At 40.8% G+C, this 144,179-nt stretch overlaps 1 protein-coding gene across 2 annotated transcripts; it reads right to left on the bottom strand.

The window, feature by feature from the left end:
* Positions 1–24,298: 24,298 nt before the first annotated feature.
* On the bottom strand, positions 24,299–79,658 carry FUT9 (fucosyltransferase 9). 2 transcript variants are annotated; one of them, XM_083608411.1, is made up of 2 exons: positions 79,017–79,658; positions 24,299–36,074 (listed from the first exon to the last, which is right to left on the bottom strand). In XM_083608411.1, the coding sequence occupies exons 1-2, from the start codon at positions 79,156–79,158 to the stop codon at positions 34,990–34,992; spliced, it is 1,227 nt and encodes a 408-aa protein (XP_083464537.1). In that variant the 5' UTR covers positions 79,159–79,658; the 3' UTR covers positions 24,299–34,989. The 2 variants fall into 2 exon arrangements, with proteins under 2 accessions (XP_083464537.1, XP_083464538.1); XM_083608412.1 differs by lacking the exon at positions 79,017–79,658 and adding an exon at positions 78,225–78,639.
* Between the last annotated feature and the right edge of the window lie 64,521 nt (positions 79,659–144,179).

Below are 144,179 nucleotides of genomic sequence, written 5' to 3'. Positions count from 1 at the left end.
ACCCAAACCTCAAACCTCAGCCCACATTCACCTGTTGGCTCAGCGAGCAGTAACATTCCCAGAGCCTCCTGAACAGAGTTTAGAAGAGGGGTGACTTATGCTGGCCCAAATTACTCTGGCTTCCTATAGTTAGGATTGCTCTTTCAGTGTTAGATATACATACCTAGGGGTCAGTCTAGCACTTATCGTACAACCACTCTGCATCTGTTCTTTGCTGGATATTCCAGATTGGGGGGGGGGACTGCATGGTGAGTGCAAACATTATCTTAATCTTGTGATCCTCAGTGCTGATGACCATCAGAAACTTTGTGCTGATCATCAAGGTGGATCTCTAAGTGGGGTGATGCTGGCAATGAACAGGGATGACCATGAAGTCCCCTCTTGAAGGTTTCATGGAGAATTTCTATTTGTGTTTCATAATATACAGTATGAACCATACCTGGAAAGGTAGCCTATTCACAGAAATCTGCTTCAACATGTGCACCACCCTTGTTGGACTGGAACAATTAGCGCTAGTTCTTCCATATGATTCAATAGTTCAGTGGCAGACTCATTCTGTACTGACATTTCAGATAATGTGGAAAGGAGTTTTCTTGGGAACAATGAGACTAATGGCTATTGGTAGTTCAGTGGTTTTATTTTATTGTTATTTTATTACCCACCCCCTGCACCCTGAGGTTTCATTTAGAATGCACTTTTAAAAAGTTAAAAAGCTTGCAATTAAAAATTGCACACCCTTCTGTTCTCCTTCCTATCTTCCCTCCTCTGGAATCATCATTAGTGTCCCCATTGTGCATCTTCCATTTTTGGTCCAGATTGCAAATCTTCTGTTTTAAAATGAGAAAAGAAGATGACGCTGCTGCCATTGGTATCGCAAACAGGTCATTAAAATGAACTGTAAAACATGAAAAATAAACAGGTATGCTACTCATTCATCTTAAGTGCCAGTATGCTAACGGTGTTCAGCACCACTGAGATTAATCAGCAGATCAGCCGGCTGAGACTTCAGCATTAAGAAAATGATTTGTTTCTTCATCTGCAATAAACTGACTAAATATGGAGGCTGGCTAAACATCAATGAGTTGGGAAAGTTGCTAAGTTGAAAGTAAGGGTGATGCAAGAGCCATGATCTTTCTCTGCAGTTACCAAAGGTTTGCTGTTGTTGATGATGCCACTGTGTGAGTGCCATGATGTTTTAGAGTTTCATAAGGACCGATGGATGGATAGACAGACATAAACTGACTATTTTGTTCATCTCAGAAAATAAAACACACACGCTATTAGCATGCCTTTATTAGGAAATCCTTTCTGTCTGCTGTTACTACTTGTTTTCCCTTCTAGGAAATCTGTGGCTGAAAGCTAGAATGGCACTGGCTAGCTAAGAACTGCTGTGTGGAGACATCTGCACGTTTGCTGCTGGGTGGCTGTGACCAGGGAGACCTGGATTCAGTCCCCTTTCCACCCAGACCTGTATAACTCTGTGACTGGCTCTGTCAAAGCTGGCAACAATGGAGTGGGTAAAGGGAATGGGAGACTTGCACATTCCTGCTGTGTGAGGTAAATGCATGCAGGTAAACTTGCAGGTGGTATTCTGCATCGGCTTGCAGGTTACCAGGGCCAGCAGACCTTACAAGACCAACAACATCAGTGTTATGTTGCTGCAGTGGCTCTCATCTACACACCATTTTTAAAATACATTTTTGAATATCTATAAATATCTACTTATAAATGCTTCTTGGGAGGAAAGCAATGACAAACCTAGGCAGCATCTTAAAAAGCAGAGACATCACCTTGCCAACAAAGGTCCATATAGTTAAAGCTATGGTTTTCCCAGTAGTGATGTATGGAAGTGAGAGCTGAACCATAAAGAAGGCTGATCGCTGAAGAATGGATGCTTTTGAATTATGGTGCTGGAGGAGACTCATGAGAGTCCCATGGACTGGAAGAAGATCAAACCTATCCATTCTTAAGGAAATCAGCCCTGAGTGCTCACTGGGAGGACAGATCGTGAAGCTGAGGCTCCAATACTTTGACCACCTCATGAGAAGAGAAGACTCCCTGGAAAAGAACCTGATGTTGGGAAAGATGGAGGGCACAAGGAGAAGGGGACGATAGAGGATGAGATGGTTGGATAGTGTCTTCGAAGCTACCAGCATGAGTTTGACCAAACTGTGGGAGGCAGTGGAAGACAGGAGTGCCTGGCGTGCTCTGGTCCATGGGGTCATGAAGAGTCGGACACGACTAAATGACTAAACAACAACAATAAATATCTACACAGACAGAGATTCTGTCCTGCTGCTGTCTTTGATGATGTGGTTAATCCAAACACATAAAAACACACAGTGAATCCAAATTGAGAAACATCTCTCATTTAGGGATGGCGCACATACCAAAAAGTTTGTAATGAAAATCTTAACAATTTCAATTCAAACCTCATTTTCCAAAGAAGGTAGCTGCTTTCTCCTTCCTATTTCCCCAATGCCTTTGGGTCCTTCTGAATGATGATTGACAAGAGCTGTGCACCTCTGTTCTCGTTAGCATTTTTAATTTTATACTCCCTAAATGAATTTCATGGGATCATCAGTTTCTGAAAGGCTTTGAGAAACATCAATATGTTGCATCCTCAATGTTAATGATATAAGCAACACTGATTTTGTATTCAGAAGTTAAATGGAGGGATTCTTAATGGCTTATGAGCTTTGACATTCTCATCGTCTACAGAGACACTTATGAAATACCTGCCTCCCTTTGTGGAATTCAGCTGAATCTCTCACTGTATTAAAATCTGATATTGTTTGAAGACTTCTCGAAGGATCCCATGGGGGGTAAATCCTGCTTGGTGGAATGTGCATGTTGCTTTGCATCTTCAGCATACAACTGCAGCTTGGACAACGCCCAAAGAAACACACAACTATGTAGTTCCTCATAACCAAGGAAGTATTGGAACAGGTTTTTTGAACACATGTCACATGGAACATCACCTTGGAATTATGTGGAGTTGGAACACTCATTCTCTGGGTATTTGAATGTTATATTCATATCCCATCTTTTCTCCAAGGAGCTCAAGGTAGTGTGTATGGATCTCACCCTCCCAATTTTTCCTTACAATATCTGAGAGGCTGAGAGGCCGAAGATCACCCAGTGAACTGCATGAGGGGTGAGCTGAGTGGGGACTTGAACCCTGGTCTCCCAGATCCTGCCCTAGCCACTACACCATACAGCATTTGTGATAAGGGTATGGTGGTCTGCTGTTCAATGGAGCGAGGAGGGAGAAAGAGAGACCAAAATCAAATTTGAACATGCTTAAAATATCTCTTTGAACCCCAGCCTTTCTTCATGGTTTACTATCAAAGGGTGAACGTCTAGAGTGGTAGCCATTTTAATCTCTTGAAGCAAAAACTACAAGGAGTCTTGTGGTACCAAAGATGAACAGATTTATTCTGGCATAAACTCCCATTGATTAGAGCTTATGTGAAAGCTTATGCCACAATAAATCTGTCAGTCTTTAAGGTAACCGCAAGACTCTGTATTATCAAAGGGAGAATTATGCAGATACCCGACTTTTTCCCATTGAAATAAGTTCCCATTGAAACGTGTGTGTTTCAAAGAAGTCAAATTCTAAAAGTAAGCAGTGAAAGAATAATGAACAAATCTTCTGCTTTATTTTTAGGGAAATAAACTTAGGATGTCCATAGTTTTGCTCAAGTGATTCCCCCCCCCCCGCTAGTGAGCATGAAATCAAGTATTCTAAAGAGGTCTCATTTGTAGCAGCTGCTAAATGTTTAATACCACATGGATATTTTCACCAGACAATCCCCAAAGATAAAGGAATGTTTCAAGTGCGTGTGAAGTCTAAATTGTAAGCAATTCATTTTAGACATAATAATTTATTGAACAGTCCATGCTTTGAGAAGGAGTGCAGTGTTCATTAGGAAAATACAGATGGTCTTCAGATGGCTAACAGGATTTCACACTCATTTCACTGCGACTTGCTGTGATATTGTAAGGGAAAGTAATACTGACTGTGAGCTGTCTGTGACGGGGATGTGAGCAAGCGTTTATGATAAAACAGCTCTTTTTGGAATTCACTGTTATGATGAAATTGTCATCGCTTTACCTATGACAGCTGTTCTTTTTAGGGTGCAGATCCACAGCCCACCCTTTTGCCGCACTCATTCTAAGACAGCCCCCACATACCATTAGCTAATTGCGACTGAAACTGTGACTGCACTGCTCCAATTCAGGCTGCAGGTGAGGAAATTGTGTGCCTGGCTGTGCCTTGCATAAAACAAAATGCTCCTGGCACACAGAAAATATCTGTGGCTGGAGCTGATGGGAGCTGTTTCTCCAAACATCTGGAGGGCATCAGGTCAGGAAAGGCTAGTCTAGAGAGTCTCAGGAGAATATCATGATTTGACATGCAAAGGCAAAGCATAGTTAGATATATATTGCACACTGGATGTGGTATCACACCAACATATTACATTGTAATCTGCTCTCACATAACTACACCTCCCAGCATCCTTGACAAACTATAGTCCCCAATGTTTTTTGTAGGGAGAATGTGCTTTAAATATATGGTGTGGATGCGACTATAGCTACACACTAAGCACAGAGTGTTGTTTGACCCTTAGACCCTTGCACATTTGGAGCTAGCCAATGCACAAGTGACCTCTGAAGTGGGTCTAGCTTTGATATAAAATGTATTCAGATAATTCCCCCCCCCCAAAAAAGAGGTTAAAATCTTAATACCTGTGCTAGTAAGACCAAAGGAGAGCATCCATCTGTCTTGGGAGACAATGGGGGAGTGTGCTTTTGGGGTGAAGTCAAACTGTTAAAATTTTACAGTACCTGCTGTGGCTGTAGAGACCAATATAGGAGAGACATGTTTTGTTGCAGCTGGGGCATGTGAAGGCATCTGGTTGTGCTGCTGCAGATGCACCATGGTGTTTCTTCTCTCTGCGCTCCTCACAGCAATCATTTCTCCTCTGGTCACTGCTATGGATACACAACCTGGTTGTCTGTCTTCAGGCACTAAAGTCATCTGCAAGGGATTCCCACATGGCGGAGTGTTGCCAACCTTCATGTCATGTTTGCAGACATCTTTGCAACACAGTTAGTCTGCCAATGGGCCTGGTGCCTGAAGCCAGTTCCCCAGAGCACATCCTTGGGGATCCTGGCATCTTCCTTGAACATGACCAAGCCAATGTAAATGTTACTGAGACAGAAGTGGAAACATGTTGGGAATGTGGGCTTGGGAGAGCACATCTTTGTCTGAAACTCTGTCCTGCCATGTGATACCCTAAATCCTCCTTACACAGTGCATGTGGAAGGCATTGAGATGCTACTACTGACAGTTGTAAGTTGGCCCCAACTCACTTCCATAGAGCAGCTGCTCAACACCTAAGCCTGGTAGACCTTCATCTTTGTATTGGACATTGCCATCACATTCTCCCGTACCCTTTTGGAGAGGCAAGCCATTGCTGTCACTGCCATGCCAATACACTTGTCCAGCTCAGCATCAATGGAGAGATTGCTGGTTATGGTGGAACCCAGGTAGACAAACTAGTCCACCACATCAAGTATCTGATCACCAGTGTTGATTTGTGGAGTGCTGGCGATGTCCTAATCCAGGATGTTGTTCTTTGTGAGGCTGATGGTAAGGCCAAACTCCCTCAAGCTTTGGCAAAATGGTTGATTAGTCTCTGTAGAGCTTACTTGGAATGTTTGGTCAAGGCTGTGTCATCTGCAAACAACATCTGTCAGAGAAGGACATGCCACACTTTTGTCTTGTGTGGAGATGTGCCAAGTTGAACACCCCCCTCCCCCTGTTGCTCCTTGAATGGATGTACGCACCATCTTCAGTAGAGATGAAGGCACATTAGAGCAACATAAAAGAATACACCAAATAGAGTTGTGGTGAGAGTCTAATATCTTAACACTAATAATACAAAATGACATATTCTCTTCTACCAGGATCCAGGCAGAGCAGATCATGCGAGTACAGCACACCACAATATGATCTTTCCTAGCTTTGGGGATGAGGAGGAAAGATAACATTTAGATCTAGGGAAATTGGTTATTTTCAATAAATTCCAATCCATATCTAGAACATTCAAGAATCAGAATTATATGTTGATTGTGTATTAAAGCGTTTAGACTGTGCTTTCTGTTGGGGCTGGTATAGCAGCAGCAGCAACACATACATTTACAATTCTCTTAAAACTCCTAAAATCTTTCTCCCCTCTACCCCAACAAAAGAGTGAACTAAAATACCAATGTTTTATTAATGCCAATTCCCCAAGGAGAAACTGAATCACAGGCGTGTGGGTTTGGCACTCATGAGTAATTCTGCCTACTGAAACCTCTGCCCAATAAAACATTAATACCACTTTGCACTGTATTCCCTGTAATAGGTTTAAATCTAGGCACAGAAATAAACTTGTGAAAAAAGCCTTGTGAAACATCTCATAGTTTGTGAGTATATCACACCTCTGGTGTGATGAAAACATTTTGCTTTTCCTGTTAAGCTGTGGGTGCATTGTGTTCTTTCTTTTGTTTTTGAAAGGGAAGTGGGTCCCTGGGAGAAGACTGCACTGCCGCAGGACATCTGGCGATTTAAAAGTGAGCCTGTCATGAATTCTAAATGGGACTCCAGTGGAATCCTTTCCTTGCTCATGAAGAGTTCAACTCAACCAGCAGGAGTGCTTAAGCGTAGTCAACAGGGCTTAAATGTTTTTTCAGTCATTCAGTGGATGATTTGGGGTCAGCTTATTATAGCCAGAAGCATGCTACTGAAACGAATTAACAAGCTTTTTATTGAGAAACAATAACAAACGGAAGAATTCAGCGTAGAGCTGAAGAGACCGTTCCAACAGGGCAATCATTTTAGCCTGCAAGACTAAACTATCTCCTCTCTCCTTCCCTCTCCTTCTCCAACCCCTCAGAGTCAATTATAGGAAGTGTGGGAGCTCACCAAGGAGGAGAAGGGGTGTGTGAGAAAAGCCCCATTATGCTACCAGAATGTATTAGCTGAATCTGGCCCAGGGTCCTTCTACATTGTGGAATTCTAACCCTCTAACCAACACTGTTGGACATGGTTAGGATTCAATTGAGGTAGCTCCCTACTTGGCTGTGCTGCTGGGGAGATCTCTGCTGTGCCCCTCCCCCATCAAGTTTAAAGGGACACATAGTGAAAGAGAGGGCAAGTATTACTGAAATGTGATTTTGTCCTGTTTTAAAGCTGCCTTGATGATTTGGGGTTGCCTTTATTTACTTTTTCCAACATGGTGGGATTACTATCTGTGTAATCAAATACTGTGTGAGGCATTCGTGTTTGACATATTTGCTCCCTTTGTAAAGCAAATGTTGATTTCTTGCCTGTCCAACATGCTATTGACATGGATGCTCAGAGTACAAGAAACATAAAGCACAATCGTTTGTCTTTTGTACAACTTTTGTCTAATGAAATTTATCACACAGGCGGTGGAGAAAACTGTTGAGATAATGGATGTTGCTTAGTTACTTTGAACAACTGTGAAAGATTGGTTTGATTTCATGAAGTACTAAACATGATATTTGGAGCAGCTGAATTTGACTAAAATCAATGGGACTAAATTGGCTGGAATCCTAGCACTTTATCTCCCTTGCGTTGAGATCTGGGCTTTAAAACTGACAGTCAGATATTTGTCTGCATAATTATAGCAGCTCCAGTTAATTAATTCTGAAATATATGCATGTGGGGAAAACTGGAGTTAACTGAACTATCGTTTTGTAGATTAAAGGCATCCCTGCTGAATTAACCAATTCAATATCTAGGCATCTATTAGGTAGAATTTACACAGGAGAATGATAATACGATATGGTTGAAGAGCTCATGTTTGCAAATCCAGGCCACTGGCGGTTGCATTACTAAACCTTTGTCAAAATAATGGAGGTATCTAGGCATTATGGCTGAATTGTAGCTTCATGCCTTCTCCTTTCCTTTTCCCCAGGAACATTCAGGGGTTCACCTTGTATTATGCGACACCATTATGCTGCCAGTTCACTGCTCCTGCAAAATTCAGCCAATTAAGTTGAGTGGAGAGTCGTAAAATGTGTAGCATGGTGGCAACAATGCAACATGTTTGTATTGCTGAACATTATGGAGAGCGATTTCAGCATTGGCCATGTGCCAGTCCATGAAGTGTCATTCTAGTCTGTTATTTCAGGTAGGTATCTTGACCACATATGTACACCACAAAAATAGTTGTTCAGACCAGGAATAAATATGCTTGCCATCTCTTCTTCTTCTTCTTCTTCTTCTTCTTCTTCTTCTTCTTCTTCTTCTTCTTCTTCTGACCACGCCCCCCTCTAGACCAGGATTGTGGTGCATTGGAGAGAAGAGTGTCTTATTCTTCTCTTATACTATCCTGTCCCTGCCCATGTATAATGATACCTTCAGCAGCAAATAGCTACTGCGGATGATATCTAGGAAGACAATGTAGCAAAGGGAAGAGTCAGAACCTCCCCTCTCTATGAACATGGTCCATGATATATATCTTCCCTACCCACACATCTCTGTTGGATAATCTCTTGGCAAATGTGTTGCTTACTCCTTGTCCCATTTGTTACTTCGGGTGATTTGAAATTGTGACACCTCCAGTAAGTTTGCTCCTTTTGCAGATCTTTTCCTCTTTTCTGTTCCCAACTTGCCCATGGAGAACATAAACCAGAGGAAACCTAATGGGAATTTTTCTGAAATCTATGTATTTGCAGTAGTTTGGCAAGATTAACCTCTTACGGAAGATATATTTAATACTGCTAATGATGAAGCAGCTTGTGCCTGTGACTCAAAGGTCAGTGGCCTGCAGTTGTTGACACCACATGGATACCTGTGCAACTTGTCCTTTGTAATTAATGACTTGATGAGTCCTATGAATCTGAAGCTGGCTGGGCAAGAGGACTTGGAGAGCTTGGACCTGTTGAGCCAGGATAAGGAAAGACTCATCAAAATGGTCAGGTATAGGGTGAGACAAGAAGAGCCTGCTGGATCAGACCAATAGTCCAGCATCCTGTTTTCACAGTGGCCAAACAGATGTGTGGGGGAAACCCGCAAACAGGATCTGAGCACAAGAATACTTTCCTGTGGTTTCTAGCCAGTGGTATTTATTGGTATTATTACAGAGCACAGCCATAATGGCTAGTACCTATTGTCAGCCTTGTCTCAATGAAATTGTCTGATCCTCTTATAAATCCTTCCACTGCCTCCTGTGGAAGCAAGTGCCATACTTTATCGCTGTGTTGAATGAAAAAGCACTTTCTTTATTTTATCTATCTTGAATCTTTCAGCATTCAAGTTCACTGGATGTCCATAAATTCTAGTGTTATGGGGGTGGGGGTGGGAATCTCCACCTGCTTTCTCCATGCTATGCTTAATGTTATAAGCTTCTGTCTGTTATGTCGCTCCTTATCCTTTCTCTGAACTAAAAAGTTCCAAATGCTGCAGCCTTTCCTCATTAGGGGAGTCATGCCACCCCCTTGATTATTAGGATTTGATCTGCTGAGATGTGATTGAATCCCACCCCAATATAGTGACAGTCTGGAATTGCCCGCAGTTACAAAACCTTTGGCTTATTTGCAAGCACTGTGATGACATCATTTCCTTTAGGGAGTGGGGACCTGGGAAAAGCAAACCATGCCTGTTTCCAGAAGGAATCTCCAACCATTAGCTCCTGTGGCAACAAATCACCTTTACTAAGCCTACTACTTTAATAATGAAGCCAGACTTGTTTGGCTGTTTTCACCACTCATGCGGTCTCTTTTTATAACCAGAGGCACAGAGTATGGAGAGGGATCCTCGGTGGACCGTTCAGATCAACCTCCAACTTATGGAGTGTAAGGTTATACAGTGTCTACTAACCCTGATGCCCATATTCTAGTTCCACAGTCAGAGTCAGGAGGCTTTCAAATACCAGTTGCTGGAAACAGCAGAAGGAGAAAGTGCTGCTGTACTCAGATCCTGCTACTGGGATTCCCTTGTCATGTGGTTGGCCACTGTGAGAACAGAGTGTTGGGTTAGATAGGTGACTGGTTTAATCCAGGAAAGTCCTTCTTATATTCTTACATTCACCTTTTGGTTAGCCTTTAAATGCTAACTAGGATTAAGTTTGTGTCCCTCACAGAACTACTTTTTGGTGCTGTGATTCACATTTGGCATTTACAACTGCATTAGATATATTTAACAACTCTTGCCAACACCATGCAGTGTTAAAAACTGTGGCGACAACAAACACCATTTCATTCCACAGTCTTTTTTTGTACCAGTCTCACCAAAGAGCTATTTCCCCGCAAATTCTTTTTATTTTGGTCAGTGGCTTCAAGCTTCCCCAGTGACCTTTTTTGATTATAAATAACCTGATCTTTATGTCCTCCTATTGACTTTTTTCCATTCTATTTAAAAATAAAAAGTAAAATGTGTGGAATTGAAAGACTGGCAAGGAAATAGATACTGAATCAGTTTTTCTTCCACAAAAGGAGATTTTTGTGGAAGCCAAGGATTAAAGTAGAAATAATTTGAACGTAAATGCGGCCAGTCAATTTAATTTAGGATTTAGATTGCTCTGACCATTCAGTGCCCCAGACAAGGGCATTTTTCTTTCATCCTCAGATATGTTCGCTGGGCTGCGAGATCCATGCATAAATAATTGGCTTGTTGGCTTTTATAGGTCTTTAAATGCTACCATCTTGGTAATGCTCGGCTTCGATGCAAGCAATTTTTTGGTCCATTAATTATAAATGAATCAGTGGCCCGGTCAGTGCTTTCTCCTTAATCCTACAACGTAGAACATCAAGTCTCCTTTACAACCCATCGGGTAAATTGAAGTTGCCACTTTGGTAACTAGTTAAGGAAGACTGGATCTCAGCTTTGCCACAGCACTGTCAAAACCAGCTGTCCTTTTCCTTCTCTTCCTCATAATATCATGCACTGCAGAGGTGGGCAACCTGTGTCTCTCCCAAATCACATCAGCCCCAGCCTGTAATGGTCAGAGCTGATGGGAGATATAACTGCTCACAAGGGGTGCCAACTTGAATAACATATTGAGCCCCCCCCATACAATCAATTACAAGATGTGGCACACACACACCATTTGAATTGCAATGCCCATCAAGAGGTGGGGAGGCCCTCTCAAATATTTTATTGGGGGTTGAAGGGATCTTGGCCACTAGGAGTTGGCTCCTATGTTGCTCACCCCTTGTCAGGCTTCAGGGAATCTGATCCCTCCCATGCTGGGCAACCAAGAAGTAGATAACAAGAGGAGTTCTTACCGAGTTCTTTATTCAATATTCACAGAAAGAGGCTTTGAAAAGTGCCTCTCCATTGCAATAATGGCGTTGCTCCAAGTAAAGTCCCATCCCCTCCGTCTCTACTATTCTACTGAGTCGGCTGACTTCTGTTTGCTGCCTCTGACCTTTCTGTTCTCCTACTCTCAATGCCCGCCAAGTCCTGGGAGGGGCGGGCGGGTCAGGAATGCTTTCTAAAGACACTGAGTCTGTCAGCTGCCCCTTCCCTGGTGCTTCTTCCTCCTGCCCGTCTCCCAATATTTCCCAGCTTCTCCCCTCTGCAGCCTCTGAACTATGCCCTTCTGTAAACCACTGTTGTAAATCTATATTGTCCTCCTCTTCTTGAGAAGGTTCAGGAGCCGGGGAAGGGGGGCGGTCTCCACCATTCCTCCTCAGTCCAGTCCCTGACACCCCTGTAAGTAGTTTAAAATTCATCATTTGTTTTATTGCCCTTGAAACACCCCCTCCTCCACTTCATGGGCTACCACTTTTAAGGATAAACCCAAAGCAAGAGGAAAATATTTAGGGTTGCTATTTTCAGTAGTAACCTTTTGCCTTTCGTAATAACTAGTTCCAGCCATAGAAGGGGCGGGGGTCGGGCTTTGCTTCTTATGGGCTGGCACCTACCTTTCTGAAGATTTACCAAGTAGTGGAGCACTGCTTGTAGACTGGCCACATGGTAGAAATGGTACACTGATTTATAGGTGTCTCAATAGTCAGTGTAATGCAAGGTCTTGCGTAATCTGATCAGAGACTAGCTTTGCCAGGCCACTGCTGTAAGAGACATGCCTTTCCAGAATGACAGCGAGGGTGAAGAGGAGGGGAAAGGGGGAGGAGAACTGCCTCCTTCCCATGTCCATGGAGGTGGAAGCCCAAGGGGCCCCCCTCTCTGAGGAGAAGAGTCTGTAAATAATCAGGACAGAGCAGATCACGCTGACACAAGCCAGCGAGTTTGCAGCCTCCAGCCTTAGCACTGGGGACAGTGCCAGATTTACGTATAAGCTAAACAAGCTATAGCTTAGGGCCCCACTCTCTTGGGCCCCCCCAAAAAAATTAAAGGAAAAAAAAACTGGATGTACATTTCAAAAATATAAGATAAAAAACAAATAAAATAAAACTTGGGCCCCCCAAAAAAAATTAAAGGAAAAAAAAACTGGATGTACATTTCAAAAATATAAGATAAAAAACAAATAAAATAAAACTTACCGTATTTTTCGCACCATAGGACGCACTTTTTCCCTCCTAAAAAGCAAGGGAAAATGTGTGTGCGTCCTATGGAGCAAATGCAGGCTTTCACTGAAGCCTGGAGAGCGAGAGGGGTCGGTGCGCACCGACCCCTCTCGCTCTCCAGGCTTCAGGAAGCTATCCGCTAGCCATGGGAGACCCAGCTCTCCCACGGCTAGCGGAGTGCTGCATTAATCCCGAAGCTTGGGGCGTGCGGAGCTCAGCGCGCCCCAAGCTTCTGGGTGCCGTCTAGCGGAGACCTTGCCGGCACCCAGAAGCTTGGGGCGCGCTGAGCTCTGCACGCCCCAATCTTCGGGATTAGCGCAGCGCTCCGCTAGCCGTGTCTAGGCTGCGGATGGTAGCCTGCTTCCCGGAGCGTTGGGCGCCCTGAAAGCAGAGCGCCGGGCGCTTCGGGAACACATCCGCAGCGTGGGGAGCCTTGCAGGAGTTCCCCGCAGGGCTCCCCACACTGCGGATAGCAGCCTGCCGCCCGGCGCGAGGGGCGCCCTGAAGCAGAGCGCCCCTCGCGCCAGGCAGACATCTGCAGCGTGGGGAGCCCTGCAGGAGTTCCCCGCAAGGCTCCCCACGCTGCGGATAGCAGCCTGCTGCCTGGCGGGTGGGGCGCCCTGAATCAGAGCGCCCCTCACGCTGGGCAGACACTCGCAGCGTGGGGAGCCCTGCAGGAGTTCCCCGCAAGGCTCCCCAAGCTGCGGATAGCAGCCTGCTGCCTGGCGGGTGGGGCGCCCTGAATCAGAGCGCCCCTCACGCTGGGCAGACACTCGCAGCGTGGGGAGCCCTGCAGGAGTTCCCCGCAAGGCTCCCCAAGCTGCGGATAGCAGCCTGCTGCCTGGCGGGTGGGGCGCCCTGAATCAGAGCGCCCCTCACGCTGGGCAGACACTCGCAGCGTGGGGAGCCCTGCAGGAGTTCCCCGCAAGGCTCCCCAAGCTGCGGATAGCAGCCTGCCGCCCGGCGGGCGGGGCGCCCTGAAGCAGAGCGCCCCTCGCGCCAGGCAGACACCCGCAGCGTGGGGAGCCCTGCAGGAGTTCCCCGCAAGGCTCCCCAAGCTGCGGATAGCAGCCTGCTGCCTGGCGGGTGGGGCCCGCTGAAGCAGAGCGCCCAGCGCGCCAGGCAGACATCAGCCAGCCCCACAAGCTCGGGGGACAGCAGGGAGGCGCAGCGCCACCATCCCGCTGTTCCTCGACCTGGTTCGGTTTCCCTGACCTGCTTTTGGGGGGGAAATAAAGGGAAAATTTTTTTCCTTTATTTCCCCCCAAAAAAACTAGGTGCGTCCTATGGGACGGAGCGTCCTATGGTGCGAAAAATACGGTACATACAGCAACAGTGTTTTGTTTTGTGTTGTGTAGGCTCCTATGATGTAAGTAATGGGCCCCGCCTGCTAGCCTGCTCCCTAAAATAATCACTGGTTTGCTCATTTCCATATATAGGGTGCCTACATATAAAGGGCCCCATAACCTTCAGTAGCTTAGGGCCTCATCAAACCTAAACCCGGCCCTGACTGGGGAGGAGGGAGAGTGTTTCAGAAGAAGACAGGGAATTAGGCTCCCAAAACACACCAAAGGGGCAGAGTCCAGGCTTGGCGTCAGGCCAACAAGAGGCGGGCCGAATGGTGCTAGATTTCCTGCTGGAGAAAAGTCCGCCCTTCATTCGTTTCAATGTCTTCCTCAGATGAGTAGGGCTTCATAAGAGTTCTCAATGTGACTAGTGTGTAAACTACAATTAAACCATCAGCTTGCTGCATTCTTGTCTGGAGCCTGACAACTGCTTACTTTGACAAGGCAGTCACATGCCCCAATGCCTGAACTGGCTTGTACTATCTCACCCATGCTTCTTACCCATGCTCTTTCTATTGAAATGTGATTACAAATGAGTGTGTTGATAGTGGCATTTAGGTTGCTAGGTGCAGCCCAGGAGCACCACCTGCCATATGGTGGTTCCAGGTATTGCCAACTCTTTCTGCACTGAGGAAGAATGATTCTTGCACAATGCACTGCAGGCTCAAGGAAGAAACTATCTTCTGCAACATGACTCTCCATAAAACGGCAAGGTGTGATGACCTGCTGATTTAAACCACAGCTGAACCATGCTGATAATTAGCCGCTCTGATTCATTTAGCAACTAAATCTCTTCATGAGAACACAAAGCTGCAGAGAATAGATCCTTGTGACTAACAGCCCTTTAGTGAGCACCTGAAAGGTAAATAAATCCTAAAGTATGCTTAGAACCATTTGTTAGGCTAGAATGGGACTTATTAATTATGAAGAAATGAATTTAGTAAAGCTGGCAGAATGAAAAATTGTCATACGCTTTGCAAATCATTTGTAACCTCTGGAGACCACACAGGCATGCTCGCCCATAGGCAAAAGATTTATAATTGCTAAAAAAAAGGAAGTTCAGTTCTTCTCCCACCTCTTAAATATATCAGAAATCCATTGCCTTCAACCAGGGTGTGGCTGCAGTCCCATGAGCAAGAACAATGCTCCAATTGTGGGGGGCAAGGTAGTGGGAAGCTTGATGAAGTCCACATGCCAAGGTGCTTTGAAGGAGGCCTGGCAATGGCCACACCAGGCAGAAGCAGAGCTGCGATTTGTGCCAAGTGAGTACAAGTTGCCTGCAGTTTTAAGACACTGTCAAAAATATCATGTGGCACCATGCCTGGGTGTTGGGGGAAGAATAAGTGACTAGGGAGGGGCCACAACTTAAAGTGAATGGAGAGCCAGTGTGGTGTAGTGGTTAGAATGTTGGACTAGGACCTGGGAGACCAGAGTTCAAGTCCCCACTTGGACAAGAAGCTCGTTGGGTAACCTTGGGCCAGCTACTCCCTTTCAGCCCAACCTTCCTCACAGATTTGTTCTGAGGATTAAATGGGGGGAGGGAGAACCCTTGAGCTTACTGGAGAAACACCTCGAGCTTACTGGAGAAACAGGTGGATATAAATGCATTAAACAAATAAGTAAATAAATGGCCCACTTGCGCTGAGGAGTCCTGGGACAATAGTGGCACTTCTAGCATGGGCACAGCATGGCTGGTGGGCTAAGGTTGTGCTGAAGTCCAATGCAGCCCTTCTTCATTCTGTTCTTAATGTTTAAAGGAAGCAGAAATGTGCCCAAAGCCAGCAAGGTATTGATTCTCCCAGCACCATAATTCAACAATGCCATGTAGCCTTTTCTGCAGATGGTTCCTGTCACTCTTTCCTCTCCCTTCCTTTTCAAATTAAGAAAATCCTTGTTAGACTTTCAGAATTAGCACTTCGAGAAGCAAGGTGTTTGGCAGATGGTTATCAGAGGAAGAGGGTGTTACAGGGATTCTCAGGCATTTAAAAGCCTATGATCAAAATTAACTTCACAAGAGCAAATACAAATGATTCAGCAGTTTGGTTTTTTTTAGTGGGACATGGAAGAAGTATATGTATGGGTTCCTTTGAAAACAGTTGTATCACCTGTACAGGGCCAGCCCACCCATGAGACAAGGTGAGGCGACTACTTCAGGTGGCAAGATCCACCAGGGCAGCAGATCCCAATCTTTCTTCTCTCCCCCTGTCACTAATGTAGATCTCCCCTCACCCCTTCTTACCTGGCATAGGGATGCTATTTTGGGGACTACCCTCAGGTGCCAAAATGTCACAGGGTAGCCCTGTACCTGTAAAATGCATCTCCCTTTTGATGGTTTTGGAGAGGTTCTAGAAAGTGGGCAGAAATGTTCGTGGACACTGCATGCTAGTGTATGGCGATGTTAATCATAATGCAGAGTCATCCATCAACTTGGAATCCTGTGTGTTATTGTTTGAAACCAGGGGACAGCATCTGCCAGGCTCTCCTGGTGGATCTCCTAAGAGGGAAAATGTAATGCTTTGTTTATGAAACTGAAAATTAAGGCATTCGCTTCCACTGAAAAGTAACACAAAAAATCCTGGAGCACTATGGAATTTGCAGTATCAAGAAAAGTATGCTGCTGCTAGCCATGTAATGCTGCATCTGGGAACATCATTATGTCTGGACTAGAATTGGAAAGTGTGAGGGTGCTTGGTGTTGTGCATGCATGGGACATGGGTGAGGCTTTATAAGCTATTCCTTGCACCCAGTAGCCTATGTTCTAGTATATGTTCACCAGTCACTTCAGGACCGAGTAGGAAATTTTTTTGCCTATCTGCACATTGGGCAGGTTTTTTTTTGGGTTTTTTGCCTGAATTTAGGTGGTGTTGGTGTTTAATGTCCATTGTTGTTAAATAGGTTGATTTGTTTTCATGCTTAAGTTGGTCACATTGTTGGCAGGGAGATGCAGGAAAGGTTAAGGTTAGCTAAGGGAACAGTTTAGCATCCTTAGGGACCTTTGAAGGTGCAGAGTGTTTCCAGAGACCAGCTGCTTTAGGTCGTGAGGCCCATACCTTGGATATGGAACATCCTTGAAGCTCACCTGCCAAACCCTCCCAGAGTTGCGGGACCCAGAAGGTGGTGAGTCAGGAAGACCTCCCTACTTGCCACAATGCATTGGGGCAATGCCTCATTATGCCCCTTGGAATGGGCAGGGTTTGAAGTTAAGCTAGGTTTCTGCTTGTCTCATTTCCCCTGCAGATATAGTTTAAATAAAATGCGGTCCTAGTTCAAACCATCACTTGTGTTTCGCCTCTACCTTCCCGGGTCTGGTCACAAATAACCTCTCAAGCAGGAGCTGTTGTTCACCATGTGAAGCAATTTCTTGCACAGGAAGTCCAGCTGGTCTTTTGATGAAATCTTTGAGGACTGTGAAAAGCAAACTTCTTGAAAATTCAACACAGACTATGAAACATGTTATCGCTGCAGTATAATTGTAACACTACAATCAACCATTCTCAATAATTGTAAAGAGACTGGGTAGTAATGAAGTGGGGAGCTGGGGGCTGGATGGGGCCTGCAGAGATCTGATAACTGCTTAGTTTCTGCCTCTCTGCTCCATAATTTTCCCCTCTCCTAAGCCTCCTTTCCTCTTGTTCCTGAACTGAACAGGGGAGGGAAGCAGCGCACAGCACAAAAACCAAGTGATGGGATGGAGGAAGTGTGCATGTATGTATGTGATTTGGGTGCAGGTATATGTGTACCTGCTTGCATGCTGTGGCCTCACTCATTCTGCACTTCAGCTCTAACCACTGCAGATATGTGGCTCCTAAACACCTTTTCCTGAGGGAATACAGCCCCATGGTCAGGAGTTCCCCATTCCTGCTGTAAAGGAACCTACACAGGACTTTAAAAGATACTGAATTGATCTTTTACTGGTAATGAAAGGTTTATGGATATGCAGGGTTGGTGAACTCAGGTCACCTTGTATGCCACATCCCCAGGTTCCTATTTCTCCACATTATGACTGTTGCAAGAGATATGGAGAATGAAAAGAGGGGGTTGGCCTATCCCTAAACCTTTAAACCTTTGGTCTGGAGAAATGAGCTTTATTTCATTAGAGGAAGCCTGTATCAGGTTCCGTTGTTTGCAGTCTGCACTTTGGAATGTGATCTGAATATCCCATTCCTTTTTAATTATATTGATTGAGACTGTCTTTTGTGAGCAGAACAAAAAAAAAAAAAATCAATCCCTAAATAGACTTGTGGTGAAGATTAGGTGGCGATTCAATGATGTGTTCTTTTCAAGGTATTTCCTAGACTTCCTATATATAAAAGATAAAATTTGCTCTCATATTACTGAACTAAGGAGGAAGACTGTGATAACAAGCAATTCTGTTGCAAGTTCTCAGAAAGTTAAAATGAAAGCATACAAAGGAATTATAATATGGGTTATGACTTCATATAGGCTGAGGTTGCAATCCTACCAGTCTCTAACATTGGATGTTGTCTGGGTGGTTTTTTTTTGGGGGGGGGATTCCTGAATGCAAATTGTTCTGGACAGGGTTGCACTTTTTTTGTGAGACCCAGTTTGCAGTTTGGCAATGCTCCTGGACCCAGAACCGCTTCTGAACGGCCAGGTGGTTGTGTGGCTAGGAGTGCCTTTGCCTCATTTCAACTAATGCACCAACTGTCCCTTCCTGTTGAAAGCAGAGATTGCATCCAGGTTAGATTACTGTGAAGCACTCTATATGCTGCCCTTGGAAAGCATCTAGAATAGGCACCCCCAAACTCAGCCCTTCAGCTTTGGGACTACAACTCCCATCATCCCTGGCTAACCAGACTAGTGGTCAGGGATGATGGGAATTGTACTCCCAAAACAGCTGGAGGGCTGAGTTTGGGGATGCCTGATCTAGAAACTTCAGAGTGGAAAATGCTGTAGCCAAAGTAATTTATTGCACTCGGTTTTCTGACCATATCTTGTTGCTTGTTTTATGAAAACCTCAAATGTCTTGGGACCGTGATCTTTGAAGGATTGCCTCTTCCTGCAAATGGGAAGAGATAACAGCATCTTTTCAGTCGCACATCCAAATTGTGGGGCTCCCTCTCAAAGAAGGTTAGATCGGTCCCTTTTCTGTTGCCATTCAGCATACGGTTAATAGAATTAATTTTTGTTCCACCAGGCTTTTAACATATTTCAGTTCAAGGTTTTATCTGTTTTCTGTGTGTGGTTTTTTGGTTTTTTTTTTTTTTTTTTTTTGCTCCGATTGCTGTTGCTTTAATTGCATCGGCATTTTATTATTGTAAACTGCTTGGGGATTATTTGTAAAGCTGAAAGGCAGTGTATAAACCTTTTATAAGATTTTAAAAATAAATCAGCAACTGACAGCTCCCCTGAGAGATATTATCACAGTGTCAGTATAGAGTGACCATGGAACTTGTGGGTGATATAGAGTTATTGTATGGCAACCCGGCACTCTTTACCTCCTTCTGAAACAAGCATTTGCCTGAAAATAGATGCTCATCAAGTACAGATTGATATTTCTGTGTGGAACAGAGAGGGGCATCTGTCTCCTTCATTCATATTTGCCTGTACCATGATGATAACGTTACTTTTTTTAAATGTCCCATCAATTTCAGTAAAACTTACTTCTGAAGAAGTAAGGCTGCAATTCTAGACACACTTACCTCATATTTAATTCCACTGAACTCAAAAGGGTTTACTTCTGAGTAGACATATAGAGGAATACACTCATTTAAAGTTGTTAGCTTTATATTCTGATCCTAAGCATGTTTTGCAGCCTGTGCCTACAATCCTAACCGCACTTACCTGGGAGCAAGTCCCACCTAAATCAATAGTACTTACTTCTGGTTAGACATCATTAGGATTGTGCTGTAAATGCCCCTTATTTCAATATACATAATAAGTATGGCCTGGCCAACGTAAAATTGCCTACAAAATTGCCCTTTAATTTGAGTTCAACATGCTTCTGCTTAAAGAAATCAGGAAAAATATATTTACTTGGATTGATCATATCTAAATGTAGGCCTGGAAATCCAAGCCCCACAAATCGGGTGGGGGGGATTGAGATTCCCCCATTTTTTAATGAAGCCTTTTTGTCATCTCCCACCCCAAAATTTGCAAAATGGGGGATGGGCTATGAAATATTTTCTTTAATACTGGTGGAAAAAAGGTTTAGACAAAGTGTTCACATATTTACTCCCACAAAATGATTTCTAAAACTGTGTAACAGAAAAAAACTTTTATGTAAGACTGTGTACAGTATCAGACCATTACCAATTCCTATATTCTCAAAAGCAAGAACAAGGTTCATTTCTGCCTCTTGGAGGGCACTGCCACTGGCAAAAGGAATAAAGCCTTCCTCTTATTGACACAGTTGGTGGATCTATTTCTGTCCTCTTGACTAGGACTCAAAGGATTGGGAGAAAATACAGAGCAACATAATTTTGTGGCTATCAAATTCATGTTGCTGTGAGTCTATTTGATCCAGGATTCAAAGGCGGATATTTAAGTGATGACAGCACAGCTTCTGCATTTGACTTGATTATAGGCAAAGGGGAGAGAAAAGGCAGAACAGGTGAATGCAGGCTCCTTATGAAGATGCAAAAAGGGGCAAGGGTTATTTTTCAGTCAGGATTCTTCCCTTCTGAGTACTGTGCAATCACTCTATATTAAAAAAATGGAGCATTGTTTGCTTTCCAGGGACACAGTTTATATTCAAAGCACATCCTCCAGTGCTTTGAATACAAACTGATTTCTCTGCAGAAGGAAAAATGCTCTGGTCTGGAGAGCATTCTCCCCTCTACAGAGACTTCAGAGGGGCTTTCTGTAACCTTGATGCCTCTTTGAAGGTGCACTCCCTGTGCCACTCAGCTAACTGGCAGTTAAGAGTGACCACCTTTTTAACTGGACAGGTGCGAATCACTTGCTCTCATTGTGACATCAGATGATTGGCAGGTGGGTGATAATATCCACCTGTCAAAGATGTCTTGCTGGGAGTGAGAATAGGGGGCTGGACTCAGTCCCACACCACTGCCCTATGTCCACTATTATCCCAGCCTGGGTTCCCATTTGTATGCAACTGTAGCATTGGTCCCACTAACCTGTGGCCCGTGTGTGACTACTTCAATAGCGACATCTTTCCCAGCTGGTTATTGCCCAGTGTGGAAAGAGTTTATGACTGGGTGACCCGTATCATGGGGCCTGCCCATATAGTTTCAGTTACATACAGCAGTTACACACGTACCACAGGGAAGCATCACTAGTGGTATGTGTGAAGAGAAGGCACAGAATGAGCATAGCATGAAGTGGCTCCTTTGTAGAACAGGTGCAGCTGGCAGGAAAATGATGCCTATTATAAGGAGAGAAACAATGACGGATTCAACAATCAGAGGTTCAGTCGGGTGTAATTATAATGAGTTGGTTTTAATATACCATGAGAGATGTATACAATATTTTATGGCTATGGTGGATTAGGTAGGGAGTTCTCTTTGGGAAATACATTAGAAAATAGGATGCACTCTCAGGCAACAGATCAATAAACATAATTAGCTGCACAAAAGATTAACACAAATTATTTAAAAAGTATTATTGAAATTCTGTTTGGGAACAGTGTAATGTGATGTATGTTAGCGAGCACAGCAATATAGGAACAATGTAATCAAGAATGCCTTTGTGCTGAAATCATTGTACGTCTTGGAGAATTTTAATTACCGTGTTAATAAGATATGCTGAAGAAAGTGGTGTGATTTATTATGGCCTTATTTATTAATTTATAAAAGTTCTCTGGGCAGTTTACAATAAAAGTTTGACAGTTACATACAAAATTAAAGCCATAAAACCTAAATGCAACTTAAATCTAGCAGCAGAGGATGGAACAATGTAATAAAGCTCACAGCAGCACCGAAACATTTCAGAGGTCTTAAAACACAAGGAACAATGAATTCAAAATTCAAAAAGATGAAAAATCCTGAGAAAATCAGAAAAATGATCTTCACTTAACATCAAAGATATCAGGGCATAAGCCTCTAGCGAACCTGTCTGGGGAGAGCATTGCATAGCATGGGCACCATTCCTGAAAAGGCCTTCTGCCTTACACAAGGTTTTTCAACAGTGTCAAGTTTCTTATGTGCTAACAAAGAAAGCCTTGATTCTTGGGGCTTACTTGTTCATGTCTTTCTACAGTTCTGATCTTCTCTCTTGTTTCTACAAAGGCCATTGGACGAAGCTTACAAACTAAGGGTTTTATACAGTGTTGGTCATACTGAGAAATTATTTGAAATTAATGAACAAGGCCAATTTAGGTCCATTGATTTCAGTGGGCCTACTTTGAGTAAGGGATTATCCACACTTACCTTTCCTCTGTGCTTTCCAGCCACCCTTTAAAGATCCATGTCCAAGTACTCTTCCCCCATGAAAACCTGCTCTTTAAAGCTGAATCAGAACTCAAGCCAACTTTATGAATCCAATGCACAGCCTTAGCTTCTACAAATAACCTCACACACATCTCTCAATCCAGGTAACCACGCACACATCTCTCAATCCAGGTAAACAAGAGACACTATCACAATTCAAAGATGCATCCCAGCCAGGTGAAAGTACTTGAGGGGGGTGTAGAGCAGGGCTGATGGAGGAATATGGTATGGGAAGGTATGTCCCATAGCTGTCAACTTTCAGATTTGAAAATAAGGGATCAGCAGCCTCGAAAATAAGGGCTCAGCAGCCTCACCTGTCCCGGGGACAGTCTACAGGATATCTAACAATCTAGGATAGCAGTGGGAAGCAGTGGGAAACGGTGCTGGAATAAGGGAATTTCCTACAAAAAAAGGGAAGGTTGACAGCTATGGTATGGCCTAGTGTTGTGTTGGGGTAACACATCAGGAGGAAAGCAGGTCTCTCAAACACAACACTCCTTTGCTACTATAAAACAAGAATGGAAAAAGAAACTAACTCCGGAGCTCTGCAGCATGCAAACCAGAGGCACTTAAGAGGTCCAAAAAGTATTACCTTGAAACTCAGTGCCCCTGGCATACATAAGACCTAGGGCATCCTTTGTCAACTGGTGTCCTCCATCTGTTTGGGCTACAACTCCCATCAGCACACTGTGCTGACTATGGATGATGTGGCAAAGGCTGGTCTGGGGAGTGTCCTGAGGGCTGGAATGCTGCATTTGTCCAGTGCTCCTGAGGTTTCCTAGCCTATTTGGACTTTAGGAATAACCCTCCACTGGTTTGTCTGTGTCTAGATCACATGTTCTTATGAACACTCTTTTCATCTTTATAGCCTGCAAAGCTGCAGTGGGAATAGAATATCTCCTCAAAGATTAAGGTTGTTTTTACCATTTTTCTAAGAGGCTCTGAGTTAATAATGTTAAGTGATATTGCTTTCAAAGCACATGGGTAAGAGGATGCCTTTTTGTATCAAACAAATAGCAGATAAGAACATCTCCTTACATGCAGCGCAAAAGATAATTTGGCAGAGGAGGCTGACTTTTGATGACGGCCTGAATTTTTAGCTTACAGTCATTTAGGAAGAAGAGGTTAAAAGAATGATGCACTCTGACCAAATTAATTTATGTTTGAGTTCCCACCTCATTCCAGATCTCAAGGTCTGGCTGGCGTGACAGACTGGCTTCAGGTACTGACTCTCAAGACAAAGGCTTTCTGCCTCAGTAGAATCCAGGAGGGAATGGGAGAAGGAGAGCACAGCTTAAGTTCATACTCTCCAACATGCCCCAGAGGAAAATTGGGACCCATGTCTTTTGGGGCCGTGACCCCACAGGAACTAGGTGACTCACATAAGAGCATAGCACCCAAAAATGTATGTCTTTCGGGGCTATGATTTTGTGGGAGCCAGGTGACTCATGTGAGAAGATGACTTCCCAAAATGGGATGTATCACTTAAATTGGGACAGTTGAGGGGTATATAAGTTGCTTTTGGGACTTGTCTATTGGGGAGAAAGTGAATTAGGCTGAAATAGAGGACCTAGGTGATTTGCTCTAAGCCTGTCTTTATCAGATATATAGTTGTCCTATCCTTTAAATGACCCTAGGGTTCTGGATAGGGCTTGCCCAAAAAAGCACAGAGGAATTAAAAAATGTTTCACCCACACTGCTGTTTTCTGTTTGAATGCTTCTTCTTTCAAGAGATGCAAAATCACTTTGGTAGACTGGACAATCAGAGCTCTGACAGTATAAAGCTAACAACTTTTTAAAAAGGTGAATTTGGGGGACTCAAAATGGCTGCTACAATGAAAGAGATAAAGTATAGCTCTATTCAGATCACATATAGAACATTTCCACTGAAAACATTGGACACAAAAAGCAATCTTTATTTCAAATCAAGTGAGATTTGGATCAGAATCACAGGCAGAGATCTCTAAATCAAACACAAAGGAAAAAGTACTTTTGAATTGTGTCTTTTATTTTAAATATACCTATTACAACGACTTTATACACATATTGATAGCTATTTACATATCCAGTGTTTATCATCTTCTGGGGAGAATTTCTGTGCTAATCTTTTAAAAAATCAATGAAGTGCTTGAAAACTTGCGGAAAATAAAATTCCACACATCATTGAAGTCTTTATTACAGTTCCAGTTCCCTGGCATTCCACAAAAGGGAGTTTTGCAGACTGTCACATGTAATATGTTTTCATAAACAGAACCACAGATAATCAGACACACAGAAATTCACAACATAAAGGAGGAGGGGGAAAATGCAACCACATATTTATACTTCCACATATTAAGGTGGCAAAATAGTAATCCAAACAACAGGAAACCTGGCTTTATTTGAGGTTACACTTGGGAGCACAAAGAGGAAACCTTCAACTTGTAATTAATATAAAAGTATATACATATTTTTTACAAGGCCGTTTGTCCTTTCATGGCTTCTTAAAATGTATATTTTAGAAGTGAGCTATAATTTCCCACTGCAGTTTATATCACTGTTGGATATTTCCCTATATTTATGTACAATAAATGATATGATAAACACAATGGTGCAAGTGTCTGGAATAATAAAGCAGTCCTGCTTTAATATTATTATGCAAGTAAATGAAAACTTGGCTTCTGAATTGCTGGGTGTGGGAGGAAATACAAAAAGGGAACAACCCCTTTCTGCAAGGCTAGAGTAGTTCACCCAACCAGAAAACTGAATCATGCTTCTGAACTCCCTATGAATTTGGTTGTTAATACTGAAAGTACTTGCTTTACCCAAAATCCTGTTTTATAAACTCATACCCATGTGATGTGGGAGCTGCTTCACTCTCTGTGGGTGAATAAGCCATACCCTCATTCATTTCCCAGCAACCAGGATATTACATTGTCATGACTGGGTAAATTCTTCAGTTTGCACATGCTACAGCGGCCTTTTCCCTCTTGACAAAACCATGTGGAGTTCAATCATTGCTTTTGATAGTATGCAATTTAAAGAGTTATGCTGCAGCAAACAAGACTGCTCACTATTGTTTTCAGCTCTGTTCCAGCTTCCACTGGATAATCAGTTATTGATAATTTAACCAACACATATTTATTAAATGTCAACATTATTCACTATCAGAATGAAAGAACAGCAAGACTAATAGCACCCTTTTTCATTTTGTAAGACATTTCAAGTAATTTGGCAAGCTACTGATTGCGTAATTCAAAAGCATCTTGGCTCACAGTTTCAAATGCTGATCTGTATCTTAAGATATTCTCTAGCAACCTGCTATTCTACATCAATGTTAGCTAAGGGTTATATATTTCACAGACATGGAAAAATACAAAAATAAGTAGAAAAAGTGATTTATGAAAGTAGCCAATATAAAAATTAAAACAATCCATTGGTGTGTTGGGTGTGGTCATTGTTGCTTGAGTCAAAATAGTTAATTATACATCACATTAACACTCAGAAAAACAAGATAATTAGATAAAGTCAGCAAAATATTTTACATACTGTACATTTGGCATGTTTTAGATTTTTAAAATTTTTTACAAAGTAGTGCAAAATTACAGTGCATTAATACAAGATATAAGAAGTCCTATATAACAAATATTTTCCCCATTTTTAACCTTTGTGCTCATTCACTGGAAACAAGTTTGCACATTAAGACTAACAGCACAAACCTATGCATGTTTACGAAAAAGTGACTCCTGCCGAGTTCAGTAAGTTCTAAGTAAATATGCATAGGTTTACAGCAGTTGTCACAGAGAACATCCATTAATTGGCCCTTGAAATATTTAAAATGTGTGAAAGGATGTAACATTTCAATATTGACTTTCTGGTTGCATGTTGACATAATACAGAAACGTTGGAATAACCCAGCAATTCCTTCTGCAATCCATGTCAGAGAAGAACAAAGGAAGTCCCGCCCCCCCCCCCCCCCCCGCATTTGCTATTGAAGGCTTGATGGATTTTCCATTGGGTTTACTAAAGGTGTTGCCTTCACCCATTTGTAAGTGCTCCTGACATTTGCATTCGTTTGCCTCCCTTGGATTAAAAATTGATCATTTTTTTCTTTTATTGTCTAGAAAAGTAAGTTGGAGGTTTAACTTGTAGAATTAATCACAAGAAGCATGATCAACCAGAAATTAAGAACTTTTAAGTCTCTCTCATTTCGGTAGTAGAATTATGCCAGTACTAATATTGGCTCAGTCACTGTCAAAATCCTTTGCGTACATCTAATACATAGTGAATGATTTCACTGACTAAAACTACTTAAATCTCTGCACTTTAAAAATTGCCAGTGCTGCTAATAACATCCTTAGGAAAGCTCATGTTTTCGCAATTCATTCTTACTACACTGTGTTACTCCAGGATGAAAAAATTATGGCTGTGATATAAAAAGACCAATGTGCATGGACTTGAGAGAAGATGTTTTAGGGTAAGTGAGAGACAAAACATGGTGTAAAGGGGAAGTGAAAAATCTCCATGAGCAGAAGACCATGGGTAGCTTTTCAGACCCTAGTTTATAGTCTTCCAAAAATGGGATACTTGGTTGAAAGTAGGAAAGCTGCCAGCAGTATGTTATAGTACACATTCTCCATTTTTGGAACACATGCTCAGTGTGTATAATATATATCCCCCATTTAAATAATTTTTTTGACATGTGCAGTAGTGATTCTGATATGCTTCAATTAACACTATAGTGTTAATTCTGATCTGCTCTCTTATATCTGTGCATCCAAAACAAGTGTATGGCCCTTCTGATTGCCCTCAGTGAATGAACAGTTTGCAATCAGATCTTTAGCCACTAAAGACTGAAGTGATATATTTATAGTTCACATTAAACAGCTATCAAAACCATTTTGGTTTCAATTGGATTATCAGCCAAAAATCAAAAGGCTTTGTATAGCTTTGTCACATCACTATGCTGACCGCCTCTCCATGACTACACGCAAATGGTACTTTGAGTTAGCTGTAAAAAAAGAATAAAGGGACACAAGCTCCCAATGAATTTCATATAACACAATGAAAAGAACGTATGATAGCTTGAAGGAGGCTGTTTTCCTGAGGAATTATTTCTATAGGAACACATATTGTGTAAAGTCATGCTTTAAAATTGTCCTAGTTTGCATGTGAGCATTCAGTACCAGTTGCACCACTTAAAGGCAATTTAGGATTACAGGTTTAAAGGTTGTCTGGGGAAAGTAGTCCTCTTGAAAGCACAAATTCAAAGCCCGTAATAGAAGGAAAAAGTAAGTCGTATGAAGATTTTGTTAGGAAAATAAAAAAAGGAGTGATTCTCTTATTTTGATTGACACACTAGATAAATTAATGGAGAAGTGCTTGAGGAAAGAAACAGAATTTAAGAATATTAATGATGAGTATAAATAAAGGCATGTTATCTACAGTATATCAGATACTGATAGAAAGTAGAAGTTTAAAAGAAGAATTGCTCAGGATGGAACAAGAATAGGAATATAATGGATAACATTTTGTGGTATTTATGGACAAAAGGAATGAAAATGTCACACTGCATTAAGCCTAACGGAAGAAGTGTTTATATAATGGCATTTAACTCCATGGCATCTGACTCCATAGAGGCTAAAATAAATGTATTCAAATATATCTGCTACCTGTTGGCACTGTGGTTGTATAGTAGAAAGTATAGTTCGAAAAGTTGTGCTTAGGACAACTGATTTAACATCTCCTAATGGATAGCAGTGTTTTAATAACCCAATATTGGTGGGACAGGAGGTTTCCATCAATAAAGCAGTAGAAGAAAAATGCTGGTTATTATTAAGTTGTTTAAAACTCATATATGCATTGCAATACAGTGAAGGTAGAATTTAATATATTCGAAATGTTGAGATTATATACGTTGGTTTTTTCCAAAACAGGAAAAATAATGATTTAAAAATGTGTAATCGAGTTAAGATGATGGCATACTGTGGTACCCCAGTGAATACCTGGTTCAGATATAACAACCTAGGTATCAAAGCATGGTTTCATCCCAGCTTGTTTTAGCTGCTCATAATACAACAGATCCTACCTCAGAATAGGGTTTTGATTGAATTAAATACATAGTGCTCTATATCACCATAACATGATATCATTTTACAATTGTAGTTTATGGATTTGTGGTTTATTTCTTGGATGAAAACTTTAATAGATGAAAGGAAAGGAAAAAGGTGATAGAAAATATTCCAGTAAAATGCAACTGGCAGATGAAAAAGGTAGATGGAAGTGAAGCAGGAGCCTCACATATGGAACAGGATTAGCCCTACCATGTAAATGAAGAACCCCTAATGAAGAACCCCCAAACCTTAAAAACAAATCTCTTTAGAATAGTTTCCTTGGGACTGAACTAGATTTTTCAGAAGATCTGCAGCTACCACAACTGTACATCTCTTCCCCTTCTTGCTCATATGTCATTGTTAAAACACCTGTGAGTTCCTAGAAGAGCATGCTGAGTGAAGAGGTGGATTGTTTCATCTGGCAAGCCAAAATGTTTACACTGACAAGAATGATCAAAAGAGCATGCAATTGAATTCCTCCCGCATATGATAATAATAATAATTATAGTGTTATTTGCTCCCTAGGAGGGGTGCTCTGTGGGATTTTTGTTTTCACATCAACTGCCAAGATGGGTACTATGCACCTATGGGTGGGGAGGACATTTCCAGTTCTGATAAAGTATTTTAGGCCAGCCATGCTTCTAATTACACAGTGAAATTATGTCACAGCAGGCACTGGATCTAGATAAGGAAGAAAGGGTAGAAGCTGTGTCAGGAAATTATCAACACACTTGAAAAATTGCCTTAGATGCCAGCATCCTTCAGAGTTGAGATTGGTCTGCTGTAGTTTCATGCATTCCAGCAATCAACAGAGTGCTGAAATTAGCATAATTGTAACATGTGTTACCTTGTCCATCATAACTGAAGTTTTTGCTGGGCCTGTTTTTGCTGGTCTTCAGAGAACTAGAGTGACATCACAAGCAGGACTTCCATTCCTCTCATCACCCTTGCACCCCACAAATCTGCTCTGGAGAGTTCCCCTAACCCTCTGTAGCAGATTTAGGGGGCATGCATGGGCTTGCAGGGAGAGGGGGATTTGTTCAACCTGTGATATCTGCTCTTAGGTTTTTGCTATTTGTTTTGATTTTATGCTATGCATCAGAAAGGTAGAGCCTGTAGGCAATTATACAGCTTCAAACCTACTTTAACATTTTGAACAAGCAAAAGGAATCCATCTAGTTTATCAATTCAAATATATGTTCTTCAGTACAAGACAGAATCAGTTGCCATTGAAAACAATACAATGCCAATATGACTCAAAAGAAGAGAGCTCAGGTTCTAAATTACTTCAACATGGTATGCTCTTTTGGATTCATTTCCCCAACACAAAATAACACAGATTTGATAATACAACCTTCAGTTTGCTTTGCAGCATATTGCTTTCCAAAAAGCAAAACAAAACACATAAAACATACAAACATTGCCCATATATTTGATTACACACATACACATTCAAAGAAAATTTGCCCTAAGGACTGAGAACAGTGTTTCACTCACAGGACAGGGCTTTTCAACTCCAACCTCCTCACTCCAGCTTCCAGCACCACTGAAAGCCAATTTTGAGGTTTGTGAATGCTGTGGAATATGGCACAGGACACAGTGCATGGAGCAGGGAATCTACATAAATCATGGGTCTCCCTTATGTGAGCAGAAATGCCATTCAGCTCACAGTAGCTACCTCTGAATCCAAGCCAGGATTTCCCTTTTAGATAACGAAGGTTAATATTTCATTCTTGCACATTATCAGTTTTCTCTTGTAGTGTAACAGTGTTAATGCTGGTGAACAGTGGAGATTCACAGTTTCCCTGCAATAGAGCTTTTTTGAAACAGTGGTAATACCTACACAGATGATACAAATGTGTGTGTGCATAGGGGAAGTATCAAAGTTTCACTTGGAAATAAAGGTGTCAGCTTCCCCCTCTAATTTAATAGCTTTTTGTTCTTAAATGCCACATTTTCCAAACCTATGAAGATACTGCCCTGATAAAGAGTTCCATGCTTCCTGTAGTGCAGGAATTCCTAAACTGTGGTCCGTAGACTCCTAGTGGTCTGCGACCTTCACTTGGGTGGTCTGTAGCATGCCCACATTGAATATTCATACTGATTTTTAATTGTATTTTTGTTGCTTCTTTTATTTTTATTGTATGGAATGCAATCTGTAATAAAATAAAATACAATAGAAGCAATAAAATGCAATTAAAAATCAAAGAGCACCTAGCACAGCATGGCACAATGGCTACAACAGATAGAAAAATCATTAAGTAGTCTGCTAAGACAATCTGCAACTTTTAAGTCTTCTGTGGGAAAACAAGTTTGGGAACTACTGCTGTAGCATGCAAACAGAGCTCTAATGAACAGAATGCTTCCTCATTCAGAAAAGAACACCAAGATCTGTTTCCTCCATTGAAATAAATGGGGAAGCTGTTGCAGCCATGTCTTATCACTTAGATATTAGGTAAACAATTACCATCTTCTCAAACAAAGAAAATGGAAAAGATCGATGCGTTATAGAACCATTTGCCTAAATGCTCTGGGGAACATGCAAATCATTTTGAAAGTCCAAAGTTCATACAAAAATGAGCTCAATTTACATACGATTAACGGACACAGAGTTTCATTGCAACCCCACGTTATATTTCAGATAACAAAGGTTCATTTATACAATATCTATCACTTAAAGATTATCCATTATTCATTATCCTTATTGCCCAGAGGTCACATAAGAATAAAGCACTAAGGACATATTTACATAAGTTGCTAGACTGGGTATGGATGAAAATAAAACAAATACAGGGGAAAAGAATTTTGAATCACAGATAGAGTTATCACAATGCATAGTTGTACAAGCACTGTAGCCCTATTTGGGTGCTCCCAATACTTGTTTAAAAAGAATGGGGCTATGTCTGCTGATCCTGCCCTTGCTGTCTATGCCCTGATACACTGTAGAAAGGTGCCTGTTCTACGTACAGTATGTAGGGTTCTCCTGCAATGTGGAACCCAGATCTCCCCTCATCATGGGGAGAATCCATGTGTGTAGAGGGTATGTCCTCTGTAGACAGGCTCTCACATGCATGCATGGTAAAGGGCAAGGACACGATAGGAGGATTTGGAGCTAGCTCTCCCTCTCATATGATTGCTAATTTTGTTGATGGGCAGACATCAAATAGGGCTTGACAGAAAATGAATTCCAAACGTTTGCCCCCAAAACTCTTTTTTTTTTTTTGCTGAGAAATATGAGAAAGGTAATGCTTCATTTTGAATTCTACTGACTAGTAAACGTATCACATACTGAAATGTGAGCCTTAGAGTTCCAAGCACAACTTTTGTGCACAAAGACATATTAGTTTCGTAGATGGGTGCAGGTTCAAATTCAACTGCTTTGTATCATCTTGTAGTTGTGCATTAAAAAAAAATGATTTGTTTCTGAGTTGTTCTGTGCACCTTTTCAATCTGATTTCTGAGCAACTTTATATAAAATTGAGCTTTGTGTGCCCCATTCACTATCACGGGGAGTTTAAGAACAGCTATAACATTTTCTCCTTTCTCCCAAAGTAGATGGAATTTACAGGAACAGGAGCCCCAACCCAACCTCCCCCAAAGCAAAAAACCTCTTTGTACAATAGGATGGGCAGGGGGCCCTGCTGAGCACCAAGAGTGTGTGTGTCTGAGGGGACCACACCAGGGACCCCAGTTCTAATACCTACAATTTTTACCTTTTTAATAAAATACATTTAAGCAAACAGCTTAGTCCTTCTCTCAGGGGAAGTGTCTACTTTCAGTGCCTAAAAGGCTGTTCTTTTTTATTGCATTGATTTAGTGTTAACGAAACCCTCGATTCATACATTCATAAAAGGACAGGAATAGATTTTAGCCACAAAGTACTGAGACAATGTAAAACCCTTTGAAACAGAAGGATGGGTGCTTCTCCCCAAACACATTAAGAAACACATGGATTGGACTTGCTATATATAGGTAGATCAATGTATCTTAGGAGCAATAGTATTCTGCAAGTAGAAAGCCATCACCTAATATTCAATATCCTATGTGCCAACAGTCCACACAATGTGGGGCATTTATAAATGTGATCCAACTAAATCAAAATGTTCTATTGCCATTGCCCATCAAAATAAACCACCATTTTAATCAGGTTTCTGCTCACTGACAATAGTGGCCAATGTGGTGGGGCAGTGCCACAGATTTGCATCCAAACACCAGTGTTGCTACAGGTTACTTGGCTAGTGCTGGGGCAGGGACGGAGCAAGGTTAGGGCTGTGCAGGTGTGCTGGTGGAAGTGCTGGATTGGCTCTGCCAGCCCCTATCTTCCCACTGCTCTGCCCCAGAGCTATTCAGGTAAGCTGCCTCACCTCACTGGCTGCTACTGCTCATTCCTTCTGAAAGTGTGGAGAACATGGAGCACCACATCTGTCATCAACTCCCAAACTGTATGCACAACCCCTTCGGAAGATAATGAACACTGACAACTCTGAAGACATCGACAACCTTCTAGTCGCTGTCCTGCTTTCTCTTCTTTCACTTTCCCAACAGATATGAGGTTCTGTCAGCCTTCATGATTCATTCTGCAGCCTTCTGTTGTACTGTGGTCTTGATAATCATGCTTTTATGTTTATTGTTAAAACATGAAGTAATCAAAAGCATTTGTATTCATCAACTTAGAAAGAAATATGAACTGAAATGTTTGCTTAGATCTCTGACCTTAAAATATTTGTGCCCCAATAAAAGGCTGCAGTATCATCACAACATAATGACATAGGGGAGGTGCATTAATATCACCACTGAGAAACTCTATTCTATGGGCTTAAATTCAAGCCCAAAACAGCTGTAGCCTGATCTAGCAATTTTCAAACATTTCCCACCAGTAAGTGTCCCAGTACTGTCTTAATTGTGCACACAGCTCAGGGATCACTTCTGAGACTGAATATTCCTATCATAGCAGCCTGCTAATGGCTGAATCATTGTCAGATGGTTACATCTGAGAAGTAGATAATTTGCAACTGTCAGAAATACAAGGCTAACAATAGAATTCTATGCACCCAGCTACCCAGAAGTCCCACTTAGTTCAGTGGTGATTACTCCCAGGTATAAGATTGTCACCTAACTGATAAATCTTTTACTCTTTTCAAGGCATTAGACAAAATATCTACCTACTGTTGAAACAGTGGTCCTATCAGATAAACAACAACAAAAAAGATTGCTTATTGCTTATGGGAGGGACCAAGCTCAGAAGTGGAGCATGAGCTTTGTTATGCAGAAGGCCCCAGGCCGAACTGGTGGGATCTCCAGTTAAAAGCATCAGGTAGCAGTTGATGTGGAAATATTTCTGCATCCTGAAATGATGAAGAGCCTCTGCTTTTTGGACAAATAGTCTTACCTGGTATAAAGCTGCTTCCTTTGTCCCCAAATGGAAACAGACTTTCATTTGCTGCCTTCTGAATCTTCATTTCAACAAAGCACTCAGTTCGCATTTAATTCTGACTGTGTGGTTTCAAAGCATGCCACTTAATACTTCGCCAAGGATAGAAAATGTTCACTTTGTCAATCAACTAGCATTCTAGAGTAGATGGAGGAAAATGCACATTTTTTAAAAAATGTATTTGTTTACCAAGGCCAGATTTCAAATAATTAGGAAACTAGTTCCATGAGCTGAACGGGTCTTTAGACTTATTTTTACTCAGTAGAAGCCTTCCATGCTTCATAGAAAACTGCTTTTGGAACTGTACCTTGTACGCAGTATATAAAATGGCATAGAAGGTCACATGTGTATTTCACTAAAGAGTTGAACTCACAAATATTTTTTCTTTGAATCCTATATTGAATCTTAGCTAGAAATTTTAATTTTTTTTCTAAGCCTGTTTTCTCCCAGAAAGAAACTATCTGAGCCAGTGTAAACACCATTACTCTATGTATTGGCCAGTGACTGCTGTATTACAAACAAATAAAAAATGGGGGGAAGTTTTAAAAAGAAATGGTAAACAATAAATTACTATTCAGTGCACATAACCAGCTATATACATAGCAGGATTTCCAACAAAATATAAATAAGATAGCATGCCAGTGGCTCAGGAGGAATAATTTGTGCAACCATGGTGCGCCAGTTTCACATACAGATCTCTAATAAGTGTCCACATAAGTTACTTCTCAGTTTTTCTCAGTACACATTGCAAAAAATGATATTTGTGTTTGCATTTGATGAAAATATAACAAGAAGTCACCATAGCGCTGATTGCTTTAACAAAATAATTAAACTTCTGTTCAGGCTGCCAGCTCTTAATTCCTTTTCAAAGTCACATCTATATAAAATAAAATGATCACCTCTCCAAATAAGTCAACAACACAGAACATGGCCAATGTCCGTGACATCATTAGTCTTTTTTAATGAGATACCTTTCTGTGGAAAGTAAGGAGAGTTTTGGATGAATGATCCAGAGATAGTGTAACTGGAATATGTTGTATCCAGGAAACAAAGATGTCACATATTCTGGAGGGATTCCCCCCACCATCTTCACTTGGAATAATGGTTTTGTTAGATTTTAAAAATATATATGTAAAGTGCAAGTAAGGGATAGGAGTTTAATTCCAAAACCATTTTTCTAAATTGCCAACCGACCTGTATTCCTGGTGTCTTTTTACATGGTCACAGGCAAGGCATGCATGTGATTCCCAAAATCGAGGAAGGTGCACTGAAAAATCCTTCCTCCAGTCGAAGTAGCTAACATACAGTTTATCATTTTTGTCGAGCAAAAGAAGATACTCTGAGAGGTCCCTTGGAGAGAGAAAATCCTCCACATGAATGAAAGAACTAGCAGGGATGTAATTCTCATAGTTTTCTCGAGGAGGACCTAGAACGACTGGCACAGATCCAGCAAGAAAAGCATTGTAAAGCTTCTCTGTGATATAGTCTCTGTGGATAGAATTCTCAAAGGAAAGGTAAAATTTACAAGCGGAGATGGTTGGGATCAAATTTTTATCACTCACATAGTCTCCAAATGCTTGTCCATAGGTATGGATCTCAAGGTATTTACTTAGTTCATTATAATATTTGACCCTAGCATGCTCTGGGTTCCAGTTACTCACCACCCAACACACCAGTCTTTCTTTATTCGGCATTTCAAATGGAAAGGAGCTTGTGCTAACTACCATAAAGCCATAAGGCACTTGAATGTCTGAATCTCGACGATAAGTGAGGGTCAAATTGAATAGATGCTCAATGCCACTCTTTTGTGGAGTGTGTGTTGGTGATTCCAAGTTCATCCAGATCCATTTTTGAAATGGCGGCCTAGGTTGCTGAGGTAAATTAGTCAGATCCCAACTGATATCTCTGTGGTGAATAAGAACGGCATGAGACTGGTTATATAGCATGCGGTCTGTAGTCAGATGGCACCCGTGGATGTTAAATGTTGGGCAGAATTTCAGATCAAATGTCTGGCCAAACGGCCATACCCATATCAGAATAGTTGTCTCATTGATATAATCATTTTTGGTGGAGAAGAAGTTCTTCATTTTTAGAACAGAGCTGGCTGATTCAATAGGACCAGATATCCAGCTGTTTGTCGGTTTGATATAAATAAGCAGACATGCCATGAAGCATCCCAGCACGATGAAGATAAATAGAAATGGCCGGAAAATTCCTTTGGGTGATGATGTCATAATTTGATCTGTGAAGGGAAGATGGAAATAGGAAGTCATCATCAAGCGTTAAATTATTGTAATGTTACCCCATGGTAACAATGTCATACATTATACATTATTGTTCCACTAAGTGGTGGAACAACACCATTTGAGAAAAATCTGCTTCAGGAATCCTATAAGTAAATAAATACCAGTGGGTAGAGCAGTTGTTCTGCATGCAGGATTTTCCAAGTTCAGTCACCAATATTTCCTAATGAGTTGGGTTTTTTTGTTGGCAAAATTTTTAAAATATCAGGAAAAAGCAGGTGAAACATTTGCTTGAGCTATACTTGCAATTGGCACATCTCTTTCCATAAGCGTAAATCAATACTTCAAGGGACATTGGAATCTAATTTACATCTCATCTAAGTTACTGTTACTTCTTCCCATATTCCCCCTTGGATAGAGAATATGTCAGATGGATGGAGTGATATGCAAGGAAATCCTTTATCAAACATTATCTCCACAACCCCTCAATATTCCTGCAAGCAGCTGCCTTAGCAGAAATGAATTAAACTCTGCTAAAGTACCGTATTTTTCGCCCCATAGGACACACTTTTCCCCCTCCAAAAATGAAGGGGAAATGTGTGTGCGTCTTATGGGGCGAATGAAGGCTTTCGCTGAAGCCTGGAGAGCGAGATGCGTCGGTGCGCACCGACCCCTCTCGCTCTCCAGGCTTCAGGAAGCTATCCGCAAGCCTTGCGCACCCGGCGGGAGGTCCCACCAGGCGTGCAAGGCTTGTGGGCGGCAGCCTGAAGCCCGAAGCATGGGGCGCACTGCGGAGCACGCCCCGTGCTTCAGGCAGATGTCCGCAGCCTGTTCTGGGGGCTGGGGTCGGGGGAAGCTTGGGCTTCCCCCGTGCCAGCCCTGCGCCTGGGGGGGGAAATAATTTTTTTTCTTTATCCCCCCCCCAAATCTAGGTGCGTCCTATGGGGCGAAAAATACGGTAGATGGGTGGACAACCATAGCATATCATGAAAGGCTAGTGTGCCAACAGTTTTCAGTATGTTGTCTCTCCCCTCCCCACCATAAACAAACTTTGTAAGGGAAGTGCATGCTGTTACATTTTTACATGTATTAAATATAATAGTGATAATAAGTTTAATATAATATTTTATGGAAAGATTTGAAGGAGAGTAAAATGACCTGATAGCAATAAACAGTCTAATATTCTTTTTTCTTTTATTTATTTATTTCAGCAAAAACAATAGTCTTTGTGGCAGCTTAAAGACACAGTAAATTTTAGTCACAGTAAATTATTTTTCCAGGATACTCAAATCACAGTGATTGGGATTTTTATTAAAATCTTATTGCTTATGTTTGATGCATTTTGTATGTTCTTTTGATACAGAAGATCAATTTAATTAATTAATAAATTCTACAGAAAGGTTTAGTTCAATTTATGGGGATTTCTATCAATAGCTCTTAGCTATGATAGGTACATGGAGTCTTTAATTCAGAATACGAGAGACAAGTCCGGTTGGCTGCTGTTGGAAAGAGATACTTGTTGCTTTGTGCAAAACTTTGCTCCTGGTTTCTATACCTTACTACCACCCTTAATGTCCCAAACAAATTTTGATTGCTGCAAACTGGGAGCCCCAGTGAATGCTAACTTTGCACACCCACCATCATGTTAAACTGTGAAAATTTCTACCATTGATGCAGGCCAACACAAGTTCTCATGGTTGTAATCCTCTTGCTAAGAATGAATCTCAATGAATGAAAAAAATGCCAAATTCCTCCACGAAGAGTTTCTGTCTTCTCTCATTCATCCTAACAACATAAACATTTGTGTTTCTTATACAGAGTGAATCATATAAGATATGCTAGTTAAGTTATTGAATATTTATGTTTTCCCAAAAAGATAATACAATCTGAGTAAAAAAGGCAGAACTTCATTTTGTTCTGACTAATTATTTTTAACAAAACACTCTATAAATTTAGTAAAGTGTATTGATTGCTGGAGAAAAGGCATCCAGAAGAAGAAAGAGAAAGAAAAATGTGTCTTTACATTCAGGAGAGAAAAGTCCCACAGACAAAAATCAATAATGCTCTGTTATGAGAATGAGTCACACAAGTCAGATCATTCACTAGTGATTACAGTGAGAGAAATCAAACATTTGATTGAAGTCAATAGCATAGCTCTCATTGAATTTAATGGTGTTTGATTGCACCCAATAGTGGTAGATTATGCCCAACAACTGTACATAAAGCTAAGTACCCCAACAGATCAAAGCAAACAAATATAATGAAAAAGTACCACAGAAACCAGAAAACTAGAACATATAATATTAAATGTCTTTACAAGCATTTCTATTGAAAACTATAATATGTAAAATCTTCCCCTCCCCCTTAAAAAATACTATGAAAATTTGATCTACATCATTGTTTAATACATAAGGTTTAATTTACAAGCCACCATCATCTGTAAGGAAGCTAACTAAATTTTTCCACATCAAATTATTTACTGCTCAGTAATACAGCTATTTTTATTGCAGCTCTTGAAAAACAAACAATACATTTATGTTATGAGTATATAACAGACAATTGCTTTTGATTTGCTTGAGAATGTAGATCTTGCAAATAACATCAATGAATGTTGCAGTGACTGTAAATATGTGCAGAATAATCAAGTCCAAGGTAAGATTTCAATGGAAGCTGGGGCCAAACTAAATGGTTGGTGGTAGATACAGGGACAGGAAACACACATGTTGCGAGAGAAGTTGGGAAGAGAGTCGCAGGAGGAAAGAAGCATGAGAAAAGCTTTTCATGTTCTTAGCATCCATGGCCCAGTGCTACCTGCAGAGCACTCCCTTCTACTTTTACCTAACCCTCCCTCCAACCTGGCCTGAGCATATGGCTTTCCCTTCACCTTCAGACTCAAGGGATGTAGCTTCACCTCCAGAAGCATGTAACTACAGAATTAACTATGGGTCCGTTAATGATTGCAGACAGCTATCCATTGTGGTTCCGGAAAAGAGGCTTAGGGATTCTATAGCAGGCAGGGTAATGTGGGAAATGTTTCCTAAAGGAAAAAAGTTTTGGGGGAAAACTCTCCCCTGAACATTTTAAAGAGCATAACAGATGGCTCAGCAGAGCTTCTATGCTTCCAGTGTTCCAAAGATAGTAATACCTGACTGGAATTCTACATTATTTCAGATAACAAATAGAACAAAATGCTTTATCATCCAAATACGTTTTTTGGATGGATAATCCTTAGCTGATAAAGTTAAATGAAATGGAATAAATTCCAACTGTTCTGATACCAGCCTTGCAAACTGAACGTGCTTCTGTAGAAAAGTTCTAATACAATTTCAAAACCAGACTAAATATGATCAGTCTCCCATAAGTCAGTTGGAAAGGTACTTTAAATTTGAGTTTTGTGAAAGTCATGAATATGTAATTTGGAAACTGATGTTGTTTTACCACTCTAGCCATTTCTCTTTTTATTCCACCAGGATTACACACTGTTCCTTTCTTAGCTAAAATAGAGGGCTTTTCTTGGAAGGCATGCTGCCAAGGCAAATCTGTCATAAACTGTATTTTGTAATGTCATTTCTACAAATTCTAAGAATAATCAACACATTTCCATGGCAGTTATTTTAAGCACAAAGTTCTGATTAACCATTGTTTATTGAAGCAAGCCTACATCATAAACAAAGGTTTGAAGTTGGCACGCTTGAGTAAATTGTAGTTGAAACTAACCACAGTTTGGATAAACTGAAGTTGTGGTAAAAAGGGAAGGGACAGCCTGCAGGCTGCATTTGATATAGTGTATCAGTGCTGTATCTGTGTAGAGGATTTGATAATATGTTTCACATATCAGTTTTACAGCCTCGGTTTTCTTCATATTTGTACTTTTGTCTCACATTTCAATGGCATCGAAGCGAATAAAAAGGGATCAGCAATGGTTTACAGTGGTACCTTGGGTTACATAGCCGTCAGGTTACATACGCTTCAGGTTACAGACTCCACTAACCCAGAAATAGTACCTCGGGTTAAGAACTTTGCTTCAGGATGAGAACAGAAATTGTGCTCCAGCAGCGCAGCAGCAGCAGAAGGCCCCATTAGCTAAAGTGGTGCTTCAGGTTAAGAACGGACCTCCGGAATGAATTAAGTACTTAACTTGAGGTACCACTGTATTTAGGTGTGACCATCAGCAATAAGGGTTGTTTCCTCAGAATGTACCTTATGCCAAAAGAAATCTTGTGATTTTGACACATGAGATCTACAATGGTCAGTGGATAGAGTTCACACTTGGCCATATAGTTTAGATCACCAGTTCAATTGCTTTGGGAACTTGACTATCAGTCATAGTTTCCATTTTTTCATAGTTTCTGAATACCACTTGCTGGAAACCACAGGAGGGGATAGCTCTTCCAGGTCCTACTTTCAGACTCTCTATAGACGTCTGGTTGGCCACTGTGAAAACAGTACACTAGACTAGATGAGCCACTGGACTATTCCAATAGGTTCTTATGATCTTCTATTTATCATGGGAATGGTTCTATTTAATTGCCATCTCCAAATTTTACTTATGTTCATGTTTTCCTTGTCATGCCCACTGGCTTTTATATGTATTCATATTTATATGTGTTCATCATTATATAGATATTTATTCTGTTTTTATTGTTTTGTAAATCTTATGACATTTCTAGCCTCCTTATTGCAAGCCATATTGAAGCTATCTTCTGAAGGGCAAGGTGTAAATAATTTAAATGCAATGAATAAAATCACAAAACAATGGCAGGTTGGATTTTCCGGTCTTTTGCATGTGGTACACAACTGTACTAGGGTGGGTGTGGTGAGGAATTAGTGAGGCCATAAGCAGTGTAGGAGCCAGCTCAAATGAAAATCTTCCTTGCTTTTTTGGAAAATCTTCCTTGTTATTTCTTGCAGCTAAGAACCATTTCATAGTATCCTGCATCAATCCTAATTAATACAATTTTAGGATGAGGCATTCAATATTTTCTTGATTTCTTTCTCCCTTTCTATAAGCCCCGTCTCTCACAAAAGACTGACATTTCCAAATCAATCCTATTCTGCTACTGTGTTATGTGTGCTGCATCACTGATCAGGCATGTAGGTAGCCCATTACCACTGTACATTGTTTTCTTCTATAGCAATTTAGAAATCCTCCATTGTAAAGCTAAGGAAACATACTCTCAGTGGATTCATCATATTGTTTAATGTCCTTTTTTAGAATGACAATATGGAGGAGGCATCTTTGATGAATTTCAGTAAAGGGGTAATTTTCATTTTCCTTCCGAATCCCTCTGGTACTGGAGCTAAAAAAAGAAAAGTACTAAGAAGAAAATATGATGATGTGCAACCAGAAGATTAAATATTAAAGGTCAGCAAGTGCTTGCTTTATACTTCTTGCAGCACAAAATCATACATAAAATTAATTTTTAAAAGCTGCTTATAGAACTGTTGTGCAGTGTATTACGAAGCTACTGAATTTTAGACAGAGATTTGAATTTTAATGTAAATCCATGGGGAAGCTATCAACATCTAAAAATCTGCACATCATAATAAAACACACATTTAAATCTTACGATGGACTCAAATGATTTTTCTTCTTCTTCTTCTTTTCACCATGAAGTTGTTCCCCTCCCCACTGCCTTGTAATGAGATCTACTTCACACAAAGGATCATAACAAAAAAGTTTCAGCTGCAAGACTTGCATTTGGCAAAGCTTATTCAAGACCCAAACTTGTGTAGAATTTATCTATGACTCAATTCCATCCAGAACACATTGTGTAGGCAGTTAGAAAAGCCCTTCCTAAGCGTTTAGGGCAAACAATTATGTTTATAGCCTCTTTTTTTCATAATCAGGTCTGGTCCTGACATGCAGCAAGGTGAAGTGACATTTTTGAAGTTGGGGGCAGGCAGAGGGGAGTAGATAAAAGCTTAAGCTGGTTTCTGCAGGGTGCAAATAAGACTTTTAAAGCATTGGCTAGGTGGAGAGGGCACTTGCATCTCTGCTTGAGGCTGCAGAATGTCTTGGGACAGCAGTATTCAGAAAGCTTGACAGCACTATATATGTCAGCTAGCACATTGCTTTATTATCTTTTATTTTAATCAATTTTAGTCAAATTTTCTTCCTCACCTGACTTGACGAGGCTCAATAGAACAAAATTTGAGAACTTCAGCAACAGAAAAATGTGTCAAATTCAACTTTCCAACTTGTTTAATAGCAAACAGCTTTTACTAGATTCCACAGCTACCTGAGTTCCACAGCTTGGGCAGCTAATGTGGTGTTTTCCTGATATTGTGGACTACAACTCCCATCATCCATAGATAGCACGGTCAATGGTCAGGGATGGTAAAAAGTAAAAGGTAAAGGACCCTTGGATGGTTAAGTCCAGTCAAAGGTGACTATGGGATATTGTTTCAGGTCGAGGGAGCCGGCGTTTGTCCACAGACAACTTTTCTGGATCATGTGGCCAGCATGACTAAACCACTTCTGGTGCAATGGGACACCGTGACAAGTGCTAGAGTGCACGGAAATGCCGTTTACCTTCCCCCCACTGCAGTACCTATTTATCTACTCACATTGGTATGCTTTCGAACTGCTAGGTTGGCAGAAGCTGGGAAAGAGCAATAGGAGCTCACCCCATCACATGGATTCTAACCACTGACCTTTTGATCGGCAAGCCCAAGAAGCTCAGTGGTTTAGACCACAGCGCCACTTGCTTCCTATAAGTCAAGGAAGATGACGTAGAGGAACAGCATATGTAGGAACCATGTTGAATACCCCTGTTCAATAGGAGATGTATATTGTAAATAGGAATCTTCTGTAGCAGCTTTCTCCAAAGCAGCACTGTTGCATTTCTAATACAGAAATTTTCAGAATGAGACATAATAAATAAGGATTGTAAGAGGTTTTCCCCTGAAAGACTATGAAAGTAAAGAAAAATGGTTGTATGACAGCTTGGATAGGGTGGCCGCCACAAGCAGCAATAGCAGTGCTATTTTTCTAGAAAAAGATCTGCCAAAACTCACCATGAACACATCCTTTGTTTTCTTATAATAGCAATGGCACCCACCTGAGAGGTGCCATAACTGAGTTCTGTTGAGTTCTGGCTGGAAAAACAAGCCCTCAGCAATAGGAAGGTGTATGAGAGATGTAGTAAATTAAAATGCCTATGTATTTTAGGAAAGTAGGTATAGCATTATCAACTCCCAGAAAAGAAAAGATGTGCATTTTATATTGATATGACTGCAATTCTAAAAATATGTCAAGTGTATCGGAAGCCTAAGGCTATTTAAAAAAGTATTTGAAACACCGTCATACAAATAAATCACAGCAGCAACTACAATCTGAAGATCAATAGATATCTAGAAAAACATTCTGCCTGCTCCAAACAGCTACCCTTCATTAGATGAGTTTGCAGTTTCCTTCAGGAAAGCAGTACTGTTTTCACCTAGCTATGCGTCTGATAAAAGCCAGTCCCAATAAATATGCCAAGTATCTGTTGCTCTTCTTTGGTTAGTTAATTTACGGAAAAACAGTTCATAATTATACACTATGTTCCTCTCTAGTTTTAAATCGCCCCCAAACAATAAAAGCAATTTATATCCTCCTTTTCATTAAGTTTTGCTAGACCAACTCAAAAATTTTATGTAAAATTGGTCGGTGTATATTATCCTTCAGGGAAAAAATAGTACCTGGTTTTTTTAATTGCCTGGAAATTTTCAACTATAGAAATGGCAACTGGATCATATAATTTGTAGTGTTAAATTCAGTAGAAGTTACTATTAACAAAGTGTTTAGGATTAGAGTTGAGGCAGTTATGGCTGCTTTAGGATTAGATGTTCTCTTTCAAACTGCCATTTTTGGGAGTCAGTGAAGCAGAAACAAATGGCTATTGTCAGGGATATAAATGTTGAGGCTGCAGGCGTATTTCACACAACTCGATTAAAGAGTCTCAATCATTCTTAAAGCCAGCCAAGAACAGGTACAACTTTCAATAAAATGCCACTGTATTCTTGATATTAACTGGAACAATGCTTGTTAAATAATCAGAATAGCAAGCTAGGTTGCAATCTGCTCAACATACAGCAGATGAAATCAAGCCATTGAAGCAATCAGGGCCAAAACGATCTGCAAAGAGACTATCTTGAAAGTGGTTCACCTGATATTTTATTTGTTTATTTAGGATATTTATAGACCACTTGATCAAAAAGCTTTGCATTTATCAGTGATCTGAGGAATAGGGTAATCTCAGTCTGTGCACTGGTCGGGTTGCATTGTTTCACAAGCAGCTCTAGAAACAAATGGCTGCTTGTGGTAAAATCAATGTGAAATAACAGTGATTGCATAAAATGTACATGAACCATTTCCCCACAAATCTAATTTAGGTGTGCAGGTCTCACTTTTGCCTTTGGTTGCTTGGAAGTGCCAGGGCAAAACTGTGGCATGACTGTTTGGGGTTAGGCATGTGACACAGAAAGTATAAGCGCGGAAGTAAATTTTGATAGAAAACAAATATTTAAGTAGATCTGCAGTTTATATGTGAACTCTATTTTGAAACATATGGACTATGAAATTTTTGACTTTGGATTCATTTATTTTAATGTTGTGTTGAGGTTGCTGCAGTTTGGGCATTGTGTATCTTTGATATTTCTGTGTTTTATTTTTTCTTATTGTGAGTTTTTAAAGTTCTTTATTTTATTTTTTAATACAATTTTTAGCCCAGATGCTGCCTTTACAAGGAAGCTTAGAAGACTCTAAAACACATGAAAGTAAAATTACAACACACACACAAAATGGCAGCTACTAAATATTTTATTTCCAAGTAGGTCAAACTTCAGGAAAACACACTTTTAAAAAATGTATCTTCTAATAACTGACACATATTCAGAGGTTTAGAACTTTGTATACCAATCTCAGAAATAAAACTTCTAAAAACCACAGTCTCATGTTTCGAAAAATTGACTCAATTTCAATTCATGCAACATTTAAATTCTGTTCTGTTCTAGAATTACATGTGGTTTTAAAAATGTAAACCATGGTGCTTAAAGGATTACTGGTAGATTGTTAAAGGACAATGTCAACTTCACTGTAAATGGAAAGAAAATGCTGCAGATACACTTGTGACATAATTTGAAATGTTGGTATACTTTGAATATCCAATTTGCTTATCTCTTCAATATCATATTCATTCCACTTTCATGGCGGAAGAGATCTCAATCCCCCTTCTTTGTAAAAGCCTGTATTCAATTAAAAAAAGTATTTCCTTCTACAACTTTCTATATTGGTTCTTAAAAGATCAAATGCTTTCCTTCATCTCTTGTGTATACACTTGAACCTGCACTCATTGTCCCATCAAGAGTTTCCTTTAATTTGATCTTCAGAAAGATTCTATCCCTCAAAGGATTTTATCAGTGCCAGTTCCTTTGTCTACAGACAAGCCTTTATGAGAATGAGGGCTGTTTCCCCACTCCCTTGGAACAGGGGGTTCTTTTCACTAATTTTAATAACTATTGTAAAAAACACAGGGACACATTTTTATGTTTGATGTCTACATTTTTTTCTATTCCCATTTACAACTACATTTTTATTTCCATAATATTATGTTTTCTGGCAAAAGTCATTATAAAATGCAAAACATTTTGATAGTGCATTATGTTAAAAACAAGGCGAATATGCTTTTGAATATAACCACACAGTTTCCTTTTCCAAAGGAAGAGGAGCTGCCATTATTTCCCTTTATGCTGCAGCCCCCTGAGCCTCATTGAATGCTGCTCCAGAGGCTTCTCAACATAAGGCTGTTGGGTTGTGGTGCTGAAGATGGAGTCTGAAAATTCTCAATGCACTCACGGATGATGAGGTACAGCCTTTCAATCCCAGCCATGCAGTATCAAGTTCCAAGGTCATATTCCACACAGCACATGCCTAGACCCCTAGTGCTGTATCATGTTCTGATATGATCAGCCCCACTTTTTAAATCTTGAAAATATTCTGTATTTCATTCACACAGAGCCCACAGCACATAGCTCCGCACACAGCACTAAGCTATGGTTTTTTATCATTATATTTGCTTATTTGTTTTAGAATATACTCTACATCTGAATAAAAAAGAGTTTTAAATAATCTTCAATGCATGTACAACAATGAGACCCTTTTATCTTTCCATTGAAATAAGGGTGTACATTAACTGGTCCCATCCTCTGCAACTGAGTATAAATAGTTCTTAAGGGGCACAATTGCAGCCTCATGTAGACCAGTTCAATGTAATATGGAAAGGTAAGCATCTTTACTTAAAGGAGAGCAATAACTGTTCACTTTGCTCATAAAAAAAAAGGTTTAATGAATGTACATCCTTGTGTACTGGAAAAAATATAAGACACCTGAGGATCTAGGAGCATGCAAAGGGAATTCTTAAGATTTTATATACAAAAGTAGTGCAAAACAGGAAATAAGTGATGCAATCACCACTACTATTGCTGCCGCCACACATGTGTGTGCAGTTTCCAGTGGTTACAAATACACTCTTTCAGTAACAGGCCTGGGCCACTATACATCATTCCGAGTCCTCAGAATCTGGAAATACTATACTCGACTACCTGGTTATGCCTTCTACACCAGGAAGATTCATCACCCTGCCTCCATGGATATTCAGCGTTACCAATAGTAAACTCCCTCTAGGATATGCCTAGCAAGAAAGCCAGTCCCTTCCACCCTCACATTCTTCTCTCCTAGACACATACAATTTCACATCTGCCATTATGCTCACCACTGGTCCCAATATGCTCCTTCTCTGCTCCAATTTCAAAGCCACAGAAACCATTTGCTTCTCTCGCACTCAGCACACACACACACACACACACACACACACACACACACACACACATTCTTCCCTAGCCCTTTACAAACTCAAACGTCCTCTGACTTTCTCACCCCGGCAGGCAGGCAAGCCGTGTCCTCCCTCTCCCTAGCTCAGTGTCCCCAGTTATTGACTCTGATCTTCTGCTTGTACCGGTTGGTGAGCACGCTGGTGAGCAAATCGGGCACTGAGTTATGTTCTGATCAAGCAGTTCTCTGATATCAGCATTGCTTTCCAAATCTCAAGGCGGAGCCTTGTATTGCACTCCTTTGAAAGCAGCCACCAATGCATATTTCAGTTTTAAGAAGGGTTTGAAGTGCATCTCATGTACATCTAACTATAGAAGTTACACCATCTGAATTCTCTATCCCCCCCCCAAAAAATGTCTGCTGTGTTGACAGTTATGGGCTCCAAACTAATCTAACCTGTTGTTTTGAAACTGTGACGAGTACATTTGCTACACAGTGGCTTCTGTCCCACTAAAATCAAAGTATCAAAGAAATAGTTCACTGCCCTTTTTACAGAGATGCAATCTGAATTGCAACTACCGGTAATTATCCCTTTATGGGAACATGCAAGTTTTCCTGGCCTTGGTGATGGAACTATACCTTTTCTTCAAGTCATCAAAGCCTCATCCTTCATTATAAACCCACTCAGTTTTCTTCATCTCTCTATTTATTAATACTATTTTGAATGGTGTTCTTGGTGATTTCATTTTAACTAAGTAGAGCAGCTTTCCCCCCCAAAAAATAAAATAAAAATAGAAATAGTTATAAACTGCTAAACATTTAGATAATATGACAGCTGGGTGCAACAATAAAACAAAACCAATAAAATACAGTACTTAAAAAAATAGCAAGTGCTATCAGTTAATAGGCTCAACTTTCTGAGAAAACCTCTAAAAATAAATGTGGACTGCAGGTTGGCATTCAAGGGAATAAACACAATCTTGGTGTCTTTCTAATCTCAGTGGGTGGTGTGTTCCACAAGATAGCAGCCAATAAGACATGGAGTGAACCTCTGGTTCAAGTCACACTGTAAGGAAGTCCCCCACTGATGACCATAGTGAGTTATCTGAATTTGCACTTGGCAAATCTGTGATTTTGGATCAAATATGTTTCACACATGCATATTATCTGTAGTTTTGATCTTAGCAAATTACGAAGAAGGGTTCAAAACGTGATGGTCTTTTTCTAAGGCTGCCTCTTTGCATAAATAGTACATAAATTTCTCTGCAATTTTATGAAAGAGCATAGATAAGTATTGCCCTTCTTCTGAGAGCATTAGTGTCAATGAATTTGGTCCCCTTGGCCAATGTGCTATGCAAATTGTAGCATATTATAATGCTTTCTATGATTAATCCCTCTCACTGTATTCAGAATGTGATGTACAGAATGGAAGTGGGACCATCAAGAAAATTTTGCAGTATGGAGTGCTACAGTTCACTGCTCCAGTTAGTTAGCTTGAATGTTTTTTATAGTCTATGAGTCCCCCTTGCCCCCCCATGCAATTTTTTTTTGTACTTCCACAAACCTTTGGGTCCCCCAAAGCATTAAGGTATCTCATGTGGGTGTGATACCATTTTGGCTACACAAGGCAGAACACACATTTAATTTTAGCAGTACTAAAACCCATCAGCTTTGATTTCATGTAATGTAGTGATTGTGCTATTGAGAAACTAAAATTACATGTGATGGTCATCTACCAAATTATTACTTATCATTAATCTGCATGTAGCTTTTACTTGAGCAATACATGTTCTTATCGTACTGAGTCATTTGAGAAAGCAAGTAAATTGCACTAAAGCAGCTGATAACACAAAGGAATTGACAAACATCATTTCCTCAGGGTTTATTGTATTTCTAATTCACTTACTTGAAAAGTGCAGCATGGTGCTGCTGCATACAATGTGGGGTGTGTGTGCGTGTGTGAAAGAGTTTAAGTGTCCTACCAGTTAGCATATCTTCCTGGTTCAGCTTATGCCAAAGGTTGTAATAGTTACAACAACTGCTACTACTTTTTATTCTTCATATTTCACCCATCTGACTGGGTTGCCCCATCCATTCTGGGCAGCTTTAATCAGTATGACTATACACTCTCCACAGCAGTTCTTTGTTTCTCTGGTTTTTCATAGTAAATTTATGGTTGCATATTCAGTATTGAATTATTGCAACAGCAAGTGTTAGCGTGTATGTGTGAATGAATTTACTAGACCAGTTTACTAGACTTTAGAATTTACTAGACTCACAGAACAAATAGCAGATTCTGAACTTTCAAAGCATTTTCCTTTTAGATACAATGTCCATGGATTCAGCTAGTCAGTGGATTCAGTTCACATACTCAACTGAGAATTATCAAGCACTGCATAATCAAGAAAGGAGAAATTATGCTGCGTACATGCATTTGTGAATCAGGCTGCCCCTTGCAACTCATTGTGTATTCTCAGTACATATTCTCACACCCTCTTGGTTCATTGGATGGGCTTGCATTTGAAAAAGGCAGAAATGCCTGCTGTGGTCTAAAAACAAGCAAACCACAAGCAAAACATTGAGGAAGGGAGGGAGTAAGGAAGGACAGAGACCTTGAAATATCTTTCTGGATTTATCAAGAGTCATGAACTGTGTACATATAGAGTGTATAAGAAAACAAAAAGGTGAAGGAAAGGGGACAATGGCTGATATGAAACTATGGCAAAAATCATTTGTCCAAATGACAACAAAACATAGTGGTAAGATTAGTATCCTATGTCCCTCAGTCTGAAGCTCAGGGGGCAGCCATTTTAGAGCGGGCCTTTTCAGTGGTGAATCCCTAGCTATAGAATGCCTAAGGAAGCCTGCCTGGCTCCTGTTTAAGAATTATAAGTTCTGGTTTTAAATCCCTGTGGTATGGTGGAATGTTTTTAATTTACATATTTAATGTTATGTGCTAAATATGGTATTTTATTATGCTCATTTTGTATTTGAGTTTTTATGCTGATTGTCTATTAAGCTTATTGTGGTTTTATTATAATATGATTTTATTCTTATATTTTATTCTTTTATTCTGCATGACAATCAGAAAATATATTTTATGAGGCATCTCACAAATCTGATTAATAAAAATAAAATAAAATGAAATGAAAGCCAGTAGAAGGAGGCATCTAACTAAAAGGGATTTACATCTGTGAAAACCTATGTATGCTTTGGAAAAATGAAATCCTTTGCATACTTACTTGGATGTTAAGCCCCACTGTATATTCTGGGACTGACTTCTGGATAAAGGTGAAGGTGAACAGGTCTGGTTTGGAAATCCAGTTTAAAATAGCCAGAACATTTGTAGCAATACCTAGTTGCTTTTCATCTCTGTCAATAACCACATATTGGCCACAGATATGACAGCTAAGTGGCTGTTCTTTTCTTCAGTTTGTGCTTTTCTGGTCCCTTCCCACTCCTTCTCCTCCTCTCCCGAATCTTATGCTGTTGTGTATGGCCCATCCCTCCTCTTAAAAGGGGAAAAAAATCTTTTCAGACTTCTGCAGTCTATTTTTACACACAATCTAAATTTAGATGGCTTTCCTCTCCCTCTGTTTCTGTCACTGTTTTTCTCCTTCCTACTTCAACCCAGGGTTGATGCATCTTCCCTTTGCACCACTGTGTGTGGGAAGAAAATGTGTTAAAAATTGAAAAGTGCCTTGGAGATAAAAATTCAAGTAAGCACTGCACTGTCTGCCCCTGGCTAAGGATAAAATGGATCTGAAAGAGCACAAGAGATGGGCTGAGGGGTGATGCAGTGTCAAGACAGAGTAGGTCAAGTAAAGAAGCCTGTGTGTCTAGGGTATTAACTATGTGTGCTTAAAGAAAATAAGCTTGATGGGAAATATTGTGGTTTTCCCTACAAATCTTCATTAAGAAGAACCAAGGATGGGAGCTCATTAAAGACACGGCAAGAATACAAGCGAAAGAAAATAGGTCTATAATATAAAATGATAGTCGCTTAAGGGATTACTAATGGGATGTATTATTAAGACATAGAATTACAGTCCATATGAGCCCTCATTATAGATGAGATCTTCCAGAGTAGCATTGCTCCATGTCACAGAACCAATTCATGGGCCACTGGAGCAACACAAGAACCATTCTGCCAGGCTGAATCTTACATTGCTCTGTAAAGAAATACCAGATGGCTTGGATAGACAATGTGACCTCTAGTGGGAATGGGAAAGAAATCTGATTCAATTCACTTTTAAAGGTGGATCAATTGAATTTGCACCCTCCAAAATAATTAACACTTTCTAAAACACAACCATCCTTCAAAATTTGCATTTATGCAAATTTTGAAATGCAGTTCCCCAACCAATGCTTTTGAAAGTGCATATATTAGGTAACACTGTGCATAGAAATGAATACATTGGTGAAAATAACACACAAAAATGCAGTCCACTAAGAGAAATTGCTTGCATTCATTCTATTAGATGTATGTATGCATATGAAAGGATAAAGTATCATGCCACCCCACCTCTCTCTCTGTACCCAGCATCTAGGCCCGATCATGTAATAACTGCTACCGGATTGGGTCCATGCAATGACAATAAGACAGAAATAATGCATGTTATGGATTCATGGAATTGTTGTTTCCAGCTGTGTGGTTCTGTTAGCAGAAAACTCCTTTATTGCATTTGAATAAAATTCAGCAAACAAACAGAACAAAACCCAATCCTGCAGCTATCAGCATACTTCAATTTTCACCAAAACATAATTCCTCTCTGCAACAGTCACTTCTGTTGCAAAAGGAACAAAATACTGAATTTATTAAAATTGAAATTAATTGCATATTTTAAGGGATGGAACTTAGTCTCTTATGACCAAGCTCTAAAGAGCTGTGTAGTTTTGTAATTGCTGCCATAACTTTTAAGAAATGGTCTGCCAAAGGAATTAATGATAACATGAGGAACTTTATTAAATTAGCTGTATTTCTAGATACTTATTATTAAATGAGTGTTTAGCACTTGAAATAGCATCACAAAATCTTAGTCTCAGGGTGTGTGTGTATGTGTGTGTGCCCCTACACATAATAAAGACTAATTAATCACTCTGGAATTCATAATATTTCAGCAATTTATAACAGGGTACGACAATGTCCCCCCCCCTTTTTTTTTGGCAATGTCACTTATGAAGTGTCATAAAATTCAGGGAACATTTTTCTTTGAAGATAACATTTTCCTGTATTGGTAAGCTCTTATAATTTCAAGTATCAGGGTAAGTTTTATTTCTAGCATTAAATCAAAGACATTGTTACAGTTATTTCCTAGCAGCTACAGTAAACATGGTTGGAATAGATGCTCACTCAGATCCTGAGAAGTTTTGACACAGAATGGCTGTAGAACCATGCAACATCAAAAAGCAAATAATTTCTGAAATTCAAGCCACTTCATATGTCCATGTTACACTAGATAAAAAGAGACAGAAAGCTGGATTCTTCCCACATCCATTTCTGGGTCTCAAGCAACGGATGGGGAAATGTGATTATTATCCCAGCTGCCTACAGCTAATCTCCTAAAGAAGTCAGAATGTCCAAATTTTGCATGGAAGTCAGGAAGGATGTCATATAAGGAAACAACCTTTTCATTCTTCTTATTTGTGGAATGCATGCAAAGTAGATATTTAAAAATATGAATCTTGAAACTACACAGAAAAGTTCAAATGGTCAATTTAATTTTGGCTTCTACTGCAATATACATATTTCCAGCACCCCCAAAGTGATATCATACAACTTTTTGTAAACTGCTTTGAGGTTGTTCCCCACCTCCAGTGGTATATAAGTTTATGAAATAAAATAAACAGCACATGTTGAGCAGTTCTCTAGACTTTGTGATCTTTGGGTAGCTTATCCCATTTTTTGTTCCCAAATGAGACTAGTACTTTTTATCCTACATCAAGTTTAAGAAAATTTCAGCTCAACAATGAATAAACAAATAGTACATCAATGGAACACCCAAATGGTAATCAGCAGAGAAAGAAACCAATCACCCTGTAAAATTAAACCTAGGTGTAATTTAATGCATTCTATCTATGTGGCTGCTCTCTCCCACCTGTTTTTGATGTTTTATTCCAGTGTAGTGAAAAAAAAGCTCTCAGCACAGCTGATGTTATCTGCTTTCGCTATCTTGAGCAGAACCTATTTTGAAAAGGTTTTTTTATTATTATAGATAGCTAGAAACTGCAGTCCAGAGCACATCTAAATAGGTAGACTTTCATTTCATGACGGGGACAGTCATATGTTCACAGATGCCTGAGGATGTCTTGCATAGGACTGCATTGTTTCAAAAGATTCAGCGAAGGACATTCAATTGAAAACATCCACCACACCATTCTTCTTATCTGTGCAAGCTATAGTGTCAATGAGAAGACTATTATCCCTCATGTAGTAGCTGTACATAGGTGTAGAGCTTTCACATGGGGCAGACAGATCCTAGTACTGTATAGTTTCCAGAGAGTTTGACAGGGAAACAGCATACGTGAATTGTGAACAGGATAATACCACATGAAATTTTTGAACTTGTCTCTGAAAACACTCCTATTGATTTAAACAAAATTGGCCCAATTGAAATGCCATTGTGCTTCTGTTTAAGTAGTCTGTGAACAGCTGTGAGATATATTTTTAGTAGTAATCATGTTTAACTGCTTGCATAACATAAAACTAATGTACAATTAAATTTATATTTAATTTCAGACTAATTTTAAAGACCATGAATATCCAGTGTTTATGAATGCAATGGACATGCCAGTATGTCATAAAGATGCACCAAAAATTACTATACTGTGCAGTGCAAATTGATGGTTTTTTAAAAAATAAAAATCTAATCAATTTGAGTCCTTTTGAGATGTGGGTATAGGGATGGAAATAGGACAAACAATTATCAGAATGCTTCTTCAGCAAGGTAAGTGATGAAGTCCATTTTCTTGTTTTATGAAATAAGAATAACTGAATAATAATTCTGAATCCTTTTGCTTTCATAAAGTGAAAATCAAAAAATTATAAAATAAAGGTTTGTGTTTAATAACATGGAACACCGAAAGGTCATGTATCTGACTGTTAACGATTTATAGTCATTCTTTGTCTCACTAGAAGCAACTGCAAGTTGTCAGATTTCTATGTCTGATTACCAAACATGCTTCTGAAGACTGAAAATGGAATTTGCTTTCTAGCATGCCACTGCAAGTGAAACATTTGCTAACTTCTCCAGACCACCTAGCAGCAAAATTCACATTGGCAGAGAAAACAAGTAATTATTTGTATGGAATTGTCAAATGTAAACTTTTGGTAATCTTTGAGGTGCTATTGAAGAATTGCTTTTTGCTAAATCAGCCCTTCCAGCCATCTTTCCATTCTGCCCGTATCAGGGTTTATTCTAACCTGCAGTGCCTTTTTGTGCACTGTCAAAAAGAAAAAATTGCAGTGTGAAATAAGTTTTTTGTGCAGTTGGGCACAGTGGCGTAGCGTGGGTTGTCAGCACCCGGGGCAAGGCAAGTAATTTGCGCCCCCTAACCCGTGGATTTGCGCCCCCTAACCCTAACCCCCAGATGTTGCGCCCGGTGCGGCCGGCCCCCCCCTGCACCCCCGCTACACCACTGGTTGGGCATAAGGATATTAAATAAGGATCTGGGTAGCTTCTAAAAAAAAAAAAGAAATAAATGAGAAAATATAAAAAGAAATAGAAAATGTCACCAACTTTGTGCTTGTCCTAGATAGCAAGGAGCACTTTCCAAAAGCAAAGCAGTGTGGTTTAGCATTCATATGCCTGTGTCCCAGAAGCTACAGTTCTACCCAAGCCTTGAAGCTATGCTTCTTGCTCAACCCTTCAGTAGAACTTAGGCCTTGAACCACAGTTAGTTTTCTCTCTTTCAACAGGCACCTTGGCAAATAACAGGAAAGCCCTCCAACTGTCCTTTCATCTCTTTGTGCAGGTTTTTTCACCTTCTTCCTCCAGCCTTCCTGCTTTTATTTTGTCAATTGTAACAGCAACTGCAACATAGGACAGGTCTCTGCTATGCAATGCTACAGTTACCAGGATTCCTGGAGCTTTATTCCTGTTTGAAAGTATTGTTTTTGTCTTTCATCTAACCTGGAAAAGTAATCATTGAAGAAGACTAGTATCAAATAACTAGTCTCCTGGAAAGTTCAGAAGGCCACATCTCAGGGAGACTCTCAGAAAGAGACAAGGCCACTATGCTCAACAGATTGCAAGGCTTTATAAGCCAAACAAGGTAGTCTAAGAAGAATAAGGTCCCCAGATAAACTGAAGGACTAGCATATATATACTGAGGTACCCTATGATACATAGCAATAGAGCTAATAATAAACTGTTGTTAAATGGAAATTTGTCCTCTCTACAGATTTGCTTCTGCATATCTTTGTGTAAAGGACATTTATACTCTTTATTTGTTTTCACCTATGCATTATTGTAGATGCTTTACTGGGTCAAATTTTGTTTCACACAGAAGAACACTGGCTGGACCTCAAAGAATTACATAAATAAGAGCTGCTTACAAGGGTGCTGGGTGAATGTAATGTCTCATCAGCAACCATCAATTGTAAAAATATATATATTCCAAGAAAGGAAGAACAATATAAAAAGGAAAAGGCGTTTATTGGTGGCAGACCAAAAAGAAAGAGAAAGAGAGATTTAAAAAGTACTATCAACTAGTTTTTATCTATATTCCCTCTGTTTTCTGCTTATATTGTCTACAATCCAGGTGCTTAACAATATTTAAAATATTGTAAATATTAAACACACACACATGAAAAAAGAATAGAAAAATGAAAGGGATAAAATGAATAGAAAAATGCCTTATCTAAACCCCTACTAGGGAAATTATTGAAAGTTCTTTTTTTTAGCCTTTCATTCTATAGGCTAAAGAAGTGTGTCTCTCCCCTCTCACACCCACAAACCTTTCTCCAGGGTCAGCTAGAGTTCTGGAGTCCCAAATTCCATCATATGTTTGATTTTGCTGGCCGTGTGCTGTGATGTTTTTTTCCTTTCTGAAGCAATTTGCGTCCTAAGTTTACATCTTTGTATCCAACTAAATTTTATTCAGACCTCAGTGGACCTAAAATAATCTTATTAATTTCAGTGGGTTTACTCTGAGTAGGACTAACAGTAGCTAAAACCCAAATATTTTTGTATTTTGCCTAGGAATCAGATTATACCAGAATTCAGCTAAGTCATGTAGAAGTATGCAATTTTTTAAATACCTCTGAGAGGTTAAATTCTTACACACATTCTATAAATAAAACATGGATGGAATGTCACAATTGATCTAAATATCAGCCTAAAATGTGTTACACACTGTTCCTATGATAAAGTGACAGTTTGATTAGTAGATTTTGTCAGAAATCCACCTGAAGTATTTTTTTCTTTATCTAAAAATTCTTTAGTTGCTTTTCTACATACAAAGCATGCAAAACAGCTTACAATTAAGTTATGAACAACAATGTAAAATGTATTTTTCTCCATGTTCTTGCTCAGTATTGTAATATCAGAAGAGATCTGCTGCATCAGACCAAAGGTAAGTATCTTGTTACAGCTCATGGAAGGTGTGGATGCCGGGGTTTTTTTTTGGGGGGGGGATCCTGCACTATGACTCCTTAATTATGTTACTGTGTGCCCATAGCCTTCATATTTCAGTTCAGGGCCACATTTTATCATGTCCCTTCAGATTAAGAGGCTTTTCATATTGGGTTCCACTGAGCACAGGTGTGGGTGGATATGTCTATCTGTTGCCATTCACTAATCATACATGTGAACTTTCATCTTCTTTGTGCCTTCATTTACATGAGTCAGGCAGCTTCTCATACATTCTAGTTCCTTTTGCAAAGAAACAATTGATCTTATAACACAACAGAAACCAAATAATTTAAAAAATATTAGGAAATTTCTATTTTACTGTGTATGTATAAAAGTGTTAATTACCTTAGGAGTTACAATTTATTTCCCCTTGTTCTCTCTTTAAACTTTTAAAAATATAATAATTATACATTGTCACAGCTGTACCTCTGAGCAGCCTGCTCTGAAAGCATTTAAATGAATTCTTTGCTGGCAAAATCTATTAAGAGGTTCAGCATTCAGTGACATGTCATGAGAAATAAACTGTCTATTTTTATTTTGCTAGAAGGAACTCAGTATTTTATTTACCAACATTAATATCAAAAACCCTCATGCTTACCTCCACAAAACAAGCTTTTGATCTTCTGCTATGTACCATATGCTCACATGCTCATGCTTTGTTGCAAATTTCCTGCTCAGAATGCTGCCATAAAATTAATCTTATATAAGCAAATACCAAAGCAATGCTTTCATAATGTAGAAGTCAAATATTGTGCCTAAGAAGTTAAATCAAGATCACTTGATTACTGCTGAACCCTTGATAGCGCCCTGTCGAATGTGTCAAATATCAACTCAAGACGTAATTATTTGAGGTGGAAACACTGGCTGATAATGGAAATCCTGTCTGTGGTGATTGATCTTTGATAGCTCATTCACCCATGCAAGTCATCACTTTATGCGATAGGCAGTGAATGATGAACATACACATGGTAACCATACTCTACAGCTCATTGAACTCCACACCATTTGGGAAGGGTAAATAAAAGTGGCAGTTTGTCACAAGGTTACCATTGCTGGACTGGATTTTTTTTCTTTTTCAAAACTTAGCATCTTGAAACATTTTATTTCCACTCCAGATGCAATGGCTATGTTGAATAACCCTGTTCAATAACCAGTTCTGCTGAAAAGTCAGAGAATAACAGAGAATAACAGATAATAAAATTATTCTACAGAGAATAACCCTGTTTAATAACCAGTTCTGCTGAAAAGTCATTTTGAGAGGAGGAAGGGGATGATACATACTTTGTACTAGCCAAGTGGGATTCTTGGAAGGCTAGTTGCCACAGCTGCCACTCCCTTCATATCTTCCCTCCTCTACTTTTGTGGAAGCAACTGGTGGACAAGCAGCACCTCGCAGGGAAAATATAACCCAAGGGCAGCCAGTTGTTGACTCCTTTTGTATATATATTATGAAATACTACACTGAAGGCTTGGACACCATGAATGCAATGCCTATCCTAAACTGTTGACATGTAGCTCCAATCTTCAGTCAAGTATAAGCACAGTTGGTCTGGAAATTAGCTGGCATAGTGACAAGACAGGAATGGGTGCATCAGTGCCACCCTAATCAGTAGACAAAGGATAAGGCAAATAGGGAGAGGGAAGCAACAGCCCTATACTTTGGAAGCTCCACAGCTTGCAGAGGTCAACATCTGGAAGTTTCACCACCCTGGAGCAGGAAAGCTAAAGAAAAGAAATAAGTATCCTGGACTCTGGGGAAAGAAGCCAGGCAGAGACTGTGATTCACAGAACTCTTCAGATCTATGAAGGGGTGGGAGAGAATAAGACAGAAACTAAACTTAGGGACTGTATAATAACTAATTCAATGAGATGGCCAAACAATATTACTTCAAGGTGTAATCTTGATAAGAAGAGCTTAGGGCCTCCATTAAGGATAACAGCCTCACCAGGTCTTCTCTTTTTAATTTTTTATACATTTTTCTGCTCGCAGAATAACTCCTAGTAGCTCCCGAGTGGTTTCCCCTTTCTGATTTATTTTCTTTTAAAACTTTTTGCCACTGATAACCACAGCAATGTTAGCAACAGAAGCAGAGGTTTTATTCTGGTGGAGCAGGAAGTTAAGATTTCAAATAATTTCTATAGGTCACTTTTTTCACACATACTAAAGGCAAAATATTATCCTGATGTTGCATGCTGTGAAGCTTTAAAATGCCATCCCTCTGTACTCAAGAGGGAGATGGATTTATTCTGATCTGGTTGAAGTCAGGCTAGAGACACATGACTATGGAACATAAGAGCATTCATTCCCTGCCACATGGGGCATACTGGCCAATCAGGTAGGCGGCAGTGATTAGCTATTTAGACCTTCTGGTACGGTTGGAGCCAACTAGTGCCTCCTTGCCTTGTTTTACATCATGCAGGTTATGACATGCATGGATCAGAGATGGGTTTGCCCATTAATAGGGCTGTTCTACATTACGGTTTCACTTTTAGTCTGCTAGCTCTTTGGTTTTGCTCACTGCTTCTTGCAGAACTTTGTAATATATCAGAGTTACCTTTAGTCCAAAATAATGTTTTGTGTCTATCACCTAAAGCTATTTCTGTCAAATACTGCAAAATGGACTATCATTGTAATTGGAATCATATGTTGTGTTTATTGTATTATGGTTTATGTATTATATTATTTTTTGTAAGCTGCTTTGAATTTAATCTAAAAAGAAAAGCAAGGTATAAAAATTTAAATTATTAGATGTTGGAAATGTTTTAAAATAAGGGTATACCACTGTGAAATATTATAGTGTCTATTTAAAATATTTAGTTTTTTTACATTCACTGTAAATTATTATTTCCAATTATAAAGCCCAAACACTATTAGAGAAAAATGTAATTAAGGAATATCTTACTGTCTACATTACAGCCTCCTTAATCAAACTAAGGAACATGAAAATTGTGTTATTCAGTAAATTAAATTTCACTGTTTTCTTTGGAACTTATCTCTTGTCTGTCCATTATAGTATCAGCTGCTGTTCAGTATATATGTAAAGTTTTGAGATGTGTTCTATCTAAAGAAATGAAAGGCAGTTCAATCACATCATATTTGATCAAAGTGCAGCTGACAGACATCATGGCCCTCAGCCAAACAATTGCTTACTACGTCTGCTGTTGCTTACTATTCTTACAGATAGCAATCTACCAAGGATTCTTCAGAAGGCAGGGGATGCCAAGAAAAAACGCAACTGGAGGACTGAACACATTGGAAGCAGAACCACAAAAGTGAACAGCGCTGAATTTTAAATGTCAATTGACTGCAATTTTGCCAAATGAATGCATAGTGTGATGATACTACGTAATACTGGCAGCCACAGCAAATGGCCTTGATTACAATGTTCCAGAATTTTACAGTGGAATAGAACTGTGCATCATTTATCCTGGAATGAGATGAAAGGTCCACTCTGAAGATGAGTACTGTGTAACTCACATCTATTTCAGATGAATTAACTTTCTCAGTTACCATATACAACCTACAACGTTTGATGTTGTTTGTGTGAGCAATTGTGGAATGTCAATGTCTGCTTTAAAAGACCATTGGATATAACATTGTAAATTAGCATAATATTTCCATCTCTGACCTTTTAATATGATATTTAATTCCCAATTAAGAAAGGAATTAGGCAGGTAGGACATTCTTAAAACAGTTGTTGGCACACTTGGGTGTTAAATGCAGGCAATGACAACCACCAATGATAATGACGTGGCTGGCATTATAAGGCTCCAATCATGAACATTTACTTGTTAAGTAGGGTTTATTTATTACATTCATTATCATTCACTTCTGAACAAAGATGTGTAGAATTGGATTCTCACCTGGTTGTGGACTATTACAGTTGTGTACACAATGGAAAATAGTAGAGAAAGAACCAATTTCTGTGAAAAACAACTGACTTGTTGCCTGAATACAGTGCTCTCAGAACTGCACCCTAAACATGTCTATAAGTTAGCAGGTTTGCTGGGATAGTAGTCATCAGGTTAAGACACATGCTACCTTTACAAGAAAAACAATACTGTATGCCAGATCGGCATAGGCAGAGGATAATTTGAAAATATAGCACCCTACTTTAGGTTCTTCCAGAAATATTCATTAAAATATATATTTTAAAAAGGATAGATACAGATTACTCTATTAGTAAATACAAGTTACTACTTGTTTTTCCACATTTACTGCTGCAGTATTTTGTAAGCCAAGCAAATGGCTATGGTCTTCCCAAATAAAATAAAAAAACTCTCAGATGTCTGACTAACATCAATTATTACTCTAATAGACATGATCTTTTCCTTTCAAGGCACTTCCCAAATATTGATGATTTGGGGTTAAAGCAACAGCTCTGAATTGACAGGTGACTTCCTGGTGAGGTTTGAGATGCTGGTGACATTTTCCCTCCTTCACAGTGGAGAAACTGATATAGATGGTCTGTCCTTAGAGACTTGTGGAATCTCACTGATGATTTGTTAATTATTCTATATGTTTTATGCTGTATTTGTGATGTTCTATTACAATCTATCATGTTATTGTTATTTATTGTTTGTAAGCTGCTTTGGGATTCATTTGAATGAAAAGTGGCATAGAAATATAATAAAACAAAATATGCCCATGTGATTCCTAAAACTGGCTGGGGGGGGGGCATAGGGAGAACTCCTAGAACAGCACATGGTAGGAGGGGGATTGTTCTGCTTGACAAGCTGATATGCTGCAGAAGACAGAACTTTTGTAATAGCATGATGTTGAATGCCTTGGTTTTTGCCTCTTGAACTCTGTTTAGTATCTCCTTTCTTTCTTGGCCCACCAAGTCTTTCCTCCTAAGTTTTACCCCCATCCTCCAATAAGTTCATTTATTTTATTTAAATGCAAACTTCTACCCCACTATTCTAATGCATGCACTTCATTCAGAGTGGTTTACAAGTATAATTAAAACCATAACTTCTAATGAAATAGCAACATACAAAGCAAGCACTGAGTTCAGCAGATAAAAATAAGAATAAACAGATTCTTCTGAATCTATCTTCTGAACTGGTGTGTCCTGGCTCTGGTCTGACATAACCATAATTTGACAGTTCCATTATAGTTAGGTGAATAAGGAGCATTTGCATGTTCTAAACAGAAGTGACAGTTTCAACCTGTCTAGGACATAGGGAAATAATTAGCGGTCATTTTCTGATGGACTTAGATGCGTAATAAGAGCAAGTCTTAGTGGCTACTGATTTAACAAAAGCAAGGTACGAACAAAAATGGATTCAAAATACCACTGTGGGAAACTACATGTCCTAATTTTATGAAATGCAAAAGGCATCTTGCACAATTTTTTGATCTCAGGAAAATGACACTCCAGCCAAATTAACTGAAGGTAACTAGAAGCATAAGCCTTTTGCAAATGTTCTGTTCATGTCAGCTGTAGGTGTGGTATGCAGGCCATTGGAGTATATGAATTACAGGCCACTGTGTGAGCAGTCATTAAACACATGAAGGTTTCTGTGTTGCAAAATGGATCTTCAGACTCTGCAAACTAGATGTGCAGAGCAAATTAAGATAAATCTTAAAACGCGTACTTGTGTTGTTAATTTATAAAGCAGGGATAGGGGTCTACTCTATACTGCAAAATAAGCATGTGAGAAAACAGAGTTAAATTTGCTCCTTCTTTCACCACAACTTGCTGTGCTGTGTAGATTTATGGCATTTTCTCCCTGCCTGGCTCACTTCCAGTACTGAAGGTAGGCTGGGGTAAATATGACTTAAAAGAGCACAACTTAGCTAGGCAAGATGGAGGAAGGCTGGATTTTGTTTCTTTCCTTGTGAACTCCTTTGATTGTGCAGCAACTAGACCCTCATCCTTGTTTTACACTACATTAATAAGGCAAACTCACAAAAATGAGACACAACTGCCCCACACATTGCATTTGACTGCAAAGGCCACTACATGGGGGAAATATACTTAATCCTTTCAATTTTTGCCATTTTTCTACTAAAAGATGAGCTCAAATAACTTAACTTTCCCTAAAATAAACATATATGGGTACCTGAGAACAAAAAGGGTGGGTGGTGACTTCTGCTTTAACCTGCAGTCTCTATATGGTTCAGCACTAAGTGCTGACTCAGAGAACACAGAGCTACTGGGTGACAGGGACTTAAATCCCAATCATGTACACCTTTATTTCTAAATAAATTATACTATAGCTTTAGGGTGCTAATGAGTCCTTAGCACAAATTATTTCCCCCTCCTTATGACAGTGATATTGTTTTACTTTCTCTTTTAGTTTAATGTAGGAAAGTCCCTGAAACTTTGCACATCATAGGGAAATGTTCTGCAATGTATATTATTCCTCATCATTATATTTATTCACCCCACAAAACCAACAAAATATTAGATGTCATACCATTACATTTAGTTTTTTTTTAAAAAAATATGTGCCTTCCTTGTATTATATGGAGTTTGTGGTGGTGTCATTTTGGTATTGCTGCAGGGCTAGAAAAGATGTATTAATTCAGCCACCAATGTTTTGGACAAAGCGTTGTGCTCCATTGTACGGAATTTAATGTCTATATGTTTGTTCCTTGTTCAGTGGAACTTCCATAGTGCTCAGTTGCTTCACTCAAAGTAGTTTTGTCCTTTGCTTCAAAGCCTGGCCATTTCCCACTATTGCACTTCATGTTATCAAACTTCCAGTGCTCATGAATAGAGTTCTCCTTTCATAACTCCTGTGATTGCTCCTCTCATTTCAGCAAAAGGAAATCCAGCATTTTTACTGAAAATTAAGCTGACATGTTCATTATACCACCCTTTTTACTGAATGAAACATATTCACACAAAAGAAAGCTTGTCTAGGGCATCTGTTCATAAGGAGGTACTGTTTTCCTGGGAACTTGAAAAGTTTTACCTATTGACAAACGGGAGAAGCAAAATGGAACAAAACTGAATGCAACTAAATGTGCCTCAGATTTCCAAAGGTGAAATCAAGGGTGATCAGTTACATTCTCCACTACCACTGACCCTTTAAAGCTATTGAAAAGAATGTTTAAATATTAGACAAATGGGAAGTAAGAACTTCACAATGGAGATCTGACATTTCCTTATCTTCTAATAATAGTTTAGAAGATATTACACAAAGGAGAATTTCTTAATCGCTTCATAGCCAAAAATTTGAAAAGAGATGTGCAAAAAGTCATTGAGGTTTTTATAAGATTGTTGATGCTAAAGATTTGCAAGGTATTGAGGCTACAGACATACCCAGTTCCAGTTACTGGGACTCCATCAGACTGTTAGAGAGCAAAATTAGGAAAGAACTGTTTTTTGCTGTATTGCAGCAAGAGCCACACAAAAGAGTACAATTTTTAAATTATCACTGCTAAAATATATGTTAGGCTGCATTAATCTAATAACAATTTTCTAATATATTTTTTCTGCTGCATTCATATGCCAAGATTCAAGCCCATAAAAGTGTTGTTTTTTTAAATGAAAGCCTAACTTTAATTCAGTGGTTTAGCTGTCTTCAATGATAATAACTCAACTTGATATAATTAGAATTAAGGATCTGCTTACAGCCCGACACAGTTGCATGTTATTTACAACAAATCTACTTATTTATGGAATAATTCAGTTTAATATTGCATCTTTTATTATTGTTGTGTAGACAGAAGGCATCTACTTGTGATTTAATGAAATTGCATACAGAGGGGTTTCTGTCGTTTGCTACACTTAGGTTTAATCATCATCCTGTTCTGTATAGTCTAAATAAAACCTTCCACATTCTAGAACCTGCAAGTGAATATGCTGCAGGCTACATACATACAAAATATGTATGACAGAAAGAAACTCATTTGCTGCTTTTCAATTATGTTAGTGTGTAGAACAGTGGGCCACAACCAGCCCAAGGGTCTAATAGCCGCACTAAACCTCAAAGATTGGCCTGTCAAGCTATTGTTAGTGAGCCGCACCCACATTTACAGTGCCTGATGACGCCAGGTATGGGCAAGTTCAAACTGCAGGTCCTGCAATGTGCACTCATGATTCTTCTTTTGCATGCAAAATCCAGTGCTTCTTGAGTTTCTGCACATTTTTCTGTTGCCCTGATACTTCTTTTATAGCTGCAACTTGAAGACAAGTCACAGATAAAATTAACAATCTCCTGATGTTATATGATGCTTTGTGATTGACAGGTGGGTGGCCCTTTCCATATGCCAAAGTGATCCATGAAAGGCTGGTAATTTCTGGCTGGTTGCATTTCCCCACCTCTCACATAAAACACAGGACAAATGCTAAGTATTGCAGGTTTGCAATGTCAAATAATTTTGGAAAAGAAAAGAGAAGGAGCCCTGCAATTATTTATTTTAAATTGGGATGCTTAAATGCTTACCAGCCACTACAGAATATTAAAGTCATTCCTCCAACCTTTGCCAGTGGCTTAGCAACAAACTAGATGATTACACAGGAACATGCTGAAAATGAGTACCCCTATGTAAAAAGAGGGAAAAGCGCTGCCCAGTTAGGACAGCAAGCCATGTCAAACAATACACATCTTTTCCTGTGTCCCTCCATGTACTTTTGGTATGAAAATATTGCCAAAATAAGGAAAACAATGACAAGATGATATGTGGTATGGATGGAATTAATGGAATGCCTTCGGTGAGCAACAAACACTCTGACCATGGCTCCCTTAAAGCTCTACAATTTTACCTCACAGTTTGCAAATAATAATATGGGCACAGCATATTATAGAGGGCAAGGAAAACATTAATTGTATAATTAATTATTATGAGGGGAAAATAAATATTTTACAAAGCTGCACAGCAAGGGGAAAAATTATAATTGCTGAGTGCAATAAACACTCAAGGAAAGCAAAAGAAAATTATATCACTGTGACATTTTCAAATTAAAAGCAAAAAAGTCAAAATTGCATCCCCTAGTTCAATCATGAACCTTTTATTATAATGCAATGTAGAAATGTTGGTTGATGTGGCCAAGTAGATGACATCCCTTCTAGAAAGTGCTGTCAAAAGTGGGTCTACTTCACATTGCTACATAAGAAGCCGTGATAGCCCTATTAAAAAACAAAACAGTCAATGGAGCAAAGGGATATTACTCTCATGTTCACCTGGATCCTGTCCTAATATATGCTCTCAAAATAATAAAGGTAAAGGGACCCCTGACCATTAGGTCCAGTCGTGACTGACTCTAGGGTTGCGGCACTCATCTTGCTTTATTGGCCAAGGGAGCCAGCGTACAGCTTCTGGGTCATGTGGCCAGCATGACTAAGCCACTTCTGGCAAACAAGAGCAGTGCACGGAAACACCGTTTACCTTCCTGCCAGAGTGGTACCTATTTATCTACTTGCACTTTGACATGCTTTCAAACTGCTAGGTTGGCAGAAGCAGGGACCAAGCAACCGGAGCTCACCCCGTTGCGGGGATTCGAGCTTCTGACCTTCTGATTGGCAAGTCCTAGGCTCTGTAGTTTAACCCACAGCGCCACCTGCGTCCCCTCAAAATAATATATCTGCATTAAAAGCTTCTCTGAAACTGTCCAAATTCAGACACTATTTGTGGACTGTTATATGGACCCTAATGTCTATAGGTGACTTGCTAGTCTCAGAGTGAAATATAGAGCCCATGATAATACATAATGTATATTTCATTTGCTATACAGAATCTATTTCTAATGGGTTAACCTTTGCTTGTTATACAAGAAAATTTCTGATTTCAACAGAGATTAAACTGCATGTTATCACTGATTTAAATGCTTCTTTGTGTTAACAATTATCTGCAGTGTATTCTTTGTTCAGAGAACTTCTTATAAATTTATTTACTTTTAAAATAAATAGATTTTACCCCTACTGTGGGATTTTAATCACATTTCTAACTACATATAATAATCATCATTATTTTGAAAATAGTTTTCATTCATTTCAAATGTTTCTGCTATAACGAAGTCTGCACCAGACCAAATAAAATGACAACCATCCTAAACAGTTTATGAAGTAGTTTGAGGAAAAGGTCAAATGCCAGGCATGCCACAGAAAGATATACTGAAGGGAAGCACGTATGCCAATTAAAGAGCTTCAGTTTCAGATGGATTAAGGACTGCTGAAATGCCCCTGGTGTAATTTACAGATGGTAGTGCCACCACCACCTGTATTTTAATACTTTAGTCTGAGCACATAGAATCCCGACCTACAGTATCTCAAAGTGAAGAGCAAGAGATCAGCTCTCCTCCTAGTAATTAAGTGCCTTGAGGCAATAGTCAGTGTGGGCAAGACTGCCCAAGAAAAGGCTCAATACTCAACCTCAGGTCTCTAAGATAGTTATTAAAGCAAAAGAAATACTAGCTGCATTTAAATAAAACAAACAGTGTTTCTGAACTGGTCCTAACACTGGATATAAATCCTAAAAACCAGTCTCAGTAACTTGCAAATGAGAGCAAGTCATTCTTCTGCATGCCTAAAGGATGGGTTCTGGAAGATAAGAGGCTGAGCTTCCCCAGACCAAAAAAGCATGTTTAAAACCATCTATTTTTTAACGTGATTTAGCAGTAGGAAGGCTAGCATGAGAGAAAGCCAGCATCAAAATGGGACTTTGGGTTTCTAAGGTTTAATATGTACATGATATATTGGTACATGATATATTGGAAAAACCTTATGAGGTGTAAACCTGAGAAGATATTTCATTTTGATCCAGATATTTCATCTGGATCAACTCAGTGAAACCATTTTCTTTTGGATTTATGCACACCTCAGGTGATGTTTCTGTTCCTTGCTGTTATGGAGGAACAAAGCCTCTAGCAAACATAGTGACAAGAGGGTTGAGGCTTTGGGTACTGTTACAATGTTTAAAAGAGTAAAATGTGTAACTTACTCTCTGTGGGTTGTGTCCAACTAAGCCATACTCAGAGTAGATGCATTGAAATCAATGGACTCAAGTTAGTTGTGATTAACAAGGCCATTGATTTTAAAGGGACTTAGTTGGATATAGCATTATGTTTGAACATTAACAATAATAAATTCCTTTGGCGAGGATTCCTACCTTGATAGCATCTAGTAGTGCAGATGGAGAAGCAGGAGCTTAGCAAAATATTTTTCAAACTTGCTGCTGCTGTTGTGGCTCTCAAATAGTACTGAGTAAACATGTGAAGAATAGTACACTAGCAAGGCAATTCTACCATGCATGTATGATGTGAAATGGGTGGTGGAAGATAATCTAACATAGAAATTGCCATATCTACTGCCAGGCAATTTTGCTTTGGGCAAGGCAGGAGGTGAGTGCATAGAAGTTTTTTACCCCCTGAGTCACACCTGTGACTCTTCACCAGTCTGACTCATCTTTGCCTCTTGGCTTCCCTCCTACCCTGTTTCAGCTTTTCCCTCTGATTCTGGACTTCTCTGCCACAGACATTCCCAGCTCACTAAGCCCTGTAACCCCTTCAGCTTCCAAAACCTCCTCTTCCAATTCTTCTCCCTCTTCTCCCTCTGCCCACTCATCATTGTCCCACCAAGACAACTTGGACTCTATGCCATCTTTCCTTCCACCACCTCTCTGCATCCAACTAGTCCATGACAAGCAATGGATATGTTATACTGATTAATAATAATGCTCTTAAAATATAACAGTTACCACCCCCCCCCCAAAATACTCTTATTGTATAGAATAATGTTAAACAGTGCAATACAAAAAATGATGTGAACTAAATTGTGGCCAATAGTCCATGTGCCAATTTTGGAATTAATTTTAAGAATTTTCTACATTAAATTAGATAAGAGCAGAACAAACCCCCAAAACAAGAAAGAAAGAAAGAAAGAAAGAAAGAAAGAAAGAGGCATATAAATAGGGAAATCTGTTCATTCTTATCTGAATATGCATATGCTGCAGTCAATGTCTAAATTTTGATATTCACAAAATTCAACCAGTATTGTCAGTATTTACATGTGCCTGCCAACATTCATAACATTTTGAGCGTTCACTATAACATAAATCACAACAATTTCATCAGTTTAAATTCCTGTTTTGCATTTTGTATGGCTTCCTGTAACAAGTAATGCAACACACACACACACACACACACACAAACATATATATAAAACCAACAACTGCTAATTTGTATGAATATGTTAATAAGTATTTAAGAGATTGCAATTCCCTGATTCAAATATTGAAGATCACACTATTATATTTGTGTTGCTAATGTCTATACTGAAAACATTTAATAGCATTTTAAAGAAACAAAGTATATAGATATGTGTTCAAAAATTGTAACTGAGCAAAAAGTTACTCTAATTATCTTATCCTTAACTGTCTCAACTCCTGAAGCTCAAGGTGATGAAGGCAAAACTCTAGCTTCACTCGCATGCTTTCAACAGCACTTAAAAACACTAATGAGGGAAGGAATGCTCTAGAAAGCTGGAAAGTACATACAATGCCCACCAAAATTATCTTTATTGTGCTGTAGGGGAGAAAAAGCAAAACTTGTACCCTCTGATTTGTGCCTCCTCCTCCTGCTGGACAATGCTAGTATGTATATCATGTTTCTAGTGATGTATGGAAGTGAGAGCTGGACCATAAAGAAGGCTGATCGCCGAAGAATTGATGCTTTTGAATTATAGTGCTGGAGGATACTCTTGAGAATCCCATGGACTGCAAGAAGATCAAACCTCTCCATTCTTAAGGAAATCAGCCCTGAGTGCTCACTGGAAGGACAGATCCTGAAGCTGAGACTCCAATACTTTGGCCACCTCATGAGAAGAGAAGACTCCCTGGAAAAGACCCTGATGTTGGGAAAGATGGAGGGCACAAGGAGAAGGGGACGGCAGAGGACAAGATGGTTGGATGGTGTTCTTGATGCTACCAGCATGAGTTTGACCAAACTGTGGGAGGCAGTGGAAGACAGGAGTGCCTGGCGTGCTCTGGTCCATGGGGTCACGAAGAGTCGGACACAACTAAACGACTAAACAACAACATATCATGTTTCAAGTAAAGAACTTATATGATATAACTCTGCTTTTGGATAATACTCACCTTGTGCCCAAGGGACACGTAGCTAGACAACTCTCATATTAGGAATACTGTGAGTATTCACAGCCTTGTGAGTCATACCAAGCTGAGAATAGTACCCAAGATTCTACTTGCCTCCAAACTACCATTCCTATTCCCCTAAGGCATACCAATTGACCTATGGCAACAGGAAAGACAGAAGGTGGTCTTAGGGGTGTCATCTCCAACTGGGGATGGACTGGAGCCACTAATCTCATAAACCTGGGGTGGGTGGGGATGCTGCTTTTTTCAGAGGGCATTCTTTCTGGCAGAAATTATGCCAATAGGATGGTCTCAGTCCCATCCCTGGCATGAGAATATGCTCTGTCAGTATTTGCTGCTGCCTCCAACACTATCACCAGTAAGTTTCTGGGTCCATGGGGACAGGGAAAAGGGACAGAAGGTGGTTGCTCTATGAACTTGAATTGCACTGACAAATCTTTAAGCTTTTTGGGTTGAACCAGCATAAGGAAGAAATTTGGTCTGCTTCACATTTTAGTGCAAAACTCTTTAATTAAAATGAAAAACAACACACAAACTGAAATGCAGCTATGCTTTGAAATTCACGCTTCTCTCTGAACAAGCAATGTTAAAAAAATGTGTATCAGGAGAAATTTGCATTAAAATGCTGGTGAATTTTAATGAGAACTTCTTTTTTTTAACATCACAATGATGTGGGAATGTGGAGAAGCGGACCTAAGATTGGAAATATAACAATGTGAGAGAAACCAAAATTCACAGATTTGTCCTTCCTTAGTTGAGCCTTGGCATCCTTATGTAGTACTAGTCAACAGCAAGTGAAAACCTTTTCTACCCGACTACTTCTATGAGTGTTTTAAATTAGGGGAGGGAGGAGTTTGCTGCTGCTGCTTTTGTGATTGTACTATATTGGCACGTTCTTTTGATGTATTTTTTTATTATTATTTTCTTGTCTTGTCTCGTAGAAATTTTAACTTGCTTTTATCTGTGTATTCTAACCTAGGTGCAGCTACTTTTTCTGAGACAGTAGAAAATCCTTAACACATCTAAGTAGGCATCTTGCCAGAGCTGCCTGGCCATCCTCCAGAAGCAGTTCAAGACATATTTATTAGAACTGGCTTCTGGTGGCCAGGACCATGTGGGATGAGGGTTTAATCCTTGGAGACTCCGGATCTAGCATAGGTGGGTCTTGAAACTACACGTTGTAGTAGTTTTCCCCTCATAACAAGAATGCTCCTGTTCAGGATTTCTGCTAGCCAGCCATGAATTCATCTAGGATACTATACGACCGGGGTAAGGAACTGGACTTGGCAAGTAGGTCACATTATTATCTTCCCCACCCCTTGAAGTCCAAGACTGTCAGGTGGCTGGAGTCACCCACCCACTGATCACCTGATCTCACAATGGTATCAGGTAGCCTACAGAACCTCCATTCAAAGCACTATTGAGTCTTCAAAAGTCTCTTAAAGTTCTGGGCAAAATAGTGTTCATTTGCTTCGGAATTTGGACAAATTGGTTCAACTGGTCGAGCTGGTACCTTCCCTTTGTTTCCCCATTTGGGTTACAATCCTGTTGGCACTCACTACCTGAGTTCATTATTAAAGCAAGTGGCACTTTTACTTATTCTAATTCTGGGAAAAGTTGCTAGAAAGGACTGGAAATGAATCTGTAAACATTAGAAAACTCAGTTTGCAAAAGTTGTTCCTAACTTGCCATTACATTTCCGTAAGAAGTCTGGTTTAATGTTGGGTAACATGGCAGAATAATAAGCCCTGATCAGATCCTAGTTTATTACACGGGATTGTTAATCAACATTAAGCTAGAGTTCCTAAGTTTGGATGCAATGAAGAATTTGGGGTTAATGTAAGCAATGATCTCTATCCTGAAGCTGATGTACTAGTAGAAGAGGGGAGGGAGGAGTGTGGAGCCATGGCACTAGTTCACAGGCTGCAGATGAAATCGAAATGAATATCTGAACACAGCCAATTAATGCCTATATAATAAAACTGTCACTGCATAACTGGTACATTTATTCTCATAACATTACATCAGTCTGCAGGGCTGCCATATTTTATTCCCCATGACTTTAACAGCTGAACAGGCAGAATTCACAGATGATCATGTCCCCATCAGTGCACTTGTTGAATTTCTGTCTGCCATGCAGAAGGTATAGACACAGAAGCTGTCTTAAGGGAGGCATCAATGCTTTCATGACATCCACATGAATTACTCTAAGGCTGCTCGGCAGTGTGTGAAGTAGACCTCACTTGCAACTTGGGTGGTAGTCTTTAGGGAAAATAAGGGAAGAAACACTAGTGTTGTTCTGCCACACTTGCACATAACCTTGCACAAGAATTCACACAGTGTAAGTTTTTGTTGCAGGTGCCACTTGTTACATTCTATTTTAGAACGCTCAAAATGCAGGTTTTGAATTATTTAACTTATCAATGCATGCTTCAAAGAGCTGATTTTTTTATTTCATCATTCTCTGTGAAAACTGGTTATGTAAAAGTACATTCAAAATGAAAAAATACAAAGAGGAAAGAAGGAGAAGCAATGGAAACAGCAAAAGTATATTGACCTTGGTAAGGTAAAAGTAAAGGACCCCTGATAGTTAAGTCCAGTCGCAGACGACTCTGGGGTTGCAGTGCTCATCTCACTTTACAGGCCAAGGGAGCTGGCGTTTGTCCACAGACAGTTTTTCCGGGTCATGTGGCCAGCATGACTAAGTCGCTTCTGGAGCAATGGAACACTGAGACCAGAGCGGTGCACAGAAACACCGTTTACCTTCCCGCCAGAGCGGTGCCAATTTATCTACTTGCACTTTTTGGCGTGCTTTCAAACTGCTAGGTTGGCAGGAGCTGGGACCGAGCAACAGGAACTCACCCCATCACAGGAATTCGAACTGCCGACCTTCTGATCAGCAATCCCCAAGAGACTCAGTGGTTTAGACCACAGTGCCACCCACATCCCTGACCTTGGTAAGAGTACATACCAAATTTGTGATTTTCACCAAGACCTCTTCAGATTCATGAAATTAATGATGTGCTTCATCATCTTACTTAGCCTATGCAATAATAATAATTTTAAAATGCTGCAATGGTGTCTTCATTTACTCACTGTAGTAAGATTATCCATTTATTTAACAATCGGCTGAAATAATCCCCAGTGATTTCAGGGCAACTTACTTTCAAAAAAGTTTGTTTAGAATGAAGGTGTTGCAGGACGGAGTTATTAAATCATCAAGCATAAGTCAAGGACAATAGTATTCATGAGTAATTCCTAATGGACATGGATAATATTGCTACTAGATCCCTTATGTCTGTGCATTATGTAGTCGATTAATACTGTCATAACATTGTCATTGTGCAGGCTTTATGAAATGCCACTGTAATTGCTTATAGTACATTGCCAGAATAAGAAACAAAAATGGTTGGAGTTGGGGAGTAGTGGCAAGGGAGATGCCAAACCTTTTTGATCTTATACTCTCCTCAATTACAATGTAATGTGACAAACCAACAGCAAATTTGGGCTAAATTAAAACACTCCCACTGAAACCAATGTGACACCAATGTGAATGTCTCCATCATCAGCTCTTAACACTTTGCGTTCTTGTTTACATGAGAAAAGAGGATTCCAAATAACTAATCAAATAATCCTGACAAAATACCAGGAGTATATAAGTCCAGCAAAGCAAAACAGCTCATTTATGATAGCACAGGGCTACACCATGCCTAGAACCCTGGGAAGTGGGTCTTGGCTATGGATTTATTTATTTATTTAGCAAGTTTTATATACAAAGTGATTGTAGTAAAACCCCAAAACAGTTTACAAATAGAATAAAATAACAGAATTAGCAGCAAAAAAATCCAACTATGTAAAACACTCAAAAACAATTAAAATCAGCAATAAACCAAAAACCAGATTGAAACACATGCCCACAATCTACATGTTTGTATAGGCTTGCCAAAACAAAAACATTTTTAGCAAGTGTCGAAAGGAGTACACTGAAGGGGCCTGCCCAATTCCATTAGTGACAGAAACTACTCTACATGAACACAACGGACACTGCACAGACAGGATCTGCAAAGTCACAAGAAATGTATCTTACATTAAACCACGTTCCAGTACCACTGAAAGACCCGAAGATGATAACTTCATAGAGAGGGACAATGTCATCCTGCTCACCACTCCTGCTGCATCAAATCCAGCACTCCATGGACAATGCTACCAAGCAAGGACCAGACATCATGCTCCAAGCTATTTGCAGGATTATGTTACATGAAGGAATCTGTTCTTCTGAATCATAGGTGAATTTTCCAGTTTTATTCCATTGCTTTATTTGTTTAGTTTTATTATTTTAGTTGCAGTTTTTATTGTACAGTTGTAAAAGTGTTGTCAAGTGTTTTAGGATTTCTCAACTGTTCTGCAGTTTTATATTTAGGGGGAAAGGAAGGGTGTAACCTTTATGGAAAATGTAGGGTACATTTGTAAGCTTGGGATAATGGACTGAGCAGGGAGGGGGAGACCATGCCCCAGAGCATTATATCTGCATTTCTTCCTTAAGCACCCAAAGAAAACAGATGGAACTCCCAAGCACTCTTAACACATGACCATGGAGGGTCTCCATATCCCAGGTATGTCCAAAGTCCGTTTTGGGGGCCTAATCTGGCCTGCCGGTCGGTTTAATCCGGCCTCTGTGGTAGCTTATTTCCTGGGGTAAAATCCTAAAAAAACTTCAGCAACTTCTGCTAAAAGAAGCTCAACAACTCCAACCCTACAAGAAGTCCAACAACTTCAATCCTAAAAAATCCTACCTTCACTTCATCAAATCTGGCCCTCTTTGAAAAAAGTTTGGACACCACTGCCATATCCCATAAATTCTGTCCTGAAACATGGGGGATTCAGTGTCCTATCTTACAAAGTCTCCCTTATTTAACAGGTTGAATCAATGCCTCTCAAACAGGGGATATATGCACTTTGCATATAGAGGGAGATCATTGGCCACAAAACCCCAAACCAGCTCCATTATAAGTAAGTGATGTCCACCTGATTGTGTTATTAATTTCTGTTTGTGCAACATGACTTCTCCTACACTTTCCCCTCCCTGTAATCCCTCATGTGTCCCCCATATGTGTTTCAGGGTGTCCCACAAACACTACCAAGTAGATTTGGGGAGTGTGCAGGGGGGGCTACAGAGAGCAAGAGAGGAAGGGAAAATCCAATTGTATTAGGCACAACGTTGGCTGCCACCCATTCTATTAAATCCCAAGTCATTTGAAATTGGTTATTTTGAAAGAAATGCTTAATGTGATATAAATGTTTAAGGTTTATGATTTAAGTAGAAAAAATATATATGCATGTTTTAAAGAAAACTTTCTTGTTATCCTCTCTGGGTACAGTGAGAAAAAACACAGAGAGGGGGGAAAAAACCCACAGCCAAATAATTTGTGAAAATTCATGTAATCTTTAACAAGAATTTGTATTATTGTATCTAGAATGCAGTCATTCTAGAGATAAGGGTTGCTGAAAGGAAACCTGAGAAGAGCCTTAAACACCTGAAAGTTCTAAATATTATATAGTATTACAGTATTGTTATTGTTATTTTCATTATATTCTTTATTGTTGTCTGTTCTGGTTATCACATTAATACTTTCCATGCCCTTGGAACCTCGAAAGGACTTTTTCTTTCCATTGCCTCTTTTTCAGTGAAGAATTTCAGCCACTGTTCTCTATTTCATTACTGAAGTTTATATCTTTACCTGTATCACACCATTTTTATGTTTTCAATAATGTTTCCAATATAATATCTTCTTCAGTTGTTCCAACCGATTGCATATGATTAACACAGAATCACAGTTTAGAATTCAGTAGCATTTTCCAAAACGCACACCCAAATCAACATTTGGACTCAGCTGCATTCTAGTTTTTTAAAACACAGTAAATTCTCATAGTATTATTTTAAATATACATTTTGCTATATAACCCACTATACTTAAAATATTATTTCATGAAATAATATAATTCATATATTTCAGATATATGAAACTATCATTTAAGAGCATTAGTAGTGGAAATCTCTTTTATCCAGCATATTTCTTCCTCCCCACCCACCCTTGCAGGTAAAATTAACCAATTTAGTCATACACATTTATAAACCAGTGAGATGATTGAACACGCCCCCCCCCCACTACTTCAGCCATCCACTCAGCTATAATGCTCAGCCATTGGCCTTGGACGACTTAACTTTTTACCTTGACAGAGCTGTTACAAAGACAAAGCGAGATAAGCATATACTGTTGAACTTTGATATTTTGTTTTAATAAATCAGAGTCCAAGGTATATAAATAAAAAACACACACAGAAGTACGAATTGCCAGCCCAATCCTTCTTAAAAGTCAATAAGCCCCAAGTATCTTCCATATACCTGTGTTGAAGTATTATCCTAAGCTCAGTCTAAGCTAAAATTCACCTTCACCCCGTCAGTGATTATTCTGGTGCAGATATTCCCCAGGTGTAGATGGGATACTAGAATTTCATGCTGATTGGCAAAACCAATCTGGGTGCAGGTCACCATAATGAGTGCATCTCATGTACCTAAAATGTTCTTGTGGATGGCGGCTAAACCTTTCTATTCAGCATGCAAGGCTGTTCCGTCATATCAGTGATCTTTGCAGAATTAAGCCTGTGTATGTTAATCTCTTAACAGTAGGTTGGCTGGCATTTGCTTGAAGAAGTGGGATCAATGAATTAAAATTGTTTCCCCTAGTCCTGCCTTAGTCTCACTCCAATGGAGCTAACTATCTGTATGGTGGGTGCAAATGGAGAGCCCTCGTGCACAACAGCATGCAGGCATGCAGCCACCTGTCACACACAGAGGATCTCTAGATTGGGTTCAGTGCCTGGAGTTTTCCTAACTAAGCACCGTCATCAGAGTTTTATTGAACCAGCAGCAACAGGCTTATGTCAAACTGTAAGGTATCTGAAGCAACTGCTGCTACATGGATCATGGTGCCTGTTCATGATGTTGGTTCAGTTTAAGGGATAAAAGATCCAGCTGATATTTGCTTTAATGTAATGTACAATCCAATAACAAATGTTCCAATTAATTCCAATTTCTTAATAAATTACTTTATCTAACCAGTGTTTGTACTAAGGCAAGTCTGCAGAATTCTTCTTTGTCTATAGATGCAATTATTTCTTATTTTATTCCCTTTATTACTAGTACATAGCAATTATTCTACTTAATTTTTCATTCCCTATATTATGGTGAACATATTAGACACTTATTTTATTTTATTTTTGCAAACAAAGGCACTGTGTTGCATTTTCCATTTTATTTCTTCCTCTAGTTATTTTATTGTACTGTAGTCCTTTCCTATTCTCCATAGAACAAAGGTTTCTAAATATATGGAGGTAAACTTCTCATAGGTCTAGGCTGAAGTGTTACGAATGCAAAAGCCTTTAAAACGAGGGGGAGGTAGAATTCTATGTTTAAGTTACAACCCTTCACATGTGGCTAATGAAATAATGCTTACCTTAAAAGGGCGGGGGAAGGTGAAGGTTAAGATGAAACAAGGAACCACAAATGTAGCATTTGTATATATATGCATACAATGGTGTCGCGTGTGAAAAAAGAGAACAAGGAACCACTTCTCTCTTTTTTCACATGTGACACCATTGTATGCATATATATACAAATGCTATATTTTTTCTGAAAATAATTTTTTGGGGAAGAGAAATCAGAGCAATAGCTTTTGAGCTACAGCTTAATATGGTGATAGAAAAGCAAACCCTCCATGACATAACCATTACTAGTAATGACAGACTGACTCATTGCCATAAAAACCCATGGAACTGATAGTTTTGAACTACCAACAAGGTTTCAACTATTACTACCTAGTTTTCAGCTATCAGGAGCTCTCAAAAGTTACTGTCAATGCTCACAAATCAAGTACAGGTTCACAAATCAAGTGCTACAACCTTGGTTTCTAGGTAGATACCAGTATTCAAAAAGACATTTCACTGTGCCTGTGCAACTTACTGTGTGTGAATGTGGTGTGTGTGTTTTTTTAAAGCATTTCTGTCCTATAATCCAAAATCTATGCTGCTGCAGTATAAATGAAGAAAAGTCCCTTTGTCATATTTGACAGACACACATGCACTGAAAACCGAAAACCCAAATAGGAATTATGGTAGGATTACTACTACATGCTCCAATTTCTTCAGTTCAGCAGAACCATTATTACAATAAACACTGACTCAGGTGTATGTGTGTGTGTATGCTCATATTTCCAAGATTACAAGATTGCAGAGTTACTTCAGCAACAGGCTCAAAAACCTATGTTTCTAATGTAGCCAGCGATGCTGTCTATAAAGTAATGATGGGGTGTTGGGGGGGTGAGTGGAGAGAGAAACTGCTGTCATAACAACCCTTCCACAGAGCACTACTGAAATACTGAAAATAGTCTGAAAATACTACACAGCCTACAGCGATATAAAGGGAGGGGGAAGAGGAAAAAGGCATTTCAGTAATGCAACATCCCCATTCTCCCATCTGGAAGGAGACCTAAGAAGAGGGGTGGGGTGCTTTGGCCATTCATTCTTGGCGTCTCCTTCCTGCCTTCGCCCTGAGAACATCCTAACGGCTTACCTATGGCCCCCAATCACATCACCGCAGCCCTGGGGAGCCAGGTGTGCAGGGTGCCCTCTTCTTCTGCATAGATGGCATTCTTTGCTCAGTCGCGAGGAATGGTCCAGCGCTCCCGTGGAGAAGTCCTGGCGCGAGCCCAGCCAGCTAGCGGGCAAGCAGGAATCTCTTTTAAAGACTTCATTGTACGGCAAGGAGCAGGAGGAGGAGGGAAAGGAGAGAAGCCTGCAAGGGCATGAAGGGACTGTCGAGGGGGAAAACCTCCACAGCTCCTCTTCACCCACTTCTCTCTTTCGAAACAACCACCAAAAAAATCAGGAAAAGTTAATAGCTGCTCGGAAAGGAGCAGCTCTCAGAGAAAGGTCTCTTCGGCTGGGCTGAGGACTCAAAATGGGTAAAAAAAGGATGAGCGAGAGGAAGAAGGTGCCCAGTGATCCCAGAGGCCAAGAGGGACACGTGCTATTCAGAAACCACGCTGGAGGGTTCTGGGGCGCTGGACCCGAGATTGGGAAGCTGTTGTTTCTATCCTCGTCCCAAGAACAGGCTCCCTTTCTCGCTCTCCTTCCCTCAGACGGTCTCCTCAGCTATGAGGGGCTGCCCAAAAGCGAGCCTGCTCCGTTTCCCTGCGGGGCACGAATGCCGCTGACTGACTGACTTGTCCCCCTCAGGCAGCCGCCCACCACTTGCCCCGAAGACCGAGAGCGCGCCAAAATTCACCCCTCGCCCGCCCCCCGCCGCCACCCCCTTCGCCGGCTAGAGCAGGTGCTCCGAGGGAGGAGCCACTCCTTCACTCACCCGTCCTCGGTGGGAAAAGGCGGGAGCGCAGCCGAGGCGCCGCCCTGGGGGCAGCGGGGCAAGAGGAGCAGCACGAGCAAGAGCGGGCGCAGGGGGGAGCGGCCGAGCCGGGGCTGCTCCTGCGCGCGCTCTCGCTGCCCATCCTCGGCGCCGGTGCTGGATGGAGGAGGCTCGGAGAAAGAGAGAGAAGCAGGAGAGGGAGACACGGAGAGAGAAAGGACTCAGCCTGGGGCTCGCGCACGCGCGCGACCGGCGGGCGCGCGACCGAGCGAGGGGGGGGGAAGAGAAGGTGGCTGGGCTGCTGGTGGCGATGTGAGGCGCGCGCGGGGTCGCTGCTGCTGCTGCTGCTGTGGAAGACGCCGGCTGGTGTCGCCGCGGTCTTCCCGCTTCGCCTCCCACCTACCCCACCCCCCCTGCAGCGAAGCCTCGCGGTTTCGACCCGCTCGCCGAGGAAGTCGGAGCCGCTCGGCCGGGTTGGGGTGGGCGAGAAGGAGAGCCGAGGCTGACGGAGCGCGCAGGCAGAGGGGTCTCCTTTTGTGAGGGACCGCCACCCCCTCGGTTTCTCGCGGCCCCCTCTTGGCGCCGCGCACCCACAGCAGCTCCTTCCGCGGGGAAGGTCGTACTGTGGGAGAAGGGCAGCGAGAGCCCCCCGCCGCCCCCTCGCTCGCTCTTGGCTCTCGGTCTTCTTCCCCTCCCGCTCGGCGCCCGCCCCCCCCCCCCCGGTTCTCCAGCGCTGCCTCCTTCAGAAAAGGAGGAGAAAAAGAGGCAGGCAAATCAGGGTTATGCAAAAGCCAGGCAGAAGCATCCCCTCATGGATGTGTGACACATCTCAAGACGGGCTTTTCCTTCCTCGCTGCTATGATGATTTGTCCCCCTTGTGTGTGGTTTTGCCACATCGCCTTTGTTGGCAACAACGTAACGCGCGTGCAACAATGAGGAGGCGAGGAAAGCGGATGGCCAAAGACACGTCCGTTTCAGATCGGAGAGGGGGGTGGGGGTGGGTAGGCTGGATCTGCCTCTTCGCCTTTGCAAATAAAGGTATCATCCAAACACGGCGGGGGGCGCACGTCCGAGCTGGGCAGCCGAGCGTAAAGGCAGATCCAGCAGCAGCACCCGACGCTTGCGCACGTGCTGCTCTCAGTATTTGTTTTCTTGCCTAGCTGGGAAGGAAGAAAGGAGTTCGGGATACAGAAAGGATGCTCTGTTCTGAGCACTTGCTTCTAGCCAGCCAAACAGACTCAGGAAGGAGACCTTCTGAAAATAGAAACAGCCTTACGCTGGGATCAGGAAGAAGTTTGCGATGCAGAGCTTTGCAGAAATGCACAGGACATCTCAGGGGATTTGTTAAAACTAACAAATAGTGCCATCAAGTAAATTTACGTTTAAGCCTATCGAAACGTATTTTGACGTGCAAGGCCCAAGGGGGGGGTGTAACTATATGGAAATTAGGCAAGCAGGTGCCAACAACAGATACCGGACTGTCAGCAGCTACCTAAGCCATACTTTTTCAACCAAGTGTAATTCTGAACACTGAATGCCTACAGCTCATACATATAGGAAGCTGTAATCCACACTGGTTTCTCGCTGCTCTAATTGGCTGAAAAGAACCACCTATGATGCACAGAGTGAATGATATCTGGGAGGAAAGTATCTGCTTTGTTTTCTCTGTGGCACTTCTTGAACTCTCTGCTCCACTCAGGTTCTGGTGTTCTGCCTCATCCTAATTAAGGACTAGGTAAGACACACAACAGCAATGAGACAGAATTGAGTGGCACTGCAAAGTGCTTTGGAGCACAGATTTTTAAAACAAATCTGAATTGAAATGGTACAAAAAAATAAAATTGATATATTGGCTAACAACAACAAAATAAAGACAGAACACATTTGAATACAGTAGAAGGTATATTTCAAAATACCATATGCTTGGACATGAATGTGGGTAGCATTGCTGTTTTCTTACCCTACCAGTATTCAGCTGGAAACTGAATACTATGATGATGATGATTGATTGCTACTCCTCTCCCTCAGGTCCCAGGATGTGTTACACATTAACACAATACTAAAAACAATATAAAACAACTTACTAGGCCAGATGAACATCTGGACTGGCCTACCATAGCTCCTCTTAGATTCTACAGTGTTACAACAAGAAGGGGTCAAATGCAAAAACGTGGGGGGAGATTGAGGAGACAAGAAGAACATATGGACATAGACTGCAGGGAGCAGCTCATCCGCTCTGCTCTGCAGCTGATCTTTGCAGAGCATGGCATAAATGCCATCACTAAATGGCTAAATGCTGGCACAGAAGCAGAAGGTGAAAGAGGATATAGGAATTACCTGAACATGAGCCAATAGTATAATGCCTCTTTTCAATGGTCTCTGCGTGTGATATGTGCCAGAGGTGTGTATTCAGTCTAGGTGAATCCAAGAACTGAAGCAAGCTGCCTCAGAAAGATTCAGGAGTCATCCAAGCCAAATTGGGCTGTTCAGAAACCCATTTGAGACCAATTCAGAGATTTGGAAGGGCACGGAGACACAGGCAGCAAATGTATGAAAATTGATAGATTTTCCTGCAAGCTCTCTATGTAAGGAAAGCACCAGAGAGTAGGAGGGAGAAAGGTATAATTTTATGGTTGACAGCTCTGCTTCCAACCAAGGGATCATTTTACCTGGACACTCCTTTCCCCCTCTGCTTTCAGTAATGCAGTGTAGAAGGAAATGGTTGGCTAGCATCAACTGAGCAGGAACAAATATCTAACCCCTTCTTCCACCCCCACTCCAAATTTCTTCTGATGAAAAATTCAAAAAGTTATAGGCAATCCTTAAAAAAACAAAACACCTCAAAATGTAAAGCTTGCTTACATTAAAAACCCCTGCATCTATTTGTCTGAAACTTGATAGGTTTCAATCTACTGTATGTGCCTGCATATTTCATTCAGTTTGGTTAAACAGCAGAAAGGTTGCTGCCAATTGTTGATTTCCCTTGATATTCAGTGTGGAGGTTAAGAAGCTTCAGATATTCTGTGTACACACATTTAAAGAATTATTGCATACCTGAGCCTCTTGCCTCTTGCTAATTTATCCATCTCTTTGACCTCCCTTCCTTTGCTTTATAATCACTGTCCATACAGTGTTCTAATGAGGCTCTTGTGTACTGCAGGTTTGTACTGGACTGGGCTAATGGATCCACTCAGAAAACTACTGCTGGAAACCTGGTAAAATGGCCTAGTAGTATGCTTTTTACACAAATTGCAGGAAACGCATCTCCATAGGAACTAATTGTTAGGACATTCCTGAAAGAGGACATGCCTTTCTCTTCAGTTCGCTCAGCTGGGGCTTTTATAACCTGAGCCTGTCTGCCTGGAAAGACTGCAGTTTGAGTCAGAGGCTGAACAGAATTTTGGGGTGCTTGCTGTCTTTCCCAGGATATTGATGTGGGAGCAGTGGACATTTAAGCTGTGCATTTCCCTATGTTCAATCTGTATATTTGAAAATAAAGCCAAATATGGGAAATATCAACAATTTCCGGTGACCTTTGAAAAGTTGTCTAGGTAAAAGCAGAGTTCCTGGAACTTCTCACATCTCAGAGAAGTGGGGCAAGCATAACTGTATGATGCTCAAACTGCTGCCATATGGACCTTTATAAAGTTAATGGGTATCATCGGATGAAAAAGCACTGGTCTTCTGCTCTCTGTTAATCCTAAGCAAGGCAAGTCCTTCCCTCCATTAAAACTGAGCGAGCCAAACATGTAATATCTGCAATGTCTCCAAGTCCCCAAGTTATAGATTAGCAGGGAGATGGAAAGATCTGGGTGAGAATTTTCACCAGCACTTTCCTCTACCCCAGATGGTATCTAACATCTTTCCCAAGTCCCAGCCAGGTGTGGGTTCCAGTTGGTCACTCAACAGCAGTTGTCAATCCAATATGGGGAATAGAATCCTTAAAAGTGGTCTGTGCCACCACCACCCTGCCATCTTGGTTCATCATTCCTCAAACATTCTGTTACTCATCAGTAAACTGAGAACCTGTTTTTAACTTTCGAGGGCAGCATACATAGATCTACAGCACTCCTGTCACTTTAAACCTGCTTTGTGCACTTGCCTTCTTACCTTCCTTCTTAATAAAATTTCATAAAACTTGGCTGCTGGGGGTCAAGAGTGTGTGCACTTGCCAATCTCAAGGGTTCTTGTAGTCTCCCTCATGCCAGTAGGTTGCTTGGGTTCCATGATGTAGAGTTAACCATTATGCTGCTACTTCAGCTATAGGTGGCATTGTGAGTCAAGCTGCGGTTTAGACTGTTCTTTGTGCAATGAAGCTGTTCCACTATTCAGCAACCATTTTGGCCTGGCCTCTTCTCTGAAATCACCTGTAAGGTTCATGCTATAGAAGTATGTTATTTGGGGGGGGGGGAGGAGGTACTAAAGATCAGCAAGTTGTGTGATCCCTGGGAGAGGCAGCTTTCACTTCCTACTGTAGATAATAGTAGAGGGATCTGGCTGAGAAACATGGGTCATATTGCATCAGGATCCTGTGATCTAGTATTTCCTCAGATGTCCCAGTATTTTTTCCCTTCTGATGTGCTGTGAGTTGAGAATGAAGTAGAATCCTAAAGCACAGAAAACCAAACAACATCAAACTATCCTAAAATGATTTAATATGTAAGATGCAGAATTTAGCATGTCATTGAGTGGAAAGTGAGGATGGGGGGGGGGGAGAAGAATCATGGAGAAAGGAGGTTTAAAGTAGCACGTTCACTATCAGCCTCCAAATTATGGGAGGAGTCTTTTAAACAAACTTTTAAATAAACAACAAGTGCTTTTTATTAGGTTTGACTCTTGTCAGAGCAATGGACTGGGTTGTAGTTATACACACACACTCCATTTCTGCTACAACACCATATTTACTATTATCCATTTTCCTGGAAACATTCCAGTATCATGAATTTTCAAATGCAATTTCTGCATTTGAAATATTATCTTGTAAATAATAGTGCCAAAGAAGCACCAAGTTATTTAGCCTTCTCTGCATCATCTGCCAGTATCCATCTTTTTGAGATGAGGAGTGGTGTCAGCCTTCCTTATATGTTATGAAGTGTTTGCTTAGAGGTTTTTCTAAAGTTATTCATTTAAAAAATTAACTGAGTTTGGTCATTAAATCAAACAGGAGACCAGTGTCCCTACACTTCTACATTAGAACCAGTAATGGTTTCAGGGTGTTTTGGGTAAACTATTATCAATTTGGCAAATAGCATCACTCATTCCTTCGCAAATGTGGAACGCTTGTTTGATGGTGTAGAATTATATAGGAACAGAGCAAGCCATCTGATTTATTCATGTTTTCAAAATCCTGCCTTTGCATTAGCATTCTCAAGATAGCTAACAAAATTAAATTCCACAAAGAAAATATACTAAATCAATGGAAAAGCATTATAACAGTCCTGCAAAGTGTGTGACTCCCCGATCCAAAAATAGCTTACCAGCCATTAATTGTGGTCTGCCAAGTGCTTGACAACCTGTGAGTATGCATGGGGGCATTTTGCAGCTAGCAAAACAGGGGCTTCATTGAGGCCCTGGTGGATAGGCATGCATGACCTGTGGGTTACACTTGCTGTATAGTTCACAAGTTCTGCAAGTGTGCAATATATCAAACATGATAATATAGTAATTGCGGGGGAGGGAATGGATGCTTGGTTTTTGGCCACTCTTTCTGCTTCTGTTATTTGATGTTATTCAATAGCTTCCTTTGTAAAATTTTGAAAGCGGGGGCTCCAACAGACTATCCAAACAGTTAAGACAGCCCAAGGCCAGCCTGCCCATGAGGCGAGATGAGGAGGTCACCTCAGGTGGCAGATCAGGTGGAATTTGCTGCCAAGGAGTGTGGTGGAGTCTCCTTCTTTGGAGGTCTTTAAGCAGAGGCTTGACAACCATATGTCAGGAGTGCTCTGATGGTGTTTCCTGCTTGGCAGGGGGTTGGACTCGATGGCCCTTGTGGTCTCTTCCAACTCTATGATTCTATTCTATGATTCTATGATCTGGGCCCGAGGAGTGCATTGTTCACCACCGCATCTCCTACTCAGACATGTTACACCCTTGCCATGCCTGCGATGTGGACAAGCTTTCCCGTCCTGTGGATACCTGCCCCCCCAGCAGCAGTGGGGTGTGTGTGCCCACATCATCAGCCACAGGGTTCACCAGAGGATGAGGAGGCAGGGGTGAGGCATCCATGCCAAAAGGCAGAAGGGATTGTCAGCCCTGGAAGAATTGCTGGTGAAACTCACTCCATGGGAAAGGCAGTTAGATAAAGTACTTTGACAAATTGAGGAACTGCAGCCTATAGAAGTAACCCTTCTGCATCTCTCTCTCTCTCTCTCTCTCTCTCTCTCTCTCTCTCTCTCTCTCTCTCTCTCTCTCCTAGTTAGCAACAATGACTCATCTGCTGGGAAGCTATTGTAGCAGTTCTGTGCCACCCGGAGAGTCACTTCAAAGAGGTTCTTCTTATATACAGTGGTACCTCGGGTTACATATGCTTCAGGTTACATATGCTTCAGGTTACAGACTCCGCTAACCCAGAAATAGTACCTCGGGTTAAGAACTTTGCTTCAGGATGAGAACAGAAATCATGCTCTGGCGGCGTGGCAGCAGCAGGAGGCCCCATTAGCTAAAGTGGTGCTTCAGGTTAAGAACAGTTTCAGGTTAAGAACGGACCTCCAGAATGAATTAAGTTCTTAACCCGAGGTACCACTGTACCTCTGGTTACAAATTTAATTTGTTCTTAACCTGAAACTGTTCTTAACCTGAGGTGCCACTTTGGCTAGTGGGGCCTCCCGCTGCTGTCGTGCCGCCGCTGCACGATTTCTGTTCTTATCCTGAGGTAAAGTTCTTAACCCAAGGTACTACTTCTGGGTTAGCAGAGTCTGTAATCCAAAGTGTTTGTAACCCAATATGTTTGTAACCTGAGGTACCACTGTATATTATGGCTAAGAGCAGATGACAGACAAACCCCTCCAATAATTTGTCTAATCCCTTTTTAAACCCATCCTTTAAAACTGTGTACTGGCCATCAGAATATCTTGTGGCAGTGAATTCCACAAGTTATCTATAGATTGTGTACAGATGCACTTTCTTTAGTTTGTCCCAAAGCTAGTGATCATCAATTTCATTGGCTTTAGTATTAGGAGATGAGAGCCAAACAAAAAGGCTCTTCCTCTCCTTTCTTCATACATCATGAATAATTGTGCAAACTCCTTCACTCTCCCACCCCGGAAATCCTTATTTTTCTAAACTCACAAAGCCAGAGCACTCTAAGCTATACTCATGGGTAAGATTTCCTTTGCTCTTTTCTTCACAACTCTGCAACATACTTTTTGAAATGTGCCGACCAGAAGTGTCCAGAGTATTTCAGATGCTGTTGCACCACAGATTTATACAAAGGCATGGGAACTGACAGTCTACATCTATGAGCAGATATTAATTCTTAATGATAATTAAATGATTGCGCGCCTGTCTCCATTAGCTGAGTAGAGTGCTACATTTAGGCAGCGAGATGGAAACGGCATTAGAATCTTTCTTCTGTAATAATACGCAAAGCTGTCTATTCATCTTGTCCTGAGCTGGCATGGATGAGAGGAGGCAATTTCTCAAAGTGGGGAGGAATGGGGAACTGGGCTGCCTTGGACCCAACAAGGGGCCCACAAGGCAGCAGTGAAGAAGGCCAGTGGTTCACTGCCACAGGTAGCTCTAAGTTAGTTAGGCATGAAGGGGGACTGTGTTCTTTTGGGCATCTGTTTCCAGTCCAACTCTCCTGTGCGCTGCCCTTTTTGCAGGACCACCAAACACTCTTAAAAGGCATGGATACCCCTTCATTATGTGGCCTCCCTCCTGATGCTATCCCTGCGGCATGGCTGTGTGGTCCATAGGACTCAAGAAACAGCGCCTGCTTGTCCTTTAAAGCAAGACAATTTAAAGAGGAATGGTGTGCTTTACAACACAACATTTGCTGAGAGGTGGACAATTTTTGTGAATTGCTGCAATGCAAATTTAGGAAATATTAGACTTGAAAGTCATTTATTTATGTAAAGTATGGGGAAAATGTCAGCAACCTTAGCAAAGCTTTCTATGTTGGAAGAATTCTCTGTACTTGAATTTGGTCATTCATTGCTCTTCCAAAGTAGCCAAGAGGTGTTAATGAAGTTATGATATGCTTTGTATATAACAGGTAAACTGTAATGAAGATTTTTGTGCTCATTTTAATTTGATGTACTTGCTTCATGTATGCAGATTTACAAACAGAGAGATATAGATAGGCTTTGCTTTTCATTTAAGATAGATTGTAATGTGTCCATGCTAACCCAAAGAGTAGATTGTGGCTGAAACAAAACTACTGCTAAGGACAGGATGAAAATAATGTAACTGAGAAGAGAAGCCAGACAATATGATCTAGTCCTTAATCATTTTCAGTGTTTGAGGTGGAGAGATATCACTTATGGGAATGCTAATGTAATTATAATTTTCATCCAAGTTTCTTCATTTATTATTAAAACGGGAAGATAGAAGTTATTGTGTTGCAATTACTTACCTGTCCTGAAGCAAAAAAACCCCGGTGACTAATTAGGGAACCTTTTTTTAGGATAAATGTTGAAGCCAGATGTGGTCTGCTGACAATACATAACTTGAATGTTGCTCATTCTGACATGGGAAATGGTGAAAAGATTCAAGTAGAAATTTTAGGGTTTTCTAAATAACCCCTGTATCACTAGGTTAACAACTGCAGTGTTTAAATTAACATTGATTTATCCATTGGGCAAAATATTTTTGGACGATGCCTACTCAAAGGGGTTCTCTGAAGCACTGGAATAGTAATAATTACATAGGTATGTGATGACCAGTTTTAATTGTTATGGATATCAGATGTAAGGAAAGGAATGGCAAGATCTAGATCGTGACAACAAACTAACTCCATCTTATCCTTACAGGAGACTGAGAGGCATGGCTTGCTCTGTGTGCTGTATCCAAAACTATGGCTTTGAGGATTCCCCTGGGAATCTAATAGGGAAGCAAAATCTGTTGGAGTGTTAATGCTGTTAGCCCTTCCATCTTATGCTCAGGTTGCATAGAGGTGTAAATAAAACATTGTATCATAAAGATGCCACAGTCTCCCATGGTCTTCATTGCAAGGAAACTAAACCCAAGGTAAGTGCTGGAACCCATGAAGTCTTTCGCTGATCAGAAATTGAGCGGCACGCAACATGCAACAGTCAGATTTTTCCATTTTTCTTTCACTTAGCAATCTTGTAGTACAGTTATGCAAAAGTTCTTCCCCCCCCCCCTTACATGTAGTTTTGGCTTTATTTCAAAGTAAAATGCTATATTAAAATAGAGGAAGAAACAAGGAACAAGATCATCTGGGATGGTCTGTGTGAACCTTCAGCAAAAGGTCTCTTGTTCAGTTCCTGGATTTCTGTATACTCTGATGCTTTATTTCCCTTGTTTCATTACCATCAGCAATAATAATCGCCACCCTTTTAATAATACAGAAGAGGATAAATCACAGACTACTCTAATGCAATCTAAATCACTGCATTCTTTCAATATTTGTTTACAATATGCTTGAAATGATGAATGGTTAAAACCCCTATTATGTGTGATGATCCATTCTGAAGGAGGTTCATTTTCCTGCTTTGTGGTGTGTTAATGCTCAGCCAGGGTATACATCAAGGTGAAGTTCAGGCTGGGCACAAGAGAAGGCAGAGTTCAGGCTAGATACAGGTCAAGGCTTTGAGGAAATACAGAGCTGTGAAGTTGTTCCAGCAAGGAAGAAGCTGAGATAGAACCCTTTCATAGCAGAAGCACCAGGCACACCCTAACTATCAGCACCATATGTGCTGCAAGATGATGCTCCCCTTAAAGGCTCCTGCCCTTCTCTAGTTATCTGCGACTGCAATGAAGCCAGGAAGGCTCAGGTCTTCCAAGGTCTCCCACAGTGGAGTCCTTAAGGTAAGAGGACAAAGGTGCCACTTGTGCCTCACCAGGGAAGAAGAAATTATTCAACAGAACAGGTGAGGGCAAAGACAACCACAGAATATGCATATGCTAACTTCTATGCACAGATGCAAAGTTAATTTAGAAATAATTGATGCAGTTAAGATTTTTATTCAAGAGTCAGAGCAGGAGATGGACTGACTGCAATCTAGGAGCCTTAGGGAGAAGGAAATGAGGTGACCAAAGGGGAGAAGCAAGGGGGAGAGAGGGAGAGAGCACCAAAGAGAGAAAAAGAGAAAGTACATAAGCATAAGATAGAACCAATAAAGCAGATCCGCTTCAAATTGCATAGCTTTTTCATTACCACCATCACTATCAAATGACAGATCACACCTGTCTCTATTGGCTAAACCCAAACAATCACCAATTCTGTGCTTTCCAGCAGTGCTATAGTACAAAAACATGTTGGCACATGTTGCTATTCTCTGAATTCTCTAATTATTATTATTATTATTATTATTATTATTATTATTATTATTACAATGGATCCCCTCAAAATGATCGATCATCAGAGCATAGGTCAGTGACACGTTCTGTGATTTGTTGTTTTCTTTGTCATCCTATGTGAAAAATGCGAAGATCCATGAAGATCTGTTGTGGTGCTGGCAAGTACCACATCTATTGTTCTACTGTGCCCTCCCAACACTGTAAACTTTAATTTGATGGTGTTTGGGGGATTGACCCTGTATAAAATCATGCAGATTCAAGACGATGCATTTTAATTCTAGTAGATTGTCTGCCATGGAAAGCAAAGAATGTGAGTGTGCATGTGTGCTCATGCGCTTTCTCTCTTTCTCACTGTTGGGAGGAGTGGGGGAAAGAGTGTGTCAGAAAAGGAGAGGGTGGTGCCTATTATACTCCCAAAATTCCAAATGTGCCCACAAACCCCTAAAAGGCTGGTGTCTCTATGATATAGCCTTTCATAGGCTTAGCGGGCACACCTATAAGGAAACCACATGAGAACGCCGTTGTCCCTCTTAGGAATGTAACAATTGACTGGATAGCCTTTACTGTATTCAGAATAAAGCTAAGCCCCATGTCACCAAGAGGCTAAACTATATAATTACCCTGTGGGCTCTTTTCATCAGCGGCTATCTTAGGCAAAGGTAATATATTTTCCCCAAGACTCTAAAGCCTGAAAGAAACAGAAACACACCAGAGAACTGGAAAAAAGATTAAATAATTTGAGTAATCTCTTTGCCACTCCCTTACACTAGGACACGATGCACAATGCATTGCACTAGGGATGCTACCAGTAGTGGAGATATTCCCAAGAACTGTGCATCCCACTGAATGCAGTGACTGATTTTTACAAGTGCTGCATGCTGTTCTCCGTACCTCATTCTAAAAAGAGTCACTGTTTAAGATGAAGGAGACAATCTGCCCAACCTGTGGTGTTATCAATATTATAAATTTTGGGGAAGGATGACCTGTGGAGGGCTAGATGTCTGCTACCTTCACTGCCACCTACAAGGAAATGCCATCATATTAATACCATTGCCTTAATATGATCTCTTCCATTACTGTTACTATTTAACTGAGTGCCATTGCAGTGATTCCTCCAAGTCTATTTTGTGTGCCAACATTTTCTTTCACTGCTCCTTCTTACATTAGAATGGCCAACTTAGCACCCAATATATAGGTCAGCAATACATTGCACTAATTCCATCTGCTCTCCACCCCCTATATACCCATTGCATTTGACATCTGGCAAGGAAGGGTGCAGCCTACAAAATGCTTTTGAAATGCAGGATTTCTGATTATGTCATGTGTTTGTTCTGGCTACAGTGGTATCTTGGGTTACAGACGCTTCAGGTTACAGATGCTTCAGGTTACCGACTCCGCTAACCCAGAAATAGTACCTCGGGTTAAGAACTTTGCTTCAGGATAAGAACAGAAATCATGTGGTGGCGGCAGCGGGAGGCCCCATTAGCTGGTTAAGAACAGTTTCAGGTTAAGAAAGGACCTCCAGAACAAATTAAGTTCTTAACCCGAGTGACCACTGTATATCTTTGGGTAATAAGTGGATAGGCTTATTTATGGGAATCTCTGAAGTCACATGTTGGTGTGCCAGTTGTCTTTGTTTCAACATCTTTAATTAATAAACTAATACTTCTTTTTATATACAGAACAACACTTTGATCTATCTTTCTTAACCCCAGGGGTGCCATATTTTGGAGTGCATTCAAGCCTCAGCGTGAAGAAGATCCTAAAGGGAATATCAGAGTTGCATGTGAGAATGCAGGTTGTATGCAAGCTGCATACTTCAGAACTTTAAAAATAATGAATCTGGTCTCTTACTTTTAAAGTTATGATATGCTTTGCTAGTAAAAAGTTATGGTGACATTAGAGACACACTAATATTATAGACACAGAAAAGAAAATCCTTTGCTGCCATTTTGTTTGTTCGGCTTGGATGGAGCCCTGCCAAAATACTTTAGCTGAGATAATGGGCCAACAGTGAGAATAAATGTACAAGAGCAATAGATTTCTCTAGGTCACCTTTAATCCTAGCCTCAAGTTCATTTCAATTTCCACACTGCATTTCTTTCTTTCAAGTATGTTTGCTAATTGTATTTAATTTCCCAATTATCTGGTGCTTTGGGCATGGGCTGGCATACATGGTCATTATGGTTTAGGGTGAAAAGAAAGTAATCATTCTTTGTGTCACTCACTTTGGAAGATAATTATCTAGGAATGGGAGCACATGAATCTATTAAAATGTTCCTTACACAATATTCCTGGTAAGAATGAATTTGATCCTTGTATGGACCTGCTGCTTTGTTTGCAATCAGACACAGTTGTCTGTTTTAAAGTCCCATCAATTTAAAAGGGATTTTATGATCCAGGAATGATTCAGAAGGATGTGCCTATTATTTCTCACAGATAATAACAACTAATTTGGATGTTTATTTTATAATAAGCATTTGTGCACAATCATCAATGTTACAATATTCTGTAGAACAGAGTTGGAGTACCCTCTTCAGCCTTAAGACCACATTCCTTAATGAACCACCTGACAGTGGTGGGTGGGGCCAGAAGCAAAAGTGGGTGGAGCAACCAAAGCAAATGTTTACCTTTGTAAAGAGGCTAGTTTACACACAGACTCACATACTCCTCTCTATCCACCAGCCCTACCAGTTCCACTCCCAAGCTCTCTGCAATGAGTATGAAAATATGGAGGAATCTAAGTCTGGTTGGCATTCCCAGTCACAGGGAGTCTTCTAAATGCATTCAGTAGAACAGGCAAAGAATGTTCAGTCCTTCTACCCAATGGGCAAAGTTCTGAGGCTACACTTGGCAGGGGAAGAGATACTGGAGGCAGGGCTAGGATGTACAGTCCTGCTCCTCTATTGACACATCTTTAGGCTGACACCTGAAAAGGGCTCATGGACAACCAGAATGTGGTTTAACCTAGGCTTCAGGCTTTCAGCTTGCTTCCCCGCTTGATACAAAGTATGCATTTGCATATTTTCAGGAAGATTATGTGTCAGCTGTTCCTGTGGTCCTATACTTACAGCTTTGCCAAATGAGCAAATTAATAGACATTCTGCTCTTAGCAAACATGTAGATTCTGAATGTGCAGTTCCATTTTAGGAAATGCAGTAAGGTTCAGGTGAGTTCATGCCTAGCTCAAATGGTCTACAAATAATAAATGTCTCTAAGCCTTGTGATCTCTACCTCAATGAAACTCAAAAAGTAAGCCAACCATTGATTTCTGTACCAGAAGATCCCTTTTTTAAGGCTCAGGACAGGCAATATACACTAAAACTACTTACATTAAGACCACATTCCTATTTCTAGCCATTAATGCCTGCTGAAAAGTTAGCATTGTGATTCATTTTAAGGATCTGCATATAAATTTTGGTGGACCCCTAAAAAGGGAGTTGCCGAGCTAAGGAGCAACTTTCAGTAACATCTTTTGTTCACTCCTTTGCGCCACCAACTGTGGTTGTGTTGATTGCCACTGTTTTTATTCTAAGTTTTAGCACTGCTGTTTAGTACACTTCTGTTCCATCAGATTTCTTACACCAGATGTTTCATGGGTGTATTTATTTCCTGACTGACACACAACACCTTCAACAGTTTCATGAAATGCATAGCAACAGTGCAAATTTCCCATCATGACATTTTCATGCCAGAAAAATCTGCACCTATTTGATTTATGTCACACAGCTGTTAAAAACAAATCTTTCTATCAAAAAGGATATTGCAGTCTGAAGCCTCAGATGAAAATAAGTCTCAGGTGAATATATGTATGCATATATGTTTGTAAAATGTCTTAATGGGTTGTCAACACAGTGCCCGTGGGTGCTCTTGTTCCCTCTAGTGCAGCCTTTCTCAACCTGTGGGTCCCCAGATGTTGATGAACTACAACTCCCATCACCCCTAGCTAGCAAGGCCAGAGCTCAGGGATGATGGGAGTTGTAGTTCAACAACATCTGGGGACCCACAGGTTGAGAACCGCTGCATCTAGTGCCTCCTATGACACCTGCAAAAGGACTCACCAAATATCCCCTCAAAAAACCACAAGTCATGAGAGACTGTTTGGTTTTCTTGCTCAACTTCTGTTTACACTGGCTCAGCCTTTCTGACATGCCTTCATGGCAGCCATTTTGTGTTATGCCACACCCCAATGGCAGCCATTAAACTTACTTTACTTTTGACAGAAATGGCACCTGCAGCCTGATCTTCCTGAAGTGATATGATTCATTCTACCACTTCAGGATTCTACCACTTCATTCAGCTAAACACCTAGCAGTCCAACATTTCGTGGCCTCAGACAAAGAAAAGTGCCTCTCTTTTCCACTTGCAAAACCAACTGTTGTCTGCAATAGCCCTTGGCCTTGACAACTTCCAGATAAAAAATCAAGATAAAATTTACATTACATAAATGACTATAGAGCAATATATATATATATATAACTATGGTTATTTTAACCAGCCCAATATAGTCTCCATTTAAACCAAATTAAAAAGATCTGTTATCTGCTGAGGAGTCCCCTACATGATCTGCCCTGGTGCTTTCCATTTTGTTCACTTGGAGTTTCCTTGTAACTGAAGCATACAGTACTATTTCATCGGCTACAAAAGGATGAAAATCTTCTGATAAAAAACAGAGGATTTCTCTATCAGAATAAGTTGTTAACCTAGACAAAATCTTTCTCAAGCATTTTTTTCTCTTGGCCCATCGTATAGCAGACATTTCAGTACATAATGACATTTCCCTTCCAATTCAAATTGCAGACACAAATCTGTTGGGTGACAGGAGCCTGTCTGCATATGCCATCCAACATGGCATGAATTATGATCTGTAAATGCAGTAAAAACAGTATGAAAGGGAAAGAATGTCAAATTTTCCTCAAGTTGTCAAATTTCCTTCCAGATACCTAGATTTTTGGATGGCCCTTTGAAAAAAAATATGCTGCTGAGATAATTTAAATGGTCACAACCGCCTCACATCAGCCCCACTTTTTACTTCAGATAACCTTTCCCTCAGTTTGTTTTTGCCTAAAGCTAGGTGATCCCAAAATATGATCGGACTATTATTTTCAACATCTGAGGGCTCCAGGCTTTTTTAAGGTGGACTGGGTAGGCTGCATGTCCACACACAAATATGTTCTCCAGCAGAGGGAAACAACTCATGAGGAACAGCAGTTGGTCCTGCCCCCACTCTGCCAGCACCTGGGACAGCAGTCTCACTCTGCTTAACAGTAGGGACAGCTCTGGAACTGAATAATGGGAAGTGAGAGAGAAAGAGAGAGAGCTTTACAAAAGCCACTTTGCATACTGAAAGAACAGGGAAAGGCGCAGCCCTTGGAAGCATCTGCAGAACAGCCTTTTGAGCCTTCTCCCCAGTCTGCCTGAGTTATCCCAGCGGTGAGCTCAGCCCATGCAGAAAGTAGGGTGCCTTTCAGCATAGCCATCTGCTCATCAGTCTGTTTGTTGGTTCAGGAGGGTCATGAACTCAAAGCCAAAGTAGTTGTTCCTCTAAATGGCATGGCTGAAGGAAAGGAAAGTGTGCTCATTTATGATGCTCCCAGCACCCCAAACAAAATCAGTGGACACTTTCCCCTCCTGTTGTATAATTCCTGATGCACTTGCCATGTTTTCCAACCCCCTTCACTTCAAGCTGGTCTTTTCCCAGTGACCAGCTCTGTGCCAATGCTCAACAACTGCTTAAAACATTTACATTGCATATTCATATGACAGAGAATGTATTTTAGGCTGCGACGCTCCATTTAAAGAAGAAGCGAGGCATGCTGCATTATCACTCTTGCTGGAAGAAAACAAAGCAAAACAAAAGCAAGAATGCCACCAAGGTCATTTCCTTTTATTTCCATTTTGTCTGTAGTCACTGCCATTTACAATTATCGCTTAAGGTGCAGCCCTGGTCCAGTCATGACATCCATGTCACGAGCTGAAAGATCCCTCACCATTATTATGAGTGCCCTCTCTGCTATCCAAACACACACAGCTAATGCTGCTCATAGTGGAGTTAGCTGAGGGCAAAATTTATTTTTAGAAAAATGATACGTTTGAAGCAGCAGCCCTCCTGTTTAACAAATGAAAAGAGGAGTTGGCGAACTCATTTGAACTCTTCCTGCACATGAAATGGTGGACATATAAAGCGTTCTGACATTGATGCAGAAAACATAAGAGGAAAGGCTAAGGCTGTGTACGCATTACTGTTTATTCCAGCTCCGGTGCAATCCCACTGCTGGAGTCCGAAGCTGTGTGCACATGACGCTAGCCACAGTCCATATCTATGCTGTTGTTTCTTGAGAAATGCTGCTGTGTGGTGCATTTCCTCCCAAACCAGCTTCCAGCTGAAAGGAAAACATAAGCCACATACACTTGAGACAGTCAGTGTGGATGACAGCACATGCACAGATGGCAGCATCATGACTATGAGTTTAGGTGCAGGGAAACCAAATAGGTAATGTGTATTGGCTGAAGATATCCCTACCCCTTCTCTGGTGTGTACAGTGGTACCTCGGGTTAAGTACTTAATTCTTTCCGGAGGTCCGTACTTAACCTGAAACTGTTCTTAACCTGAATCACCACTTTAGCTAATGGAGCCTCCTGCTGCTGCTGCCGCGCCGCCAGAGCACGATTTCTGTTCTTATCCTGAAACAAAGTTCTTAACCTGAAGCACTATTTCTGGGTTAGCGGAGTCTGTAACCTGAAGCGTATGGAAACTGAAGCGTATGTAACCTGAGGTACCAGCTGTATAGCAATGTGTAAATGTGACTTGAAAATCAGCTGGAGCGAATGGCCTCATTGTACTTTAAGCCACTAATGTTGCATGGGCCTCAAGGATACTGCAAAGGAAGGGTGACAGTGTGACCCTCTGCGTATTTACTCAGAAATAAGTGAGGCATAGGCTGTGTCCATGCTTCAGCCTCCCAATTTTGTATACACTGGGGGAAGGAAGCACTCTGGGTTGTGGCCAACTAACATCTATTCAGAGTAGATCCACTGTAATTAATGTGGTCCTGAGTTTGCCACATCTATTAATTTCAGTGGGTTTACTCTGAGCATGACTAATATTCCCTTGTACCATGCAGGCAACTTAGTGACTAGAGGTTTCCTTCCCTTGTACCATGCAGGCAACTTAGTGACTAGAGACATCTTTTCTTTTGGCAGGGTACTCTGAGTATGCTCAGGTGTTGCCTGTTCTGGCACAGCTAATTACTGATTGCAGCACATCTTTTATTGCAACATGCTTGTGGTATTATATGCTCAGAGTCTCCTTGCACTAGGCATGCAGGCAACAGTTCACTGTTTGACTTATTGAATGAGGAGCACAAAAGGCACTTCAGACCTCCAATCTATCTTCTCCCTGTAATGCCAGTTAATTCCACTGGAGACATTGTGGTTTCTTAAAGGGCAACATAAACAGCTAGCAAAGTGTCTCCAATCTGTCAAACTGTCACCGTATAAGCAGTCAGATGGTGTGGTTCTTGGAGGAAAAAGTGCATTGGGATTGCAAAGCTAAGTTGGTCAAAGCTTCAGGGTTTAAAAAATAAAAAATAAAATAAAAAAATAATTTAAAAAGCTTCAGGATTTCAATAAACTGGAGGGGTTACTTAAAATGTTGTTGTTGTTGTTTAGTTGTTTAGTCGTGTCCGACTCTTCGTGACCCCATGGACCAGAGCATGCCAGGCACTCCTGTCTTCCACTGCCTCCTGCAGTTTGGTCAGACGTTACTTAATATAACAATTAAAAAAGTGCTATGGGAGATGCCTACCAAAATTTCCAATTGTGTTCACAGACAGAGGAGAAAGAGTTAAACGGGACTGTTTTCACCTGCCCTTTTAAAGAGGGCAAAAACTTAATGGAGGCTGTTTCTGGCCACCTTTTTCAAGAGCAAAACATTAGTGAAACCTATGAGACTCTTCAAATAGTAAAATATCACTATACTTATATAGTGGAAAATTAGTATGAAAACACAACCTGATTATCTTTGAGGTAGTCCAGAACATCAAATGGCTCAGGTTAATCTCCACAGATGTGTGTGTGGAGTGGCTACAGGTGTAGCCATATAATGTGATAAGACCCTCCCACAAAGGAGGTTCTTAGAGAAGGCACCCTCAGTTTCCGCACGAGTCCAGAGCTGATTCAAGATGCACTGCAAAATGTCAGGCACCTTATAACTCTTCCAGCAAAAAGCACCCACAAAACACCAAAGGAACAGTATACCAGCAATATGAAGGCACAGGGTGTGTACACTGCTCAAAAAATGCATCTGCAGAAGGCAGCAAATCACACTTATGGGCTGTGTTTTACTCCCAAATATATGGGCAAATGATTGGAACCTAAATTAAGTATTTGCAGCCAGCCTTGCATTGAGAGATGCAAATAGCTTATCACGTTGCTTTTAAATCATCCAATTTTCAACCCTACACGCTCCATCACTTTTCTTACCTAGTAATGATATTTTAATTAGACTGGATTACTTAAAGAAGGAATGTTATAATAGAGAAATGAACAGCAACAATGTATCACACCCAGGTAGCATCAAACCACAAATTTCCAAAGTGCTTAAACTGGTTCCTGTGCCTTCTATCTTATTTTATTCATGCGCCTCTAGACAATTCTCTGGACTGTTCTTTGCAGCAGGAGATATGCAGATGTCTTCCTGCTATGGAGATGTGAGTGATGATGGATTTTTTTGCTTGCCATCATGCCATTAAAATCACAAGAGCCCCACTGGAAATGAAGTTAACAATTCAGATCCTAAGCATGTTTATCGCAAAATAAGTCTCATTTAACTCACTTGGATTCTATGTTTTTAACCTGATTCAGAAATTCCTCCTAGGCCCAGGAATATCAGTGTATTCACTTCTGTTGAATGGGGCAGTTCTATGCATATAATCAAATGTGAGCATGGAGTCGCTCCTTCCATTGAGATGAAAGGTGAAACCTTCCAATGCAGATGCTGATGTGTCTCAGATTGCACACAAAACTTTAGATTAGGTGTTCCATGCTTCGGATGTGACAGTGGGACAGGATACTTCCAGATGACCTGCTTATTGTGCTTTCACCCTGATTTGGTTGCAGAGAGATTAGGGAATGCTGAATATTTTATAAGCATTCAAAGATTTGTTTATGGGGAGATTAGATGATGCTGTGTCAAAGCAAGTGTCATCCCACACTTTCCATTTTGCTGCCACATTTTACTGTCACGAAAAGCCCAGTCTTTTGGGGAAGCAGGCTAGTTGCGCAACAACTCCAAATCAGCTTTAATTGCCCAGCTTATCCCGAGCATTTGCGGTGAGTTGCTTTACCACACATTTAGCAAAATGAAATACCCTAATACCTTTCCCCTTCCAGTTCTATAGCACCAGCTTAATACTGGCAATTAAGGGCTTAACCCTTCAAATATCCATAGGAAGCAAGTGGCACAGCCCTTCTTTGACCACACACTTTGATACGCAAGTGAGAAAATGCCTGTTTGTATGACACATAGTTTTAAACAACCAGGCATGTGGAGAGGTAGGAATAACGAGGATGACAGGAGGTTGGATGCATGTGAGCTGTGCAGGAGCAAGCTGAAATGCAAGCTTCGTGGAGCCTCCTTTTATTGGCAGAGGTCAACAATTGGAAACAGTAGTGAAACCACTCTGAACATGACGTATTTCCATCTAAGCAGATTTAGCAAATACACGTGTTAGCAGGTGTTTCCCTAAAATGTTCCCCGATACTTGATTACATCTGCGTCCCCGATCATGCTCCAGCCAAGCATTATGTCTAGTAACCAAAACTGTGAGAGGACAAACGGTCAGGGGGAAAGCCCTGTTTTTTAGCGAAGAAGGCAAAAGGTCAGGGAGCGTGGGCGCAACACTCCTTCGCACACTGTTGCATGCCTGGTGTGAGGTTTGCCTCAGCACAAGTGGAGCGTCAGCTCCACATGGAGAGGTAGCACAAGCTGCTTGCTTTCAACACAATGAGAGTTTTTGACTTCATGGTGCATTCACATATCCCACTAGCATTCAGAAGTAGCACAGTGGTTTGCTGTGTGCATGCATGATAGGGCTGTCACTGTCAGCTTAAAAAGTATGGTTGTGGTTTGTATTCAACAGAGGCTTTGCACTCTAGTGCAAAGCACTTCTGCTTGTGAAAGTTGGGACATCTGATTTTTGTGAATCTGCTGAAAAACTGCTCCTGCAGGTTAGGCAACCTTCTGGATCTTTATGGGATAATCATGGTGTCTGGCTTTATGCAAGCACAAAGCCAGTAGAGAAGAAGAAGAGTTTGGATTTGATATCCCGCCTTTCACTCCCCTTCAGGAGTCTCAAAGCGGCTAACAATCTCCTTTCCCTTCCTCCCCCACAACAAACACTCTGTGAGGTAAGTGGGGCTGAGAGACTTCAAAGAAGTGTGACTGGCCCAAGGTCACCCAGCAGCTGCATGTGGAGGAGCGGAGACACGAACCCGGTTCCCCAGATTAGGTGACTACCGCTCTTAACCACTACACCACACTGGCTCTCAGTAATGGATACTGCACTTTAATTTTGATGCTACTTTAAAATGATACTCAAGCTCAGATGCTGACACACTTCCAGAGGTATGGGGAGCTTTTCAGGTTCAGAACTGATGGTTTGTATTTCTGTTATCCTTACAAACTCAGTAAATACCATTATTATGAAATAAAATACTTCTGTAACATTGTCATTTGAACCTGGCACATGTGCAGAATTTGTCAGTCGGTTTTTAAAGATTTTCAGCAGAGATATAGTAAGGAGCATTCTCACGGCTAGGCAAATGTAGTATGAAGTATATAGTCTCTGAATTGCAACTGCTGCTGAGTTTGCACTTTATGTATGTGTCAGGACTCCAATCCTTTCAACCAAAACATGTGCTTATGAGAAGAGTTTCATCTTTTTCAAATCACCTCGGTGTATATCCTCCAAGCTCCTGCTTAAAATCTGGCTTTTTTATTTTTTATGTAAGAGGAAGCTAAACTTGGTGTTCCATAAATAATTAGAAGCAAATGGATACAGAAAAAACAAGACTTTTTAATTTACTGAGACTAGTAGCTAGCAAAGGAAGGGCAGTGGAGATTAGTGTTAGACAAGGAATTTGCTAGGGAAGAACAAAAGGATATGTTTGAGTGAGGCAGAGGCAGCAGCATACTAATTGTGAGAAACGGGGGGGGGGGGACCTCCACAGACTGATGCCCAGAGTACCACTGAAAAGAACACCAACAGAATACTAGTGTTGTCTCTGGAATCATAAAACAAGCTGCGATAAATAAAAAAGTGGGGAACCTAGCCTTCTCGGAACATGTGGAATGTTGTGGGGAGACAATGACAACAGCTGTGGCGGATTTAAAGAGTAATAAACCACATCTCATAGGCACTTAACATGTACTAGGAGACAATATATAATGCTTCCCCCCACCCTTCATTCCTTGTATCTCTGAAGTGGGGTATCCTTTTGATAATACATTACATGATTACTGACAGCGACTTACAGTGCTAGCCTATTTCATTGCACGTTCACATATATGTAATGGAATGTAGAGTGTGCTCTTAATGAATCACTTGCCCCTCTTTGCTGCATCTTCAGCAATCAAGACAGAGGGATGTCTAGCAGCTACTTTGTATTATTTGTGTAGCTGAAGAAATACTTCTTTACCCTTATTTTTGACAATGAGGATATTTTGCTTTACGGGGCCTGTCCCTTTTGCTAAATTTACGCAGTTTTGTTACAGTTGGACTGATTTTGTTTGTTCTTATAATTTTAACTGATTTTTGTGGTTTTTTATAGTTGTATAATTATTGTCACCTGCCCTGGACATGTGCACCGCTTTGCCCCTGTGATTGAGGGGGGCTGGGCCACGTGATATCACCTTTAGTGCACCCAGCAATTATTGGAACTACTTTCAGGTGTGATTCAGAGATACTTGAACTAGTTTAGTGAACTTCATTCAACCAACCTAATTCACTCCAAGAGAGAGCCACAGTTTAGAGCCCCTATGTGAAGGTACAAGAGCCCCATTCTCCCTTGTATTTGGCTAACATCTCCCCTGCCTTCCCTTTGCTTGCCATAGATGCATGTCATGTTGTATAAACAATCTGAGGCAGGTACTGCACTTGGTTAAGCACATTCTTTAAGGGACTGGGGAAAAATAGGAGGAGATCTGGCCAGGTTCCTAGAGGTGACTGTAGGAGAGTCCAGATGGCTAGATCTGATTAATTGGCACACTGTTTAAAAATGTGTATTACAGCCATTAATCGTTGTGGCATCATTGTTACTGGAAAATATAAATTATGCTTTTACCCAGTAACATTACCAATCTAAAATTAAACTGAGGAGATATGCTCCCTCCCCTCTTTTTTTTGTTTCTTAACATATACAGAGCATCTAAAATGTCAGTTTTATAGCACACATGGCAACAGTGGTGTAAATGTTATATGATAACTACTAGAGGGCAAATTTTAAGGAATAAGAAAGCAAGGTATCTGAGCGCACATTACGGCAAAATTAAGAAATGCTTTAAGAATAAGGGTAAGAGAGGGTTGAAATGGAAAGCTAGGGTAGTAGCCATAGATGTCTGTCTGTTGCAAGAAGGCATCTCATTTCCCCATTGATCACTCCTTAACCAAATGTTACAGGCAACTAATCTCTAGCTTGTCTTTCTGTTTCATGCTTTCAAAACAAAAGCAATGTTCAGGGAACAATCAAAGTGAGTGAAGTTTTAAATTGGTTCCTCTCATTCATCAGTTTCAGGAGGACTGTTAACTACAAACTTCCAGATTTGATATCCCCCCGCCCCCAGAATACAAAATTTTAACATCAGACCACCGATTCTGATGAAACGTTGAGTAAAACGAGTAAGCCTATGCAGCCCGTAACTTCTCACTCAATATTGACATTTTGTTGAATTCTGCTATTAAATTTTAAATGGAATAGCTACAAGCACTTAGTCTTCCTTGCATTTAGCAGGATGTTTTCTTCTGCTGTCCTCTTAGTCATATAGATAAAGAGATATAGATGATACTGATATAGATATAGATTGGTAAGTCATCACTTAAAAATTGATGACTGGTGGTAAAACATAATAAGTGCCTTAGTTGGAAAGCTTTGGTTATTTGAAGTGACATGAAAGCTTTGTCTTGGTTTTTAAGGTTGCCAGCTGATCAGTAAAAAGGCTATTCCTACTCTTGAGCATTTAAGAGTATATTGATATATAGAAATCAGTAAGTGAAGCTTGTGACTGCATGGCGATATCACCTGCTATTGTTGACTGAACCCACTTCTATCAAAGACAGAGCTTAAAGGGAAAGATTAGCATCCATCCATTGTGTGTACTTTCACACATGCAGGTAATGCCTTGAAGTTGCAATAATCTGAAGGGGAAAAACAACTTGTGTTAACTTCTATTTATAGCTGAACAGAGGAGGCACATTTTTTCCAGGAGTGCCATTATATGCATTTAGGTTAATTCAGGCCCCATTGGATTATTCCTGAAAACATCTGTGGGATTGGGATTTCTGATATTAAGCATGTTCTTCCGGCTTTATCTTGTTTGGTACACCTTAAGTGTAATTCTTCTGCATAATGAAAAACGCCTTACAATTGAATTGGTTTTATTTTTATTTTTTGCAGGAGGGAGGATAAAACACTTTGCATGATTTTCAGGCTAGCTAGCACTTGGCTCATTTGCCCTTTGGCTTCTTATCATGATCAGTTTGCAGGAGCCTATACCATTTTAAAAACAATGTATGTTTTCCAAATGACCGCACCTGTAGGAAGCAGGTAAGTAAAGAAGAAGAAGGAGGAGGAGGAGGAGGAGGAGGAGGAGGAGGAGGAGGAGGTGTGTGGGAGCATGACCCGAGGACCTGACAGTGAGCCAATTTAGGGCAGAGAACAGAGGGTCCAATTCAATTAACCAGCTCTGTGGGTGGAAGCCCTGCACAAGGACCTCTGCTTGTGTGATGGGGCTTTTCCCCTCTGTCCCCCATGCCTCTTCTGAAATTGACCCTGGGAGGGTTGGGAAGCGAGGGGGTGGTCCTTCCACCTGACAATCTGCAATGCTCGCACAGATGGAATGATTGGAAGAGCCCAAAATTGGATTCCATCTGGAGACTCATAGAAGAAGGGATGCAACAGCAGATGGCATTAGAGGTGGGGGTAGGGTAGGGGATTCACAGCTGGGATGCAATGAGGGACACTGCAGTGTTTGGATTATTCCATACTTTAAGCCCATAAATAGAGTAAATTGAAACACAAAGCTAGACTTTATCAGCTAAGTGGCAGACAAATAAATGGCTGTTTTCCCTGCCCCTGCGTCTCCATGCCAGAAAATATATATCCAATTCTGGTGCCAGCTAATTGTGGAAAAGTAATGTCTCAGCATTGCTAAAGCACTGTAGTGTAGAAGCAACCAATTACTGTTGAGCAGCACCAGTTAGAAAATTGAGAAAGTTAGGCACAAATAAAAGTCCTGTCTATTTCTGGCATGAGATATGGGAACTGAATACTGTGGGGCTATTCAGGCCTGGGTTTTATTCTTACTGATGACTGCTAGAAAGGAAATTCTGTATAGAAATCTTTAGGGGCTGCTTTCAAAGATCTGCTCCAAACTCTTCAAGCTCTTTTCAGGCACCTGATCTACAATCTGTAGCCTTCCTGGGTGCCCACATGTCACTTAAAGCCCTTGGCAATTCACAACAGTAAAGTAAGCTCAAAAGGCTGCAGACACCAAAACTCTAAAATGGGTGGAGGGGGGACCTTTGGCCTTCCAGATATGTTTGGACTCTAACTCCCATCAGCCCCAAGCAGCACAGCCCATGGCCAGAGGTGATAGGAATTGTAGTTCTCCAAATCTGTTCTAAATACATTATAAATCATCTTGAAAATAAGACAGAAAAGGGGAAATAAGATTTGAGTATTTGGAGAAGAGATTTAAGCTTAACACTCTCTGTGACCCGAGTCAGACCAATAACTGAGATATTTTTAAAATTAGGTTGCATATGCCCAATTCTCAAGTCTGCATTTCTGCCCTAGGCTGTTAAACAAGAAACAGTTACATTAATAGAAGAAAACTGAAGGAGACCCTTTAAACTAAATGGACTTAACTTGTCATGTTGATTGATTTCAATGAGAATGCATCATCATCATTATTATTATTATTATTATTATTATTATTATTATTATTATATTATGCCCTATACCCAAAGATTGTATGGTTCACAGAATAAAATCAAAATATAAAACCACAAAATACATAATCAAAATAAAAACAACAACCCAATAGCCTCCCCCCTCAAAAAAACCCCACATTTTAAAAGGGCATAGGCTGTCAATCAAATCAACCAAAGGCCTGGGTAAAAAGTAATGTTTTTTCCTGGCGCCTAAAGGTGTATAATGAAGGTGCTAGGCAAACTTCCCTGGGGAGAGCATTCCACAGACGGGGAGCCACTGCAGAGAAGGCCTATTCTCATCTTGCCACCCTCCAGACATCTTGAGGAGGAGGCACGTGAAGAAGAACTAACAATGAATACAACCCGTGTTTTGTATATGTGTGTGTGCCGCTTTTCTTACACATTCAGTAAAGTTTATCATTTCAGACACACTCCTTGGAGATAGTTCAGTCACCCCCTTCACCTAACTAAAACAGAGAAGCAGCCAAAATCCTATCCCTCCCCCTCAAGTTAAGTCCTGCTGTATTCAAGGGTCCTTACAAGAAAGTGTGTGCAGAAGTGTGGCTGAAAACATATAATGGCTCCTTTCAGATTATCCCTTTCATTAGCACAGAAGCCTAACTTTTGGAGCTAGCTCTCCAGGCCCTTCAGATGTTGACCCATCATCATTATACCTTTCCTCATGGCCCTGAAAACACTGGCACTCAGGAAAGGCTGTTCAGCCCCTCCCAGTTTCTAAACTCTAATTTCCCTATGAACTACTCCCTGACTGGGCCAGAAGAGGCAGCTGAAATGCCTAATGAGCCATCATTGACTGATCACCTGACTTATACATGCTGGCTGCCTCTGGAACTGCCAACCTTTCTCCTTTAATTGCTCCCAGCTCAGGTTGGTTAGCCGTAAGCGAATTGACCTGGCCGTTGCCTCATAAGGGCAGGCTCAAAACCCCACCATGCAGTTGTTGAAAGCACATTTATTTCTGCAATGAAAGAATTAGAAAAGGAGATGGAACGAACGCCGAGCATGCTTCTTTCTTTCTTTCTTTCTTTCTTTCTTTCTTTCTTTCTTTCTTGTTTGTGAATAAAACTTACTAAAATGAATGGATAGAGAATTGAATGTGAGGAAATAAGGCAGGGGAGGGGATAGCTGCTTCAGTAAAGGTAAAGGGACCCCTGACCATTAGGTCCAGTCACGGACGACTCTGGGGTTGTGGTGCTCATCTTGCTTTATTGGCCGAGGGAGCTGGTGTACAGCTTCCAGGTCATGTGGCCAGCAGGACTAAGCCACTTCTGGCGAACCAGAACAGTGCACGGAAACACCGTTTACCTTCTCGCTGGAGCGGTACCTATTTATCTACTTGCACTTGACGTGCTTTCGAACTGCTAGGTTGGCAGGAGCAGGGACTGAGCAACGGGAGCTCACCCCATCACGGGGATTCGAACCGCTGACCTTCTGATCGGCAAGTACTAGGCTCTGTGGTTTAACCCACAGCGCCACCCACGTCCCTGCCTTATTGGTGTAATTTCTGTTAATTAACGTGGACAGGATAACTCTTACGATGGCTTAGTGTAAGTAAAATAAATAGGTTTGTAGCCAACTAAGTTATACTCAGAATAAAACCATTGAAATGAATGGACCCAAGTAAGTCATATCTATTCATCTCAGTGGGTCTACTCTGAGCACAGTATAACTAATATGGGATATAACCTATGGCTACATATTTGATGTGTCTTATTACGAACACACCAAATGAAAACTGTTTCGCTTCAGGTACTGTTGCCTCCTAATTCTACTCCTGAGAGGATGAAGAAAGAAAGAAAGTTTTGAACTTTTATCAATCAAGTATTGGTTGGTGAGGATTAAGGTAGAATCTCTGCTGGGCAGACAAGCAAGCCAACAGAGATGCTTGCCTTTCTTTAACCCTACAGCATTGCTATGTTGTATATGGAATTGAGCAAAGAAGTGTGATCTTCTGGCCTGCTTGAAATATGTATTCTGATCTGGCTTGGTGCCAGAATGATGTGTAAATAATATTGAGTAACAATGAGGAGTTTACTAGAGAGTATTCAGAGGATAAGGAACTGCAAAAAAGAGCACAGAGGAAGGTGTAAAACAAATATTAACAATGAAATAATTATTTTATTATCTCTAAGTAATCAGAAATGCTCAGAGCTCATTGTTTGGAGAGGAACTCCTCGAAGTGGTAAGCTCTAATATAAACAGCAGAAAGGCTAACAAAGAACCTAGGGATTAAGGTTTAAAGGATTGTGTTGGGACAGAGGGATTTTTTAATACAAATATATCTGCCCCCACCTGCATGTATCCAGTTTCTTGTGTGTGGAGTAGATGTAATTCCATTAGAGATGGGCAGAGGAATGTATTTGCATTGTGCTGGTGCATACTTCAGCATTATGCTGGCAGAATGGATACTGTTCCAGTGGCTGAAAAGGGGAAAGAGGTGGAAATAGAAAACATAAAAATGGCACAAAGGTGCAGTAACACTAGCTTCCCAACATTTGGGGAGAGGGGAGAGGAAGGGTGAGGCAGAGGGGATGTTGAGGCTGTGGGGGCACACTGGGGCAGACAGACGACTTCAACTCCCCTGCCCCCTCACCTGTCTCTGTCCCTCTAGGTGGCAGAGACACCTGAGAAGCTAGTATTGTGGCTCCACCCCATCAAGTGAGCCACTTCTGTAAAAATGGCAGATATATCCTGCCCCGTGTGCTTGGAAATCACTACAACCCATCAGTGAGACCATCCCATCAGCAGCACCTACGCCAACACAGGGGAAGCCACACACGCCAGGGATGTTTGTGCCATGCCCCCAACAAACAACAAAGACTGGCCACCAGGCAGCAACTATAGGCACAGCCAAGGAAGCCCTGTGGAACATGAAAGCAACAATAGAAGAATCTTGCTTGGAATCCATGTTTTCTCTATTCAAATTTACCTCATTTAGAACCCTAAAGTCATGGACACCACAAAAGGTTTTGAGATTTTTTTAGACATACCCTAAAGCCACCTTTCCTTCGGACATCAATTCTGCCTTCGAAGTCCTGGTAAGGTCCAGGTAAATCCAGACGTATGGCAGCCTCATCAGTCCACATACACACACTTGCTTTTGCATTGAACTTGAAGATTAAATCTGATTTTTCTCATCCACAACAAACAGACATTTTCTTTTCTCTTCGTCTCTGCCTCCAAGTTGTTGATTTGAATGTGTTCATTTTGCACAAACAGGCCATATGTACAGGAATTAGCTGAGCAGTGCATGCACCCTTAAAAAATACCTTCCCCGCTCCCTCAGGAATTGCACAATATCACACACCTGAGAATTTGAAATGCAATACAAGCTTGCACGTGCACACTTTACGTTAAATTCTGAAATGACAGAGATTTCCAGTTCCAAAACAGGAAGTTGGTTGTGGGAGAAATCAATACAGTAAAGCAGGGACCACTGCTGCCAGAACAGAACTAGTGTTAAGGGGAGAAAGGGGCATAGAAAGAGGACCAGAAAAACATGGATGCTTGATCCATCCTCGGGGGAGGGGAAGGCAATGCGTCTATTCTGTAAAGTGAAGTAGTTTGGAGTCACATTTTTTAAAACTTATTGCGAAAACGTGTGGAATTGAAGCTGTTTGACAGAGATGTCATGAGGACAACACTGGGCATGCAAACAGCTTCAAGTACATACTTGAGAAACCTCTGAATGTCTGTTCCTGCTGCCAGTTCCTATAATGAAACTGGGCATTTCTCCTCCTGAAGGTTGGCTATTAATGGCAAGACATCTGAGTAATCCTACCTGCCTTGTTCACTGCTATTAATTCCAAGGGTTCATAATCTCATATTTTCTCATGCCCGGGGAATGACCTGACAGTGCTTAGTGACAAATATCCAGCATTAAAAAAATATCATTGCCATAAATATTTTTCTACTGCTTTATCTAATGCTGACTAAAGGAGCTGCGAGCCAGAAGTCTTAATTCTCCTCTCCCAGCAAATGCTACATGGGGGTGGGAAATGTCATACAGAATGATGTGCATAATATGTGGGTTACCCAACTGTTTTACACTTGGTGGACAGATGCATTTCCTGATCTCCTTTCCAGCAGTGGGTCATAGCTGAATATATGAACTACCCTAAATAGGGGGGAAATAGTGTGAAAACTCTTCCTCTTGTGTTTTCATCTGCAGTAACTGTTTCACATGTTGCAGTCACAAGGTGAACGATAGGCAAGTGTGATCCCACCTCATTGCATGATGTCTGTGCAAAGGTGTATCCATTTGAAATTCTCACCTCTGATTTAAAAAGAGTTTGCCTTTGTTTCTTTATTTTTGTGTAGTGGTACCTTGGTTCTCAAACTTGATCCGTTCCAGAAGTCCGTTTCAAAACCAAAGCATTCCAAAACCAAGACGCGCTTTCCCATAGAAAGTAATGCAAAATGGATTAATCCATTCCAGCCTTTTAAAAACAACCCCTAAAACAGCAATGTAACATGAATTTAACTATCTAACGAGACCACTGATCCATAAAATAAAAGCAATAAACAATGTACTGCAGTCACACAATCAATCAATCAATCAATCAGTAGCTGAATTGGGTTTCACACAGTCACAAAAACAAAACAAAAAGAGCCACAAAAACAAAAATGCAAAATAAATAGCAAAAACAGACAGACCTCAGCGTGACAGTCAGAATGGAAGTGCAACACTCAATTCGGAAGCGTAACCCTCAAAACGGAGCATGTTCAGCTTCTGAAAAAATGTTCACAAACTGGAACACTTACTTCTGGGTTTGCAGTGTTTGGGTTCCAAGTTGTTTGAGTACTAAGGCTTTTGAGAACCAAGGTACCACTGCAATTATTTATATATATATATATATATATATATATATATATATATATATATATATATATATATATATATATATATATATATATATATATATATATATATATATATATATATATAAAATTTATATATATAAAATTTCAATCCTAGGATTAAACTGGCTATGCCCCCTCCCATCATGTGGGGACAGGGATATAGCTTGTTAGGGAAACAAGCAGTAGCAGATGCATGTGGCAGTATTTTCCAGAAGAGGACATTTTGTTTTAAATAGCACCAATACTAGGGCAGAATGTGGGACTTGGGTGGATGAACAGCTGCTGGTGCTGCTGGTGACAGGAACATCTGTAGGAATGGAATGGATGCTTCTGGTGGAGCATGACATGGTGCAGAACCAGGTGGGGATACCAGTCTAAAAATCTGGAAGATTCTGGTAAGAAACCCACAGGCAGTAGCAGTTGGTGGGAAGGGCAGGTGGGGCTCTGTTGCTCTCCTGGCTTCCCAACATAGTGGGTCACTGCTGCTTGCTGAGAGGGGGAGGGACAGAGAGTATGGGGCAGCAGGAACATCTCATTGGCCCCACTGCCATGTACCATATTTCCTGCACTTCCACCCTCCCCCTCTTGATCAGTGGCAGCGACTTACTGTGCTGGGAAGTCAGGAGAGCAACAGAGCCCCACTCATACTGCCTCAATGGCTGCTACTGGCTGCAGGCCCTTGTTTAATGGTTGTCTTGTTGCTGGCACCATCTGTCTCAAGAGACAATGGAGTGTGTCTCTGGGAGTGAAGTTAAACTTACTGTGTTTGTAACACCTCAGTGGCCTCCCACTGCAAGCCTGGGCTGTGCGTATGGAGGTCCTCGGCTGTTCAGATGACAGGACCCCACCCCTCACTGATGTGGTCCAAAGGAAAGCAGAGCAATATGTTTGGCACCAGCTTGGCTGCAGGAGTCGCCAGAAGGAGGAGTACAAAGCACCATCCAACTGTTTTAGAGACTCCACTATAAACTCACTGCTACAGTGTGTGGATGACTCTGAAATATTTTATTTCTAGAATGTTCTATTGCTAACAATTTTAATCCTCAGGATATCATATTATGGCATGAATGATGCTCTCTGCAGGCACAACTTGTGATATAAAATGACAAATGATTTTGTTCTTTATTTTACTCCCAGTGGAACTATAAAACCCATACACCTCCATTTGTACCAGATCTGGCTTCAGTGAAAAAAATAAATGTGTCCAATGCTTTGCTCCTGCTAAACTGCAACATCATCAACAACAATGTATTAGAATGACCTTGATTCTTTTCAGGCTCATCTATCATGAACAGAACATTGAAGAAATAGCACAAGATAATTCTATGCCACTAGTAAGATTGACTCCTGTGCCTTATATCAAGAAATATGCATGAAACTTTCAAGAAGGCAAGTCGTGTTTCTGCTTCCAATTGTCTGTGGCCTGATTTAGTGCTGTGGAAACAAGACTACATAAGCCTCAAGCTAATATGCTTCTCCTCTCCTCTTGTTGTTCTTTGTACATGTGAAGAAAAGATTGAAAGCTTTCACTTTCAGTTTAGATTTAATCAGAGCTTCAAACTTGGGCAATTGTGGTTTGTTCTTAGCAGTGCTTTGTTCTGGGGAGACACAGGGGTACGCATACCCCTGAACATTTTGTGAATCTAAGTTTGGCCTCATTGAGGGGCAGTATTTCAATATGAGTAGGAAAATGAGAGTACCCCTAAACATTTTTAAGGGGAAAAAAGCACTGGGTGAATGTGTATTACATGTGTTATACATGAACAAATATAATTAGATATTGATTTCAAGAAACATTATTCTATCTATCATCTATCTATCTATCTATCTATCTATCTATCTATCTATCTATCATCTATCTATCATCTATCTATCTATCATCTATCTATCTATCATCTATCTATCTATCTATCTATCATATATCTATCATCTATCTGTCTACCTACCTATCATCTATCTATCTATCATCTATCTATCTATATCTATCTATCTATCTATCATCTATCTATCTCTGATGTCAACAGGATTAAAAATAAAATAAAATCGAAAAGGACTTTGAATGCCAGTCTTTGAATTTCAATTCAGATTCCTCAACCCCAAATACTTATTGGGATAGTCCATCTGATTTCAAAAGAAATATGAAAAACATAAATATTTCCAGAGGCAGGTTGTTGAGGTATTAGTACTAAGGGATACATTGAATGGGCATTTGTTGCACTATATGCACGTTACTTTGCTTATGCTTCCATTTTGTTAACCCAGAAACTTCAGTTTTAATAAACAGATAAGATAATTCCTTCTTCAAATATGCCTCAGAAGGGCTGAGGGAAGGCGGGGGAGAAAGAAAAGAGTATTCACAAGAGCAACTCTTTTAAATAATGCTGAAAGCTTCAGCTGATTTTAATTAGAGCTGCTTGATCAGTTTCACACGAAAAGCAAAGCTATGTAAATTTGGCATTTAGCCAATTCTGCAAAAGCAAGGTGAGATTAAAAATTGCTCTTCCATAGCACAGCTCTAATGCAAACTCAGAGAAATCGGAATAGTAGACATGGGTCACACATGACAGTAAAAAAACTCCACATTCCCTTCTTGAAATATTTATTTAGTTTCACTTATCCAAAGTACGCCAGGTCAAATATGTATAAGGTGACCTTTCATTTCAGTTTTAAAGACCCAATTGATTGGCATCACACTCCTAGCTTTTTTAGGGAGTAATCGAACTGAATGTGACCTACCAGCTACCAGTTCCATGTTCTGACCCAGGAGACATTCCCAATCTTATCGTATTGTGTTACATCATTTTGAATACTCAGCAGTGTACAATGGGAGGCCTTTGTTCACCCCTTGAGAATGATCACCATCTTAAAAACTCAAAGTCCCATAGTTTAATGCTCAGTCCAGTGGCTCCAGGATGTATATGATGAAAAATAATGAAAATATTGATGCAGACATGCTCCCTAGTTTTCCTAACAGTATTCTCTGTGAGAGGGAAATAGAAATCCATAGCATCTAAAACCACAGCACAGCAAATATCAAAACATAATAGCATGGAAGGATCCTGACAACTTATCACTAGTGCCAGACTTTTGATCACTGTCAGTTAGCCAAGCTCTTGTCATATTATTATTATATTATATTATATTATATTATATTATATTATATTATATTATATTATATTATTATTATAATACAGACCAGCTTCCATACCCAATACCAAAATGGTTTACAACCTTAAAAGATTATCAGTACACAAAATGTAAAACCAATAGGAACACATTGCAATAAACACAAATTAAAATACAATAATAAATTCAGTAACCATAACAGTTCTTGAAGACATGTATCAGTAATGTCCAAACACCTGGGTGAATAAATGTGTTTTCAGGAGATGTATCTTAAAGGAGACCATCTCAGATAATCCCTTCTAAGTAGAAGCGTTTCAGATTGACACTTGAGATAGCTGCTGTTGTCAAACACAGAAGACTGTCAGTGAAAAATTGCACATAACAAGTTTCATAAAACGGGGGGTATCTGATTGATTAATTGATTGCATTCCTATGCATTCCAAAGTAGCTTCAAAACAACAGCAGCAACATACCAGAAAGTCACAGTTACATCACAATTACAATTAAATAAAAAATAGAACAGTTGTTAATAATAATAATAATAATAATAATAATAATAATAATAATATATTTTTATACCCCGCCCATCTGACTGGGTTTCCCCAGCCACTCTGGGCAGCTCCCAATAGAATATTAAAAACATGATAAATAAAAAATACTAAGAAAACAACAGTTAAAAGTAAGCTAAACATCATTTCATTCATCCATATCCATGCACTAGCCCAATAATCATTCACTCTATTAAAATACACAACCAACATGGAAGAGGACCCTGATATTTGAAGTAAGATTTCTCTCTCTCTCTCCCTCTCCCTCCCTCTCTCTCTCTCTCTCTCTCTCTCTCTCTCTCTCTCTCTCTCTCTCCCTCTCCCTCTCCCTCTCCCTCTCCCTCTCCCTCTCTGACACACAAACAACACATAAGTCCTTCATAGGACTTATAAGTTCCTATCAAGACATGGCTGTTGTTAATAAATAATTTCAAACTTTGTCACCAATTTATATAGGAACAGCTAGCAGGGTTATACAGCTTGCCTCTAGATCAGAAGTGGGGAAACTGTGGTCCTCCAGTTATTGTGGGTGTACAGCATGGTCATTGATCAGGCATGGTGGGAGTTATAGTCCAGCAACATTTGTAGGAGCAACAGGTCCCCTAGTCCTGCTCTAAATGAAAGTTTCCAGACATTGTGGCCTGTAATTTATTCTGAGCAGGTATGTACATTGTCACCAGCTGGAGCATTCTAAACAGGCAGGATAATCTGTGACGCACCCTATTTGAAATTGCAGTAAGATTCTGCTTTAGAAAACACAAAAATAAAGGTTAGTCTGAGAAGATCCAGAATGACATTGCTGCATGAAAACTAATCAAGCAGTTTGATTCTGTTGATTTAAGCTTGTATCAAGACAAAGTGTTAATTAATATAGCAATCTCTGTTGTGAATAGTTATGTGTATGTCTTACAGTTCATTGCCCATTTTTTCCTCTACCCATGGGTGTGTGCTTGCCAACTAAGGAAAACACTTCATGCGTCTGATAAAGTAGACTCTAGTTCATGAAAGCTTATGCTATAAGAAAGTGTTAAATCTTTCAGATACCACAAGACTCTTTGTTGCTTTAGCCTGGTCTTAAGTTTCCCCAAAAGATCAATCATTTATGCACAGATCGCTATCATGTTTCCAATCGTCAGAATTATCTGCAAGACCTTAGCTGTCCTAGGTATTATGTTGAAGAGTCATTTGGCCAAATACAACACACAAGTTGTGAAGAAGCTCTCTTCCAGTACACTGCAGTATGAGAGAAACAACAGTAATGATAGCACATACTGTTTCAGTGCAGTCTGTCATATAAAGCCCATCATTGTATTTGCTTGCCAACATATATTATTCAGACAGGCAATTGGGAACTTTAGGGTGGACAGGAAGAATATAGTTTCTAAACAGATGACGTTATTGATTGGTTCAACCTAAGTATTTCATGTTATCTAAAGATCCCTCTGGCAGGCCAGGTGAAGGATGACAGCAAAGGACCTTTCATTTTTGTTATTTTAGGTGAACGTAACAGAGGACAGGGAATTGTCCACAGGGTATCCTGAGGATTACTGATTTGCACAACCAGGAAGTCTAAACAACTGTCTGTAGATAAGATCTTGTTTCAGACAACAGCGTTATTATCTAAGCTGAAACAGATGTGTCCACAGGTATAATAAAAGTTTGATAAAATGCATTCTTATTGATCTGAAAAAAACCATTACAGTCATTCTTACACATTCCTCACAGAGACATTTGCCTGAGACTTATGTTATCTTTTCCTCTAATAATAAAAAATCTGCTCTCCAGAATCCAATTCAGTATGAAGATATGATAATTCTTTTACATTTTAAGAGTTTTTGTTCCCTATTCATATTGACTCACTTCATTAGAGTTGGGGCCCTGAATACAAATTAACTTTCTCTGCTACACTCTCTGGAACTCCTTACAAAGATTGTTGTAGAGAGCTTGGCAAAAACCTTCATGTGATGAGCCCTGGCTTTCTTCAGGAGCAACTATGTGGGTAATGCAGTCTGCGAACTGAAACATCTACAGAGAAAGACATACTTTTTAAACAGAGATTTCCATGATTGTGGCATTAAATGTTTCAGCTGCCATGATCATGGGAATCACTTCTAGGTGACGATGGTTGTATCTGAGGAGAACCTTACAGATTACATTTGTTGTGTAAGTACAGTTCCAGAGAGTTGTACAGTATAACAATGTTGCATATTTAAACCAAAAACACCAGTATTGGGATTTTTGGCAAAACCTGGTTCCTTAGAATGAGCTTATGTGCATCAATAACAATGCAGGCATGCTTTGGGTACAACCCCCATCACTCCTGGCTATTGGCCATGCTGGAAGTTGTAGTCTGCAACATTTGGAGAGTACCATGTTGGCTAAAAGTAAAGGTAAAGGTACCCCTGCCCGTACGGGCCAGTCGTGACCGACTCTGGGGTTGTGTGCTCATCTCGCTTAAGAGGCCGGGAGCCAGCGCTGTCCGCAGACACTTCCGGGTCACGTGGCCAGCGTGACGAAGCTGCTCTGGCGAGCCAGCACCAGTGCAGCACACAGAAACGCCATTTACCTTCCCGCTAGAAAGCAGTACCTATTTATCTACTTGCACTTAGGGGTGCTTTCGAACTGCTAGGTGGGCAGGAGCCGGGACCGAACGACGGGAGCTCACCCCGCTGCGGGGATTTGAACCGCCGACCATACGATCGGCAAGTCCTAGGCACTGAGGTTTTACCCACAGCGCCACCCGCGTCCCTTACCATGTTGGCTACCCATCACTTAATGTGATGTACTGCCACCTCTGTTCCCTGTACAGATGTTTGTGCCCTTAACTGTCAGAGATAGTTCAGAAAAGGTCAGCACTCAAATACAGAGACCAGCAGGAAGTTTAATTGAACTACTGCAATTCACCCTACGTGGGGCTACCTTTGAAGGTGACCAGGAAACTACAACTAATCGAGAATGCGGCAGCAAGACTGGTGACTGGGAGTGGTCACCGAGATCATATAACACTGATCCTGAAAGACCTAATAATAATAATAATAATAATAAATTTTATTTATATCCCGCCCTCCCCAGCCGAAGCTGGGCCCAGGGCGGCTAACAACAATCAAAATAATCCAACATTCTAAAAACATTCATTTTAAAATTAATTAAAATCAAATTAAAATCAAATTGATGGCAACCATTAAGCAAAATTCTGTGCAGATTGCCAGAGGAGGGGGTCAGGCTGTGCCCTGACCAAAGGCCTGGTGGAACAGCTCTGTCTTGCAGGCCCTGCGGAAAGATGTCAGGTCCCGCAGGGCCCTAGTCTCTTGTGACAGAGCGTTCTACCAGATTGGAGCCGCGGCCGAGAAAGCCCTGGCTCTAGTTGAGGCCAGCCTAACCTCTCTGTGGCCTGGGATCTTCAGGATGTTTTTATTTGCAGACCGTAAATTTCTCTGTGGGACATACCAGGAGAGGCGGTCCCGTAGGTACGAGGGTCCTAGGCCGTATAGGGCTTTAAAGGTTAAAACCAGCACCTTAAACCTGATCCTGTACTCCACCGGGAGCCAGTGCAGCTGGTATAGTACCGGATGAATATGATCTCGCAGCGAAGACCCCATAAGGAGTCTCGCCGCGCCATTCTGCACCCGCTGGAGTTTCTGGGTCAGTCTCAAGGGCAGCCCCACGTAGAGCGAGTTACAATAATCCAGTCTGGAGGTGACCGCCGCGTGGATCACAGTGGCTAGGTCAGGGCGAGAGAGATAAGGAGCCAACTGCTTAGCTTGGCGGAGATGAAAAAATGCCGCCTTTGTTATAGCTGTAATCTGCGCCTCCATAGAGAGGGAGGTATCGAAGATTACACCCAAACTCTTAACAGACAATGCTGGCACTAATTGCACCCCCGCAAGAGATGGGAGTTGCCCCCTCAATCCCATATCGCTCCGTCCCAGCCAGAGGACCTCTGTCTTTGAAGGATTTAACTTCAACCGGCTCCCACGTAACCATCCAGCCACAGCTTCCAGACATCTGGTCAGTGTGTCTGGGGCCGAGTCAGGATGGCCATCCATCAACAGATAGAGTTGGGTGTCATCGGCATACTGATGGCAACCCAGCCCAAAACTCCGGACAAGCTGGGCGAGGGGGCGCATAAAGATGTTAAAAAGCATCGGGGAGAGAATCGCACCCTGAGGCACTCCACACACCAAGGAGTGGCGCGATGACAATTCCCCCCCCAAGCGCCACCCTCTGTCCCCGACCAGAGAAACGAGTGCAGCCATGGGCTCCCAGTACATTTCCAAGCACAATTCAAAGTGTTGGTGCTGACCTTTAAAGCCCTAAACAGCCTCGGCCCAGTATACCTGAAGGAGCGTCTCCACCCCCATAATTCACTGAGGATCCAGCTCCGAGGGCTTTCTGGTCGTTCCCTCACTGCGAGAAGCGAAGTTACAGGGAACCAGACAGAGGGCCTTCTCGGTAGTGGCGCCCACCCTGTGGAATGCCCTCCCATCAGATGTCAAAGAAATAAACAACTATCTGACTATCAGAGTCACCGGGCTCTGAACCTTCCTCCTCTGAGGCTTCCCCAGGGGGTTCGCCGGTTGGTGCCTCCCACCACTCCTTGTCATCCAGCCAGTCCCTGACATTAACAGCCACACCATGCTGAAGAAAACCCCAAGAGATGCCACTTCTTTCTCATTTCTGGCTAAGGAAGTCCACCTCTGTGAAATTTCTCAGGGCGATGTTAAAGAGATACTGAAGTTCCTGTCAAGATGAGAGGTGATAACATTAAAGCACTGAGTGATAATCTGGTTAAACAAAAAAATCAAGCATCCCAGACGGAGCTTTTATTTCACTTGCCAGCACCTCAAACACAGTAATTTAAAAATGGACAAAACTCACATGCTCAGGTGCGAGTCACTGAGCGATGACACACCAAGCCAGCGTGACTCATCAACCTATTTTCTTCTGCCTGCTGTATGATTACTTACTCAATACACTCTGGGGCTAGAAATCATTTATTTTTCCTTTTTATTGAAGATTGCCTCTGACGTGGTAGAAATTTACCGTCTCCCACACAGTGTTATTTACAATTCTCAAGGATTGCACACTTTGCAGGACCACCTGGATTGTGCAAGCGTCATTTTATAATTGCCTAAATTTTGCTGACATTCAAAATCAAAAGAAACAATTTTCCAAAATAAGGACTCAACCTTCAGCTCTTGCTTTCCTTTTGGGAAAAAAAAACTAGTACAGCAAGGGATGTCACTTTAGGTTTTAAAGAAACATCATTTAATGTTGTTTTATTTACTGGACCATTTTCAGTGCTTAGAATGAATTAATTCAGGTTAACAAAGTTCCCCGAATTTGTTCAAAAATCTATACCTGGATGTATGTACCATCACTGAATGTGAATTAAGTTCATTTTGAGAGACCTTAGAATAAATTCTAGTTCAAGTTCAAGTTCATTCTCTTATGCTTTTATTATTATTAAATCTCTTGGGGCTTTTAAACTTAAATATTCTAATTGTTGGGATAAATAAACAACCCACATTCCACTGTTCATATGTTTTAACACACACACACACCTCCCTTAAGTATGTTTTGTACCTCAGCACAGCAGCTTGTAACATTCTGAATGTTGGGGGGAAATTGCCAGAGAACTAACATGTGAACTGAACATGAACTGAACTAGTTTGCTTTGTAAAGGGAAGAACATGGAGTTGGCTCCTTTTGGGGCATGTGGGACTCTCCTTTTTCTATAATGCTGTATGATGTGGTCCCGAAGGGTAAGCAGAAATATCAAATATTCTGTGGAGCCAAAGTGTCATTTATCCCTCTGTTGGGATTTGTTTTATTTTTAGAGAGTTGTTAGAGGAATTGTGGGGAGGGATTCAACCAAAGGACATGAAATAAGTTTAGGTGTCAACTGTCCATGGTTAAAAAGAATTCCACCTGGTATAATACCCCTTCAGAAGATTATAAATTTCATTCTAACTCTCTGCTAATCACTTCAGCTGGAGGCAAAGTCTATACAGAGCAGGCATGCAATGAAATTATTCAGGGAAACAATTGAGCGAATTGTTAAAATTCCTCCCTCAGTAATGTTGAATATAGTTCAAAGCAGACTTCACAGAATTGAATAGAAAACAAACTTTGTACATTAGAGCTGCACAGCTTGAGATATTTGGCCAGCAATGTGGTATAGTGGTTAGAGCATCAGGATTGGTACAAAATCATGTGGTCTGTCAAGCTGGTGAGCATGCATGGCTAGCATGCTGTGCATTTTTTTTCTTGCAACAAGTTTTATTTATTGTGATTATTACATTTCTGTCCCACTTTTCCTCCAAGGTACTCACGGCAGCATACACAGTTCTCTGTTCTCATAACAATCCCATGAGAGTCAGGGACTGGTCTTCCAGTGAGCTTCATGAGTGAGAGAGAATTCAAACCTGGTCTCCCAGATCAACACTCTGAACTACAACTCTGCAATGGCTTTACACAAATAGACTTCCCCACCTTAGACATCCATACTAATGAGGGTGTGGAGAAGCCATACATTGTCAGGGACAGGGCAAAGAGGCACATTCCCATAGCCCCTTTAAACCCATAGCTTCTTTAAGGATGTCTATTTAGACCAGTAATGTACAAAAGGAGATAGGCTTCGGTCTAATTATGTGCATGCTCCTGGAAGTGCTAAAATTAAATTTTAAAGGGGGATGGGAATAGTGCAAGGCAAGGCACTCCATTTTGACCTAATTCATCCTAACTGCAGTCCTGTATGTCCCCCTAACCTCTCAAGAAGAACATGAGAAGGAGATACATTTCAGTGCCAAGAGGCACTGAATCCATTCCCCATTGGAAAAAACTGATTTCATAATGCACAGTTAATAATCTAGCAGATTAGAAAAAGATGCCACATAGTCTCATAATTCAAAACCTAATACATTTTGTAATCCAAGGATGATCCATGCTGTGTTTGGCTTGGAAGATCAAGACCTGTGATTATCATGTTGAGCGATGCTCGTAAAACCGAGACCAATCTCAATGGGCCAGAAGAGCTCTAAAAGGGGGGGGGGGATATGGAAGAGATAATGCAATACATTTCAAATAAGAAAAACAAAGTAGGTGCAACTAAAAAGAGTGGGAGAGGGCAACAATCAAAGACTTGCTCAAGACTGGCATGGAAGTCAGATATAAAGTTGTTGTTTTTTAATGAAAAAAATTAAATGAGTTCATGACATGTTTGAATTCTGATACTTTACACCACTTTTATCTTCAACAAAATCAGTTTGCGTACTGGAAATATGTAGCAATGAAAAACACTCAAACTCCACCACAGCTAGTTTATTTAAATAAAAAAGTCTAAGTTCATCTGCCAGTGTTTAAGTGGGAAGTGACAGAAAGAAAATATAAAGGGCAAATGACCTCCCTTTTATGAATGAATGCATAAATCAGGAGAATAAATGATCAGGTATGGAGCAGAATGCATTCCATAGCCACGGTGCAATGTATCCAGCGGGAGACCATTATTTCTCCTTTTGAATTTTTCAGAACATTAATCCCTTCTTGTTTCAGTGAAACTGCAAGAATTTTTTCTCTTTCTTTTGCATTTGATTCTCAGGGCACTGTCATTTCAGCTTCTCTCTGCTTTAACAATTCTTGTTTTCCCACTGAAATAGTTACAAGGTGGAACAAGGTCACATGGGTCATTAAACAAACCAAAACAAACCAAAACAACTTTTGATAGGCTTGAAAAACCCACACATAAACTGAAAACAGTTCTGCTCCTTACATACTTTAGACCTTCATACTTTAGACCAGTGGATTTCAAAACGTGTAACTTCAGAGTTCATACCTTCTGAGGGCCAATCTTGAGAACTTCATGGGCAGAGTCTATATCTCCACTGTATGCTGTATCTCACTCTCTGTGCCAGTAGTAATCAGTGAGATACACTCAGTTGCAGAGTAGGTTTTTTTGTCTCACCACAAGGAAAACAGACACACCTGAAAAGTTTAAATTGGATCTTTCATTTAACAACCTCAGCCATTGCTGGTTAGAGCAAAAGCAAGGGAACAAACATGAACGAGAAACCAAGCTCACAACTCACCTTCTTTTCCTAGTGGATTTTTCTTCTCTGTACAATGGGTATGGATCATGGAGTGTTGCTTATTCCAACAGTCTCCACACATTGTTACTGCAACTCCCATCCTCCCACATCATTTACCATGTTGGTTGGGGTCTGCTGAAAACTGCCGTCCAATGACATCCAGAGAGCACCATGTTGGCCACCCCTGCTGTATGCCTTGTAATGGTGAAAGGAAAATGCATTTTGATAAATCATTCGGCACATGGTGAGCAGTAGAAACTGCCCATGCTTCCCTGGTATGGGACAACATTTCATTTGCCAAGATGTATTTTCCAATCAAACTTTAGGGCATCCTTTGCAGGCTCTTGTACATGCAGTAAGCATGTCTACTGCGTAAATTGCTCTTTGACACTGAGAAGCCCTCTATTAACAACACTCCCCATGCATCATATTCAAACCTGCCATTTTGGGCAGTTGTTCCATATTGACAAAACCCTTCTCCCATTCAACAGCAAAGCCAAAGCCATGATCATTCGCACAACTCTTTTGCTGCAACTTAATGGGCTTTGTACAACAATTGGTATTATCAAAATATTTTTTAAAAGCAGCAGCTTTGAAATAAAGGTAACGAATAAGATTACGTGTCAAATTGCTTGTAGAAATTACATGTCTGGACAGGGTTTGCCTATTTAGCAGGTGCTAAAAGCAATACAATGAAGTTTCCTGCTTAATATTAATGGGCAGGGAATTCCAAAGACTAAGTGCTGTCACACAGAAGGATTGATTCCTCGCAAATGCAAAATGGGCATTTTGTGGCACTTGCAGGAGTGCCAGTTCCGTAGACCGAAGCAGCCAAGTGGGCACATATGGCGTAAGCTGATCCTTCAAGTTTACTTATTGATTTGTTATCTTCTAATATTGTACCCAGAGTGACTTACAGCATAAGGGTAACAGCACTACATAAGATTAAAGTACAAATAACATTCTTAGTGAAATTTGACATGCTGGGGGGGGGGGGGAGAAGTCCTGTCTAAAAATCCTACAATTACCAGAATGTCTACAGTGTTGCTATTAAGTAGAGTTATGTACCAATTAACTTGGCATTTTTATTAATTGCTTCAGTTACTTTTACAATGAACTTTGAAGGACTTCTTAGCTTATTTTAGTAATGAGCCCAAGAGGTGCATCTGAGTCTGCCTTGCCTGCTGCTGATACCGCAACTTCAGATTAATTTCTGGTAGAAATCAATTAATGGGGTCAGGTGAAGCCAATAAAGTGCAGAAGTTATTTGATAAATATCCCCAACGTGTTTTGCTGATGTTCATGAGAATTTGCACCACAGGCATGAGATGCATATTGCATCTCCATCTGATAAGATACAGGTAATGGTATTTTTTCTGATGTTTGGAGGCAGTGTTCCTCTTTTGGACAAATTTCCCTGATGAAGATAAGTGAAATGTACCAAAAGTTATGGTTTAAATAACTTATTGGTATTTCCTCCAGCATTCTTTCTTGCCTGCAGCAGTGTAGGACCTGCCTTTTCTGTAAGACCAGACCAGAAATAATGGACACCAGCTGAACCAAGAACCCATCGTCATGTTTTAGGTTGACTGTGGCTCCCACAGATCTACAGATCTGCACTGCTGATAATACACAATTAAAGTGAAAAATGCTGTTTGATTCAGAAGATGCCTGATGATTTACACCTAATGAGAGTGTGGCCCTCTTGTTGCTGGGGTCATTTCAGCCACCAGATGTCAGCACCTGATATGGAATTTTAAAAAATATTTTTGACCATGTGTAATTCCATGTGTAATGAGAATACGTAATATGATAAGGTTTCCAGATGTCCTCGTTTCCTGGGGATAGTCCCCAGATTTATGAATCAGCCCCCATACAAAATCCATTGAAGTTGAAAAGTGTCCCCGGATTCATTGAAAAAAAATCTGGTAACCTTATAATATGAGAGATTGGTGGATAGAACATTTCCCCATTTGATGAGGCCCATGTTCATCCAGGGGATTGGAACACTGATTTTCTCTACCTTAACATGTTAGCTGCAGTAAGATGGGGTTAGTGATGACAAATAACCTTTATATTAATGGAGCGAATTAAAAACATTTTAATAAACAAAGAACTTCTGCGAGTTTCTAGCAATAGCATTGCTAGGTGGGGTCAGGTTTTCAAACCCCACTACTACAGATGTGAACTGTTCATATGAAGTGTGTATAGTTTTGTGAGCTAATAAGTCAAACATATTTCACTACTCTGGTGGGCCACTGGGACCTAAATATATATCCTGTGTTTGCTGGCAGCTGGTTGGCTATGTGCAGTTTGGCAGGCACATTAAAATAACGGACCACCTCCTTCCTTATGATTCTCCTTGCCCATTTAGAATGCCCTTACAAAGAAGATCTAGATTATATGACATTGGCTATTTAAAGAACATTTTTCTGATTTGTTTGCAGGAAGGTTAGATCAAAGCATATGTTACCCCCTATTTCCCAGTGCATTATCGCTTTCATTTTCATGTAGCTTTCATTATTGCAAAAAAAAAGGGGGGGAGAGGCTCTTTTGGGGAAGTGGGTTTGTTTCACAGGACCTCTCAATCAAGCATAATTATGCAACCCGAACTTGCCAGAATATAATTGAACCCCACCTGAAAATAGTGACAGTCTGGAAATGCCCTGTGTAGTCTGATGGTTGGCTGTGGGCTTCTCAACATGTCCTGTTGCTCCTGCTTCTCTCATCCTCTTAATTTTGTCTGCTATTAGGAAACAAAGACTTTAATTAAAAGATTTTAATTAAAATCTTCTTTGCCCCCCCCCTTACTACTCCTCTTATTAGTTATTGTTAGCTGCCATGGATTGCCTGTGTAAGGAAAGTGGAATATAAATTTTAAAAGAAGCCTAAGCGAATAATGTATGTATGACAAATATATTAACATGTGTATTGTCCTAAATATTCTTGGGGAAATAGCTGCATTGAGTATTTCTCCAATATACATTCTTGTGGCAGATTACACTTGTTTCCTATGTAATGGTGCATATGATTTCCCTCAACAAGAATGACACACTACAAGAAAACAACACCTTAAAGTGACACCTTAAAGACTAGTAAATTTATTGTGGCACAAGCTTTTGTGGACTATAGTCTGCTTCATTAGATGCATGAAGTGTTTTCCTCAGTTACAGTAATATATACACTTGTTTTGGGGTTTTCAGGATTGTGAACATTGAGGTCGGGAGGAATTGAAAAACCACTGTTTACAGTTTTGCTCCAGGCCAACCATATATAAACTTGTAACTAAGGATACAGCATCATGCATCTGATGAAGTGGATTGTAATCCACAAAAGTTTATGCAGTAACAAATGTATTAGTCTTTAAGGCACTACAAGACCCTCATGTTGTTTTGCCTGCAAGAGACTAACACATCTAAGCCTTTGGAAATTATAAGAAGAGAAGTATTGTGATAAGGTGCAAACTGAACCTACTGCAATCAATATGAATTTGCCACATACTTCAAGAGATTGATTCTGGTCAACTAATAAAGCAAAACCAGAGATTAATGTGAAAAGGGGATCACTTGAACATGCCAGCATTTCATTTGGTATGTGCTTCAAGCTTCAGGCAAAGACTCAGATCAATGTTTCCTTTATCTAAAATGATTTTTCTCATCCCTATTATTGTCGTATTTCATGCAAAGGCCTTCTTAATCAATAAAAAGTCCATCTACAAGTTTTAATAAGTGTGCCATAATTGAAGCTCTTAACAATAAAATGTTCAATAGCAGTATAAAAGCTCCCATCAAAGACAAATCTCTAATTACATCATGTTATTTTAGGTATCTTTTTGCGTGAGAAAGAGCTAGGGTGAATGTTAAGGTAATTATATCCTGTAAATAGAATAACAAATTATCAACCTTGGTAAGTCCTATAAGCCTGGCTCAAACTCTTCATAGCAGAACAAGAATACCGGGATGCTTGCAATGTGGTATCTTTGTACCAGAAACAGGAAGATTTTCTGGCTGGCCTCTGTGAAACAGAGAGTTTGACTGCTTGGATGTTGAATTTAACCAGCATATGGCTACATGGCAATGATGAGTGGCACAAGAAACAAAATCGGGCAGAGCATGAAATGGGAATTTTACCTTCTTACAGTAAGCTTGTTTCTTCACAGACACACATCCCTCTCTATCCTTCATCCAGAAGCATTATCAGAGCTCACAAACACATTTCAACTGGGCGACTTTTGCTCTGATGGGCCTGAAGTTCCCCATCCCTGCTTCACCCTCTGCTGAGGGGTTGCCATGGCAGAAGTGCAAATTAAATGAGAAATGAAGACAATCCCTTCCAAACACCTCATTGTGTAAAACAGGCAAGACATCAATAAAGAAAGGAGAATGTACTGAAAATAGCACAGACTTTACATGGCTTTGCCTTGCTGTTCATGGCTAACAGCAACCATCTCTGAAGGAGGCAAGGTAGCACAGTTTCATACATATGCTATGTGAGAACTAATTATTTTTGTTCTTAAAACCTGGCATCTTGGTGAGGATGCCATGGCGGACACAACTAATTGGTCAGGTAGTCAAGCACTTCATTTGTGTTGCTATGGATACTAGTGCTAGGAGAATTGAATGTACAGACTTGGGGTATTGCTAATACACAGATCACTCTCAAGCGCTATAACAAGAGTCAAGTTTCTTCCTTGAACTTCATCCAGTACGTGAATATCTCAATAAGTTTTGAGAGCTGTAACAGAGTGCAGATTATGTGAGAAAATGAGCATGCTCAGTCTTAAATTCTTTTGTGTGGGATGCAAGTCAGGCTTTTGCACCCACGGATACTGCACACATCCTGTACTGCCAGCTGGAATGTATATAGCTCCTCAACACTGATGGGCACTCTGGCCATGATCTCCAGCTGATGTGTGATGGGCATCAACGTGAAGGAGGCCATTTCTACACATGTAGGGTTTTCCCCACAGGGACATCCCCCCCTGACTGAGTGGGTATATGAACATATAGATGGGGAAGGAGTGAAGAATGACTATCCTCTAGGTCCATCTCCTCCCTATCTTTATGATCGCCCAAAGCTGGGAACAGATACTGTATACGCAACTCCTCCTCCTCCTCCTCCTGTTATTTGTATGCTGCCTTTCCACAGTTCAAACAATGTTCAAGGTGGCTTGCAATATGAAAAGAGTACCCCCCCCCCAACCATAGCTGTCAACTTTTCCCTTTTCTTGCAAGGAATCCTATTCAGAATAAGGCAATTTCCCTTTTGAAAAGGGAAACGTTGACAGCTATGCCCCAAACCCCAGTCCTTGCTGGGCAGCAGCAGCAGTTCTTATGAAGCCTGTCAGGCCCCACCCTAAGCCAGGTGGAGAGAGGCAGGAACGGGGCCATTTTAAGAGTTCCTGTTCACGTGGGGCTCACATCTACACAAATGATACAAATGGAGACATTGTCTACAGCTTAGGGAATGTAGGGTGGCCAGATACAACAGAAGACAGGGCCCCAGCACATTTAATAGCTGTAGAAAGGAGGGAAATTCAGCAGTTTGTCATCTGCTGAGATCTCCTCTTCTGCACAGCTGTTAGAGGTACAGAAGCCCCATTTTTTTTCTCCAGCTTGCCACCCTAGTGGAAGAGAGAGGGGTTCAGCAAACAGGGTTTTTTTGCTGCTCTAGCCAGTCTGTGCATTCATATTCCCACATATGTCTTGGAAACAGGGGCTTAATTAGTACATTCTAGGGTTTTGCAACGTAAATGGAAACACAATAAAGCCAGCATAGAAGAGCCTCTAGTCATCTGAAACTGGGAAAAGGAAGAAGTGCAGGAAATGATTCTTAGCCTAAGATGCTGTGCTTCAGCATCCATATTCCCACTTGTGAAATACTGTACTGAGAGTGTTACTCAAAAGAACAAAAGCAATAAATAGACACCACTGTAACCCAACCCATAATTGTATGGTGACCCAAATAGAATGGAGGACCAGGCTCTAGAACCTGTAATAGTTGTGTAGAAGAAAGAATTTTAGCAGCTGTGTAATTCACAAACTCTTTTGTATTTGGCATTTTACAAAATAAAAAAGCAACTACAGTGGTACCTCGGGCTAAGAACTTAATTTGTTCTGGAGGTCCGTTCTTAACCTGAAACTGTTCTTAACCTGAGGTACCACTTTAGCTAATGGGGCCTCCTGCTGCTGCCGTGCCGCCACCACACAATTTCTGTTCTCATCCTGAAGCAAAGTTCTTAACCCAAGGTACTATTTCTGGGTTAGCGGAGTCTGTAACCTGAAGCGTATGTAACCTGAAGCGTCTGTAACCTGAGGTACCACTGTAATTGGTTCTAGCACCTTTCTGGAAAGCTAGGATTTCAGGATTAAACAAATCCCAAATTTCACAGCTGCAGAGGTATGGCTTCTCCTCCTTTCTTGACAAGATGCACCACAGATAAAGATAAATTACATTTTGATTTTGTTTGTTAATGAAATTCTGAGTACCTGAGACTCATGATGCATGTTGAAAACCACCTGGCAAAGACAGTGGCCAACCATCTGCAATGTAGCATTTATGCTTGGGCACCTGTAAGAGAGGCAGAATAATCATCAGACCTTAAGGGGAAATGCAAAAACAGCAGGGATAATAGCTGGGGAGGAACTTAGATAGGATATGGTCAATATCAAGAATATGGATTTGGCTAAAGTGAGGGGAAAGCTTTAGGATGGAGAAACACAGAAAAACAATTTGTGTGTTTTGCAACTAGGGATGTAAGAAGTCAATGATTTCCATTCTGACCCATGTTCATCACATGGAGTCCTGTTTCCATTCCATTAATGTTTGGTTTCCAACAAAAAACCATATGATTAATTTTGCTGTCCCTTGTGGTAGAAAGTATGTAATTATATTATGATTACCATTATTCTACCATTAGCATTATTTCACCTTTACCATGATTCATATTGTAAAGGAAATAAAATGTGCATTGGGGTGGGTGGGCCATTAATTGTGTATTGTTTGTGAACTGAAAAAACAACAACATAGAATACCAGTCATATTTGCTGGATTAATTCCTGTTCCCGACATGGGCAAATTAGCAAATGTTGGCAATCTCCACTCCTATTTCCATTTCTGTTGGATTTCCCCCACATCCCAATTTGCAGTTCTGGGAAATCAAGGTTCCGAAACACACATGAGTCTTTACTTTTTTGGTGCTCTTCATTGAAGACATGGAGAGTGATGGGCATGGGAGTATCATGAACGTACCTATGCACATTCTCCCTGAATTCTGCCTGAATTTTGCCAGGCATAATTGCATCCAGATTTGTTCAAAGAACATTGGTTAGAAACATAGCAAGCAGACTGATTGTCCACTCAGTCCAAAGCCAGGGACAGAGTGATGTTAAAAAGAATGTCAACAGAGGCGGGGGGAGAATTGAAATTATATATGGAAATGTTCCTAAATTTCTGTTTCTGCTTCACTTTCCTGTTTGTGGTGCTTGGGAGCTCTAAGTGATTTCCCGTAAGCAAGTCCTGGTGTTTTTGGTCAGCTCTATATTGGGCAGACTCAAGGCATTCAACTGGTGAGAAGTCAACAAAGAGCCACACAAGTAAAGCTTTGAAATTAAAGGCATCAGACTGATGTCCCCTTGTTCTAATCATTAACATCCAATAGAATCTAATGGGGTTTTTCCGTGCTTTGTTAGCTTAGCTATATTTAAAGCTGATTACAAAACTCAAGTGGTAGCCTGGATTGCCCTCTTCCACCTGCATTGGCCTGATCCAACAGCTTTTCTTATGCTCTCATTTCCCTTGCTCTGTAGATCTTCTGTGACCATCAGAGCAAGAATGAACCAAGGTTCAGCCCTGAAATATGTGTTTAGCCTTCATCCTGGAACATGTGGAATAATAACGAAGGCAATGGTCCACCTGAGCATGTCATTAATTCATTGTACTTTGCTCCATAACCAGGGTCCTCTGTGTGTGCAGTGAAGGGAGCCTCAGGCATTAGGGCCAAATCCAAGTCTCCAGGCCTCGCTGTCCAGCCCTTATGGTTCTTTTCAAGCTATTTCCTTTCTTTCCAGGCCACACACCTCTTATTAGCTCTGCTTTTGCCTGGATGGAATGTGTTCTTGATCTCTGATTGAGGTAATATCCATATACCATACATTTAAAGCACTGGTAGCACATATTTAAAGTGCATGGCTTCTCTGGAAAAGAAGGGAAGAAGAAGGGAAATGGTACTGGGAAGTGTATGTCTGGTTGAACCACTGTGTACCCAGACTTTTTTTGCATGGGAAGCCATGTGCTTTCATTGTGCTTCAAATGCACAAGGAGGATGTGATTTATGACTCTTGCTTGCCTGGATGAAGGTATGTGTGTGTTGTTGTTGTTGTTTAGTTGTTTAGTCATTTAGTCATGTCCGACTCTTTGTGACCCCATGGACCAGAGCACGCCAGTGTGTGTAGAAACCACTAATTTGTGTGTGACTGGAATGTAGCCTACTGCACAAAGTTAAGGGACATCTCTGTAGCTCCACCTTCTTTGTGCATCTAGCCTCACCCACCAATTGTATGTGCTGTTTCTCTCTCCACCTGGAAGTTGCCTATTTGGGGATGCAGCCATCAAACTGAAAAAGTTCCCTAGCTTAAGCAAATAGAGATAAACATAAAATTAAATGAATAACAATGACAGCACCACCCTAAATTCCTGACGGTTAATCCTTCAACACCACAACACAGAGGGTAGAGAAGTCCAATAATTGCAGCTAAACCAATGCAGCCAACCAACCCATGGTAATCTGGGATTGAGCAGAGGGTCTCCTAAATCAGAAAGTAACAAGCTCAACCTCTCTCTCTCTCTCTCTCTGTATATATTTGGGGAAGTGATTTTCAGTTTGCAGTGCTGTGCATTAGAGCTGTCAAAGAAATCTTACAGCACAATCCTAACCATTCCTATTGGGTTCAGCAGTGCTTGCTCCCAGGTAATTAGGGTTCGAACTGAGGCTTCATTAGACACTTAACTGTGTCAGTTTTCACCGACAATGGATAGATTGCATGCATTTGCAGCCCTAGTGTATATATGGATGTTCACAATAAAACATGTAGAAGCTGGAATCAATGATTCTAACACCCCCATCCTGCAATACATCACTAAAAGCAATATTACATGGTTCATCATTGTGTTACAATGAGCCAGAATGCTGAGGTGAGGTCAAAAGGGGAGAGTAGTGGCAAGATCTAAATTTCTGCTTAGAGTGGAATACGATTTATATATTTCACTCTAGAAAAACAGGCCCAGCAGGCAATCTTCAAACTTTGCTCCATAATGTACTGACATGGATATATTTCCAAGACTCCCCAGGAGGGATCCTGTAAATACCTAGCCTTGCTAGCAGTAATCCTTTCTTCCACAAATTTGGCCTCAAGCAGCATGGCTTTATATACCTCAGTCCTGTCAGCAACTTTTCTGGTTAGTTGAGCAGCTTGAGGAAGCAAAGACAATGCAGAGACTGGGTGGGGACATGGCCTTAAAGGCCCAGAATCATGCCTGTATTACACAATGTTTGGTAAGAAGGTACTAACAATTATTGACTAGGAAGTGCTCATTGGGCTGATGACATCCAGCAGGTATTGATCCTGTTCCACTTTGGGGCAGTCAGCTGGTGTCTCTGTCTGCCTTGAACTGTAACACAGGGATGAGGAACCTGGGGTCCTCCAGGAACTGCTGGGTTACAACTCCCATCATAACTGATAGGGAGGGGGGGAGAAATTCAATTCAGGCCTCATTTGAAGTCAAATCTATCAAATCTGCACTTTCCAAAACAATATGCTATCTGAAACACAGATAGCCATTGCAATTTGTACTTATCTGAACTATACGGTATAGTTCTCTACCCAAACAAGAACTACAAAAATGATTATTTTTTTAAGGGAAAGTGTGCTTAAAAATGAAGATATTAGTGAAGGTAACAGACTGTGTGGTGTAGTGGTTAAAAGCGGTAGTCTCGTAATCTGGGGAACCGGGTTCGCGTCTCCGCTCCTCCACATGCAGCTGCTGGGTGACCTTGGGCTAGTCACACTTCTTTGAGGTCTCTCAGCCCCACTCACCTCACAGAGTGTTTGTTGTGGGGGAGGAAGGGAAAGGAGAATGTTAGCCACTTTGAGACTCCTTCGGGTAGTGATAAAGCGGGATATCGAATTCAAACCCTTCATCGGGGAAATTGCTTGCATTGTACAATTGTACATTGGTCAAAGTGCACATGACAATGAAATTCACACTAAAATGTTGGTGAATTTTCATGTGGATTTTCTTAAAATCACAAATTGGTGTAAAATATGGAGAATTTAATTTAAGACTAGAAAAATGAGAAACTGAGATAATTGAAACTGACAGGTCCTTCCATCCCTAATCCTTGACCATTAGCCATGCTGCATGGATCTGAAGGGAATTGTAGTTTTTTTAATTACTCTTCCTGATCTTTTCAAAGAAAGCTCTTGCAATACCAATTACATATAAAACAGGTTCATCCAGTGGAAAAATCAGTTTTACATAATTCAGCAAACCCAGTATGCAATCTGCTGTAAGATTTCATTTCAATTTATTTCCATGCAAAAATAGTCTCAAGTTTTGCTCCTCTATATTGGGAGAAGTAGTCCCATGTGATGCTGATGAATAAATGCTCCATGCAAGATTGAAATTTCACCTGGAATTTTGTCCCTTGGGAACTGTGGTGAATGCTTCTAGAATGTACACTAATTGGTCTGATAAATCATCCACTCAACACAGAAAGAAAGAAAGAAAGAAAGAAAGAAAGAAAGAAAGAAAGAAAGAAAGAGCAATATTTGAAGAAAATGTGCAGAACTAGATTGTGGGCTCTGGGTGGAGGTCATGAAGGCTCAAAACCTCCACATTAAAACCATCTGCCAAAGGAATATAAAAACCAAGCTTTGGAAGCTGTAGCAAAATTACTAGAGCAGTGCTCTGCCTCCTGGAGTCTCCTTATAAAGTGCTTGCCAAATGGAACAAAGAAAGCAGATTCCCAAATTAAAGGAAGGTTAAATGCTCTTTGGTCTTTATAGCTGGTATAAATGATTAAAGAGGTCTCTTTAAATGTTCTTTGTTTATCCCAGTGTTTAACAATGTATTATTGAGACCTTAGGGATCCTTTTGGCTCTGTTTGCATTATGATATATGATTCTCATCAGTTATGTGTGTGTAGAAGGTGTGTGTATGTGTGTGTATGAGAGAAGGGAGACTGGCTGCCTCCCAACACAGTAAAGAACACAATCTTGGGAGGATCCCACTGGGTTTGTTTTGGTTTTCATCTCAAGCACCCACCGTGAATCAATATGGTTCACAGAGGCTTTCTCCAGTAACTCAAAAGCAGTTGACGTATTAGGATGCATTAGTACAGAGAGAAGAGGGAGGAGGGGGGCTGGAGATGTCAAGAAACATGTAAAAATATTGCAGTGTTTACTCCTGTGATTTGGTGAATAATAACCCAGGTGATAACACAGCAAGCGGAGTTCCGCAGAGCATGTTATGTGCCATGAGGCAGATGTAATCATTCGGTTCTGATATTTCAACCCTCATTTACTATCAGCACTTCTCAAGCCAGATATATGCCATAGCACGACATTCCCTCTCCATCACGTTCATGCAGTTTGGCTTTCACCTTGTGCTGTACCAAGAGACTGACAAGGGCAGAGCCCTGTTCAAATGGTCCCTTTGCCTCTTCTGTCACCTGGCTCCATCCTGCCAAGGGTTTGTCATTCTGACATTTTTCCATGCTATAACTTAGAAGTCCTTCACCGGGCTCAACAGCACTGCTGGCAGTGCTGTGTTTAGTCTGCTTTATTGCTGCAAAAGCACAACAAAACTTACACATTGTGCACGTTGCCCCTTTGACTAAATTAGCATAATCTCTGATGGAGAATATGCTTCTGAGATTACTTTCAGATGATTTGTTTATTTAGCATTCATCCTGATTTGTTGCTACAAAGTTTGAGAGGAGGTTAGGTGACACTGCCTATTTACTGAGCATTCATACTGTTTGTGGGGAAGTTAAATGATCTTACAAGGGAGTGGGTGGCACTGTAGTCTAAACCACTGAGCCTCTTGGGCTTGCTGATCAGAAGGTTGGCATTTCGAATCCGCGTGATGGGGTGAGCTCCCATTGCTCTGTCCCAGCTTCTGCCAACCTAGCAGTTCAAACGCACACCAGTGCAAGTAGATAAATAGGTACTGCTTCGAGGGAAGGTAAATGACATTTCCGTGCGCTCTGGTTTCTGTCTCAGTGTTCCATTGCACCAGAAGCGGCTTAGTCATGCTGGCCACATGACATGGAAAGCTGCCTGTGGACAAACACCAGCTCTCTTGGTCTGAAGCGAGATTTGACTGGACTTAACCATCCAGGGTTCCTTTACATTTAAAAGGTAAAGGTAAAGGGACCCTGGCCATTAGGTCCAGTCTCACTTTACTGGCCAAAGGTGCCAGCATACAGCTTCCAGGTCACGTGGCCAGCATGACTAAGCCGCTTCTAGTGAACAAGTGCAGCACACAGAAACACTGTTTACTTTCCCGCTGGAGCAGTACCTATTTATCTACTTGAACTTTGTAGTGCTTTCGAACTGCTAGGTGGGCAGGAGCACGGACCGAGCAACGGGAGCTCACCCCATTGCGGGGATTCAAACTGCTGACCTATTGATCAGCAAGTCCTAGGTTCTGTGGTTTAACCCACAGCGCCACCCGCGTACCTTTACCTAAATGATGTGACATCAAGTAAATGTTATGCCATATTTCTTTCCTTCCTTTATTTGTTGTTGTTGTTGTTGTTTAGTTGTTTAGTCGTGTCCGACTCTTTGTGACCCCATGGACCAGAGCACACCAGACACTTCTGTCTTCCACTGCCTCCCGCAGTTTGGTCAAACTCATGCTGGTAGCTTCGAGAACACTGTCCAACCATCTCGTCCTCTGTCATCTCCTTCTCCTTGTGCCCTCCATCTTTCCCAACATCAGGGTCTTTTCCAGGGAGTCTTCTCTTCTCATGAGGTGGCCAAAGTATTGGAGCCTCAGCTTCAGGATCTGTCCTTCCAGTGAGCACTCAGGGCTGATTTCCTTAAGAATGGAGAGGTTTGATCTTCTTGCAGTCCATGGGACTCTCAAGAGTCTCCTCCAGCACCATAATTCAAAAGCATCAATTCTTTGGCAATCAGCCTTCTTTATGGTCCAGCTCTCATTTCCATACATCACTACTGGGAAAACCATAGCTTCCTTTATTAGATTGGTGTATAGAATTGGTAGGCCACCCCTTTAAAAAAAAGCCACATGGTTAAATGTTGCTATTTATTCATGTATACAAACAGAATGGAGTATATCAAGTCCTGGGGCCAAATGTGGCTCTCGAAACCTTTCTATCTGGCCCTTGGGACTCTCCCTAGGCCATGCCCTCTTCCCATGTTATACCCCTTACTGCCGCTACTTAGCGCCTTCCCTGACTCAAATGTGTCCTTCAACTCTGATGATGCATTTTGCTTGATTGGATGGAAAACGGGGGGGGGGGGGTGTATACCTCTGGCCCTGCTCACCTTGGAATGCTTCTCAAAAGAAAATGCAACCATTGAATCAAGGAATCTACCCTTGATTCAAAACATTTCATACTCACTGGTTAAACCTACAGAAACATTACTTCCTACTACCTAGCATTAAAAGCATTGGTGCACATATTAGATGCATTGTCATTCTATTCCGTGGTGAAGATACTTTTACAAACATGCACACAGAAGCATGTTGATCAAATATAGGCCATGGCATTAGGGACAGGAAACCCACAAAGCTCCAGCTATTGTGGACCGCAGCTCCCTTAATCCATGGCCCAATCAGCCATACCGGCTAGGGCAGAGGGGACTTGGAGTCCACCAACAGCTGGAGGACCACAGGTTTGCAATCTGTACATTACACGCTGAAACAGCTCTACTGTAATCCTTGGCAGCTCCGTTCAAAGGATCTGGGATAGCCTGTCAAATATGCCTGGAGAATACGTGTGTGTATGCGTCTCTCCTCTGATTCTGGGTACAGAGCACTCAAGTGTATCATGTTGTATATATCCTCAGCACAAGGAGTTATTTGGCAGGCTGGTATTTCAATGACATTCAGAATCTCTGCTATGCTACTCTTTGAGAATGGCAACCTTTGCTAGTTCCATGCATGTCATAGCACAAAGCAGTGAGAGAACGGCTGTTGAGAGGTGCCATCTAGACACCTAGAAAGAGAAATTGCCACTTCATTTCCCTGTTCTCCCTTCCTTCGTTGAAAGCCACCCCCTGGGTCATGTGCCAATCCAAAGGTAAGCTTTTCAGCATTTGGAGAAACCTTTTTCGGCTGTCCTTTAGGACTCCTGACATTAAAAAAAGAGCAAAAATCATACAAGTATAAATTTAAAAGTAGTGTAACGTGTCTCAAAAGCAGTACACAAACTCCCTTTGGAACAACCATTTAGACCTTACACCTCTGCCTCAAACTAATATCTGTAAAATAGAGATCCATAAACCAAGCCATTAACACAGAAGACGGAGTCTTACTTGAACCTACTTCTTTCAGAAACCAACATATATACTTTTTACAGAAATATAAGGTGAAGAATAAAGAAAATGATATAACCTCATGGTCTATTGACTTTTTATGTTTGAACACTGCAGAAAAATACTATTGAGGCTTCCTCTCTGGCCAAATGCAGCTAAGAGACCAAATAGCCTCATCTGCCTTTATTACCACTAAGTATCTACAGGACTGTATGAAGAAATCCATTGCATCCCAAGGGGCTCTTTATTTGGCAAAATGTCTCCAATTACTGATGTGTAATAGCCATGTATTATATCTCAAGCAGTTTATTTAATATATAAAAGACTTTGGCTACCGTCAAGTGCATACTTATAAAATGCATACATCTTTCTCATTAGAAACAAACACACACATGCTCTACTACAACATGGGGCTCGTAATCCAGATCTTCATTAAGATCTTCATTAGAGGTCTATTTCCAGTGGTTTTATATTGGATTTTATCTCATCACTATGCGTGGTTTATCTGCATTGTGGTTTTTTCATGTGTTGGAAACTGCCCTACAATTACTATGCAATGAAGAAGGGTGCTATATAAATCTGGTTAATAAAGAACAAGCATACGTCAGACCTTAAATCAGGGGTGTGGAATCGAGTCCCCCACCCCACCTTCCGGGCTCCTCAGCACTGATTCAGAGTCGTGGTGCTGCCACCAGACCCTACCAAGATAGGATGAGGTTCAGCAGAGGGAACTTCAAACTTCAACAAAGGTATTCCTTCAACCCATTGCTTACTCGACACACAAATAAACAAATGTATGTAAAGTGGATCAATGGGCATGGTATAGCCCCCTATCCATACATTTTAACTGCATGTTATAAAGAACATTAATGTAGGATTCATCACTCACTGGTACTCACCTGCACATCAGTGCTCCTTCTTTCACTTTTCATTTCACAAGACACCCAAAACTGGATAATTTCAGCACATAGACTAGAGTGCATGATTCAGACAGAAAATGGGTATTTGACAATGACACTTGGGAAATATAATTCAGGGGTAAGAATAAGCACACAGGCTTGAAATTACCCAGACAATGTATCTCTCAGACAGCTTTAGAAACTAAATGCACAGGAACAGCTTCAGAAAATTGTGACATAAAATTAGAGATGTGGAAATGGTGACACTCCCCCGCTAACTGGTTGGCGGCGAGGAGCCTGCCATAGCCACTCAATTCAGGCAAGTGTTATGGAGATACTGCAGATGGACGGCCATCAATCCTCTTCAGTGGGAGATTTTACACTTCATAAAGATGCCAAAACCCCCTCAGAATCAATTCCCCGAGTCTCTGAGAAATACATACCTTTCTGCAGAGTTTTATGTAATCATCTAAGGCAGAGATGGTGGATCTGTGGCCCTCCAGCTGATGATGGACTACAATCCCATTATTCCTGACCACTGGCCATACAGCTGGAGCTGATGAGAGCCAGAGTCCAACAACATCTGGAGGGTCACAGTTATCCCACCCCTGGAGGCAAGTGTCACTCTTTAAATGGAAAAAAAGAAAAAATACTGTACGTATTTTGGTACAGACTCCCAGCCACCCAGTTGCAAAAGTCAAGTACCCCTGCCCCAGGAGGAATGATTTTCAACTGCTAAGACATGGAGATGGAATGATATTGATGGATAATTTCAAGGATTAAAAAATGGGCTTGAGAGAAGATATAGCTTCTGAGCTCACAATGCATTTGAATGCATAATGTACATTTCAAAACGGAGAACAGTAATAGAGGTGCAAGAGGGAAAATGGCATATGCTAGGTTGGGAGGTTGGGCTCTCTATAATAAGTAGACAAATGCTTGGCTTAGGTCTCTCCCCCCGCCCTTAGAGAAGGAAGGGTCTTTTGGAGAAAGGAGAAAACAAGATAGGGTTCCAATAGCCATCAATAAACACCTCTGTGAAGAAAATTTCATCTTTCGAAAACCTTCTGTTTGCAGAGAAAGTGTGAGATACCTGCAGCCTGAGCTGTCAAGCAGAGCTGTGCACACATGGCCTTTTGAAACTCTACCTTATTTGTATAAGAAATGTGGTGGCTGGAGGGACCCTTTCATTGAATTTCTCCATGGTGGGGATGAGTGAGGGGAGCGGGGGGGGGGGGGGAAATCTATCAGTAAATTCTCAGGGAAGGCCACACCATTAGCAATGGCTGCAGCTCTGAGAAATTTTGTCTTCGTTTTACTGTCAGGCCTTAAAAATCAAAAAGCAAGTTAGGGAAAGCAAATTAATGTTAGCAATCCTGATTTTAAAGGAGGCAGGCTTTAAAAGCATGAGCAATTCTCTCTCTTTCAGAAGCCTCCCACAGCTCATCCCCACAATAAGATGTTGGGATCGTTTACCTTAACAGAAGTGTGCAGCTTGTGGGAATCAGTTTTCACACAATTAATATAATGATGTTCAACATACTTGCCTTAACTTCAATTGCCTAATTTCACACAACTAATCTGAAAGGACAATTTGAATTATAATTATGTTGATAGTTACATTTTTCTCTTCCTCTCCCCCTCATTTTCAAACATAAGCCCGCCCACATGCACTATTATTATCTTTCTGACATCAGCTCTGCTTGAATTATTTCCACTTACAACATTGTGTAAGGAAAAGGAGCTTCAGATTTCAAAGAGACGTACTTGCAAGGAAAATAAATGAGAACATACGAAGAGATTTGCTGGATCAGGCCAAAGGCCCATCTGGCCCAGCATCCTGTTCACACAATAGCCAATCAGATGCCTGTGCAGGACCCGAATACAATAACACTTTCGTCACTTGTGATTTCCAGGAACTGGTATTCAGAGGCAGATTGCCTGTGTCAGTGGAAGGCAAATGCAGACATCATAGCTATCAGAAATCTTTGATTTTCTTATAAAGCCATCCAACTTGGTGGCCATCGTGACATCTTGTGGAAGTGAATTCCAAAGCTTAATAATTGCTTTGAGGTTTTTTCTACATTTAAGTGGTCTATAAATTTTATGGAAGAAATAATAAATAAATAAAACAATAAATGTGCTGTGTGAAAAGGTACTTCATTGTGTCTGTCCTGAATTTTCCAACCTTCAGTTTCGTTGGATGACCTGGGTTCTAGTATTATGAGAAAGGGAGAAAGTATATATGTAAATATGTCTATCTATCTATCTATCATCTATCATCTATCATCTATCATCTATTATCTATCTATCTATCTATCTATCTATCTATCTATCTATCATCTATCTATCTATCATCTATCTCTATTCTGTCATCTATCTATCATCTATCTATCATCTATCTATATCTATCTATCTATCTATCTATCTATCTATCTATCTATCTATCTATCATCTATCTATCTATCTATCATCTATCATTTATCTATCTACTATCTATCTATCTATCTATCTATCTATCTATCTATCTATCTATCTATCATCTATCTATCTGTTCTCTTTCTCCACTTAACATACAAACTTCTATCATGTACACAATTCATTTTTTAAAAATCTAAAAAGCCCCAAATTTTGTAACGTAATGATTCCTAACATAGAATCCACCATACCATAGACTGAAATCTTCATCAAGCTACCCACTATAACCCAAAACCTTATTCTTGGTCAATTAGTGCCAGTTCAGATTCCATTAGTATATATTTCTAAATAGTTTTTATTTGATTGTTCTAATATGTATCCCCTTTATATTTGCTTACATAGAACTGCATTTGCCATTTTAGTAGAGTTTGGATTTGATATCCTGCTTTATCACTACCCTAAGGAGTCTCAAAGCGGCTAACATTCTGCTTTCCCTTCCTCCCCCACAACAAACACTGTGAGGTGAGTGAGGCTGAGAGACTTCAGAGAAGTGTGACTAGCCCAAGGTCACCCAGCAGCTGCATGTGGAGGAGCGGAGACGCGAACCCGGTTCCCCAGATTACGAGACTACCACTCTTAACCACTACACCACACTCTCCATAAACATAGTTTGGAGACATCCTTTTTTGTTCAAACAGATCTGAACAATTTGGTATAACCAGAAAACTTGTCTACCTGACTGCTCACCCCTGACTCTAAATAATTTGTGAAGAAGTTATAAAGCACAGTTCTGGCTAACTCATCCTAAGGGTACTCTGCTTTTTTTACATCCGTCTACTGGAGAACTGTACATTTATTCCTAAACTCTGTTTCCTGTTCTTTAGTCACTTACCAATCTACAAGAGGACTTCTCTTACTCCATGACTGCAAACTTTACTCAGAAATCTTTGATGGGGCACTTTACCAAAAACTTTTTGACAGTCCAAGTACACTACATCAACCATATCACCTCAACTTAAATGCTTGTTGATCCTCTCAAAGAACTCTGAAGGGTTAATGATACAGCAGTGACCCCTGTAGATGCTATGCTGGTTTTGCTGCAAAACCCCCCTGTTTTTCTGTACCCTTGGTAATTCAATCTTTAATAAGGTTTTCCACCAGTTTTCCCAGAGTAGACATTAAGGTAGCTAGCCTGTAATTTCCCAGGTCCCTGGTGGATCCCATTTTTTAAATAAATTGGCATTGTATTGGCCACTTTCCAGTCCTCAGGTATGGAGGATAAACAAGTTTAATATTTTTGTTAGAAGATCAGCAATTTCATATTTACATTTAATAACTCTCAGGGGAGTGCTATGATTTTGTCTCTCATCACCACTATTTGCCTCGGTTCCTCAGATTTCCTTCCTGAGAAAATTTGTTCAGGCACAGAGATCTGAACAAATCAAAATCAACAAGCTTCCTCCTTTCATGACAGCAGGAGAATATAAGACATCAAAGTGAAAGGTGTATTTTCTGACATGTGTTCACATCCAGTGACTCCCTCTCTCAGAATGCATGAGTCCATTTACTAGCAGCTAAATTCTGCAGATACAACTGTGACTTTCAAAATGCAGGCTACAGAATAATTCTCATGCTGTGTTTTGCCTAAACTAAGACTCCAGTGCTGCATCCTTAGTACCCACTGTAATAAACAGGATGGCAATAAGGATACCTCTCCAGCTCTGGCATGTTGGATATATCCTTGTTTTCCTAGTCTAGAACAGAACCACCTCATCATAGGGTTGGAAGGGACAAGATGGAGCTTGAGGGGTGGGGGTGGGAATAGGAGATGAATCAGAAGGAATGGTTTGGGGCATGACTAGAGGATGGGCTGAAGGAATGAAGACAGCAGGTCCGCCCAAGAAACAGAGACCTGATTGGGCTTGAAAGAAGATGACAGGGGAAGGGAAGAGGGTGGAGTTGGCCAGTGGATGGGCTTGCCAGAAAAAGGGGGTGATGCTTAATACTTTTGTAACCGAGAAAGCCAACTAATTCTAGTTTTGTCCCTATCCTCCTCCCTACAGTTCTTCAAGAGGCAATACTGAGACTAAAGAGTGAGAAGCTGACAAGCAGTGCCACCCTTGGACTAGTTGTTAGTAAGAAGGCAGGCAGGTGGGGGCTGGCTGAGGGTAGATTTAGGTTGGTGGGGTAGTGCCTCATTTGCCCTAAAATATCCACCTTTGCTGCTTAATTCGGATTATGAGGCCAACCTTCCACTTGTGCAGACAATAGAAGTTCGTACAAAATTGGCATATTTTAAAAAAGGCTCCTTTCCCCAACCTTTCTCTTGGCAAAGAAGATACAATGTGCTATTTAGCCCTCCATGACTAGGACTGTTGTCTATTTCAAGTGGAGTCTGACATTTTTAACTATGCTTCCCAGCAGGGAAACTCTGCAGTGCAGAATCCTAGAGGGAATTAAAGAATTGGTTTCCTGATTAGAAACCTTTGGGAAGATTGTTACAAAGTGAATGCTGTAATTTCCACAAAAAAGAAGAAAAGAAAAAACTGGTCGGCTGAGTTAATCAGCAGTACTGTAGAGTTTTCTTGCTGCCAATGATACTTCAAAACATCTTTAGAATGTGATGATCTCGCTGCTCTGCATTATTTAGTTTTTTTCTTTTAAGATGACAGTTTCCTTTCAGTTTAACACAATCTATTATTATCATCGAGACACTTTCAAATATCCTATGGTATTTACTTTTCCTAATTGGACGTACTGCTCAGAATTAAATTGACAGCTCATGTTCCTTCCATTTCAATTTCATAAGCTTAATGTTGGACTCAGATCTGTTATGGAAAGCATTCATAATAAAAAATAGAAAAAAGAGTTGGATCAATACATGTAGTGTAGGTTTCAATTGGGAAAACATCTTATTAGAAATGTATTTTTAAACGTACAGTGTTGCTTTCCCTTTTTTGTAGCTTTAATTTGGTTTAAGGAACCTGGGATAGGTTTTATTATTATTATTATTACATTACATATTTCCATTCCACCTTTTTAGCACTGTGGCACTCAAGGCAGTATACATGGGGTTCCCAGGTTATCTCCCACCCAGGCACTGACCCCACCTAGACCTGTTTAGCTTCAACAAAAATTCTGTACTCCATGTGCCTTTAGATCAGGGGTAGCCAGACTGGTAGACCCTGGCCCCAGACAACCCCCAGCAACACAGCCAATGGTGAGGGAAGATGGGAGCTGTAGTCCAGCAACATTTGGAGAGCCACTAACTACCCCTGCTGAAGACCCTGCTCAAGTTTTCATATACGTTGCACTACCATAAAGAAACACAGCTACAAAGGAGTAGCAACAGTCTTCTTAGAGCATGCTTATACAGAAATGTAGTCGGGTTACATCTTTCTGTGTCACCAGTGTGTATGTGGCACATTACTAGCATAGGAAGAGGCATGTCCAGGTGCCTATGAACTTGCAGTCTAAAGCCAGATGGGAATAAGAAGTGGGATGAGAATGAAGACAACAAAAGGAGGACGCATTACGGAACAAGTGTTTGCTCCTCTGCTGTATAGGTTGTGTCATCTGCTCTGATCCTGGGATATGTATATATAGTACTAGCTGTGGCTCAGATCAGCAGGCCAATATTGGCACCTTCCCATCTCACTGTGCTTCCGCTGTGATAAGGAAACAGGTATCCATGAAAACACTTGGAAACCTGTGGTGAAATTCCACTAGGGAATTGTGTTTCTGGGCAGCAGTGGATGGTGTGCTGGGGCAGGAGTGCTCCCCTGACTTCTGGGCAGTTGCATTGCTGCTTCTTACTGGGCAATAGTGATGAAGGGGTGATGTGGTGGTGAGGTCAATATGCAGCATAAACGCGTTGGCAGGGCCAACTTCTCTCCCCCAGTAAGCAGCAGCGATGTGACCAACCAGAAGTCAGCCTTGCCCCATTATATGGTCTGCTACTGCATTTATGCACTGCTTGTTTGAAGACATAAATATCCTCTTCATACTTTAGATATACTGGGAGGAAAAACCCACTACAAATGGAAACTAGACTGTTACATAAAGTATAAAGATGGTCCATTAAAAGTTGTCACCAGAGTACCTTGAAGGCACAGAATTCAGGACAGATTGCAGATGACTACTTGGAGCAGAAGAAAGCACATGACTCCCACAAACCATCTAGGTGTAGCTTGAGGACAGCGATAAAAACTTTATGAAATCTAATGAAGTGCAAATACCTCTGCATTAATTAGTCTGCATTACAGACTGTTTAGAATCTGAGGTTGGCAGCTAGAATAACAAATGTGCCCTTGTGATTACCTCAGGAAGAAAGGGAAGCAGTGAATCAGGGTGCATAGCTGAAAATTGTGAATGAGACGAAACAAAACACAGGTCTAATTTGTTGAATATACAGTGTCCTTATGAGATGCTGTGGTTTGTTTGGCAGCAGCAGAAGAAGGGAACAGGAAATTCTTATGTCAGCAGATTTGAATTTAATTGACATGAAATCTATATCAGAAATAGAGCATGTTATAGCGGACTTAGTTATCAGTGTTGATGAGAAAGTGAATAACAATTACTAAGGGGGGGGGGAGTGGAGAAAAATAAACCAAACAGCTTTAACTGGAGGATGGGATGATGTGCCACGGTGCTAACCAAGATAATTAATTTTTTGTTTTTATTTTTTTAAGGTAGATAAAGGAAGCATGTATGGTGATATATTCCTGGTATTGTTTATTAGCCAAAGACAGTTTAAAGAAAATGATCATGACTTGTTTCACTGCTGCTAGTTGTAAGAATGACCATGTTTTCGATTGACCCAGCAGTGACTTGCTTTGCCATATATTTTCATATATTTCATTTTCATACAAACATGAGAGTCGTTGCCTTAGGAACAGAAAAGCCATTAAAATGAATTAAAAATGTGCCATTGAGAA

This window comes from Podarcis filfolensis (assembly GCF_964270895.1).
Source record: "Podarcis filfolensis genome assembly, chromosome: 3".
Classification (NCBI taxonomy): Eukaryota; Metazoa; Chordata; class Lepidosauria; order Squamata; family Lacertidae; genus Podarcis; species Podarcis filfolensis.
Note: the sequence above shows the minus strand (reverse complement) of the source record. Positions and strands in the feature narration are given on the sequence as shown.

Excerpts from the sequence above, each read along its gene's own strand:
- FUT9 (XM_083608411.1), bottom strand. The coding sequence starts at position 79,158 with ATGGGCAGCGAGAGCGCGCGCAGGAGCAGCCCCGGCTCGGCCGCTCCC. Across the intron at positions 36,075-79,016 it reads CCTTTTCCCACCGAGGACGG|ATCAAATTATGACATCATCA; the intron begins GTGAGTGAAGGA and ends TTCCCTTCACAG.